The sequence below is a fragment of the Brassica napus genome, chromosome C4 (assembly GCF_020379485.1).
Source record: "Brassica napus cultivar Da-Ae chromosome C4, Da-Ae, whole genome shotgun sequence".
NCBI classification, from domain to species: Eukaryota; Viridiplantae; Streptophyta; class Magnoliopsida; order Brassicales; family Brassicaceae; genus Brassica; species Brassica napus.
Window position 1 is genome coordinate 27571427 of NC_063447.1, and position 144179 is coordinate 27715605.

A 144179-nucleotide genomic window follows, 5' to 3' on the forward strand; every position below is an offset into this window, starting at 1 on the left:
CGCGACCTCCACGTCTATCGACGACATGACTTCAACGTCGCCAGACGGTACGACCTCAACATCGACCTACATCACGACCTCAATGTCGATCGACATTCCAACCTCATCATCGATCGAGGATGTAGACAGAGAAGTCACTATGGAAGACTCCTCAGAGCTGGAGGAATGGCTTAAAGATATAGATCAGAATTCGGAGAAGAAGCTTGATGACGATCAACATACTTCGAGAGGAGATCTGGAAACATCAAAGGCTAGCATCGATCGACACCAACCTGATGAGATCGATCGACAACCACCCCACATCATCGATCTACACCTACCCGACATCGATCGACACCGCCAACAACTTATCGATCGACACCACCCACCTAATATTGATCGATGCCCACTGCTAGACGTTCTGCCAGGTTGCATAATTGAGATGGAGCCGATTCAGGAGAGGATGTACATGTCCCTAAACATCAGAGACCACCTATCTGGACAGAAGAAGCTGCTGGGCTTCACAAAAGAGTGAAGAGGATACATGATCCTGTGAAGATTGTGGTCCCATGCGCTGTGATTGAGGTTGAATTTCCTACTCCACGAGATAGAAGTGTGCATCTAGATTCCTACAGTGAGATATTGGATGATCATCAGCACGTAGAAGCTTCTCAGAGAGGGTTGCGATTTCAAGATGAAGTCGATAAGGGCTCAGCAGAACCAGTATCGATCGACACCGACCGGATCCCATCGATCGACACCAACAAACCGGCATCGATTGACACTACCACTTCACCATCGATCGATACTACCGCATCAACATCGATCGGCGCTATCACTTCTCCATCGATCGACACTGGACGCGTATCAGAGCAGAAGGAGTTCGATGTGTGTGTAAATCTTTTTAATGGAGATACCACCACGCGATCAGACAAGTCTGGGGGAAAGAAGAGGAGGAATTGGAAGAAGAGAAAAAGTATGGAGGTTCTTCTTTAGACAGGTTATGAGTTCAGTCCTCAAAGGCTCGCGGAGATTGGCTCTGATCTCAACACATCGTTCTGGGAACGCTTCGTCGAGACATACCGTCACCACGGGTTTGCAGGTTGGTTCGCGTTTTTCTTCCAGGGCAACAGTTTTATGGGATTGCCAGAAGAGCTCTGCCGAATCTTGATTTTGGGTGCTTTCGTCGGAGGCCATTTTTTTTATTTTTCTAGGAGTAGTTTCGGAGTTTGGCCTTCTTCATTTTAGTTCCGCAGCAAAACACACCTGTGATACTCTCGGATTTCCCCATATTGTATCGATTCCGTGAGGAGTTGAGAATTTTAGACAAAGGTGGTATGTTGACGGAACCGCTCGCATGGAATTCAACCATGGCGTACCCATGATCACGTTGTAAGACGCAGGGCGGTCTACAACTAGGAACTCCGTGACTTTTGTCATGGTTCCAGCTTTGACCTGAAAGCTATAGTGGCTTCTCCTGAGAGTCCCACTAGCGGGATAGGACTTTCCGCGATTTCGGATGGGTCGATCTTCATTTTCTCGAGAGTATCTTTGAAGATGATATCAACCGAACTTCCAGTATCGATTAATACCCTTGCGATATCGATGTCATGAATCGTTAACTCAATAACAAGGAGATCGGTCGTGGACCGGTCGCAACGTTGCAACCTGATTCGTGTGGACCGGTCACAACGTTCCGACCTGATCCGTGTGGACCGGTCGCAACGTTACGACCTGGTCTTTGCTCGGTTCGGTCGTTATGCGTTGATCGGTTTGTCCGATGTTCTCGGACAATTGGTGTTTGGTGGCTCGATCGAAGCTTTTTAAGAACTTCATCGTGAAAATATTTCCGCAAGGGTTTCTTTACGAAAATTACTTTTCCGAGAAGTGTTTTTAACCGTTTTTTCTTGACTTCTTTTTTTTGTTTTTATTGCGGGAAATATTTTCCGGGGACTTTCAGTCATTGATTCCGTCGTGACCGATTTTGACCCCAAAAGTTAGCCCCCCAGCTCGTTAGAACCATGAGCTTCTACCATGAGGTTCTAGCGAGTGGCTTGGCAAGTTAGGAAAGTTAGCAAAGTTAGGCGGAATTAATGGTTGAAAAGGTCTGTGGTAAGTGGTCTTCTCGCTTTTCTAAGAGCGGAACGCGATAAGATTGCGGCTGCGCCTTATGACGGCTGCCTACGTACCCTTGTTGAAGGGATCAAGCCTTTCGTAGCTCGTCTTGCAGTTAAGGTTCTTATGACTAGTTTTCCAGCGAGACCTTTACGGTCTAGTTTATATGTAGAGGTTATCAGGCGTGTTGCTGCCGATGGCATTTTATATGGGTGTAGAGGGAAGACTACGAGTTGTCATCTCGTAATCTAACTCTGTGTGAACTGCTATAACCGTGAACTGTTATAACCGTGATCTGTTTCGAGAGTTTTCCGCAGTGTGCAAACTTGCGGGATTTCTGAAGACGCTCGAATATTGGCCAAGAGACAAATTTTGGGATCTCGTATCAGGGTGTTTGATACTATGCCTAGAGATGTTAGAGACTAGTGTGCTGGGTTTAGGGCAAGACCTAGGTCTAATCACGGCTTTAGGGGGTGCGATGACTACTTCGACTTACGTTTCCCGTATCGTTTTCGACCTGATTCCATCCCGCTTTAAAGTCCGCGATATGTTCTCGGCTTACGTGACTTGCTTGGTAGGAATCGAGCTTCTCTTCGAGGACAATTTTTAAGTCTCCCGAAAGTGCTGACCAAAATTTCGGATTTTTTTATATAGCGCTATTACCCTTGTGTTGGGTGTACGAGAGCTATCTCTACGAGATGGCTAAGTCTGTTTAGGACGTTAAGAGTTTGTCGCGAAGAATACATGTTTGAGAAGATGTTAGTATGTATGACTGTTTGGTCTTCCAAGAAGGTGCCTTTATCGAGGAAGGTAATTTTGTCGAAAAATGGTTCTTCAGGCGTCTGCGACGTCTCGCAATGCTGAAGATTGATTTTTTCTTTCGTATGCCGCGTTTGGTGCTTGAAATGTTCGCGGGCTTGAAGATGTTTCGCGATATTGCAAGGGTTTAGTCTTAGCCCTGCGTTTGAGAAACATTCTGGTCTGTCTACATTGTTGCTCCTGTTTGGATGCTAATAATTTGATTTACGATCGAGGAATTAGGACTGAGGGGTCGCGTAAATTTGTCCATGGGAAGAAGCGTTTTCCTTCGTAGTGCTTTGTGAAGTGTTGGCCTTCCGAGATCTATTTCGTGCATTTTTTAGGATGTTTCGTATAGCTCTAGAAGCTTTGTTACGAATTTTTTCTTACATGCCGCGTATTATGGGTAAAACATAGCGGGCTTAAAGTGACTTGTGGAATGTATCGAACTTGGTCTATTGTGGAATGTATCGAACTTGGTCGATTGTCGACAAGTTTTAATTTTTCGTTAACCGTTTGGTTGTCAGGACTGAGATTCGTTACGAAGAATTTATCATATGATTTCCGACTGTGGGCTATACGATAATTATTCTCTTAATAGTCACACGACGTTTTTAGACAAATCATAGATTATCGTTTAGCCGTTAAGTGATGGAGCGATGGTTTCTCAAATAGTTTGGCTTGGCGTGAAGGATGTGTTCACTCAGATAGCCAAGGATGTTGCAGGTCGAGGATTAGACCATGGTGCTTTACCATTTAAGGTCATGTTAGTTTGCGATCGTCCTTAAAGGGGATGGAAAATTCTGGTTTGGACCTTTATTGGAAGGCGTAATTGACGGAGGGCCAAATAGCGCTTGTCGAGATTCATAGGCCAAGTTTGCCAGAGTTATCCGTGTTAAGATGGCTGATAGTCATAGAAAACGATTTTATGCTTTAGGTTTCAGTTATACGATGAATGTTTCGTATAATGTTACCTATAGTGTTATGAAAATTGATTCGTTTTTGTCTGAGGAAGACGTAGCCTAAGAGGTTTGATACAGAACCTGTGCGGAGTCAGTTGCGGGACGATTGCCTGCTCGGATGTGACCGAGGGGAACGAAACGCAGAAGCCAGTGAGCCGCATGGCTAAAATATGAGATCTATTAAATCATAATGCGAAGAGATCTCTCTTTAGATTGGTCAACCAAAGTCAGATTTTACAGCGTTGTGTTTGCTATAAAAAATATACTTCTTCGTAAAACCAATTACGTTTACTTTCAAACGTTTCTTCGTAAGACTTGGTCTTATTGTACGAAGGATTTTTCGTGTAAGTAATGGGGACTGGTTTTAAGAAGATTGTAAATCGGTGATATGTATACAGATGTCAAAGTAGCGTTGTTTATGCGGGTTTTACGAGAAACGTTTCTGCTGTGATTTCGATCTTAGGTGAAAGTTGCTTGGAGTTACTCATGGAGTGTTACCGAAGTTTATTTCACTACGATCTAGTCGCAGAACGTTTTTCATTTGTTTTTTGAGAGGATTCTCATGACACATTCGTTTCTGGAACGAATTGGTCAACCAGAGGTAGATCTAGCCAACAATCGGGAAGAAAGTGTTCCCTTTAATGCGCTCGATGATACATTTATTCTCGAGTTTTCTTCGTCACAAATGTTCTCGATGCTTTTCCTTGACTCACTTGGTTCAACGGAAACTGAAAGAAATGCTTTGATGCTTGAATATTTCTCGTAGAAATTTTTATACGAAAATGGCTTTATAAAGCCGGAGAGGGCTTCAAGACTTTGGCTAATCGTCGAATTTCAGTTTGATATTGGTGAAGATTTTCTATACGCATGATTGCGACAAGAAATGTTGTATAGTCTTTTGAGATATGTTCATGATCGTCTGGATATGTTGCTAACGTTTTGACGAATTTTAGATTGTCGTTTGCTTTTTTGGGATGATTTATGGAGGCATCGTATTGCCTAAATGTTTTCTGCCTATTGTTGCGAGAGTTTTCTTTGACAAAAGTGTTTTCTTGATGACAAGGAAAAAGGTTTTGAAGTTTGGGAATATACGAGTATAGTATATGTACCTACTCCCCCCCCCTTTTTTTTACGAAAGAAAATAGTTGAACCGATACTTTGAAGGGTTGTGTACGTTTCTTCTTCCGAGAGTTGGAATGATCGACAGTCTTGGTCGATTTAAGGACGACATTGGGACTGTGAATTGGATGTGGACGACTTGGGATATGTTGGCTTTAAGAAAATCGCTAGAAACGAATCGGTTTTAAGACGACGTTCGTCTCTCTAGTTCTTTCTTTCTTTAGGAAGTGATCTGAATATGAGTGGCGTTCATTTCTCGATTTTCAAAGAGTTTAGATCGGTTTGCAAGATCTGCCTGAACAGTCATGGAGCAATAAACCGGGACAGGAAAAATCGCCTAAGACTTAGTTCACTAGACTATCCACCTAGGTTTTAAGTTCCCTAAAGTTCTATGGCAGTCTCAAAGGCGTTTCTATTTCTTAGTAGTTTCCTACGAAAATTCCAATCCTGATTTCAAGTCGGAAATACCTTAGTTCTCTTGAAGATTCGGGTTAGACTCTTCTCCGTTTTGCTTGCTCATTTTCCCTTACTCTTTTCGTGTATGTCTGCCCATTTCGAATAGCAAGAATATTGATTCTTCCTGGACTTCTCTGCTTTCCTGGCCGTGTTTAGGCAGGTGATGAGATTTTGGCGACAGATCGAGGCGCGAGAGGAAGGATGGTGAGACCGTGGAGAGAGAGAGGCAGATGGGCGAATTTTGATTCTTGGACTTCGCTCCATCTCTTTCCTTATCCGAGATTCTTTTTCTACGATTGTTGTTAGATTTTCGTAGGTTGTCAAATGTTGCCAACTTTAGTTTTACGAAAGTTTTTCCGAAAAATAATATCGAGTTTAATTTTACAAAAGTTATTCCGCAAAATGTTATCAAATTTAATTTTACGAAAATTGTTTCGTAAAAGGTTGTCGAGCTTAATTTTTGCAAAGGTTATTTCGCAAGACGTTGTCGAGCATAATTTTACGGGATTTGTTCCGTAAAGAAGTTTTCAAGTTTTGTTCGTACGAGAGCCGTGACGAGGTTAATTATTGCAACCAAACTTAATCAGAAGTTTTTCTCATATCCGTGGGATTGATCCGTGGAAGTTTCAAGTAGTTTTTCCGAAGTATGATTTAGGTCACAAACATCGACATCTCGTGGAATTTGTTACTATGGAAGTGATACTTGAATTCTTACAAAACCTTAGGCTTCAGAAAGCGTTTTAGCGGTGGAGATACGATCTCCCGTCAGCCGTTTTAGGTTTTGAGTGATTCTATAGAAATTAATTTCGTTTCTCTGAAAGTTATTTGGAAGAAGTACAGCCGTGGGGGTTTCATAACCAATTTTCTGCCCTTCCTTTTTCTACAATAAATCTATGGTTTTTCGGAAGAAGTACAGAGGCGAGTTATGTACCCGATTTGATGTGCTTCCTTTTTTCCGTGACTAACCTAGGGTTTTTCCGCAAGATAGTCGGAAGAAGTACAGCGGTGAGTTATGTACCCGATTTGCTGTATTTCCTTTTTCCGCGATTAACCTAGGGTTTTTCTGCGGTTTTGGGGAGAGAAAGTTTTACTTTTCCGAAAGGGGTTTGATAAGATTACACGTTGAGATTTCTTTTGTTTGGTAATGAGCAAACTAAAGGGGTTTGATATGTTTAGAAAGAGAAATCACGAGCTCGTTTCATTGCACTTCCTGTGGCGAAAAGTCGCGGCAAGGTTTTCGATTTTCTCAAGAACTGTCGCGATTGCGTAAGTGTTGGCCATAGGCGCAGTGGTGGCTAGAGTTGTCTTACCAGCGTTGTTGTGAACTGCAATTTTGTCTTTCGTATTTCCAGACATTGTTTTGATCAAGCGTTTTGCGGCTATGAGTTAGAGTAATCCGTACCCCCTCCTTCTAACGCCAAACTGTGGGAACCGAAATTCGCACTGTCGATTCTCGTTTAAATAAGGAAAGTTAGAAAAACCCTAATTTCCCAGAGGTCTCGGATATCTGCTAAACCACACGCCAAGCAATCATAACACGAAATAAAGACGACAAAAATAAGAAATCGAAAACAGAGCAAAAACAAAAACAAAAAGTTGCCTAAAATTGAGTCGCAGCTCGAATAACAAAAATAAAAAGTTGCCTAAAATTGTTTTAAGTGCTAAGTTTGCTCTGAAAGAGTTCTCCGTTTGTGCCTCTCGCCTAGGACTCCTTATATACATCTCCAAGGTCGGTTTTAGCTTTTCCCTTCCTGCCCTTTAGCCGTCTTAAGTGAAAAATGGAGATATTCCATTTTTTTCGATCTTCATGTTTATCCGCGGAAACTTATCTTCATATTTGTTTTTATAAAATAAAAACATAAACCGCCATAGTATCTACGAGCTCATTCTTAAAGAATCGTAAGTGGGCTTGTAGTCGCGTTTTAGACCTCGTTGGGCAGTCTTTCGACATGAAACGTTTGTTACGATTTTCTTTTCGACAAAAACAAGTTCTCACGGTTTTTATCATAAAGTTTCAACGGTAACTTTAATCGGAATGATGTGAGAAATGATATGGCTGCGGTACATGGGATCTAGCATTCAAGAACAGACGAGAATGCATGGATTTGGGTCGTACCCGTTGATCGATGTCCGAGACAGTTCGGTCGCTACGTAGCGACCTGGTCCGCACTGGATCGGTCACTTCGTAGCGACCTGGTCCGCGCTGGATCGGTCACTACGAAAGCAACCAAATGAAAGGTTTGGTCGGTCGCTACGTAGCGACCGACTCGTTCGCGGGTCCGTCGCTACGTAGCGACCGACCGAGTGGCTTGGTTGGTCGCTACGTAACGACCGGCTCGTTCGCGGACCAGTCGCTATGTGGCAACCTTGTTTGGATCCTTTTCTGACGTTTTATGAACGTGTTCTTGGACTATGGGTGTTTATTTTTGATGAATCAACCGAGACTAGTGCAAGATTTCACCGCAAAGTTCTTTGTAAAGAATTGTTAACGGAGATTACTTTTCGTAAGAGCGTTCATGCTGATTTTTACGGATATTTGGATGATAACTTCGTCGTGTCCGTATGTGTGGACTGGTCCGTGCGTGGACCGGTCGCAATGTTGCGACCTGATATGTGTGGACTGGTCACAACGTTGCGACCTGGTCCGTGCGTGGACCGGTCGCAACGTTGCGGCCTGATCTGTGTGGACCGATCACGATGTTGCGACCTGGTCAGTGCGTGGACCGGTCGCAACGTTGCGACCTGATCCGTGTGGACCGGTCGCAACGTTGCGACCTGATCCGTGTGGACCGGTCGCAACGTTGCAACCTGGTCCGTGCTCGGTTCGGTCCCTATGCGTTGATTTGTTTGTCTGCTGTTCTCGGAAAATTGGTGTTTGGTGGCTCGATCGAAGCTTTTTAAGAACTTCATCGTGAAAATATTTCCGCAAGGGTTTCTTTACGAAAATTACTTTTCCAAGAAGTGTTTTTACCCGTTTTTTTCTTGACTTCTTTTTTTGTTTTTACTGCGGGAAATCTTTTCCGGGGACTTTCAGACATTGATTCCGTCGTGACCGATTTTGACCCAAACAGCGTCCAACAACGAGGCCGAATATGAAGCACTCATTGCAGGACTACTGTGATTCTCAGGTAGTCGCAAGTCTATATAGCGGAGAATACGAAGCAAGGGATGAAAGAATGGATGCATATCTCAAACTGGTCCAGAATCTAGCTCAAGATTTTGACTGTTTCACTCTCACGCGAATCCCCCTCTCCGAAAACTTCCAAGCCGATGCTCTCGCGGCCATGGCATCAAGTTCAGACCCAAGTCTTAAAAAGTGATTCCGGTCGAATTCATTGAACACCCGAGTATCGGACCACCAGTCATTGTCAACCTCATCAGGGATTAAGACGACGATGTAGAGGAGGTCGCAGTACAGCCAGAAGAAAGATCGGAACAATCCGACTACGGCTTTGATACGCCATAGCTGGAAACGATTCGAGCCTACATCATCGACGGAAATTTACCTCCCGAAAAATGGGCAGCCCGAAAAACCCGAACCCAGGCCGCGCGTTATGTGACAGTTGACGGGAAAATTTACAAATCGAGAAATTAGGGTCCATTCTGGACGTATTTGGAAAGAGAAAAGGCGAGAAAAGTCATGGAAGAAGTCCATTCTGGATCCTGCGGAAACCATTCGGGTGGAAGGTCACTTGCAGTGAAAATCAAACGCCACGAATACTACTGGCCAACGATGATCTGAGATTATGAGAAATTCGCACAAAAATGTGAAAAATGCCAAAGGCATGCTCCGACCATCCGACAACCAGCAGAAGTTCTTTCTTCCATCACGTCACAGTATCCTTTCATGCGTTGGGCCATGGACATCGTCAGACCCCTTCACAATTCAAAGCAAAAGCGTTTCCTCTTAGTCCTCACTGATTTCTTCTCAAAGTGGGTAGAGGCAGAATCATACGCAAGTATAAAAGATGTCCAAGTTGAAAATTTCATATGGAAAAACATTATCTGTAGACATGGAGTTCCTTACCAGATCGTAACTGACAACGGATCGCAGTTCATCTCTACCCTATTCGAAGCATTTTGCGAAGAATGGAAGATATGATTAAACAAATCAACTCCCAGATATCCACAATGCAACGGTCAAGCCGAGACAATCAATAGGACCGTTCTAGACGGACTTAAGAAACGCCTAGACGCTAAAAAAGGCCGGTGGGCAGAGGAACTTGAGGGAGTCCTCTGGTCACATCACACGACCCCAAGAAGAGCAACGGGAGAAACGTCTTTCGCTCTCGTGTACGGGACAGAATGCATGATTCCCGCAGAAGTCGAATTCCCTGGCGTCCGAAGAAGATTACTGCCCGAACGAGAAGAGCTCAACAACGCCATGCTCCTAGACAATCTCGACCTCATCAACGAGCACCGAGATCGAGTGCTCGTCCGAATTCAAAATTATCAACACGCAGCCGCAAAATACTATAACTCCAACGTTCGAAAATGCCGATTCAACGAAGGGGATTTAGTTCTGCGCAAAGTTTTCCAAAATACTGCCAAAAGAAACGCAGGAAAACTCGGAGCGAACTGGGAAGGACCCTACAAAATCATAAAAGTTGTCCGACCAGGTTCCTACGAAATAGCCAACATGCAAGACGAGAAGATTCCAAGAACATTGAATGCAATGCATCTCAAAAAATACTATCACTAAACAAATCAATTCACAAACTACTGAACTATGAGACGGCTTGATCTCCAAAAGGGGTACGTAGGCAGTTTGTCGAAAGATAAATTCAGTTCTACCCCTCTCTAAAAAAGGGGGGAGTGGGTACGTATATGTATACTCGTATACTCCCAAGTTTAAAATATCTAACCAGGCTCTCGATATTTTTGAAACTTTTCTACCTTACAAACCACACAATCATCTTTGTTCCACAAATTATATTCGAGTCCTAAAAGAACTCGCAAATTCACCAGTCACTAGGGAAAAATCAACCTTTGGCATTGCGAGACGTCGCAAAGACGCCTAAGAAACTATTTCCCATCCGACAAAACAAAGCCCTCGTCTAAAAAAAATACGCACTAACATCTCCTCAAACACGTATTCTTCGCGAAGACCCAAACGGTAGTATCTACCACCAAGTTCGTTGCTGATCACATCGAACTCTTAAACGTCCTAAATAGACAAGGCCATCTCACGAAGATGACCCTCATACATCCGACACAGGGATAATAGCGCTATAAAAGAAATCCGAAATTTTGGTCAGTACTTCTAGGAGACTTAAAAATTGTCCTTGGAGAGATGCTCGATTCCAACCAGACAAGTCATATAAGCCGAGAACCTATCGCAGACTTTAAATCGGTATGGAATCAGGTCGAAACTGTAACAGGATATGTAAGTCGAATTAGTCGTCGCACCCCCTAAAACCATAAGTAAACCTAGGTCTTGCCCTAAACCCAACACACTGGTCTTTAACATCTCAAGGTATGATATCAAAGATACGAGATCCTAAAGCATGCCTCTATGCTTATATTCAACGTCCTCAGAAATCCCACGAAGTTAGGACTTTGCGGAAAATTCTCGAAACGGACCACGAATATAGCTTTCCACTTTGGAGAAAGATCTGAGATGACAACTCATAAGCTTCCTTCTACACCATCCACTTACTCACATAAACGCAAACTGATCATCCATTCATTAAAAGCCGCAAAGCGGCAGGGATTCAAAGCCACAAGCGGCCAGTCCCAAAACATAAACATGGCCATACAAGGCCAGAGCAAGCACTAATTCATAAACATTTAAAAAAAAAAGTCTTAAACAAGACCGCAACCTTGATCATACTTGTGGGAACCGAAATTCACACCGTCGAGTTTTGTTAATCAGAGGAAAGCCAAGTTAACCTAGCCTTCCCTGAAGGTCCCGGTTATCTGCTGGGCCACACACGACACAATCAATATGAAAGAATAAAATGAAAATAAGCAGAATAAGAGAATAAGAGGATCTTATTTCCGAATTCGCGTTTGAGCGTGAACAACAAGTAAAGACCTAGGCTACAAGAGCTGTTGGTACGTTCGCTAGTCTAGCGACCTAAATCTAAACTAGTTGAGTCGCAGCTCGATTAGTAAAAACGGAAAAAGATGTCTAAATTGCTCTAAGTGCTAAGTTGCTCTGATGTGCTCTGATCTCTTCTACCTCTTCGTCCTAGGTCCTCCTTATATATTCCTCCTTAGGTCGGTTTACCTCTTCTTGGGCCGGATTTGTCGCGAAGCGGGCTTTTCCATATTTCCTTCTTCTTTGTGATTATCTTCGGAAATTTGACATTTATCTCTTCCCGCGGATGAGATAAACCGTCATACCAGTCTTTGGGCTCAAGTCTTTTGGGACCATAGATGGACCGTTGTCCGCAATTCGGACCCTCTTTGGGCCGTATCGAGACTTAAGCATTTTTACGATTTTACTCGCGAAGTAGCCGTTGGTATAGGCATGGTTCTTCCAACGGAACCCTGTTTCTTCGCATAGCCGAGGCAGTTGGTGTTAAGTTAACCGTAACCTGCTCTACTACGAAGAATAGAAAACCGTTCGAGAGACATAACCTTCCCAACTTCCCGAAGACTTTCGACGATGTTTTTTAGACGGGACATTGGTGTCGTATCCACGAACCCGTAGACTGAGTTACAGAAACTTCGGACGAAGATGCATGGTTATGGGATGGGACCGGGTTCGGAATGGTCCATGGAGAATTGGCCGCGCTCGTCGGGCGAGCTGATCCGTGCCACGGTCGAGCTCGCCGGCGAGCCGACCGGCAACACGGTCGTGCTCACCGGGCGAGCTGGCTCGTGTCACGGCCGAGCTCGCCGGCGAGTTGACCGGAAACACGGTCGTGCTCGCCGGGCGAGCTGGCTCGTGTCGCGGCCGAGCTCGCCGGCGAGTCGACCGGCAACACGGTCGTGCTCGCCGGGCGAGCTGGCTCGTGTCATGGTCGAGCTCGCCGGCCGATCCGTTTCGGCTATTCGTTTTCTTGGCTTTTGAAGTTTTGACCGAGATTCGGTTTTTCTGAGGGCTTTCGGACATCGATTCCGTCGTGACCGATTTTTACCCCAACAGTTAGCCCCCCAGCTAGCTAGGATCCGTGGACCTGGGTTAGGTCCTAGCTTCCGGTATGGTCTGTTCTAGGTGGAATTAGACGTAATCGTTTGTCGAAAGATTGAAGGTGAATAGTAAAAAAAATTGTATAAGTAAGGGAAGTAAGTTTTTCAAATTATTTACTCACTTCTTCCCTTAAGAAAAGATTCCTCCAAGATAGAATTTTTTTCTCCAAGATCTTTCTTTGCTCAAAGAAAATGTCTTCAAGAAAATGATCTTCAAAGTGGAATTCTTCCTCACACTCATCTTCAGGTGACTCTTCTGCCAATGAGGTGATTGCCCCGAAAGAAGAGTTTGAAGTTAAGGAAGAAGCAAAGGATGCGTACTACAAAGCTCTTTGCGGCTCGCCTCCGCCTTCGCAAGACATTCCGATTCCTAAGGGGCCCGTGAGGTCGCCAAACGCACCCCTCACGCCGAGCATGGTCTCTCCCGACTACCTTACGACTCTCAGGGACTTTTACCAGATTCCAAGTGGAGTCGTATTTCGGATCCCGAGTGGCAACGAGAGTGCGAAGAACCCTCCGGAAGGTTTCTTTACTTGCTACAGGGGCTTCCTGGTGTATTGCCGCATGTGGTTTCCGATCTTAAGTTCGTGCAGGGGATGAGGGTGTTCAATGCGGCGCTCGACAGAAGTTTCCGGGAGTCACGTATCTCTCACTTCAAAGCCGAGGAGGCTGAAAGAGAACTCTTTCAGTTTCAGAAGGAGGTCGAAGAACAGAGCCGGAGAGAGGCTGAGCTCCATTCTCGGGCCCTTGTCCGTGCGGAGAGGAGAGGAAAGAGAGCGATTGTCGCCGAAATGAAGCGGAGGGCTGCTTTGTTTGCCACCGAATTCGAGAGCTTTAAGGATGCTCAAGAATTCGTGGGCGATTTTCGCGAGTGTCGTGGTTCGGTTGCTACCCTCTACAAGTCGCAGAACGAGGAATTCTCTTTTCCTGCTGAGGTCGCAGAGATGTCGGGTCTTATGAACGGGTGTGCCCATGCCGAATCCTTGGTTCCTACGTTCGAAGGAAGGGTCCGACAGCTTTGGGATTCCATCGAGGTCTCGGAGGACACGGCGGAAGCGGGAACCGGTGTTGGTGATGAAGGTGCCGGAGTCGTGGACGGAGAGGTGGACCAGCCTGCGAGCTCGTTCGGGGTCTCGATGTCCGGGTTCTTCGACTTTGAGCTTTGAGGATTGTTGGGATTATTTCTCTTAGTTTTATTTCGAGGTTTGATGTATCTAGGCCGAGTGTGGCCGTATTTGATTTATGTGTTTTATGGCCTTGCGAGGCTATGTGAACTATGTGTTTGAGACCGGCCGTTTGGTGGCTTTGGGTCCTAGCCATTTTTTGCGGCTTCTATATATATGATGAATGATTGACATTCTGTGCGTTTAAGTTTATACTTCTGCCAAGTGTGAGGGAAAGATACGAGTAGTCACTTCGTATCTTAACTCTTAGTTTATCGTCTTGTTCGTTTGCTCTTACTGAACGAGGGCGTTCCGAAACGTTTAGGAGTTTCGCGAAGTTTCGTGAGCGTATTAGATATAGACGATGGGACATGTTTTTAAGATCTCGTATCATGTCTTGAGATGTAAGTGGACCAGTAGGACTGGGTTTAGGGCAAGACCTAGGTTTACTTTTGGCTCTAAGGCTGTGTGACGACTGATCGGCTCTCGTTTTGCCTGTGGGCGATTTCCACCTGGTTCTTTCCGATTTAAAGTCCGCGAGTTGGCGCCGGCTTATATGACTTGTATGGAACGAACCAAGCACTCTCCAGAGACCGTCTGGAGTGCTGACCAAAATTTCGGATTTCTTGTATAGCGCTCTATGGTATCCTCGCCGGATGTAAGAGAACCTTTACTTTTACGAAAGGTTAGACTACGAGTTCTTTTTTTAGAATGTTTTGGGTTTGTCCGTCGGGGCCAATCGACGGGCAATTTTTTTTTTAGAGTCGCAGACGGACCGTGTGTTTGGATAATATCTCTCGAAAATATTTACAGCGTCTCGCTTTTTCCGAAAGGTATATCCTTTGTAGTGAAAAAGTTACGATCTTCGTTTTTAGAGAAGATGTATTTGGTCTTCCTTGACCATTGATACGGAGTGATTGTTGTTTAAGTTAGTTCCCATCCAAGGACTGCTTGAAAGGTATGCGTGTTGGGAGACCCTTGTCTTGGGTGTTTCTCAGGTTAATCTCCGATTGTTGTGGCTTATTGCAAGTGAATCGGGACACCGAAATAAAATGAGTTTTATTGGAAAAGTTTCGAAAATATTGAGTACATGTGTGGATATTCCGAACTTTGTGGAAGTATACGAGTATACGTACCCACTCACCCCCCCCCTTTTTGAGAGGGGGATAGCTGAACTTGTCAATAGGACAAGCTGCCTACGTACCTTTTTCGAGGATCAAGCCATCTCGTAGTTCTGCTTTGTTGTTGCGGGCGTTCCTACTCGTTGGATAGGGCCGTTTCTGTTACTTCGGCCGTTGAGGCTTTAGTTAAATCGGCGGCCATTTCGTGAGACGGGTTTTCCGCTGGTAGGGCGATGGACTCCGGGATCGCGTCGCTGTCTGGAGCCGTTGCCTGGGCGAGTGATTCCGAATCGCTCTTTGTGGAACCTTCGGGAGTACTATGAGTTTTCTTGACTCGCTTTGGGCTAATCGCAGGGGTGTTCCGAGTTTGTCGTAGCTTATGCTTGGCCAAAAAGCAGAGCCTAGATTGTTTTTGGCATCCCCAGATTACTGCTGTTCCGTTTGGTGTTGGGAACTTGATGCTAAGGTGGTAAGTCGACGGTACCGCCTTCATTGCGTTGATCCATGGGGTTCCCATGATAACATTATAGATGGCCGGGTTATCGACTACGGCGAAGTCAACAATCCGAGGGTCATTGACGTTGTGCCCGAAAAACCGGTCAGGGATTTTGGTTCCGGGACGACTTCCCCGAGTTCGATGTTCATTCTCCGGAGAGTGTCGTGGAAAATGACGTTGACCGTGCTGCCTGTGTCGATGAGGATTCTTCCCACTTCGAGGTCTCGAATCACCAAGTCGATGACCAGCGGGTCGCAGTGAGGTTTATCGATTCCGACGGTTTCCTCCTCCTCGATAACAATCGTATCGTTTGGAGCGTTGTCGGTCAGGGACCGAGTCATCCAGTTAAAACTTGTTTCCGCCTTTCTTCCGTAGGCCTTGATGGATGAAACAGAGTCGCGGTAGAATTGCGATTCTCCGATGATCATATTTATCCTCCGTCGGGTACTATTGTCTCCATGGTCATCCTGCCTTCTTCTGCGTTTCTCTCCAGACTGGTTTGCGCGTGCGTCCCTCTCGGGAGACTCTTTATCAGTCCTGGGAGGGCGGTCGGAATCCAGGATGAGGTCTTTTATGCTAGTGACCTTCGAGAGGTCGCCAGCGAGGAGTTTTTCGGCTAGCCTTGCGCCGAGAACTTTGCAGTTCGTAGTGGAATGACCTTTGGTCTGGTGGAACTCGCAGTAGGAGTTATCCTTGTACTGGTTCCTGGTCCAGGTGTTTCCGGAGGTCTTTCCTTGTTTGGAATTGATAGTGTAGTTGTGCTCGCCCTGGACGTCTTCTCCCTCGTGGTGGACATACTTGTCGTTTCGAGAGCTTTTCTTTTTTGTGGGCGTCTTCTGCGGGTTGTACTTCTGGGAGAGGATTTTCATCTCCTCTTCCATTACGACGAAGTCCGTTGCCTTATAAAGAACGTCCTGAATCGTTCTCGGTTTTTCGAGGGATATCCATTGCCGGAATTTCGACCGATACCAGAGAGTTTTCTTCAGAGCATCGATTGCCACTTTGTCGCTGATCCCGGTGACTCTTGCCATTACTAGCTTGAATCTGTTCATGAACTCGCGAAGTGGCTCGTCTTCTCTTTGAGACAGGCTCCAGAGATCGACGTCCGAGGTTTCTCTGTCCATGAACATGGAATACTGCTTGAGAAACTCTGAAGCAGGTTGGCGGAAACTTCCGATGGAATTTCGTTTTAGGCGAGAAAACCATTCGAGCGCGGCTCCTTTGAGGTTTTCGACGAAGAGGAGGTAGTAGCCAGCGTCTCGTTCGCGTTCCTTGAGTTTGCACCTCCCCATCGCGATCTGGAAAGACTGCAGGTGCGCTTTTGGGTCGGTGGTGCCATCGTAGATGGGAATTTTGATCTTCCCTGGGTCCGAGACGTTGGTCTCAGTAATCCGGGCAGTGAACGGGGTTTTGCGTGCTTCCTCGAGAAGTCTTTCGATCTCGGGCGCAGCGCTTGTCGCGTGGTGGATTTGTGATTTCACCGCTTTCACCTCCGCTGCAGTTTTCGCGATGTACGCGCGGAGATCGTGGATCTCATCAGGATTTCTGGCAGCCTTGCGAGCTTGTCTGTGTTGGCTGCGGTGGATCCTGGCCTGCTTTTCGGCCAGCTCCTCCTGTTCTACCCAATAGAGGTTTTCTTCTTCCTCGGTCATGGGTCTTTCGAAGGACGCATCCTGCCGAGTGGACTGGCTTCGCGTTCTTCTTGGGTGGATGTCAGCACCGTCGTCCGAGTGATCGAACTGGTCGCTTATATCCAGGTCGACGCGCTCGATTTCTTCTCCTTCGTTGCTCCCGGTAGGAGGTGGAAGGTTCTGCGCAGTTGGCTGTGCACCTGGCTGGAGCATTTCATCAGGGTTTTGGCTTGAGGAAGCCTTGTCCGCGTGTGCAGCTCGATTGCCCGGAGTCTCGAAATCAAGTCTTCTACCGCTGCGGGCTCTTGTGGTCCCGCGCGGGGTTTTGCTCCTGGCCTTCGCCGTTAAGGTTTCCACCTGTTTTGCGAGAGAGGCCACGAGTTTTCCTTGTTCGTCCGACTTTTTCTGAGCGGAGGCGAATATTTCCTTCATCTGGTCTAGTATCGCGGTGTCGGCAGTGACCGTTGATACGTTTCCAGCCGGAGTTTTATCAGCGTTGGCATCGACGGGAGTCCCGTCGTGCGTTTGCGGGTCTTTGTCAGTGTTGGTCGTCATATCGGACTGAGCGTGTGTGGTTGCGAGAGAGATAGATCCGTACCCCCTCCTTCTAGAACCAAACAGTGGGAACCAAAATTCACACCGTCGAGTTTTGTTAATCGGAGGAAAGCCAAGTTAACCTAGCCTTCCCTGAAGGTCCCGGTTATCTGTTGGGCCACACACGACACGATCAATATGAAAGAATAAAATTAGAATCAGCAGAATAAGAGAATAAGAGGATCTTATTTCCGAATTCGCGTTTGAGCGTGAACAACAAGTAAAGACCTAGGCTACAAGAGCTGTCGGTACGTTCGCTAGTCTAGCGACCTAAATCTAAACTAGTTGAGTCGTAGCTCGATTAGTAAAAATGGAAAAAGATGCCTAAATTGCTCTAAGTGCTAAGTTGCTCTGATGTGCTCTGATCTCTTCTCCCTCTTCGTCCTAGGTCCTCCTTATATACTCCTCCTTAGGTCGGTTTACCTCTTCTTGAACCGGATTTGTCGCGAAGCGGGCTTTTCCATATTTCCTTCTTCTTTGTGATTATCTTCGGAAATTTGACATTTATCTCTTCCCGCGGATGAGATAAACTGTCATACCAGTCATTGGGCTCAAGTCTTTTGGGGCCATAGATGGGCCGTTGTCCGCAATTCGGACCCTCTTTGGGCTGTATCGAGACCTAAGCGTTTTTACGATTTTACTCGCGAAGTAGCCGTTGGTATAGGCATGGTTCTTCCAACGGCACCCTGTTTCTTCGCATAGCCGAGGCAGTTGGTGTTAAGTTAACCGTAACCTGCTCTACTACGAAGAATAGGAAACCGTTCGAGAGACATAACCTTCCCAACTTCCCGAAGACTTTCAACGATGTTTTTTAGACGAAACATTGGTGTCGTATCCACGGACCCGAAGACTGAGTTACGGAAACTTCGGACGAAGATGCATGGTTATGGGATGGGACCGGGTTCGGAATGGTCCACGGAGAATTGGCCGCGCTCGCCGGGCGAGCTGATCCGTGCCACGGTCGAGCTCGCCGGTGAGCCGACCGGCAACACGGTTGTGCTCACCGGGCGAGCTGGCTCGTGTCACGGACGAGCTCGCCGTTGAGTCGACCTGCAACACGGTCGTGCTCGCCGGGCGAGCTGGCTCGTATCGCGGCTGAGCTCGCCGGCGAGTCGACTGGCAACACGGTCGTGCTCGCCGGGCGAGCTGGCACGTGTCGCGACCGAGCTCGCCTGCAAGTCGACCGGCAACACGGTCGTGCTCGCCGGGTGAGCTGGCTCGTGTCATGGTCGAGCTCGCCGGGCGATCCGTTTCGGCTATTCGTTTTCTCGGCTTTTGAAGTTTTGACCGAGATTCGGTTTTTCTGAGGAGTTTCGGATATCGATTCCGTCGTGACCGATTTTGACCCCAACAATACTCGGGGATCTAGACCTCTCCTTCACCCATCGCCTCGTCTAAACTCGGGGCCGCACCATCTCCGCCTTCCCCAACCAGAGGATCTTGCCCCTCAGGGACTTCCGAGGATGTCGGGAGGATGCACTCGGATTTCAGGTCAGCCAGGATGAGTTCAAAACTCCCGACCACGGCCGCCAGATCCTCCTTGGAGGCAGACAACCTGGCCTCCTCAGCCTGTAAAGATGAAGGGGTCTCACATTTGAGTGCCTGAACCACGGCCATCCCACCATCAATGCTCGACAGGACTAAATCCCTACTACAAACGCACTCAAGGGAGCTTAGAATGTCGGCGATCCTCGTCAAACGGGCCTGAAACTCAACGCGCAAAGCACCCTTGGCCTCCTCGACTCCGCGGTTAGTCGATTCTTCGCCATTCTCAATCTGGCGTTGAATTCGACGTACCTCCGAAGACTTGGTCTTCCTGGCCTTCTTCTCTTTAATCAAAGAACTCGCCGTCTTCCCAAGGTCCCTCTCGAGCTCGCCAATCTAAACCTTGAGCTTGGACACCTTTGTGGAATGAGAATCCTCGACCGCTTTCATCATAGCTTCGAGCTCGGACAATTTACCCTGCGTCTCCGTTAGCTCTCTCGAAAGACGACTGGCCTCAGAACTGCAATTGTCGATCATCCCGTCGATCAACGATACAAACTGCAAGATGAAGCCACAATTAGAGATGCGAAGAAAAATGGGGGTGGGCAAAATCCAATGCGTCAGAGAATAAAACACCAAAAAAAAAAATAGACAAACCTTTCCACGTAGTCCCGACGCCAGACTCAACCCCTCCGGATGCGAAGGCTCTCCATCATTGCCTTCGTACATCTCCTCTTCTGATTCCCCACTGGAATAGCCGGAGTAGCACTGGGAGCACGCAACGCCAGGACGATCTCCTTTCTGGTTGGAGGCAGAGGCATCGATTCAGTGACCTTCTCCTTATCGTCAACAATGATCAGAGTGGTAGATGAACCAGAAGGCTGGGCCGAGGCATCTGAAACACACAAAATGCCCGTCCCGGACTGTTCCTCCGCATCTTGCGGAGCCTGAACCACAGGATCGACGGATGGAGTGACAACCGGAGTGGAAGAAGACGGAGGCTCGGCAAAAATGTGGATAGGTTCCTTCTCAACTTTAACGGCAAGCCATCTTCCCTCGGAAAGAAAAGAAGCCGGCGACACAGGCTGGTGCATTGTCGGAAGGGGTTGACTCCGGCGCCTGGGAGGAGGCCTCAACCATCTCAGCATCAGAACTCTTCTTGTCGTTTTGGGAGAAAGACATCTTGAAATAAAAACTAAGGAGAGTTTGGAAAGAGAGAGAAGGTGTGAAGAAAATGAAGGATGAGAATTCAATACTTATAGAGGTATGATCATGAGATTTCAATATATATATAAATAATAAATATTTTTCGTATAAGTTTTTTCTTTATCAACATTTGGTAAGCGAATCTTCGGATATAAACTTCGTCCAATACGCCTATCTTGCCTAACTCGCCAAACCGCGCGCTAGAATCTCATCGTAATCCACGATACTAACGGGCTGGGGGGCTAACTGTTGGGGTCAAAAACGGACACGATGAAGTTAACATCTGAATATACGTAAAAATCAGCATGAACGTTTTTACGAAAAGTAATCTCTGTAAAGAGATCTTTACGAAAAACTTTGCGGTAAAATCTTGCACTAATCTCGTTTGATTCATCAAAACTAAACACCCATAGTCCAAGAACACGTTCATAAAACGTCAGAAAAGGATCCAAACAAGGTCGCCACGTAACATCCAGTCCGCGAACGAGCCGGTCGCTACGTAGCGACCAACCAAGCCACTCGGTCGGTCGCTGCGTAGCGACCGACCCGCGAACGAGTCGGTCGCTACGTAGCGACCGGTCCAGCGCGGACCAGGTCACTACGTAGCGACCGAACTATCTCGGACATCGATCAACGGGTACGACCCAAATCCATGCATTCTCGTCTTTTCCTCATGGCTATAGCTCCCATGTACCGCAGCCATATCATTTCTCACATCATTCCGCGGATAAACATGAAGATCGGAAAAAATGGAATAACCCCATTTTTCACTTAAGACGGCTTAAGGGCAGGAAGGGAAAAGCCAAAACCGACCTTGGAGGAGTATATAAGGAGTTCTAGGCGAGAGGCACAAAGGAGGAACTTTTTCAGAGAAAACTTAGCACTTAGAGCAATTTTAGGCAACTTTCCGTTTTTGTTATTCGAGCTGCGACTCAATTAGGTCTTGCAGTCTTAGGGTTTTAGAACTAGGAATCTCGCCGACAGCTCTCGTAGCTCAAGCTCTTACCTTGTTGTAACGCTCAAACGCGGATTCGGAATAAGATCTATTTTGCTCTCTTTTCGATTTCTTATTTTTCTCGTCTTTGTTTAGTGTTCTGATTGTTTGGCGTGTGATTTAGCAGATATCCGGGACCTCTAGGAAATTAGGGTTTTCCTAACTTTCCTTATTTAAATGGAAATGACAATGCGAGTTTCGGTTCCCACACACAAGAAAATTTATCAGTTTTTTTGAACAGTAGTAAAACCTAGATTAAATCTAACTAGACAAGATCTAATGGCGATCAAAGCTCCCCTGCAACGGCGCCAAATTTGATATCACTCAAATTACCCTAAAGAGTGGTTTTACTCTCTCAAATAAGAGATTCAATTGTAGTACTTAGGGATCAAATCCACAGGGAGCTAGGCAACCAAATAAATCTAATCATATTGATTAAGCTAGGTTGATTTAATGATTAAATGTAAAGTTGGAAGTTTGTGAGCAAGGCAATTGCTCGATTGATTTGATTGGGGTTTGATGGAATGATGGTTACTAAACTTAGGGTTTCTATTCAGGTAAACCGGATTATAATCCTACAGATGCCTAATAAGTTGTATGCATGATATTATAAACCTGAACACTTAATAACAAACCATTAGGCTTTCGCTTTCTAGGTTTGTCTATTGACCAGTGTCGATCGATTATTTTATAGGAATATCGATCGATACACTTGTTTAAACGTCGACCGATTATTCGATTGTAATATCGATCGATGCTCTTGGTCAAGCGTTAATGCGCGGATTGAATATGCTCACTAAGCTTCCTAGATCGATGTTGTTAAGATGCGATTTGGACAGAGTGCGATGTTGTATAAAGTCAATAAACGCACATGGGATAGCTGATCTCTGCTATCGGACGCATATCCTATACCCAGACCTGGTTAGACAAGTGCTCGCCTCGGCTGTGATCTCCTATAAGGATCCTGACTTGTCAACCTTTGAAAACGCTTCGTTCTCTTTCCTTGCAAATGAAAAGTATTGCTCGCTGTCCCTAGAAAAACTCACTGAGATCTACGAGCTGGCAGAGGAGCGAAAGGATATAGCTTTCCCAAGAAATTTTAATCCAACTCAGGCTATTTGGGACCTAATGGCGACAGGGGAGTTCAAGTCACATTCAGCAAGCTAGTATCAAATCCGAAACCCGACACTCAGGATAATCGCTAAGGTGTTGAGCAACCCTGTTTGCAAAGGATCAGACGTCGAAGTTGACATATGGGGAGTTACATATGATGTATGTGGGGGTGGAAGATGAGATAAGGGCTGCAAGGGTTGGAATCCCAGTGGCTTCATTTAACAGGAGGCCCGGTTGCGTTCTGGTGTAGATGTTCACCGATAAGAAGTACATGCTGATGAATGGAGCGCAGAAGAAGGATCAGTGTAGCATTCTTCACACCCCTCTGTTAAGGCACTTTGAGATTGATCTCAGCTCCTACACGTCCAACGACACTCTGAAGTTCGTTGACGTCCCCTACCTTATAAACTGCCAGATTTTGAGAGATGAGAACACCTACAGCTTCAAAGATAAGGAGGGAAACATGTTGTTCTGCACCCTGCCGCAGCCGTCGATCACAAGCTTGGAGGTGTTCGAGAACATAAGGTTCCTCCCTGGTCCTGAGTTTCTCTGTTCTGATCCTCGAGCACTGTTAGGGTATTTTTGAGTACAAGCGATTCGTGCTCAGCTCTACGAAATGATAGGGAGAAGGAGACGCATCATCCTAGTGAATTCTCCTGCTTTGATTATCGATAAACCAGGAGATCCTGCCTTAGGATACTGTCATATGGGTATGGGCCAGTATATGTTGTCAGTGCCTTGGCAGCAGCATGCGATATTGGTCGTTAGGCAGGAGCTAACTGTCTACAGTGAAGGCCACAGGGTCTTCACGCTCTATATTTGATGGTACCTTCTTCTAAAGGTATCTTTTGGGAGCTATGTCTTTTAACCATGGAAGGTGTTTGGATTTATAGCTGCATCCTTCAGTGGGGATTTCCGACATACCCTTCAGTGAGGGATCAAGCCGTTCATAGTTCATGTATAAGAGGCGCGTAGCCTAGATGGGCACGTGACTCTGTAGTTGATAGGAGTCATCTGTTCTAGAGGCACATGGCCGGAACAGATGGTAAACTTGTCGGTATGCTACAGTGAGCATGATGTGTCGATGTGCTTCAATGAGCATGGAGCGTTCCTGCTGATGGACATGAGATCGTGGCCTGAGCCAATAGATGGAGTTGTAGGCGTTCTGCAATGAGCATAGAACTTCATCTGGTTGATAATAATCGTCGGGATCAGCCTATCATAGGCGTGTCGAAGAAGAATGTCTTCTAGGTGTGGAATATTGCTTTGGTGGCTGTGGAATTGGTGAGCTCTGGTCATTGACCTCCTGGAACTCTTCTTTAGGTTTAAGAAACGTATATTTATAGTAGAGGTCGTGCCTCTCTTTTAGATTTTGGAAATATTCACTATATCTTTAGATAATAGAATATTTCCATTTTTCTTAAGGATGCCATATATCTTGGAATACATCCTCTTTCTCTTGGATTTAAGAATATTTCTTCTTGTCTAAGCTGGTTACCTTATATTAAGGAAGATTTCCATTTATTCTAAAGCAGGAGAAATCACTCGGCCTGGAAGCCGGAAGCTGGAGGCAAGACCCTGACCCGGGGATAGGATCCTAGAAGTCGGAGGCATGAACCTGGAAGCTGGAGTAATCCCTTCATGCATTATTTTTTTCCAACAAGCACCACCACCAGACTCTTTCATGGACGACGTTGAGGACATCACGCCTTCCGCAGATGGTGCATATGATCTTGGACCATTTGAAGAGGACCTGGATGCAGAGACTTATAGGCGTTGGATGATCGATTTTCAGCGCAAGAACAACAGCCTCATGAAGAGGATACTTCGTGCAATCACAGGTGTTTGTTTCCAAGGCCAATCTTTGGGAGTTGCTCGAAAGGATCAGGTGGATAAGGAGGATCAGGCATCCCGTGAAGTGAGACGAGCAGCCAAGAAGCAACCGATGGAGCAGAAGCTTTCACCTACGGGGGTGAAGAGAGGAAGGAACATGAGGTACGTTGTTCAGTCTAACAGCGAGGAGACGGAATGAGTAACCCACCATCTTATCCATTGTATTATTCCATTTGAACTTATCCTATTTAGCCGACCTTAAATTTATTTTCACACCAAGGATGGTGGGAAGTAAGTCCGGGGGAGGCGCATGTGTGCTGATTTCGTTTGTTTCTTTTGTCTTTTATGTTGGAGTCAATCCTTGAGTCATTTTAATGTTTTATTGAGTCAGTTTTAGAATCGAGTTAGTCAAAACTCTTGTGGAAATTATGACCTTATTTTGTAATGATTTTTAACCACCTTGTGCTTTAGTTATCTTATTCAGTGACCGTAGCAGTGACGAAAGACACACATGTAGACCTGGAATACCCTGACATTATCTCACCTGACTCTCCAGAAGTTTTCGGCTTGTAGAGGTTACACAGGAAAGACTTAGCTCAATTTAACTTGAACCTAATCTTGACTGCAATTCTTCTTGTTATGGGCACTATATCAGGGAAATGAGAACACACTTAGGACTTCTTATTCTTTATTCCACTTACTTTTATTTGTTTTTCAATGTCATATGTGCAGATATGGGTAAAAAGGCCAGAGAGTAAAGGATCGACGCAGTCTCTTACTCTTAACTGCCAAATTACCGATCATATCAAGAGAGCAGGCCGAAAATCAGAGCAGCCACTCCATGATCTTTAACCGATAGAGCGAGTTATGGAGTGAACAAAATGAAAGAAAACTCAGAACCACCAGTTGCACATTAGAACCATCATGTATTACCTCCTTCTTCGTCACGTCATCGTATCTTTTATTCCTTAAAAAACGAGAATAAGGTGATGGAGGAGGGGAAGAATTCAAAGAAGCATGAACCACTGGGAAAGTCTAGCAAATGGGTGCCGAATAAAAAGAAGAGCAGGCAAAAATCTCATAAACAGTTTCAAAAGGAGCAGGCAAAAACGAGTAGAGGCTGTGGACATCAATGGATCTATCCTTTCCTGCCATTTTGTGCGATATCGTGCATCCTCTGCAAAGAAAAAGTAGTCCCTAAACACTTTTAGCTCCACCACTAAATAACCTGTTCAACACCTAGATTGTCCACCCTGAATAGTGTCTATGATGAGAAGCTCACGCCACTCTTAATTTAGATGTAGAGTACTGAGACGATCTTTGAACAGCAGTTCGTGGGGTTCCAGTAAGGGTGTGTTGTCCTTGTCGCTTGTATGGTTCAGAGATTTGTGGTTAAGGTATGGTTGCTGAGAATATGAGAGTTCCCACACTATCAAACCTTTCTCCCTTGTTGGGTACTTGACATTGTTTGAGGACAAACAATGATCTAAATCTGGGGGAATTGATATACGATGTTTTAGACATCTGTTTTATATGTTTTCCAATTGGTCTTTTAGTCTTTATCGAGTGTTTCTAGTCTTTTTCGAGTCATTTCAGGTCTGGATTAGCTTTTGGAGCATCCAGACAAAGCAACATGACGGGTGCTCCCGACCGAAGCAGCCTCCCGAGTGTTTCCGATATTTAAGGAAACCAAGATTCTATTTTGGGATTTGTCCTAGTTTCCCTATTTTTTCATCACAGCCGCATGTAGCTTCCATATATATTATTTTCCTCTCTCTTATTATTTCTCTACCCCTATTTTTTACGCAAGAAACACCTTAAGAGATTTTTGTACTTGGCGATTTCTACCTTGTAAGGGAGACGGATCCACTCTTTCTCGTTAGAGAAGAACTCATGAACCCTACTTCTTATTACATTTGTATTTCATGTTACTTTATATCTCTTTCTTTGTGTTTATTTGTTTAATGGTTGAGTAGTTTTCTTGCTTAGTCTAGGGTGCTATGGTGTTAGATCCGTGAGATAAACATAAATAGGTTAATGCTTTGATCATCTTCATTCATTGTAACTCTTAACGCTTATACTGAATTGATCACTTAGTATATGAATCTAGGTTTAACTTATGCATTAACCATGTTTAGGTTGCTAGAAATCACATGAATGAGCATTGCATCCCTAATCAGCGAAAATAGATATTATGGTGTTTTGTGAACATATTGGACCTGATTGTTAATGTTTACTGTAGTGTCTTGATCCAAGCGAGAGTTTAGGTATCAAGACCGATCTGTAAAAGGAGAAGCACATCGCCAGTGGGCTGATCTAGCTTGAGTGATCTGACTTCTAGACTTGGTACTAAATCGAACTTGAATAATTGTTTGGCTCACAAGCTCTGACACCCGATGAAGTAATGTTAGGGTCGAAAACGGTTACGACGAATTTAACGTCCAAATCCCCGCAAAATACAAGTATGTCTTTTCGCAACAAATCATGCTCGATCAAGAGAACGTCGCAACGTATGTTCCCGAGATAAAGCTTCGTTCAAATTCTGTTTAGATCAAACATAAGCCATCGGAAACATACCCAGACCAGTTACGGATAGGTCCGAGTATGACGATCGGAACACGGACGAACCAAGCTCGGTCATTACGCTACTACCGCACATGCACGCTGTCCGATCGCTACGTAGCGACAGAGCATTCGTCCCGCTCGGTCGCTACGTAGCGAACCCATTTCATGTTTCCCGCCATTCTAAGTCATCGATCAAACTTTACGGTAAAAACCGCGGAAAGTTCGTTCTTTATCGAAAGAAGCCGTAATAAATGCTTCGAGTCAGAAGACGGCCCAAAGGGACCTAAGACATGACTCGAGGCCCAACTTACGATTTCTTAACCAGCAGCCCGTAAGCCGCATGATGGTTTACGCTTGGTTCGCAAGGAAAGATAAATGTCAAGTTTCCGCGGATAAATACAAAATTTTGAAGATAATTACGAGGATCGAAAAAAAAAATAGAATATCTCCATTTTTATGCTATGACGGCTTAAGGGCAGAAGAGGAAAAACGCAAACCGACCTAGGAGCTAGTATATAAGGAGTCCTAGGCGAGAAGCATGGGAGGGAGAACTTTTCAGAGCAAACTTAGCACTTAGAGCAATTAGGCATATTTCCGTTTTTGTTATTCGAGCTGCGACTCAATTAGGTTATTGCCGTCTTAGGGTTTTAAAACTAGGAATCTCGCGGACAGCTCTCGTAGCCCAGGCTTTTACCTTGTTGTAACGCTCAAACGCGAATTCGGAATAAGATCTACTTTGCTCTCTTTTCGATTTCTTATACTTTATCGTTGTTATTCTTGTGTTCTGATTGCTTGGCGTGTGGTATTAGCAGATATCCGGGACCTCTGGGAAATTAGGGTTTTCCTAGTTTCCTTATTTAAACGGAAATCAACAGTGCAAATTTTGGTTCCCACAGTTTGGCGCTAGAAGGAGGGGGATACCAGATCAATCTAACTCTCAACCACATCACGCTCAACCAGACATGTCAACTGACGACGCGGATAACGTGCAGACTCCTCTTAACGGAAGCAGTGGCACTGATCTCCACACTCCCGCAGCAGACGCATCCGCGGCCAACGCACCAGCCAACCCCGCGGCGCTTGAGGAGTTTAAAAAGATTTTCGCCACCTACGAAAAAAGGTCGGAAGAACAGGATAAGCTCGTGAGCACCTTGACCAAACAAGTTGAAACTTTAACGGCAAGGACTCGAGCAATCCGCCCCCGCGGAACCACTAAAGTCCGCGGGAAAAGACTCGACTTCGCAACCCCACTCACCAGGCCAGGAGCCGCGCAGGAACGACCTTCGGGTCAAAACCCTAGCGAGAAATCTCCCATCGAAAAGGGAAACCCTGAAAGTCCTCCGCCTCCCGCGAAGGATTCGGGGATAACGAAGTCGAGCACGTCGATCTGGATCATAGCGATGTCTCCAACGATACTGATGAGGACGTCAACAGACATCCAAGGAGGACCAGAAGACGATTCACTCGGGAAAGCTCTCCCTTCGACAAACCAATGACAGAAGAGGAGGAAATCCTCTATTGGAACGAACAAGAAGAGCTGGCTGAAAACCAAACCGAGCTCACTCGCAGTAAATGCCGACAGGCTCGGAAATCCGCTGGCGAGACGTCGGATATCCGCGATCTTCGTGACTATATCACCAAGACTGCAGCAGAAGTAAGAGCCGTGAAATCCCAAATCCATCACGCTACCAGCGCGGCCCCCGAGATCGACAGGCTGCTGGAAGGGGCTCGGAAGACCCTTCACCACCCGCATCTCAGATATGAGGGTATCCGATCCAGGAAAACTCAAAGTACCGAAGTATGATGGTACGACCGATCCGAGGGCGCACCTTCAGGCTTTCCACATCACGATGGGAAGAGCGAGACTGAAGGACGGCGAAAAAGACGCCGGCTACTGCCGCCTGTTTGTTGAGAATCTGGAAGGGGCAGCCCTCGAATGGTTCGCACGCCTTAAGCGAAACTCTATCGGAAGTTTCCGACAGCTCGCATCGGAATTTCTCAAGCAATACTCTATGTTCATAGATAGAGAAACTTCCGATGTCGATCTCTGGAGTCTGTCCCAGAGGGAAGACGAACCCCTCCGCGAGTTCATCAGCCAATTCAAGTTGGTAATGTCCAGGGTCAGTGGGATAAGCGACAAGGTGGCCATTGATGCGCTCAGAAAGGCGCTCTCGTACAAGTCGAAATTCAGAAAATGGATAGCCCTCGACAAACCGCGGATGATCCAGGACGCCCTCCACAAGGCGACGGACTACATCATGAGCAAGGAAGAAACGAAAGTCTTATCGCAAAAACATAAGTCGGCGAGATCATCCTCGAAAGATGTAGATCCAAAAACGAAGAAGAAGAACCCTCGTAACGACAAGTATGTCCATCACGAGGGAGAAGATCTCCAAGGAGCGCACAACTACGCAATCAGCTCGGACCAGGGCCGAACAACGGGTAATACATGGACTCGCAATCAAGGATATGATGAAAACACCTTCTGCGAGTTCCACCAGTCCCGAGGACACTCCACGACTAACTGCAAAGTCTTGGGAGGAAGGCTGGCCGCGAAGCTACTAGCTGGAGAGCTCTCGGAAGTGACCAGCGTGAAAGATCTCATCCTCGAGACCGATCGCCCCCCGAAGGCAGACAGAAATCCTCCCGCGGAGAAATCTCCTCAAAGAAACCAATCTGGGGATAAACGCGGCAGAAGGCCGGATGATAAGGGGAACGATAACAATCGTCGCACAGTCAACATGATCATTGGAGGATCGCAATTCTGCAACGATACGGTTTCGGCCATCAAGGCTTACCAGCGGAAGGCGGAGTCGAGCGAAAACTGGCCTACATGGTCTCCTACCCGAGATGATCAAAATTGCTCAATCACCTTCACGAAGGAGGAAGCCGGCGGGATCGATCAACCTCACTGCGATCCGCTCGTCATAGATCTCGTCATACGAGATCTGGAAGTCGGAAGATTACTCATTGACACAGGAAGCATGGTCAATGTAATCTTCCGCGACACTCTCAATCGGATGAGCATCAAACTCGGAGAAGTAACCCAACGCCAAAACCGCTCCCGGGTTTTTCAGGCGAAGTATCGATGACCCTCAGGTCGATTCAGCTACCAGTCATGGCCAAGGAGATCACAAAAATCATCAAATTCGCGGTGGTCGATCATCCTCCCATCTACAACGTGATCATGGGAACCCCATGGCTCATCGCCATGCAAGCCGTTCCATCAATGTACCACATGGGTGTCAAATTCCCGACCCCAAACGGAGTCGCTGCTATCTGGGGATGTCAGAAACAGTCGCGACTATGCTTCCTCGCGGAGCACAAGTTAAGGAAAATGACGACTTCAGCAATGGCAAATCGCAAGCGCACGAAGATAGATAAATCTTCGGCCAAAAATGTTTCAAGAAAAGACGATTTAACATCGTCTGCTGACGCATACCATTCGGGTGTCGAAACTCAACACGAATCCGAAGCCGACACTACGACTCAACCGGAACATCCGGAAGAGAACGCTGACCCGGCCACGGTCATCACGATCAAGGCGGTCAGCACGACGACAATCGCCGAGTAAAAACGCTCGCGGCATAAAATAGAACTACGACATGGCTTGATCCTCGAAAGAGGTACGTAGGCAGCTCTTCGAAAGATGAGTTCAGATATCCCCCTCTCTAAAAAGGGGGGGGGGGATTGGGTGCGTATACTCGTATACTCTCACATAGGAAAAGATGCGTTATTGTAATCGAGTTTTTTAGAAATTTCGAAATTTTTTACTACAATATGCGTCGCTCCTTTTCAAGACACTTGCGCTTCAATTAACGCAAAAGTCTCAGAACACGCTTAGAAAATCTACAAACGTTAAGACTCTTGTCAGCAGCCTCATACGGCCCAAAATCGCAAAACAATCTCTCTTCAGCACCGAAAATATACGTATAGTCTTCGAAATAACTGCGAGACGTCTCCAAGTTAAAAGACGAGACGATGCGAACAAATTGTCCGAACGCGACCACAAAAACCTTACACTCCGTTCGTCGATTGGCCCCGACGAACACATCAGCCGTCTTAAACAAACGCAACTTGATCACTCTTTTGATCTTCGAACGTCCAACACAAGGACGAAAGCGCACTACCAAAAAAAATCCGAAATTTTGGTCTAGCACTTCCAGTTGGCTTAAAAATTGTCTCTGGAAAGATGCTCGATTCATACCATACTGTCTCTGGAAAGATGCTCGATTCATACCATACAAGTCATATAAGCCGAGAACCTATCGGGGACTTTAAATCGGTACGAATCAGGTAGAAATCGCAACAGGAAAATCGATAGCCGACTAGTCACCGCACAAACCTTAAAACCGAGAGTAAACCTAGGTCTTGCCCTAAACCCATCGCATTGGTCTCAGACATCTCAAGACATGATATCTAAACGATACGAGCTCGAGCCGAAGCTCGGTCGCTACATAGCGACCGAGCGTCCGTTCCGCTCAATCGCTACGTAGCGACCGAGCTCTTCCGAAACATCGATACGACAATTAGTCCATGCATTCTCTTCTACCCTTCGATGCTATCTCCCGAAGACCGTAGCGAACCCATTTCATGTTTCCCGCCATTCTAAGTTATGTATCAAACTTTACGGTAAAAACCGCACAAAGTTCGTTCTTTATCGAAAGAAGCCGTAATAAATGATTCGAGTCAGAAGACGGCCCAAAGGGACCTAAGACATGACTCGAGGCCCAACTTACGATTTCTTAACCAGCAGCCCGTAAGCCGCATGACGGTTTACGCTTGGTTCGCAGGGAAAGATAAATGTCAAGTTTCCGCGGATAAATATGAAATTTTGAAGATAATTATGAGGATCGGAAAAAATGGAATATCTCCATTTTTATGCTATGACGGCTTAAGGGCAGAAGAGGAAAAGCGCAAACCGACCTAGGAGCCAGTATATAAGGAGTCCTAGGCGAGAAGCATGGGAGGGAGAACGTTTCAGAGCAAACTTAGCACTTAGAGCAATTAAGCATATTTCCGTTTTTGTTATTCGAGCTGCGACTCAATTAGGTTATTGCCGTCTTAGGGTTTTAGAACTAGGAATCTCGCCGACAGCTCTCGTAGCCCAGGCTCTTACCTTGTTGTAACGCTCAAACGCGAATTCGGAATAAGATCTAGTTTGCTCTCTTTTCGATTTCTTATACTTTATCGTTGTTATTCTTGTGTTCTGATTGCTTGGCGTGTGGTATTAGCAGATATCCGGGACCTCTGGGAAATTAGGATTTTCCTAGTTTCCTTATTTAAACGGAAATCGACAGTGCGAATTTCGGTTCCCAAAAGTAACCCTAGGCCAGCATCTTAATCATCTGAAAAAACAACTCAAATGTGTTACTTGCTTGTTTCGTTTTCATTGAGTTTTACAAACACCATATTGTTTTAGCTTAATATTGAAACTATAGGGATAAAGTATAAACTGGTCCTCTGGAATTGAATATAAAGTATTACAGCAACCACTGTTAACTTGACAGTGGCAAAGACTAAATTTTAGTGTATTATATTTCTCCATCTGCCATAGGAAATTATCGACCTCCTTGGCATCCCTCACACCATTGAACCGGTTTGGTCGCGGAGAGTCAACCCGGCCAGCACTGGTTCCTCTAACGGCTCCAGATTTACGCTTGCCCTTTTGACCAGCGTGACATCTTCCTCCATCGTAGTAAAGCGTGCCTTCATCCCTTTGATGTCATCCTGCAAGGACTGGATGGATCCCGCACTAACTCCTCGAGTCAAATGAACCGAGATTCCAAATCGGCAGCATTTTGCTTGACCTCTTCAAGCCCACCGAACACGACAGTCTCCAGCTCAGTGATAGTATGCTCGACCCTCTTGAGCTACTCACTCATCTCTCCCACATACACACCAAAGGCCTCACGAGAAACACTCTTTTCCCGTTGGGTGCCACAAAATGTGAACGTGGTCTCCTGTCCGCGTTCCTCCACGCCGGACACCGAGCTAACGTCCTTCTCTTTTCCTCCCTTATCCATATTAACTCGGACATAATCTCCCCTTGTCTAGATTGTAACTCCGCTCCGATACCAATTTTCACGGACTGATTTCTCACAGCAATCAGGACAGACAGCCTTAGTACCTTTCTACCCTTGTGGTAACTAAGTCATCCTCGAACCGAAAATGCACCAGCACATAGAGAGAGAGAAAGTATGGACGTTTTAGAGAGAGGTCAGAGCTTTATGAACTGATTTATTATTAAGTTCAGAATGATTTACAAGTGAGGAACTCAGCCCCTATTTATACACAACCACCTCCTCATTTTTCCGTCCTATGAAGTAACTTCACCCTTAAGTGCTTACATCCTAAGTTACTTCACCTTAGCTATTCTACACACTTCTTAATATATTTAAATACTTAGATATTTACAAAGCTTAGGACTTAAGAAAATTCTATGTAAAAGTCGGCCCAAAAACCTATGTCGCTCGGCCCGTCTACTTTTCAATCAGATGGGCGTGACAAAGAGCTGAGAAATAGTAAGGTGGCTTGTTGCGGGATGAAATTCTTGATGGAGACATGACTATTTATCAAATCAAATTAGAGGAAATTTGATGTGAGTACTTTAATGGACTCAACAAGGCTGCTAAATCCAACACGACCCCATGCTCATATTCTGAATTGGGTTTTTTTCGACCTCATACAGATGATGAATATACTTTCTCATACCTGAAGAAGAAGCATACCTAAAAAATAAAGCACTCCACAAATTACTTTCTGTCTGCAAAGCAAAAAATTCTTACTAATGGCATAACCAAGTTTTGGCCAAAAACAGAAATATGTTAAACTTTGGTGGTCTTAAAGGAAAATGGAAATTAAAGTTTTGAAAAAACAGAACCAAACTTTAACTGAAACTCTAGTTTAATCTAAACCGGTGCTAAAGGAATTAGGAATTAGAGTCTACAAACTTTTACAATCAATAAAACAATAATCCAACAATCCAGGTTGGTTGCACTCGATACATTGGTTGAAAACACATATTTCAGTTAAACTAGAAACAATGAAATCATTAGTCTCAATTTTCTTATACTAGATGAAAAGGTTTGTCTTTTAAATTAAATATGTGTTTTCAATATTGCAACTATTGGGAAAAGTTGTGAAAAGGTTTAGATACGACATTAAAATGTATATTTACATCCAAAAATGTAGAATATGTGTTTTCATTTTTAAAAAAAAATTGTTTATAAAGTCATGTATTTTCATTACAAAAATCAAAATAGTTTTAAAAAATAGTTAAACCCATAAATGTCTTTCTACAATTATTAGTCTTAAGAATATTTTAAAAATTGTGACGTTTTCATTATAAAAGACAAATCAATATATAATAGAAATCTCTCTTTTTTTTGTCTTTATTGATGTCAGCATTTTTATAGAGAAACAAAAGTAATCGAATGGTAGAGATCGCTTCCTCATACAATCTAATGGTCAAGTTTTCGTTTTATTTAAATATATGAGATCATCAGTTACTAATCTAAACAGTGTGTCTTACCGTTTCATTTGTGAATAGTTGCTTCTCAAAAGTCACAACATTTTTTTTAAATACCAAAAGACACAACTGTTTCAAAAGAAATTTTCTAAACGGATTATATACGTTTCTTTATCACTTTCATTTGCCATTTTTCTTACTTCCATTTAATTTTAATGTCCTACAGATTACGGTGGAATATTTTCGTTATGGAAACAACATTCTTTCTCTCCTAATTTTTCCTTGTCTTTCGATTTTTCTCTCGCCATCTCTCCTTTTATGTTAATCATCATCGTAATTTTGTTTGTAAAAGTCACTTCTCTACAAAGACCGACTTAACATTGTTATGGGCTTTAGGACAAAAAAAATTTTACCCTCTAAAATTTATATTCAGATAATATTCAAAATATTTTTAAAATTTAATCGGTAATGTTTTGTGATGAAAATAAAACTATACATATCAAATAATTTTAGGCCATTTTCAAAATTTTTTGTTCTATTTATAATTTTTTTTTATATAAAATATAGATTTATAAAAAAATTGGGCCCTTAACAATTAATATACGAGGGACACGGGCTTGGCTCCGGAGCGGTCGCACCGCTTGTCCCCCTACTCAGCCGGACTTGTTCTCTACAATACTCGCTTTTGCTTCCTTCTCATAGTTTCGTTTGTAAACGTCACTTCTCTAAGTTTTGTGTAGAACTCAATTGCAGGAGTTGGTCTACTTGATTGTTACCGTATAAACCTTACCTAGATAGTTTAAAAAAAATAAACCTTACCTAGATTAGTTGGGATCTAACTATAGTTGATTGCCGCCCTAATTATAATGGCATTTTTTTTTTGACGGCAGACTTTTTATTATACAATACAAAATATTACACATTGTTTTTCCAGCTTATAATGGCCTTTTAAAGCACATACCCTCAGATTCAGCCCTGATTTAATAGCCGACCATGAATTTTCTTTTGTTTTTGTCTCCTTTCAGTTACCTTTAGCTTTTTATATGCCAGACTTTAACAGAGCTTATCCTAGCAGGATCCCTGATTAGGACTTGGGTCTAACAATGGCGGCGTCAGAATAAAAGCGCATTGTTTCCCATTTTCATTTTGACGATCATGGCTATTCTATTGGTGCATTATACTGTGCTGTCTCAAAGAAACAAAGGACCAATCATTGTTAGTGTCTCAAGTGTGACCGCTCAGGGAAATATAAGAGATTCTTATTTACAAAGGTATCTTTCCACTGTGTTTGGTCAATATTGATACTCTGTTTTGATAACTGTTCAAAACCTCTTAACTTGTTTTTTTTTTCTTATTGTAAAAGTAAAGGGTTAAACCCGGGTCTATTAAAAACACAGACCTAACCCCCAGGTGGTAGGTGCAGTCCACGGATAGACCCTCTCCCGGATATTCAAATAGGCCGGAATGCAGTAGCTCATATCCGTGTAAAGTAACCAGGAAAATGTGATTTAGTTTCGCATGGCAGGTAGATCGAACCTGAAATGTGGTGACATCCCAAGCTCTTCCCCCTTAAAATGAAAGACACATCCTTCATAATTTGAAATATTTAAAACTAATTACATTTTTATAATAAAAAGATACAACCTTTCACATTAATAGGTTGTCAAGTTATTCAAATATGTCTTTTCATAATGATATCTTTTCATCCTAAAAATTACATATATTTTTAAGGAGTTATAATTTTTGTTCAAAGAGTTGTATTTTCTTTTAAAGATGCGTCATTTCATTTAAAATATAAAATTATGGTTTATAACATCCTGCTTTGTGCAGTTTTTTGGCTTGATTCAGTTTTGTTTTTTCGGTTTTAGATAAAATGTTTAGACCTACTTAGTAAATATTATTTATTAATAGATAAGTATTAACAAAATTTAAACCAAGAACAAATGTTTTTTGATATGTTCAACTATGTGTAGTGGTGTATGTGTCGGCTGAGATCTCCTCTCCACGGTTGTGTGTATCAGACATATCTGATGTCACCTTTTGTACTTGCCTCCCTCGGTTTGAAGCTTCGTCGACCGATGTCTGTTTGTGAATGTCGGTCGATTTATTGTGGTGTCTGTCGATCGATGCTGATGCTTCTGGTCGACGGGCAATGTAACTCTGAGTCTCCACTAATTCCCCTTTAATAGCTTCTATCTTGGAAGTCAAAACACTAATGGTTAGGACCATTGGGAAATAGATGTCATCACATCTCCTATCAAAACCTTTCTTCTTTGTAGTTTCCAGAGCTCTGTAGATCTCTTCTACCAACTGATCTATCTTTTCCCTGGTGTGAAAATCTTGTTGAGATTTCATCGTATGTGAGTGTGGTGGATTGTCGTGGACCGATGCTGGTAAGTGCACAGCTCCGCCTCAGCCTCTGGTTTGTCACGTTACTACCTCAATTCGTCGCGCCTCTGCATTCGGTTAGTCGCGCCTCTGCCTGCGGTTCGTCACGCCTCCGCTTCAGCCTCCAGTTCGTCACACCTCGCCTCTGGCTCGTCACTCCTCCGCCTCGTCACTACATGCGGCATGTCTCCACTACTCCTCCGCCTCGTCACTACATGCGGCATGTCTCATCCTTCGCCTCTGGTGTGCCTCCACTACTCCAGCTGTTCTTTACTCCAGATTGTCTCCATACCAGATCGGTGAGCCGAGATGTTTGTACGATCTAGATCTGATGCCAAACATCGAATCTCCGTGTGCGAGAACAACTCCGACGATAACTGCATCTCACACCAGTCTCAGGCGCAACAACAACATGGTATCGTAGGAGTAGATTTGGTAGACAGTGAAGGAGATCTGGTGATGGCAGAAGGAAGAGATTCGGTTTGATAAAATACGATAGTGGTTGATGAAAAGATTATGTGAGTGGAGTAGAAGAAAGGAATTAGGTGACCAGAATAGATGAAATCGATTTGTTTGTGTTAAGAGGAAGAGAATCGTTTGTAGAAGAAACAGAAATACTTGTTTACAGAGGAAAAGGTACATGGGAGAACGAGAGAAAAAGGAAGGAAGTAATATGAGCCATTAGATCAAATTGATCAATGGTTAAGACAGTTATCCTTGTCAAAAGAAATAGACCAATGAGAAAATTTCACTAAAGTATCTTGCTTTTATCTTCTTTTTTTTTGTTCCCGACTTTGTTTTCTTTTTTCTTTGTGACACATGCATCCTCTACCATTATGGCATTATATGTATTTTGTTATTATCATTAAGTTGTTATTTCTAGGTATTTGGTTCATAGTTTTCGGATAATTTAGATTATTAGATATAAAATTTTAAAATGTAATGTAGAAGTTAACTTCAAAATTGAGGAATTTAAAATTTTAAAGGATTCAGTTCACATTTAAATGACTTCTGAGTATATATAAAATTATTTTTTTTTTTTACATTTTTAACTAACTACAAATTTTATATTTGAATCATTTTGTTATTTAAGTTTTGAGGTTTGGATAAGGTTTGTGGTAAGGTTTAAAGTAGGGTTTGAAGTAGGGTTTGTGGTTATGTTTAAAGTTATGATTTTTTTTTTTTTTGTTAAAGGGTTTAAAGTTATGATTTGAAAAAAAAAATTAAAATCTTTCAACTTTGTATAAGAGATAGATCTTAGTTTAAGCTATAATATAGTAAGCTACATTGCATATTTAGAGTTTAGGGTTTCAAAATTTCACTTAGGGTTTAGAGATTTAAATAGTCATGAACAAAATGTGTCAAATTCGTGACTATTTAAAAAAAGTAACACCATCTGGTCACGGTTTTTAATTATGTCCGATTAGTCACGAAATTATTGTGGCAAAACGTGTCTATATCTAGTCACGTAATCATTTCTGACAAAAACATGACTATTTATGTCACGGAAATGACACGATTAGTCACGTTATTTCCTATTTTCATATTTTGTGACTATTCGAGACTTTTTTGTGACTAATCAAAAAATAGTCACACACATAAGTGACTAAAACGTGACTATATGAGTAATTTCCACTAGTGTCATCTCTTCCATGCAAGTAGTTAGCCAACTGATACTATCATTCAATTGATAGTAGACTCTATCAAGCTTCATCTGGAAGTCTTCTTTGTTCTTCTCTTGTTCTCCGCAGACTCCATAAAACATCTCATTGATCTCGTCCTTCGTGTAGATGATATACCCTGAATTTTACCCACTTTCAGTCATGGTATATAAGTGTTTTAATATATATTTACTACTATATAGAGTCTATTTAGAGTATTTACAGGTTCAGGTACGTTCTGGAGAAATATGGTGATTTTGAAGCCTTTTGAGGTGCAAAACTTCACATACGCATCAGATATTTAGCATATGGATGGAGACCTTTCCACCGTTCGATTGAGCCCAGCTTTTTAAACACGATATAGATTTGCGTTAGATTTCCAATGCCACCGGTTTGAGGTCAATCAGCATCCTGTAGCAAAAGTTATGTCTGTTTTACGGAAGAGTGGTCAGTCTGCATCGCGAGAGGAAGCTGTCGAGGAGATGAAGGACTGTCGATCGATGAAACAGCATTGGTGTCGGTCGACAGTGATCCCAGAAAACAAGCCAAGCCTGTTTCGTGACCAATTTAGGCCCAAAAGTCACCACATATTACCAATATACCACTGGACGACCTAAAACCCTATTTTACTGTTTCTAAGCCATTGTTGACGGCTATGCTTCATACTATTCTAGAGAGAGAGATAGCTTAGGATTGAAGAGAGAGATCTGTACACCTTGAGAGGGGGGAAGATCTTGAACTCCCTTTGTTTCTTACTCTATGCTGTTTTTATTTATCTATTGAGTATTATTCAGACCATTATAATTATGTGCTTTATGAATATGTCTGAGTAGTTCTTGCTGTTAGGTGTAGGTTTCTCAATAGGTTGATACATGTAATACTGAATTAAACTGTTGCTAGGGTGTTTAAAAACACAGTTCTTCATCTAGTTGTGCTTAAAGCTAAGTTTAGGATTGATCACCCTTTAAACTTAGATTTTAGGATTAATTGAGATCAAGCCATTGTTTGACTCAGTACCTGAAATTAACCAGTATGATCTAACTGACTGGATACAGACGAGAGTTGGTCTAGTGAGTTAGAGAATATAAATCAAACACATCCGTAAAGCTTTCTGGAAGAAGTATCGATCGACGCAGCGATAGCCCTGTCGATCGATATTTTGAAAGGTGTATCGATCGATATTCATAAAGAATTATCGATCGACACTTTCTCGTGATTAACATACGAGAGTTGAAATCCGAGATCCAGATTAGATAATCAGATTGATTATATCTTAGTTTGAATTCAAGAACAATTAATATCAATAAGCCCCTAAAAACCACTTTAAGTATTACTTATCATACCTGAGAACATACCTGAATCTAGCTATTTCTCCCAAATGTTAACAACCTCAAAACAAATCAATCGAGCAATAAACTTGCTCACCAATCCATTTATTGTTTTAAAACTTATAAACCAATTAATCTAGATTTATTTCAAGACCGTAATCTATTGTGTAATCCTAGAGTCTCTGTGGATTCGATCCCTAAGTACTACGTCCGAACCTCTTATTTGAGAGAGTAATTCACTCCTTAGGGTAATTTGAGTGATATCAAATTTGGCGCCATTGCCAGGGAATCTTTCTTATTACCATTAGATTAAGTTTAGAATATAGTCTAGATTTTGTTACTGAATCTGCTTAAGTTTTTCCTCTTTCCCTGCTGAAACATGTACTTAAGATGGAAGGCATGAATTTCGGCCCGAAATCGATCGACGCTCAGACAACAACATCGAGCGACTGGTCGACACAAAAATTGATCGACGCTCAGACAACAACATCGAGCGACGGGTCGACCAAAAAGTCGATCGACACTCCGCTACCAATATCGATCGACGCCATCCTGCCGGAAGCAAGTAAGTATGTTCTTACATGTTTCAATAATGAAAAAGTAGTTCTAGGAGATCAAAAAGGTCGAGTATGCAATGCATCAAAACAAATTAATTATAGACATAGGGCTCCAATTCCTATTAGAGTAGCTGTTGTTTTGAATGCTGGACCGGAGCATCACCGAACGCTTGGAGATTGCAACAGACCTGATCGGTTCTACACTAACATGTCTGCGATCCGTCCTCCAGCAATTCAAAGAAAAGACTTCGAACTGAAACCCAAATATTTCTCTCTAGTAAGTCAGCACCCCTTTCATGGTCTTCCTCATGAAAACCCCATAGACCATATCGAAGCACTTGAGGACTTTGTGTCTAACATCAAGGTGCATGGAGTTTTTGAAGACTACCTATTTTGCAAACTCTTCTCGCACTCCCTTGCTGGAGATGCGAGGCACTGGCTGAAAGAATTGCAGCCAGGATCTTTGACTTGCTGGAGTGATATCAAAAGCATCTTCCTCAACAACTTCTTCGATGATGCACGAACCGAGGAATTTAGGAATAAGATCTATAATTTTTCTCAAGGCACTACTGAAGCTTTTAAGGCTTCTTGGTTGAGATTCAAAGCCTACCAGCAAGACTGCCCACACCATGGTTTTCCCGAAATCCAGCTACTTAATATTTTCTTCAGAGGTCTCGACTGGACATACCAAGCGACTTTGGATGCTGCGAGTCAAGGGAACTTCAAAACCAAGACACCTGAAGAAGCTACGAGGCTCATTGAAAATGTGGCGTCTATCACTAGTGCCAAGAAGACTGATCTCGAGAGGAGGAAGATGGCCGAGAATTTGAATGGAGATCGGATATCTGAGGTGAAAGAAACGTCAGATTTAGTTCATGCTTTTGTGATTGGAGATGAGCAAGTTCGGTCTACTGAAGAGAGTCAGACTTTTTTACGTGAAGGAGATGAAGAAGAGCATGTAGACCTCATCGATGAAACTGGCTTTCGCAAACAACGACTTGCCGATCAGCAGCGAAACATGAGCTTCACAAGGACCTATAAGGCAGAACAAACTCATAAGAGTAAGCTGGAATATATGATGGGACAAGTTCTAAAAGGCCAGCAGAAAATTAGTGCGCTTCTTGATGAAAGATTGGTTTACATGAGCTTCCGTATATTATGATTTACATGATAAGTTTGAAACTTTTAGTAACCATGTGAAGAAATTGGATAGCCAAGTTACGCATAACGCTGGGTTTGTCAGAAGGGATGAAGGATTCCTTCCTGGAAAAACTGACACCAACCCGAGACGCCAAGTTTGTGCTGTGTTGCTAAGAAGCGGAAAATGCCTTTCCCCGAGCGCTGTAGAAATCACTTATGCAGAAAAATCCCCTGAAGCTGAAAAGTCAACGATTAACCTCGATGAAGAAGAGGAGGAGTCGGAAGAAGATGTAGAAATCGATCGACAAGAATGGAATAATGTCGATCGACCAACTACGGTAAATATCGATCGACAAGAAGGCAATAATGTCGATCGACCGACTACGGTAAATATCGATCGACAAGAAGGGAATAATGTCGGTTGACCGACTACGGTAAATATTGAACGACAGAATGAAAACAATTTCGATCGACACTCGATTCCTGCCAAGCCGGCAGTAGAGAGAGTGTATAGGACTTTTCCACCCTTTCCTCCTAACAAGACGCAAACTAAGCGAGAATTGGAAAAAGCGATCTGCAAGAAAGCATTCGATAAAATCACGTTGGAAATGCCAGTAAATGATGCCATAAAAGTATCATCTTCGATAAAGAAATATGTAAAAGACATGGTATCCAACAGCTTCCCAGTTGCTGAACACAGCGTCATGATGGTTTCAGAGGAAGTAAGTGCAATAATCCAAGGCGAAACTCCGATCAAGAGATCTGATTCGGGCAGTTTTGTTCTAGATTGCAACATACGAGACAAGAGTTTTCCTCGATCCCTTTGTGACCTAAGATCCAGCGTAAATCTCATGCCGCACTCTATCGCGATATCCCTGGGATACGACGAGTTCAAACCCACCGAAATAACTTTGGTCCTTGCTGATAGATCCGTCAGAGTACCTGAGGGAGTACTAGATGACGTGCCGATAAGAATTAACGACTGTCAAGTACCAACAGATTTCGTTGTGTTGAAATACCAGAATGAACCAAAAGATCCCCTCATCTTAGGTAGACCATTTCTAGCTACCGCTGGTGCAATCATCGACATTAAGGAAGGTCGGATATGTTTAAACTTTGGAAACATTCCAATGACCTTCGATATGGAAAAACTGATAAAACGACCCTTAATCGATAAACAAGCCTCTTACGTGGACGATATCTCTGAGTTGGCTGAAGAATCCTTCATAGACCAATGCTCAGATGATCCCCTGAAAAAAGTGCTCACATCTACCGAAGGGGAAACATTTAGCATCGACATCATAGCTGATGAATACACGTGATTAATGGACGCTGATATCCTGCATATTTGCATTGTTTTAACCATCTATTTTGTACATATTGATCATATAGATTATGAATTAAGCATCTTTAGGATCCATATTGCATTCATAAGTCTTTATCAGGTATCAGAGTGTCATATGGAGCGATAGGAGGTGTTTAGAAGCATTTTGGTACAAGAAGGGATGGAAAATGAAGTTGGTTCTGTTTTGGGCGAGCACGACGCGGGTTGGAGCACCCCGAGTTCACCTACCCGCGTAGCCGAGCCAAGAAGATCCTCCACGCGGGATGAGTGGCGCGGGATCGTGAACCCGTGCGCACAAAGAGGAAGAAGCGAGACGACGCCTCGACGTGGGGTGGAGCGACGCAGGTTCCCTTACCCGCGTTGTCGAAGAGAGCCAGTCGATGGAGTCACGTGGGTTGGAGCAGGCGGAGTCGCCTACCCGCGCGCATGACGAGAGAGCAGCCTCGACGGTCTGACGCGGGAAGAAGGGCGCGGGACGAGCTACCCGCGAGCATGAAGTGAAGGTCTCGACGCTCCAACGTGGGTAGGGTCGCGCGGATACCGATGCCTCCTACCCGAGTTTAATCTTTTCCTTAGTCGGATTTTAGTGTTTTTAAAGGGTTTTTTAGACTTTTTAATGGAAACCATTAGGTTTTCCAAGGATGTATAAATACTTTGTAGTTCCCAAAGTTGGGACTTATCTTCTTTTCTCTTTAAGAACACATAAACCTCTTTAAAGAAAATTTGGATCTTGAATCATTTTCCATCTATATTCTTTGTGTTTGTGTGATTATCTTGCTTTCTAATCATGTTTAACCTTGAATCATCCATGGTTTTGGGGTTATTGTCTATTAGTGAGTAGACTAATCTTGGATTCATGGGCTAGGGTGATTAACGGTGATTAGAGAAGATCTAGGGTGTTTAGTGTTAGATTTACTTGTTTTCATGCTTGTTGAGGGTTCTCAATGCTATTTTAGTCTTGATCATACTAAAATAGATCTCTAGGCATTTCCTGCCCACAAGGTGTATGATGAAATGCCTAAACCAACTCTTCAATGCTTTTAGCTTGCTTTACCTAAGAGATTAGTTGATAAAGAAGTTAAGATTGCTATTAGATTTGTTCTCCATGTTTGCTTTAGTAACATTCAACCTAAGAGATTAGATGCTTGAGTTGCTTTACCAAAAGAACATTCATCTAGAGATAGAGCTTGTTTAGCTTAGTGTCTAGGCATAAGGAAAGTGTTTGATTGATAGCTTGCCACCTCTAGATTGGATCTGCATCACCCAAGATTAAATGCCTAGCCCCATGAGTCCTCTTGCTTCATACTGAGAAAGAAATATCATTACTTTATTGCATTAGCTTATTAGTTCTTAGTTCATACCATCTTTAAAACCGGATTGCACTTAGCTTAAGCATGAACCTGCATTCCCTTTGCTTTAGAATCACCTAGGATTGGTTCGACAATCTTTTATACTACAACATTTGATTAGGAGCCTTGAAAACTCCTAACATCAAATTGGCGCCGTTGCCAAGTTTTAGGTTGATTGTGACATTGAGATTTAGTCACTTGCTTGAGACTAAGTCATTTTTCTTTTATTTTATTACTGATTCTCCTTCTTCCTCTCCCTTTGCATTTCAGGTGGATGAACTTGAGGAGCAGAGATTCATCAAGCCTAGTTCCAAGAGTTGAAGACATAGTTGCACTTGAGAGGGAGATAGCAAGAAAGAGAAGAGAAGAAGAGCAAAAGACTCACTTTCAGAGATTGGGGTTTGAAATGGAGCACAATCAGAATCAGTGTCATGATGGAGTGGCCCAAGGAGCTGCAAACCCTAGGCCACAGCATCCACAATGCCAAGCTAGAGCCATTGGAGCCTATGATCAACCTCACATTCATGGTCATAGGTTGGGAATCAGAGCACCAGCTGTAGAGAACAACAACTTTGAGATCAAGTCAGGGCTGCTCAACACCATAGAGAACAACAAGTATCATGGCCTTGCTGCTGAAGATCCATTTGATCACTTGGACAAGTTTGATAAGTATTGTGGCTTGTCCAAGACCAATGGTGTTTTTGAAGATGCCTTCAAGCTCAAGCTGTTCCCCTTTTCTTTGGGAGATAAAGTACACCAATGGGAGAAGACTCTTCCAAGTGACTCTATCACAACTTAGAATGAGTGCAAGAGGGCATTCCTAGAGAAGTTCTTCTCTATCTCAAGGACGTCCAAGATCAGGAATGAGATCTCTAGCTTTCAGCAGAAGAACCTAGAGGGCTTTAGTGAAGCTTGGGAGAGGTTCAAGGGCTATTGGTATCAATGCCCACATCATGGCTTCACCAAAGAGAGTTTTCTCAGCACCTTCTACAGAGATGCTCTTCTAGAGTTCAGGAGCATATTAGACACAACCAGCAATGGTTTCTTCTTGGGCAGAACTAAAGAGGATGCAGAAGAGCTGGTGGAGAACATGGCTAAGAGTGACTCAGTCTACAGTGAGGAGTATGATAGAAGCAACCGAGGTGATGATCAGCACACCAGGAAAGAGCTGAAGTCTCTCCAAGCCAAGTTGGATCTACTTCTTGCAGAAAAGGCTAAGCAGGAGAAGATGAACTTTGTTGGTGACAAGAAACAAGAGGCACCTCTAGTGATCAATGAGGTTGATGGTTTAGAAGGCCAAGAGGAGATGTGTTTCATCAATGCTAACAACACATGGTACAAGAAAGAGCCCAACTTTCAGTATCAAAACAACTACCAGCAAAGGCCACTCTACAACAACCATCAAGGAGGTTACCAAGCCAAGCAGAATTATCCTCAAGGTTTCACCAACCAAGGAAACCAGTCTCCTCAGACTCAAGGAAGCTCTTCCCACGCTCAAGCTCCAGATTCAAGTGTGGACTCCATGTTCAAGAAACTCTTGGAATTTCAGGCCAGAAATTAGAAGACAATGGTTTTTGAGTTCAAGAACATCCACACAAAGATTGATGAGAACTACTCTGACCTCAACAACACGTTCTTACAACTTGCCTCTCACTTCAAGGATTTGGAGAGTCAAGTTGCTTCTATGCCTTCATCCTCCAAGCAGCCAATGGGGTCTCTATCAGGGAAACAAGAAAAGAACCCCAAGGAGTCTTGCAATGTTGTCTTCTCCACTACTTCTTCAGAGATTGAGCTGAGTGATCATGAGAAAGAGGAAGATGAGATTGAAAGATTGGTATTTGGAACTGAGTTTGGGAAAGTTGAGAGATTTGTTGTGGCCACAGCTGAAGCACAGATTGTGAAGGACGCTGCCAGGAAGGTTGAAGCAATGAATCTGCAAAGAGCTGAGCACAAGGCTAAGAAACAAGTTGAGAAGAGAGCTGACAACAAGCTGAAAGAGGTTAAGCTAGAGGAAGCCACTGAGGTTGAGATATCACCCTATGATAAGCTCCCTTTCCCCCAAAGAGTTCTCACCAAAGCTCAGAAGAAGGTGCTCTCCAAGTTCAGGAAAGATCTTAGTGATGTTGGGGTCAGGCTTCCAGAAATCTCGGGTATGCGTGAAGCTCATGTCCAGATGATACTCATCAACGACATTCTAAACCACCAAGATAAAGTGGCCGAGCTTTTGGACATCTCCATTCTGAAGATTGATTCACCAATCCCTCCAAAGTCCCTCCCTAAGCTTGAGTCTCAAGGGATGTTCACCTTGCCTTGCTACCTTGGTAAGCTCACTTTTCATGATGCTCTTGTTGATTCTGGTGCAAGTATGAATGTGATCTCAATGGAGATGATGAAGAGTCTAGGGATTGAGGTCATGCAGCCAAACACATCTTCCCCACAGTTTGGAGATTCCTCTTCTACAACTCATATTGGTCTCATCAACGACTTCCCTTTGAAGATTGGAGCATGCACCATTCATATAGACCTCACTGTTCTGAAGATGGCAACTGAGAAGAGAGTCCCATTGATCCTTGGCACTCCATTCCTCACAACAGTGGGAGCTTGCATAGACTTTTCCAACAAGAAGGTTACACTCCTAAATGTGAACAAAGCTGTCTCATATCCACTACAATCCCCAAAGGTGAATGCTGAGTATTGTGGAACAATCACTTGTGGAGCATCCTCCATTGAGAAGACCAAGGCTGAAGGGGTTGGTATTGAGAAAGAAGATCTTGCTGGAGAGTCCTCTAAAGAGCTGTGTGATGAGCACTTGGAAAGTGCTAAAAAGAAGGAGGTGAGTATAGCCGCAAAGGCTGCTCATGACAAGAAGAAGATTGTGAAAGAACCTCATCCTCCACCTCTTGATAAGACTCCTCACACTCTCACTCTCCACCCAATGAAGTTTAAGGATGGGACCATTGAGTACAAAATCAAGTGCAAGGGAAGGTCTAAGCCATTCTCAAGTGCAAGGGCCATCATCACTCCTCAGCTCCAAAATGATCCAATCAAGCTTCAAGAGCTTCTCTCCCACGTCCTCACCATCACTCTTGAAGGTGGGAAGGACCCTCTTTCTCACTAGCCAAAGGAAGGAAAGTCAAGCTAGAGACTTAAAATAAGCTCACTTGGGAGGAAGTCTCATGGCTATCCCTGTACATATCAGTAGGATCTTCGTTTTTAAGACCCTTGGGCTGAGGAGGAAAGCGGCCAAACATTGCTCCCTAGACACCACTGCCTTTTCCAACACTCCATCAGAGGTACTCCTTCACCTTAATCTTGTACATACCAGTTTATCTTTGCATATTGCTTTCCTTTGGTTATCTCTCCCTTACTCACACAAAGACTGTGTGATTTAAGTGTGGGGGAGGTACCAAGTATTTGATCATGTTTTCTTTGATGATTTTGAGTCTCATGCGTTGCATTGTACATACATATATGCATAGTAAAACAAAAAAAAAATTGAAATTTTTGAATCATGTAGTTGCATCACTTGCATTCTTAAGATTGAGTCTAGAGCATATAGGATGCATTCACTTGCATATGGAGCAGGTGATTGATATTGCCTTGTATAGAATACTTGTTTGCACTGAATTTGATACCCTAGTTAAACATATCAAGTAGCTTAAGCATCTTTTGAAAGGCTTGCATGCTTTGAGCCTTGAAACCTCTTCTTGAAACTTGTTTGCTTGCTTGATATTGGCATTGTTCTTAAAACCAGCTCCAACCTGAACTTAGACTTGAATGAACTTAATCTCTCCTGCATATGGGCATTTTCATACTTGATCATGGGTCTCATACACATTTGGGTTATCTTTCCCTATTGTACCACTCTTTGTTAACCCAAATGGCTCTTCCTTACCCTTGAACCCTAGCCATTCTTTGAAGCCTACATTGATCTGCATGAGTGAGGCCTCTTTTGATAGTTTGACATTTGCAAAATCTTGAGAGTATTGGGAGCGACATGGATTTGTTCTCATCTCTTGCTAGCATAGGGTCATCATTTGAGCTAGCTTCTAGGATGGTGAGTGGGGTTTTTGTTCCTTAAAGGTTTATATCTTGGGTTTGGGAAGTGATAAAGTTGAGATTGATGAACAAAAGATTGTCATGAGAAAGAAAAGCCCTAGGGACCTAGGATAAAAAGATAAGAAAGCTCTTGATTGTATTGTTTGAGACTTTCCCCCTCTATAAAAAAAATATGAAAAAGAAAAGAAAAAAAAGAAAAGAAAAAAAAAAGATTCAATAAGATAGTGGGGAAGGGATAATAAAAAGTGTTAGAGCTTAGAAATGTGAAAAGTGAATAAGAGGTCTTTAGTGGTCAAGTCTTAAGAAAAGAATGTTGTTCATTGGGTAAGTGATGTGAGTGTTTTTCATTTTGGGTTATGGGATGAATGAAAATGGTGTAGAATTTGTAATCACTTAGGAATGGGGTAGAATGATGAGGATGGATCCATGTATGCATGAATTACTCCTAGTCTTAGATAAATTTTGCATAATGATCAAGCTTCTTGATTCTTGAGTGATTGCCACCTTAAAATGATTTCATTGAATCCTCCTCTTCATCCATATTAGACCCTTTGATCACCTAGCCAAATGATTGAGATCATGTGTCCATTTGTGAGAATTCACCTTGTGTGTGTGTGTGAATTAATGTGAGAACTGGTTGAAGGTACTTGTTAGTTGATGAGTATTGCAACTTGTGTAGAGGCATAAGAGTATGGATAGGCCTAGAGAAGCTATAGTATAATAAGAGAGTTGCTCATGCTATTTGCTATGTTTCTTTAGGATGTTAAGTTGAGTGCTAGGATGTGTTTCTTTTGGCTATGAGTTCCCACCTTCAAATCTCTCTCCTATATGAGTTCTTGCAAGGTCACTTGAGGACAAGTAAAGAACAAGTTTGGGGGAGTTGATATCTTGCATATTTGCATTGTTTTAACCATCCATTTTGTACACATTGATCATATAGATTAGGAATTAAGCATCTTTAGGATCCATATTGCATTCATAAGTCTTTATCAGGTATCAGAGTGTCCTATGGAGCGATTGGAGGTGTTTAGAAGCATTTTGGTACAAGAAGGGATGGAAAATGAAGTTGGTTCGGTTTTGGGCGAGCACGACACGGGTTAGAGCATCCCGAGTTCACCTACCCGCGTAGCCGAGCCAAGAAGAGCCTCCACGCGGGATGAGTGGTGCGGGATCGTGAACCCGCGTGCACGAAGAGGAAGAAGCGAGACGACGCCTCGACGCGGGGTGGAGCGACGCGGGTTCCCTTACCCGCGTTGTCGAAGAGAGCCAGTTAATGGAGTCACGCGGGTTGGAGCACGCGGAGTCGCCTACCCGCGCGCATGACGAGAGAGCAGCCTCGACGGTCTGACGCGGGAAGAAGGGCGCGGGACGAGCTACCCGCGGGCATGAAGTGAAGGACTCGACGCTCCAACGCGGGTAGGATCGCACGGGTTGTGACCGATGCCTCCTACCCGAGTCGAATCTTTTCCTTAGTCGGATTTTATTTTTTTTAAAGGGCTTTTTAGACTTTTTAATGGAAACCTTTAGGTTTTCCAGGGATGTATAACTACTTTGTAGATCCCAAATTTGGGACTTATCTTCTTTTCTCTCTAAGAACACATAAACCTCTTTAAAGAAAATTTGGATCTTGAATCATTTTCCATCTATATTCTTTGTGTTTGTGTGATTATCTTGCTCTCTAATCATGTTTAACCTTGAATCATCCATGGTTTTGGGGTTATTCATGTCTATTAGTGAATAGACTAATCTTGGATTCATGAGCAAGGGTGATTAAGGGTGATTAGAGAAGATCTAGGGTGTTTAGTGTTAGATTTACTTGTTTTCATGCTTGTTGAGGGTTCTCGATGCTATTTTAGTCTTGATCATACTAAAATAGATCTCTACGCATTTCCTGCCCACAAGGTGTATGATGAAATGCCTGAACCAACTCTTCAATGCTTTTAGCTTGCTTTACCTAATAGATTAGTTGCTAAAGGAGTTAAGAGTGCTATTAGACTTGTTCTCCATGTTTGCTTTAGTAACATTCAACCTAAGAGATTAGATGCTTGAGTTGCTTTACCAAAAGAACATTCATCTAGAGATAGAGCTTGTTTAGCTTAGTGTCTAGGCATAAGGAAATTGTTTGATTGATAGCTTGCCACCTCTAGATTGGATCTGCATCACCCAAGATTAAATGCCTAGCCCCATGAGTCCTCTTGCTTCATACTGAGAAAGAAAGATCATTACTTTATTGCATTAGCTTATTAGTTCTTAGTTCATACCATCTTTAAAACCGGATTGCACTTAGCTTAAACATGAACTTGCATTCCCTTTGCTTTAGAATCACCTAGGATTGGTTCGACAATCATTTATACTACAACATTTGATTAGAAGCCTTGAAAACTCATAACATCAGACGCAAGTGTAGAAATAGCAAATGTCGATGATGTGGAGGATGACGATTCGGAAATCAACGTCGATCGATATTTAAAGGCCGCCGTCGATCGACAACCATCCCCTCTAGAGAATTGGAATCCCGAGAAAGCACCAAAATTTTTGTTAAAGAAATTGCCCGTCGGACTCAAGTATGCTTTTCTCTACAATAATTCTTATCCTGTAATCGTAAATGCCAACCTAACCAAAGGAGAACTTGCGTTGTTATTGAATAAACTACGCAAGTGTAGGAAAGCCCTCGGATACTCTCTCGAGGATATTCCTGGTATCTCTCTAGATCTGTGCATGCACTGAATTCACTTAGAAGACGATTCCAAATCGTCAGTGGAACATCAAAGAAGGCTAAACCCGAACTTGAAAGAAGTTGTTAAGAAGGAAATTATCAAACTTCTAGATGCTGGAATCATCTACCCAATTTTGGATAGCAACTGGGTAAGCCCCGTGCATGTTGTACCTAAGAAAGGCGGAATTACAGTGGTTAAGAATGATAAAAACGAACTCATTCCCACGCGAACTATCACTGGACATCGAATGTGTATGGATTATAGGAAGCTAAACGCTGCCACCAGAAATGATCACTTTCCCTTATCCTTCATTGATCAAATGTTGGAAAGATTGGCAAATCACCAATACTACTGTTTTCTTGACGGATACTCTGGATTTTTCCAAATCCCTATACATCCTCACGATCAAGAAAAGACCACCTTTACATGCCCTTACGGAACATTTTCATACCGCAGAATGCCATTCGGTCTTTGTAATGCCCCTGCCACTTTCCAACGATGCATGATGTCAATCTTTACAGATATGATAGAAGATTTCATGGAAGTCTTTATGGACGATTTTTCTGTATATGGATCCAATTTCAAAAACTGTCTTGATAACCTATGCAAAGTCTTGGCAAGATGTGAAGAAAAGAACCTCTTTCTAAATTGGGAAAAAGGCCACTTTATGGTTAACGATGGAATCGTCCTAGGACATAAAGTGTCCGCTGCTGGCATAGAAGTAGATCGGGCGAAGATTGAGGTAATGACCGACCTGCCTGCACCCACGAACGTAAAAGACGTGAGAAGTTTTCTCGGGCATGCCGGATTTTACAGGAGGTTCATACATGATTTTAGCAAAATCGCTAGACCTCTCACCTCCCTCCTCTGTAAAGAAGTTAAATTCAAAATCTCACCAGAATGCGTAAAGTCTTTTGAGGAAATAAAGAAAGCCTTGATAACTGCCCCCACGTACAAGCACCTGACTGGAATCTTCCTTTCGAAATCATGTGCGATGCGATCGATTTCACTGTAGGAGCAGTTCTAGGCCAAAGAAAAGACAAAAAGCTACATGCAGTTTACTATGCCAGTCGAACACTCGACGAGGCACAAAGGAATTACACAACAACAGAAAAATAACTGCTTGCTAAAGTTTATGCATTTGAAAAGTTCCGCCAATATCTGGTTGGTTAGCAAGTCATCGTTCATACTGACCACGCTACAATTAAAAATTTAATGCAAAAGAAAGATGCGAAACCATGACGACTCCTGCGATGGATCCTTCTACTTCAAGAATTCGACATCGAGATTAAAGATAAAAGAGGAGTAGAAAATGGAGTTACAGATCATCTTTCCCGGATACGAATAGAAGATGACGTTCCTATTGACGACTTCTTACCAACGGAAAACGTTTACCAAACGGATTCATTCGTCGGAAATATTTGTCTCACTTCCGAGGAATTGTCGATTGACGATGACGATGCTATGTCGATCGACGAATAGATTTCATGGAACATAAGTCTATTCTAGAGGTAGAAGTCTTTGATTGTTAGGGAATAGATTTCATGGGTCATTTCCCTTCTTCGTATGGGAACAAATACATGATAGTCGCTGTTGATTATGTATCAAAATGGGTCGAAGCAGTAGCTTCCCCAACAAATGACGCATCTGTAGTTATCAAGCTTTTCAAGAGCATTATTTTTCCAAGATTTGGAGTTCCTAGAATAGTCATAAGCAACGGTGGCTCCCATTTTATTAACAAAGTTTTTGACGGATTACTCCGGAAGAACGGAGTTCACCACATAGTTGCTACACCCTACCATCCGAAAACAAGTGGACAAGTAGAAGTCTCAAATCGACAGATCAAAGAAATCTTAGAAAAGACCATAGGAACTTCTAGGAAAGATTGGTCTAGAAAATTGGACAATGCACTTTGGGCCTACCGAACTGAATACAAAACCCCACTAGGAACAACTCCATTTCACCTACTCTATGGAAAATCCTGTCACTTACCGGTTGAGCTAGAACATAAGACAGCATGGGCTATAAAATTATTAAATTTCGACATCAAACCAGCTGCCGAAAGGAGACTAATGCAGCTTAACGAGCTGGATGAAATAAAACACTTAGCCTATGAGAGTTCAAAGATTTATAGAGAGAAAACGAAAGCATATCATGATAAAAAGATCATCTCCAGGCACTTCGAACCAAATGATCAAGTGCTGTTATATAACTCTCGGCTTATGTTGTTTCCCAGAAAACTCCGATCTCGTTGGTCAGGTCCTTTCACTGTTGTGGATGTCAAACATTATGGAGCCATTACGCATATAAATAATAAAGGAGAAGAATTCATGGTAAATGGCCAACGAGTAAAGCACTATTGGGCTAAACCGCCAAATATCGGGCCTATACACTTAGACCCCCTGCCCGATAATTAGAAAAATCGAACCTCGAGTCGAGCTCAAGACTTAAAATAAGCTCTGAATGGGAGGAAACCCATTTCCAGTTTTAGGATATTTAGGATTTAGTTTAAATTAAAAAATAGTAATAATAATAATTAAAAAAAAATCCGAGTAGACGATTATAAAATCGACCGATGAGAGCATGTCGATATCGATCGACAGTATCACTTGCAGCGACCGATGGTAACTCCTATCCATCAATCGACACTTAACCCGGTCAGGTATATCGTTCTAACTTGTTAAATTGTGTACTTATGATTAGTTCTCACCATAACTCCGCCTGGATATACACTGGGACAGTGTAATTTAAGTCTAGGGGGATGTTTACTGATATCCAGCTTATTGTGAGTCTTATCAAATGTTTTCAAAAGAGTTTTATTGAGTCAAGAGAGGGATAATGAACTTATTAGATTTTTGCTTGTTATCTAACCACTCTTTAGCACCATTCTAGACTTACTGATTGCAGATAGTACTAAAGATACTAAAGTAGATCAACCTGTCAACTATTCACACGTGCTGAGATTGTTTGAAGAAACCAAAGCTGACCTCCAACACTAAACCTGACACAACTGCTTGTCTTGGGGCTTGGTATACATGGGATCAGATTCTTCAAACAAGTCTGTAAGGTAAAGCCTTGTGTAGATTTATCACATTTTCTCTCTCTATTTCGACCCTAGATTTATAGGTAGAGAGATATTTATTTTCAAAAAAAAAAGAAAAGAAAAAAAAAATATATGTATATATATAATAGGTGTTAGTTAGGTGGAACCCGAACAGGACTTGGTGGTTACAACCATTATGGCTTGCTTCATAAGGATTCCTAGAAAAAGAATTCGAACGGGACTTGGTGGCGGCAATCATCAAGGTTCGATTCACATGAATTCTTGGATATGGGTCAAAAAAGAAGTTAACAAGACTTAGTGGCAACCACCATTAAGGCTTGATTCCTGGAAGCCTGTCCAATCTTGGTCAATGATCCAGCAATGGAAGCAGACTTTGACTAAAAAGAGAAATTAGTAGAGGGAAAAGATAGGAACTAACTTTTACCTGCAGATCGAGATACTTGTTTGAAAATCCTTGTATCATGTGATTGATACTCCCAAGGTAAAGCCTGCACTTTTATTTATGTTAAGAAATGAGGTTGGTAGAGGGGAATGTTAGACAAGATTTGCTAAGTTGTTGGCTAGGTGAATTTGGTTGCTAAGTTAGGATATGGTATAATGTGCTTTTGTGATTAGGACCTCTTAGATGTGGATTGCAATACTGTAGAGGTGATGATTCTAAGTTTTAAATCATGTGAGTCTCTGCTGTTTTCAAACCACTTTCAGAGAGACTGCCCGTCTGTTTTGCTTGAGGACAAGCAAAAGGGTAAGTCTGGGGGAGTTGATATACCATGGATTTTACCCACTTTCAGACATGGTATATAAGTGTTTTAATATATATTTACTACTATATAGAGTCTATTTAGAGTATTTACAGGTTCAGGTACGTTCTGGAGAAATATGGTGATTTTGGAGCCTTTTGAGGTGCATAACTGCACAGACGCATCAGATATTTAGCTATGGATGGAGACTTTCTCACTGCTCGATTGAGCCCATCTTTTGACATAAGATAGAGCTTTGCGTTAGCTTTCCAATGACACTAGTTTGAGGTCAATCAGCATCCTGTAGCAGAGGTTATGCCCGTTTTACTGAAGAGTGGTCAGTCTGCCCCGCGAGAAGAAGCTGTCGAGGAGATGAAAGACTGTCGATCGGTGAAACAGCACTGGTGTCGGTCGACAGTGTTCCCAGAAAACAGGCCAAGCCTGTTTCGTGACCAATTTAGGCCCAGAAGTCACCACATATTACTAATATACCCCTGAATGACTTGAAACCCTAATTTACTGTTTCTAAGCCATTGTTGACGCCTATGCTTCATACTATTCTAGAGAGAGAGAGAGCTTAGGATTGGAGAGAGAGATCTGTACACCTTGAGAGAGGGAAGATCTTGAACTCCCTTTGATTCTTACTTTATACTGTTTTTATTTATCTATTGAGTATTATTCAGACCATCATAACTATGTGCTTTATGAATATGTCTGAGTAGTTCTTGCTGTTAGGTGTAGGTTTCTCAATAGGTTGATACATGTAATACTGAATTAAACTGTTTCTAGGGTGTTTAAAAACACAGTTCTTCATCTAGTTGTGCTTAAAGCTAAGTTTAGGATTGATCACCCTTTAAACTTAGATCTTAGGATTAATTGAGATCAAGCCATTGTTTGACTCAGTACCTGAAATTAACCAGTATGATCTAACTGACTAGATACAGACGAGAGTTGGTCTAGTGAGTTAGAGAATATAAATCAAACTCATCCGTAAAGCTTTCTGGAAGAAGTATCGATCGACGCAGCGATAGCCCTGTCAATCGATATTTTGAAAGGTGTATCGATCGATATTCGTAAAGAATTATCGATCGACACTTTCTCGTGATTAACATATGAGAGTTGAAATCTAAGATCCAGATTAGATAATCAGAAGGATTATATCTTAGTTTGAATTCAAGAACAATTAATATCAATAAGCCCCTAAAAACCACTTTAAGTATTACTTATCATACCTGAGAACATACCTGAATCTAGCTATTTCTCCCAACTGTTAACAACCTCAAAACAAATCAATCGAGCAATAAACTTGCTCACCAATCCATTTACTGTTTTACAACTTATAAACCAATTAATCTAGATTTATTTCAAGACCATAATCTATTGTGTAATCCTAGAGTCTCCGTGGATTCGATCCCTAAGTACTACATTCGAACCTCTTATTTGAGAGAGTAATTCACTCCTTAGGGTAATTTGAGTGATATCAGTAGATATCTGGTACTAGCTTGGTTTGAGTGAATGAGCTAGCATGTTCTGGAAGACAGATGTACTTTGGCTCATCTCTCGAATCTCTTTCCAGAAGTCTTCTGATATCTTTGTTGTGAACACAAATGGTATGTCCATCTACATCTTTGGCGTATCCTTGATCATCTCTGTAGATTCCATACTCAAAGGCTCTTCTGCCAAATTCACGACGTCTGTCGACCGATGTTGAGACGTCAACGTCAATCGATGGTCGATTAGGATGCCGAGACCTCTGTTTGAAGCGTTTATCTATGCCACCAGCTGTGTCATAGAATTCCTTTGTAACCTTCTGATGGTGTTCTGGAAAGTTGTGTTGTTGCACGAAGAGGTTGTCTGCTCCATTTAGTCATCTGATGGATGTCTGCAATATCCTCTCGAGATAGATGCAGAGTACGTCCATCTATTGCCTTTGCGTAGCCATTTGGGTCCCTGAAAATACCAAATTCGTCTAGAGTTAGATACTGGTTATCAAATTTATCTTTTTCGCTTACAGTGGATTTTGGTTTTGGACGGATGTCGATCGATGTTGTATGGTTGATGTCGATCGATGTTGATGGATTGATGTCGATCGATGGAGGAATCGCTCTGTCGATCGGATGGCTGAAATGTGTTCTTTCCCAAGCAGCTTCGGCTCGTTTCTGATATGTTTCATCGCGTCTTTGCATGTTGAGAAGTTCCTCATATGTGAAACCCTCATGAAGTTCATCAGCTCCTTGATCACGGTATGTTGTTTCTACTGCGTAGCTCTCGTGATGGCGATCATCTGTCCATGTTACACCATCACAGGAGGAAGAACGATCAATCACTTGAATACCTCTTTACTGATGTGTGGCAATCACCAATTTTATCATCTCAGAATTACAAATACTATCTTGTTTTGGTGGATCACTATACTCGTTACACTTGGTTATACCCGTTAACAGCCAAATCCGAGGTCAAAACCATCTTCATAACCTTCAAAACTCTTGTTGAAAACCGCTTCCAAACCAAAATCCAATCACTTTTCTCAGATAAAGGTTCGGAGAGCAAGAAATTCTCTCCTCTCAGCTGCACAAATGCCCCTTACCTTCTGGCCTCAAGCTTTCGCCACCTCTGTTTTCTTAATCAATAGAATGCACACACCCATACTCTCCAACCAATCCGCTTTTTACAAGTTGTTTCAAAACCCTCCCAACTACCATAAACTCAGAACATTTGGATGCTTATGCTTCCCTTGGTTGCACCCATATGTTCCTAATAAATTGGAGAATCGATATCTTCCATGTGTGTTCATTGGGTAATCCCTCACCCAAAGTGGTTATCAATGCTTGGAACCAACCTCTGGACGTATATATACGTCGCATCATGTACGCTTCAATGAAACCGAGTTCCCTTACCAAACCCTGACCAAACCGAACCCTGTTCCCAACCCCAATCAACCTGCCCCTTCCTCTGAACCTTATACAATCATACCTGGATCATTGCCACTCATACAGACTTCTCAACCGGCTGCGAACGATCAGACTCCTAGTTTGGGTTCTCCACCTCCTGTGATCACGGAAACAATGCCTGCATCTCTGGTTGACACTGGACCAGTTGATCAACCTCACGTAGAGCAGGCACCTCAAGCTATACAACCTTCTGAAACAGCTGCAACGGCTGTCTCGTCTGTTACAACGCTCGCTGCAGTAGAGCCTCAGGCTTCACCACGACACTCTATGACGACCAGATCCAGGAACAACATTGTAAAGAAGACTAGCAAATACAATCTTCATGTTGAACTTCGGTCTGATCCCCACTGGATTCCTACAACTTGGCAACAAGCTACGAAACATCCATTATGGCGCAAAGCGATGTATGATGAGTTCAACTACACGACTCAAAATCGTACTTGGGATCTTGTTGAGACAACGCGTCATATGAATACTATTGGTTGCCGCTGGGTCTTCACAATAAAGTATAACCCTGATGGAAGTATAGATCGCTACAAAGCGAGGATAAAAGCAAAAGGGTTTCATCAAAAACCAGGTGTTGATTATGAGGATACTTTCAGTCTGGTCATAAAATATACAACCATTCGTTTGGTTCTTGGTCTGGCCATCAACAAAGACTGCCCAATCCGTCAGATTGATGTCAATACAGCCTTTCTTCAAGGCCATCTCGATGAAGAAGTGTTTATGTGTCAACCGCCAGGGTTTCAGGATGCTGATCGTCCAACCCATTCGTGTCGCCTGCAGAAGGCTCTATATGGCCTCAAACAGGCTCCCCGAGCCTGGTATTCAGAACTCAAGAAGTATCTTCTCAGCGCAGGTTTTCATAACTCTCTTGCTGATACGTCTCTATTCATTCTCCGCCATGAAGGACAGTATGTCTACTTCCTGGTTTATGTGGACGATATTCTCGTTACTGGTACTGATAGCACTCTGGTTCAACGAGGGATCAAACGTCTGGCTGCAAAGATCTCTATCAAGGATATGGGTCATCTCAGTTATTTTCTCGGAATCGAGGTGATACGAACGAAACAAGGACTCCATCTAATGCAGCGGACATATGTTACAGACTTGCTGCAGAAGACAAACATGCTTCATGCAAAACCGGTTGCTACGCCTCTCCCTTCCTCACCAAAGCTAACTCTGCACTCTGGTCCTCTATTGTATGATCCTTTTGACTATCGACGTGTAGTACGCAGTCTACAATACCTTGCCTTAACTCGTCCTGATGTTTCATATGATGTTAACCGACTCTCGCAGTTTATGCACAAGCCATCGGTGGACCATTGGAATGCAGTCAAGCGTATGCTATGCTACCTTGCCGGAACTCTAAGCCATGGGATCTTCCTTCGCAAACAATCATCTCCTCAGCTCCATGCATTATCTGACGCCGACTTGGCCGGAGACACAGATGATTATGGGGGTGATTGGTTGGGCTGTAACTGTAGTAAATTTACTTTAGAATTTAGTCTGTAGGATTTTTGATTTACCTTTAAGGGATGTAGCTTTAAAATTTCCTACACCTAAAAAGATGGGGCTTTAGAAAATAAGATATTTACAACCATTTTTTGTGTGTTTTTGTTGTAGCTTTAGTTTTTTGGTTGTACCTTTAAAAACCAAGATAAAGCATGATGGGTAGTATTTAAGGCTGTAGATGAAAATTAAAGCTAAAATCACTTCCTAAAGCCCAACCAATCACCCCATATGTCTCTATGAATGGAAACATTGTCTACTACAGCGCTCATCTGCTTGTGTGGACTTCAAAGAAACCGAAAGGTGTTGCTCGCTCCTCCACAGAAGCCGAGTATCGAGCTGTTGCGAACACTACTGCAGAGCTCCGATGGATTTGTTCACTCCTTACCGAGGTTGGAGTTACGCTAACGTCTCCACCGACTGTGTATTGTGACAACATCGGTGCCTCCATCTTGTGTGCTAATCCAGTTTTCCACTCCCGCATGAAGCACATAGCTATTGACTATAATTTCGTGCGTGGACAGATTCAAAACAGAGCTCTCCGGGTATCTCATGTTTTAACCAAAGATCAGCTTGCTGATGGCCTCACCAAACCACTTCCTCGCGCTCAGTTTCAGACTCTATGTGACAAGATTAGTGTCTCAAAGGTTCCACCATCTTGAGGGGACGTATTAAGAAATATCTTAGACTATAAGGACCTCTCTGTAAATACTTAAGTCTACTATTAACCCTACTTGTACCTACTGTATAAAAAACCTTGTACATGAGTAATAGACAAGTCATTCAGCCAACTCTCTATAGTTAGATCCTAACGAGTGTCAAAGACACTTTATCCTTAAGAGAGAACCAGTGAGTTTAAGTTTATTTTGGCTTTATTCTTCATGCAGGCTAAGGGAATGCAAGAGCAGGAAATCTAAAACATTCTCACAGATCCTGTAATGAGACATGTAAGAGACAAACTTAACTTCCTAGATGTTTTCAGAAATCAAATGTTTGATCCATATGTTGAAGTTGATGATGTTTTTTCTTCTTTTGAATAGGTTCTGTCTGATCTCCAGGAGAATCCAGCAGCAGCACAAAAACAAATGCAGAACCCGATGATCATGAATAAAAATCCAAAAGCTTATCAGCTCAGGGATCGTCCAGATGAAATAAAACCTAAACGTAGATTTTTTTTTTTTTACTTTTGTAACTCGAAACCCAAATCGTTTGTTCCCGGACTTAATTATTTTTTCTCACATCAGATCTTGTTTTAATTAAGACGTGAACCTTATCTTAATGTATTTTGATCCAAAAAAAAAAATTAAGAGGTGAACCTTGTCTTAATGTATTTTGATTACATTTCCCTGTATACACCATGCTTCAGCTTTACGTCATTCACCTTCCCACTTACGCTTATGATGATGACAAAGGTATCAGCTCCAGGGCTTAAACTAGGTCTGCAGGAGGTAGTTCGTATCTCGGTAGTTAGTTCGACTAAAATCTCGTCGAATTGAGTTAGTTCGACTAAAATCTCGTCGAATTGAACCGACAAAAATTTGATTTGGTATTTGGATAGTTCAGTTTTTTATTTTTATACTGAAACTATCTGAAGTTTTTGGTTTCAGTTATATTTCGGTTAAATTCGGGTACTTTCATGTAAAATAGATTAGTTTTGTTTGTTCGATTACTTCAATTCAAAATTTTGATTAATTCGGTTAACTTTAAAAAAAAAACTAATGATTACTAACCGAAAACAAAAGTTTTTTTATAAACATGCCGAATTGAACACAACTCATTACCGAACTAAATCAAATTTTGGTTCAGTTCGGTTATAAACTGCATGCCTAGCTTAAACCATTAGTAGCTTTCATTTCATTCAATAACCTAACGGCTTCTTTCGCTTCTCCCAACTTACAGGCCTATCTGATCACTACATTTCTAGATAACAAAATCTTGATGACAACCTATCTGCTTCATCTTCTCAGTCAGCTCCAAACACTCAATTCAAACTCTTTTTTCTTCCAGGCATGACTACTTTCTCTCATATATCATCCATCTAAAGCACTATAACCCTTATCAATTGATGCAGAAAAGATATTTAGAATAAATATCTTAATTATTCAGTGTTTTATTTATTATTTGGATAATTATCTTCAATTTTTTATGGTTTTATGATTTTTTATATAGTCTTTTAGACTACGAGATTATGTAGTTGATTGCTTATTAATAAAATGAGTTTTCCTAAAGAGTATTCTATAAACCACTCAGAAGAATATTCTCAAACATTAAAAAACTTTTGCTTAATTGATATCACTCAAATTACCCTAACGAGTGATTTATACTCTCTCAAATAGGAGGTCAAATTGTAGTAGTTAGGGATCGAATCCACAGGGAGCAAGGGAACACAATAGATCTAATAGTTATATGATTAAGCTAGGCTAATAGGGTATAAAGCAGTAAATATAATAAATTGCAGGGGCAGACAAGGTAGTTGTTCTTATGGGATCGAGAGTTGTTTGGTGGAAGGATGGTTGCTAGATCTAGGATTTCTATTCAGGTAATCAGGATTATAATCCTACAGATGCCTAAGAAGTTGTATGCATGATATTATAGAGCTCAGCACTTATAAACAAACCCATCGGCTCTAGCTTTCTAGGTTTGTGTATTGACCAGATATAAGTGTCGATCGATGATTCTATAGGAATATCGATCGATACACTTGTTGTACCGTCGATTGATTATTCGATTGGAATATCGATCGACGCGTTTAGTCAAGCTTTACGCGCGGGTTTAATTGTGCGCACTAGGCATCCTAGATCAGCTCTCGCCTTACTCTAGCAATCCTAGCTCAATTAGGATGGATTCAGGGTGAGATGCAAGTGATGACTTGAGTCTACAACTCCTAGATCAAGTTCTAGCTAGCTAAACTAGAAACATGCTTTAATGACAATCCCAATGATGAATATCACAACTTAGCAATCTATAATTGGGGCTAATCCCTCATGACCTATCTGAACCCTAAACCTAACAGGTGGATCTATTCAAGTATGAATTTTGTCACAGAAATCATAGATGAATAGATATAAAATTGCAATAGATATAAAATCCAAAACCAATGGAGTTCCAGGAGGACTCTGAAGGCAACGGCTTAGAAAACACATAAATAGGGTTTTAGTTCGTCCAAGGGTATTCTGGTAAGTTTTGGTTGCTTATGGGATTCAGTCGGTCATAAAATATGTTTGACCCATATTCTGGCATCACCGTCGATCGACACCAATGGTGCACCGTCAATCGACAGTCCTTCATATTCGACAGCTTCCTCTTGCGAGACAGACTGACCACTCTTCAGTAAAACTGGCATAACGTCTGCTACATGATGCTGATTGACCTCAAACCGGCGGCATTGGAAAGCTAACTCAAAGCTCTATCTTATGTTAAAATATGGGCTCAGTATAACGGTGGTAAGATCTCCATCTATAGCTAAACATCTGACGTGTATGTGCAGCTCTGCATTCAAAAGGCTCCAAAAGACACCAAAATCACCACTTTCCTCCAAATCGTCTCTTAACCGGTAAATACTCTAAATAAACTCTATATAGTAGTAAATATATATTAAAACACTTATAAACCATGGCTAAAAGTGGGTAAAATCCATGGCCTATGAACTCCCCCAAACTTACCCTTTTGCTTGTCCTCAAGCAAAACATACATGCAGTCTCTCTGAAAGAGGTTTGAAAACAACAGGGACTCACAGATTTAAAACTCATAATCATCACCTTAGGAGGAAATCCTAATCTCATAAGCACATTATACCATATCCTAGTCTGGCAACCAAATTCACCTAGTCAACAACTTAGCAAATCATGTCTGACAATCCCCTCTACCAACCTCAATTCTTGCATAAATAAAAGTGCAGGCTTTACGTTGAGAGTATCGATCACATGATGCAAGGATACTCAAACAAGTATCTGGACCTGCAGGTAAATAAGAGTTTATTTCCTCTCTCTCTAATAATTTCTCTCTCAATAAAAGTCTGTTTATATTGCAAGATCATTGACCAAGATTTGGACAGGCTTCCATGAATCAAGCTTTAATGGCTTTGGCCACCAAATTTTGTTCACTTCTTTTTGACCTATATCCAAGGATTATTTGTGAATCAAGCCTTAATGGTTATAGCCAACAAGTCCTGTTCGAATCCTTTACCTATAGAATTCTTATGAATAAAGCCTTAATGGTTGTAGCCATCAAGTCTTGTTCGAATCCTTTACCTATAGAATTCTTATGAATAAAGTCTTAATGGTTGTACCCAAGTCCTGTTCGAATCCTTTACCTATAGAATTCTTATGAATCAAGCCTTAATGGTTGTAGTCATCAAGTCTTGTTCGAATCCTTTACCTATAGAATTCTTATGAATAAAGCCTTAATGGTTGTAGCCACCAAGTCATGTTCGAATTCTTTTCATAAATTATTATCTATAATTATATATATATATATATATTTATTTTTTTCTTCTTTTTTTTCTTTAATCTAAATTTCGAAATAGAGAGAGAAAGGGTGATAAATCTACACAAGGCTTTACCTTCCAGACTTGTTTGAAGAATCCGATCCCATGTATACCAAGCCCCAAGACAAGCAAAGTTTAGCTCAGTTAGGTTGGAGGTCAGATTTGATTCATTTCAAACATTCTCAGCAAGTGTAACATAGTTGACAAGTTGATCCACTTTAGTATCATTAGTGCTATCTGCAACTAGTAAGTCTAGAATGTTGTGCTTAGATAACAAGCAAAATCAATAAGTTCATTGTCCCCTTTTTGACTCAATAAAAACTTCTTTTTGAAAACATTTTAATAAGACTCATGAAATAAACTAATATCAATAAACCTCCCCCCAAGACTGAAACTACCATGTCCCCAGTGTAAATTCAGTCGGAGTTATGGTAATAACATAAACATAAGTACACAATTTAATAAGTAAGAACGATAACCTGCTCGCTGATGTTAGTGTCGATCGACACAATGAACTGACAATCGATCGTTGTTGCTGAAGTGCTGTCGATTGATGTCGACATGGTCTCATTGGTCGATGGCTAGAGCAATCATTCGACACAATGAAGACACAATCGATCGATTTTCCGAAGTGTTGTCGATCGATGTCGAGCTGGTCTCATCGGTCGATGTACTGAGCAATCGTCTACTCGGATCTGTTTCTTCTTTTTTTTTTATATATATATATCTAACTAAAACACAATATTAGTTGAACCTCCCCCAGACTTAAACAACACTATCTCCAGTGTTATATAGTCTAAGATCAGTGGAGAAATAAATCATAAGGACAATATTTAACAAGGAAAAATGGTATACCTGACTTTGATGTGAGTGTCGACCAACATAATTAAGTGGCGATCAATACTCTTGAAGCTCTGTCGATCGACACAGTTAAGTGGCGATCGATCGATGCTAGTGATGCTCTGTCGATCGATGTTGCGCAGCCATCTTCGATCATCGTGCCAACTCGTCTTCCTCGTATCTATTTCCTTTTACCTAATAGTGGGTTGCCTCCCACTCAGCGCTTTGTTATAGTCATTTAGCTTGACTTTGGAGATCTGATTTAGTCCGGATGAGAATGAGAACATGCTCCAAAACAAGTCTCAATGTCTGCTCTCTGAAGCTTTATCACTCTTGTGTGAAAGCCTCCTCCATAGACACTTCTCCTTTGTCTATCATCTCAGCAATAAGGAGTGCTCGAAGCTTTGCAAATGGTTGTGAGAAGCATCTGTTACGCACTCTGGATTTCTTGACACCATCTGAGGAGTGAGGAATCAATGATAACTGAGAACCTCCCATGGTCCTTTTCCTCTTCTTTCCCCCAGACTTATCTGATCGCGTGGTGGTGCCTCCATCAAAAATATTTCGACACACTTCATATTCTTTCTGCTCTGATACCCGATGGGTGTCGATCGATGTTAAGGTGGTAGTGTCGATCGATGCCGGTTTGTTGGTGTCGTTCGATGGTATCCGGTCGGTGGCGATTGATGCTGCTTCTGTTTGGCTCTTATCGACTTCATCTCTCAATCGCAACTCTCTTTGAGAAGCTTCTACGTGCTGATGATCATCCAGTACCTCAATGTAAGAACATAACTGCATACTTCTATCAGGTGGAATAGGAGATTCAGCTTCAAATACAGCGCATGGAACCACAATCTTCACAGGATCATGTATCCTCTTCACTCTTTTGTGAAATCCAGCAGCTTTTTCTGTCCAGATAAGTGGTCTGTGCTGTTTAGGGACAACAAGGTGTGAGGCCTTAGACATGTACATCCTTTCCTCAACTTGTTCCAGCTCGGCTATGTATCCTGGCATTACATCCAACCATGGGTGTCGATCGATAGAATCGGGTGGGTGTAGCTCGATGCTATCTGGTGGGTGGCGATCGATGATGTAGGGCGGGCATTGATCAACGATGTGGGGTAGTTGTCGATCGATCTCATCAGGTTGGTGTCGATCAATGGTAGCCCTTGATGAAGTCTCCAGATCTTTTCTAGTAGTGTTCTGTTCATCATCAAGCTTCTGCTCTGGGTCAAGCCATTCCTCCAGCTCTAAAAAGTCTTCCATAGTGACTCCCCTATCAGAATCCAAATATTCAAGTGTTTCTCCTTCCTCTAGTTCCAAGAATTCTTCTAGCTCTAAGAAATCTTCCATGGTGATTTCTATGTCCACATCTGAGGTAAGATAACATCTTGATCCATCTATGCTCTCCGATGTCGAGTCTGCAATGTCATGAGGACAACTCGAACTTTCAGGGATTTCAGTAGGTGTCAATCGGCAACAAGGGTTTCTGTCGATCAATGCTCAGATGGTTTTGTTGATCGTTTCTTAGGTCGTATTGTCGATGGACGTTGAGGTCGTGCCGGTTGTCGACGTTGAGGTCGTGCCGGTTGTCAACATTGAGGTCAAACCGTCGATCGACGTTGAAGTCGTACCGTCAGTCGACGTTGGGGTCGTACCGTCGGTCGACGTTGAGGTTGTTCTATTGGTCGACGTTGAGGTCGAACAGTCGATCGATGTTGAAGTCGTACCGTCAGTCGACGTTGAAGTCGTACCGTCAGTCGACGTTGAAGTTGTACCGTCAGTCGACGTTGAGGTCGTACCGTCGGTCGTACTGTCGATCGATGATGGGCTCGTGTCACTAATATCGGCTTCTTCTACTCAGCTCAGCTCTCCAGATACATGTTGTTCATCACTCTTTACCATATATCTCCTCGTAGATTCCATCTCAATCTCTAGATTTGCTGCAGCATCACAGAAAAATTTGTTGAGGAAGGCATCTCTCATGTCATTCCAGGTAGTGAGAGAACATGGTGGTAGCTTCTTGAACCAGTGAGTTGCATATCCAGTAAGGGAGTATGGGAAGAGTTTGCAGAAGTAGTGATCTTCAAAGACTCCATTGAAGATAAACAATACCAATTCCTCAATCATGTTGATGTGATCCATTGCTTGCTCGTGAGGAAAGCCATGAAAGGGACCATGTTCCATAAGAGTTATGTATATAGGTTTCAGCTCAAAGTCCTCCTTCTCAGCAATACTTGGCATGAGTACATTGACCTTCTCTGCCTTCTAGCAAGTAATGTCGATCGATGGCGTTGTGTTTCTGTCGATCGATTTCTGGTTCACTTTGTCGATCGCTGTTGCTTTGAGGGTGTTGATCGATACTTCCCTCGTAGACTTACGGATCGCGTATAAACCAGCAGGCTCCTTCTTTGAAGGACCTAGAAATCCTCTATTCATTGTTGTTCCCCGGACTGAGATGTATGTGCCTGAAACATAAGAAAACATTTTATGAGTTTTTCGAACAATAGTAAAACCTAGACTAAATCTAACTAAACAAGATCTAATGACGATCAAAGCACCCCGGCAACGGTGCCAAATTTGATATCACTCTAATTACCCTAAGGAGTGATTTATACTCTCTCAAATAAGAGGTCGAGTTGTAGTACTTAGGGATCAAATCCACATGGAGCTAGGGAACACAATAGATCTAATAGTTATATGATTAAGCTAGGCTGATAGGTTATAAAGCAGTAAATATAATAAATTGCAGGGGCGAAAAAATAGTTTTTCTTATGGGACCCAGAGTTGTTTGGTTGAAGAATGGTTGCTAGATCTATGGTTTCTATTCAGGTAATCAGGATTATAATCCTATAAATGCCTAACAAGTTGTATGCATGATATTATAGAGCTCAACACTTATAAACAAAATGATCGGCTCTTGCTTTCTAGGTTTATTTATTGACCAGATATAAGTGTCGATCGATGATTCTATATGAATATCGATTGATACACTTGTTGTACCGTCGATCGATTATTCGATTGAAATATCGATCGACGCGTTTAGTCAAGCTTTACGAGCGGGTTGAATTATGCTCACTAGGCTTCCTAGATCAGCTCTCGCTTTACTCTAGCAATCCTAGCTCAATTAGGATGGATTGAGGGTGAGATGCAAGTGATGACTTGAGTCTACAACTCCTAGGTCAAGTTCTAGCTAGCTAAACTAGAAACATGCTTTAATGACAATCCTATGATGAATATCACTACTTAGAAATCTATTGTTGGGGCTAATCCCTCATGACCTATCTGAACCCTAAACCTAACAGGTGGATCTATTCAGGCATGAAGTTTGTCACAGAAATCAGAGATGAATAGATATAAAATTGCAATATATATAAAAACCAAAGCCAATGGAGTTCCAGGAGGACTCTGAAGGAGTTCCATGAGGGCTCTGAAGGAGTTCCTCCCTTGTCTCCTAACTAAGAGCAATAATATAATAAAGCTTAAAGAATGCGTAGCCGTCAACAATGGCTTAGAAAATACATAAATAGGGTTTTAGGTCGTCCAAGGGTATTCTGGTATGTTGTGGTTGCTTCTGGGCTTCAGTCGGCATATAATATGTTCAGCCCATATTCTGGCATCACCTTCGATCGACACCAAGGGTGCACAGTCGATCGACAGTCCTTCATCTTCGACAGCTTCCTCTCGCAAGGCAGAGTGACCACTCTTCAGTAAAACGGGCATAACATCTGCTACATGATGCTGATTGACCTCAAACCGGCGGCATTGGAAAACTAACTCAAATCTATATCTTCTGTGGAAAGATGGGCTAAATCTAACGGTGGTGATGTCTCCATCCATAGCTAAACATCTGGCGTGTCAATGCAGCTCTGCATTCAAAAGGCTCCAAAAGACACCAAAATCACCACTTTCCTCCAAATCGTCCATGAACCTCTAAATACTCTAAATAGACTCTATATAGTAGTAAATATATATTAAAACACTTATAAACCATGGCTAAAAGTGGGTAAAATCTATGGCCTATCATTAATCACTGTGGAAAATATTTTATAAACCCTAGTTTCCGGGTATTCTTAGAATCAACGGATCTAATTCTATCTGTAGAAGCTTCCGCCCCATCATAAATCATGCTCCACTTACTATTATCATCATGATTAGTGATGAATGAATCTTACTAACAAAATATTTATTGGCCTCTTATAGCCTATTAAGTAAAACCCAAAATAGCCCAACAAAGATCCTAACTAACTATATCATCTTTTTTTTATGCAACTGACTACATCATCCAAAAAACTGAATTAACTCAAAATTATACAAATCTTCACATACATAGAACGAACCAAGATCCTAACTGACTATATCATCCTTTTTTATGTAACTCATTATATCATCCAAAAAACTAAATTAACAAAAAATTATACAAAATCTTCACACACACAGAAATTTACATTACATAAATATTTAACAAGTACATAATGTAGATACAAACAATTATAAGCAGTTTTTGCCAATAAAAGATAAGTAAAAACTAAGTTTGTGTATCATGAGCATGTATGGTCAGTGTACATCTGTAGACGCGTACATATTAATGAGAGCAAGCGCGTTGCTAGTCATCCGAGAAACCTTAATAACATGTCCCCTAACCAAATCTTTCACTGCCGCTTTGGCTCCAGCGCCTTGACCGAAACCATCCATACATGTATCATCATTGGTGAGAGCTGCACTGACCCATGTCTTAACGTCCGACATAACCATCTCAAATTTCGAACTATTCTTGTGGTTAATCGAATCCAGCTCTCTCAACGAATCTTGGAGCTCAGTCACTGAGTCTCCAATCTCCTCTAGGCAATCAGCAACCGCACCCGCTTCAAAACGTGTTAGCCCGTTTCCGCTATGAGGAATGTTCTTGATGAATTTAGTTGCGGATTTAGCGAAAAAGACGGTGAGATTGAGGGCGGTGACGGTGAGCTTTTGAGGGTTGGAATCGATAGTTAAGGCGTAAGGAGATAGAGAAATGTAGCAAAGGATTTTGTATAGTGTGAGATTGCATGATTTTTGATGTAATCTAAGTTGGTATGATTTGAGAATTTTGATTGATGAGGATGTGATGAAGAGATGAAGAGCAATGGAGAGAAAAAGATTTGGATTTGAGATAAGATTTTCATCTTTTTTGAAAGAGAAGAATGGACCGAGGTGATACTGGAGTGTACTATATATATATATTATTTTTTTAGAACACACAATGAGATTTTTTTTTTTTTTGAACATGAGATATATATATATATATATATATATATATATATGATACATATAACTTGTAAAAAGAAAATTAGTTGAGTATATTAAATTATTAATAACTCAATCATTCATATCCAACAATAACTTATTTGATTGAAGCTGAGGTTTTTGGTGGGAAAGCTTACGAATTCTCCTTTAATGTATGCTCCTTATGTCATATATATTATTAAAATATATTTTCTGTATTGCTAAAAAAATAAAAATATATTTTCTGTATTGCTAAAACAATCAAAATATATCTATTTTCTCCTTTAAACTGGATAGCATGGATTGCCATATTTTAAAGAATATAACTAGAATAGAATCTGTGCCCATGCGCGGCTAAGTTTCATTTAAACATTTATTTTGTTCTATAGATTGTTTCAGTTTGTCTTTTCTATCTTTTAGAATGATCGTAGTTCGTCACTGGGATCTGAAAGCCGAATATAAGTCATTGTATATGAAGTGTCAACCAAAAGTCAAGACCAGCTCTAACTCTAAATGAGTCATCTTGAACTATTAATCATAATCTTAATTTTCCATCTAGTTTTAAATGGTTTGAGATCCTTTAGAAATATTTCATATAATAAAATTTAAATGATTTAGATGAACTCGTGTTTGATAGTTAAAAATTAAAATATAACATTTGAAGTCCAAAATATGACACTAATTTAACAGATTATATATATTTTAATTTTTAATTTTTAATTTCATATACAAATGAATATTTTTTTTTAAAGTATAACAATATATTTTTGAATTTTATTTTCAAAAAGCACTTAATTTCAATTTCAATTATCAGTAAAATATAATTAAAATAGTAAAATATAATTAAAATATTTTAAGTGATTTTAATTTTAATTTTTAAATCAAAACTGAATTAATTTTAATTTTTAATTATATTTTTTTAAATATTTTGTTATAACAACTTTATAAGGAAAGTTGTTTATTTGTATTTCAAATAAAATATTAAAATATGAAAAGATATTGTAATTAAATTGTATGCAGTTTGATAAATCTTTTAAGGAATGGTCCAAATAAAAAATCATATATAAAAAAAGTCATAGAACTCTCATTTAATTGATTAGATAAATCGATATGATAAATATTCTAGGAAAAGGATACATAGAATAAAGTAAATTTATTAATTAAAGTTTCCATTCATGTATTTGTCTCGTGGGTTATTTTGATGTCACTAGTCTCGTCAAACTTTAAATATGAAACCTTTTTGGACTTCAAATAAATGACTCCGGTCTCCAAAATGACTTAAGAATGTTATGAATTACTTATAGTTATATTCGGATCTACTATGTATCACAATATAGTAAATATGTTTAGTTTAGTCATCATACACACCATTTAACTCATATTGCCACATGTTATTCAAAAGAAAAAGCAAGCATATTGAGGTAATAAAGATAGGAAAAAAGTTTGCTAGCTACACGAAGTTTACTATAATATGGTGGAAACCATCTGATATATCCAAATATGTCAATAACTACACGACGTTTATGTTAATACATGCCACATATACAACGAATCATTTAATATGTTAACAAGATCATAATAAGGTTTAATTGATTTTAAGATAAATTAATGGGGTTATTATGTAATATTCTAACGTAAACCCCAAATAACAAAGGAAAACCCGACCCGACCCGACCCAACTCCGTTAAACCGAGAAGACTATCCCTAAATTGATTTCAGAAAGAAAGACAGAGAGAAAGAGAGATGGAATTGGGTGGAGGATCGAGCAATAATCTAAAGAACAAGGCAACTGAAGGCACTGTGCTTTGTTACTGTGGGTTTCCGGCCAAGATAGCTCAAGCTTGGACAGACAAGAATCCGGGTCGAAGGTTCTATGGGTGTGAACGATAAAAGGTATACGATAAGTGTGAATCATGTATATATTCGCATGGAGTTCCTTGGGAAGTTTTTAATTTTGTTTTTGTGTTAGAGAGGAGGTGAATGCAAAAAATTTCAATGGTTTGATGAGGGAGAAGCTTTTGGATGGCAAAAGAAAGCTTTGATTGAAGCTAGAAACGAAATTCGCGAGAAGAACAAGATTATTACGGAATTGATGAAGGCCATTTCAAAGCTTCGAAGTGATTTGGTCAAAAAAGAAGAGGCGAAAGAAGACATCATTAACGCTTTTCTCAAACTCTGAAGTTGTTATTGGAAGGAATGCTCAAGACATGATCCACTACAAGAAAATAGCTCTATTGCAATAATGATTTATTGTTGCAATATGCTCATATATTGTTGCAAATATGAAATTGCAATAAATTGTGACAAATTTTAACTTCCTGATGTTAGAATGTTGCAAATTCGTGTTTATTGCATATACGTAGCAAAATTAACAACAAATTAAAATGTTGCTATTATGTCATATTATTGCAACAATTTTTTTAAGCAATTTTGTTGTATATTTACAACGTATTTTGTAACCATATATGGTGGCAAGTCATTGCTACGTAAAATATATAGCAAACAACATTGCAAATTTGCATTTTTTATTTTTGAAATTTAGTAATATTAATGCAACAAAATATATAGAAAAAAATTTTCGGTACAATTGCAACGTATGGTTGCAATTTAAAATTGTTACAAAATTTGTTATATAAAAGATATAGCAATTGTTGTTGCAAAATTTCCTATTATTACTTTTTTTTTGACAATGAACGGCTATTCTATTACTCAAACTTGAGGTGGTCTGGATAACCAAACCGGAATAGAACAACCAATAAAATAAAGTTCCCTATGAAAAGACCTAGCAGTCTTAGCTAGAGAATCAGAAATCTGATTTTGCGTGCGTGGAACATAGGTGATCTTGAAGTCCGGGAAACAGATCTGCAGAATCTCAATCCTTTCTAATCCTACAATTACTTTAAATAATACATTTGGTGCAAAAAATTTGACGGTGAATACTATATGGTTAACAATTAATATTTTAATAAATTAATAGATATCTATTATGTTGCATAGATTAATTGTTTAGTATTCTTTTATAAGAAATATTAGATGTGTTATTTAGTTTTACGTTATATTTATTTTATAATAAAAAAAGTCAAATGACCAATTTTATTTAGTAAATTAAAATATTTAAAAAATTCAACAAAATGCATTAATAGAGAAAACAAGCAATAATTTAAAACTAGAAAAAAAACTAATAAAACCTTACAAAAATAACAAAAGCAGCCAATTTAAACATGGTTGTTGACACCGGTGGATAGAATAGCTGGACAAAGAATCGCAATCATTTTCTCCAAGCCGTCAAGTTTGCTCAGCCTTTCTTTGATATCTTCATTTTATTGAGAAATGTCTTGTACCTTTTTCTTGAACTCATCATTTTCTAAGTTGCTTTCAATGGTGACTGGCTTTTTACCATTGAGTGAAACCTCACTAAGAAGAGCTCCAAGACCAAACACACGACCTTTTGTTGAATCAACCAACTGTAGAATATAATATATGTAAAACAAAAAAAAATCTATGAAGAAATCTAGGAAAATAAAAAGATTTTTAGAATTGTTGCATTACCTTCAAATACATTTGATTCTTTTTCTCAGAAGTTAGCTCTTCTGTGATTAGGATATCATCTTCAAGCATATGATCAGTGATGTTAGGAGTTTTCAAGGCTCCTAAGACAAATGCTGTAGTATAAATGATTGTCGAACCAGTTCTGAGGGATATCAAAGCACTGAGAATGCAAGTACTCACTTAATCTAAGTGCAACCAATGATTTAGATGGGTTTTAATCTATGACTAAAACTAGAAAGCAATAACAGAATGATACTTCTTGACTAAGGGAAAAGAGAACTCATGGGCATAGGGATTAGACCTTGGGTGATCAAGTATCAAACTAAGGATGGCAAATGATCAATCAAACTATCAACCTTAAGCCTAGACACAATTCTAAGCAAGCTCTATGTCTAGATGAATGCTCATTTGCTAACATATCTCAAACATCAAATGTCTTTGGTTGAATAATATGAAAGCAATCATAACTAGCAAGTCCAATGGCTATCTTAGCACCTCTAACAACAAGTGTCTTTGGCAAAGTATGCTAAAAGCTAAGAAGAGTTGTCTCGGGCATTTCCTCGAACACCTTTCGGGGGGAAAAATGCCTAAGGTTCAATTACTCAGTGGCCAACTCAGAAGATGCTTTATGCTCACTCTACTAGCAAGGAAATATGAATGATCTACACTAAAACATCCTAGTTCTAACCTAATCACCCTCAATCTCCCTAACCCATGAATTCAAAAGGTGATTACTCACTAATCTCCATGATTCCTCTTAAACCCATGTTGGATTTCAGATTAATCATGTAGAGAAACACAGGAAATAGATAAGAACACAGAATTCTCAATAATAAACTGATCAATTGATTCAAAGAGATCACTTTCCAAAGATTTTTGGTGGTTTTTCTAAGAACAAAGATGATCCCCCTCTTGGTGGCTCCTAGAGTATTAAAACATAGGTTTAGAAAATAAAAACGTGCATAATGAAATGACCAAAAGGCCCTTGAGAAATCACAAGTTCGAGTAGAAATAAAACGCGCAGCGACCTCAGCCCGTCGCTCCGACAAGTCGCTCTAGGCTTCGGGAGCGACCTCGCTGTGTCGCTGCGAGAGGTCGCTCCGGGTTCCTTCTCGCGTCTCTGGGTGATGAAACCGCGAGCGACTTCTCCCTGTCGCTCCCATAACGTCGCTCTCAGCTGGAGCGACCTCGCTGTGTCGCTCCGAGAGGTCGCTCCGGGCTCGTTCTCGCGTCTCCGAGTGATGAAACCGCGAGCGACTTCTCCCTGTCGCTCTGGTTAGGTCGCTCCAGTAGGGTGATCAGAGCGACTTGGTGGTGTCGCTCCAGACTGGTCGCTCCCATGCCTTGCTCGCCCAATGACCACTCTAAACACTCATTTTTGAGCTCCAAATGCCTCCAAGTGCCTCCAAGAACTCCATGTGGTACTCCAATACCTGATAAGGACTCATGTATGCAAAATGCAACCTAAACATGGCTAAATCCTAATCTATATGATCAAAATGCACATGGATAAATGGATAAAACAATAGAAATATGCAAGATATCAACTCCCCCAAACTTGTTCTTTACTTGTCCACAAGTGAACTTTCTAGAACTCATAGGGAGAGAGGTTGAAGGTGGGAGCTCATAGCCAAAAGAAACACCACTAGCAAACACAATTAGCCCACTCTCTTATTACACTCTAGCTTCTCTAGGCCTATCTCAACTCCTTTTGTCCCTACACTCATCATCAAGCATCCACACATTCAAATCTGCCAACTCTCACATTCATTAAGCATAAGATATCAAGTGAATTCTTGCAAATGGTCAGTTGGTCCAAGTCATTTGGTTGGGTAAGGGAAGGTTTTTATTCAAGTGATTCAAGAGGTTCAAAACATATGATCTTTAAGGTGGTTTACTCTCAAAACAAGTAGCCTTGACATTGCACATAATATATCTAAGAAAGGGACCAACTCATGCATACAATGCTCAATCTCCATTGTTCTACCCTTTTCCCAAACATATAAGTTACACATTCACTCTCAAATGTCAAACCCAACTCACACCTCTCACCAAAAGATTCTAAAAACATCAGCTCTTTTTCCTTGAAATCTATAAGGGATTTTTCACAACCTCAAAATGTCTCTCAGCTCCTAACAACTTTGCTAGCCCCCTTTTTCTTTTTTTTTTTTTTTTTTTTTTTTTTTAGGTTGGGAGCCAAGACTTTTCAAAACTAGAGCTGGAGGTTCTCTACTTATCCCAATAAATCAATTCACTTGAGCACAAGAATCTATCCTTTTTATTTCTCCCAAATCATGATTACAACGCTCACCCTCCCACCTATAGCTAGACAATAGAGTGTCCAATCCAGCAAAAATGAAGATCAAGCATTGTCGTTCCCGATACTCTCAACATTATGCACATGTAAAACTTTCCGAAGAAGGCCTCACTCATCAAACAATGAAAGCTTAAAAGGAAGGAAAGGTTTTGGGAGTGGTCTACCACTAGAGTTTGTCAAAAAGAATGGCATAAAAGATGTGACAACTCAAGTGTGTATAGCCATGACTCAGTACACAAGAGACCCTAAGCAAGAAGCATTAAGTTCATTCAGTTCAAATAAGGTTGTAGCTGGCTTCAAAGACTGAGTTTCTACAATCAACAAGTTTCAAGAAGAGTTTTCAAGGCTCGAAACATAAAAGTCTTTTCGAGAGGTGCATGGCTACTCAGGTGCAACGTAGTGTTCTTTACAAGGCATTTAAAATCATTGCTCCCAATGCAAGTGAATGCAACCTATATGCTCTAGACTCTCCTAATGGTGCAAATGATGCAAACTAAATGAAAAATCTTTTTTTTTTTTTTTTTTTATGCAAATAGGTGTGCAATGCATGACTCAAATGAAACACAATCAAAGCAAACTTGAGATACACAGTCTCTGTGTGGTCAAGAAAAGAGAGAGATACCGAGAAGAAAAATAATATGCAAAAATGAAATGGTATATACAAGGGAGAGAAAGAAGTACCTCCTATGGATAGTAGGTGGGGGCAGATGCCCCAGCATCGTCGTCGTCAGGAGGGAAGGTGGTGTAGTAACCACCAGATGCTGAACCGGAGCCTCCATACCATGGTTGGCTCTCAACCTCGTCAATCTCGTCCTCACTGTCTGAAGAAGCGAGGGATGGGGATTTGTTGCCGGAAGTGGAAGGTTGAGTGGGTGGGTTCCTCCACTTACGCTGAAGCTGCGCAGCAGTGAGGGGGAAGCCAAGAGCATCAGGCGGGGGTGGAGGCTGGGGGTTTGAGGTGTTCGCGAAAGCGAAATCGGCTGAGCTACATCCAGCTATTCCTCCCCTAGTTAAGACATCAGCTACTTTCTTCATGAACTTTGCTGAAGTCTTTGCCTGCTTCTTCACAGTCTTGCTGAGCGCCTTGCACTTATCCTTCAGCTTTTCTATCGTTCTGTCCTGAGCTTTGTTCCACCTCTGGAGACGACCAATGTGGTCATGAGCATCACGGAGAGCTCCAGGGGGAAGGACTCCGTCATGGGGCTTGAAGTAGTAGCGCGGAGGTCCATAGATATGCTCAGATGTGTCTGCAACAGGCGAATCAGGTTGCGTAGGGACACTCCTTTTCCTTGATGGAGCTGCTTGAATTGGATCGAGAGGCCCGTGTTCTCCGAGAAAGTACTCCTGGGGAATGTTGAAGCTGACAGCTCCAGGTATCTCTAAACTCGTCAGGTTCCGGTTTGGAAGAACCACCTCGACTGGCTTGCCCTGCAAGTAGTAGTGGTAGACGTAGTCCTTCCCATACATCCCACTGAAATAGGTGGCAATCCTCAAGTAGGTGCCATCAATGAACCTAGGCCCCGCTGCGTCCTTTCCCAAGGGAACATTCAGAAATTGGAGCAGTGGTGTGATCATTCCGCCTATCCCCATCTTTGGGCGTGAATCAGTGGTGTACCACGCCCAGTCTCTGTAGTGCTCGAGACGGCCCACAAAGAAACTGACCATCCCAAAGGTAGCATAGATGTCAGTGCTGGGAAGGGGTAACACTCCAGGTTGAGCGTAGGGACGGATAGCCGGACAGAGCAGTCGCATGTCTTCCTCAGTAACCGTACCAGCTTGCTTCCGTGGGTAAAAAGCATGGACTAGCAATCTGTGGAGGTAGCGTACAGACGGGTGTCGGATGTGTGAGTTCTTGTCCGCCCCGGTAGAGTGCTTGTTTCCAGTGATCAACTTCCAGAGCTCTGTGGGGAGGTTCTCACACTTGGGAAGTGAGTGGTCTTCTAGGTCTTGGAACCCCATGACCCTCCCAATGTCCTTGAAGTTCATGTTGTATTCTCTTCCATTGACCTTGAACCTGATTTTTCCCCATCCTTGTCTCACATGCGCCGTGTCGTGGTAAGTGACCACAAGAGAGGATAGGAACTGACAAGTGACATCCTTGTAGAAAGGATAAGCCATGGTGAGGAGTTTTGGCATCTTCAAATGTCCCAGCATCGCCTCAATATCAGACTCTAGACCCAACTCCTTCAGCAAATCGAGGTCGGCAAACCTGGTTGGAGCCCAAGTGACTCCATTCTTCAAATGATCATATAGCTCCTCCACAGATGGAGTTTTCGCTCTGTCTCGATCAACAGCAACCCCTTTGCCCTTTGACATCTTGGCTTTCTTCGTAGGTGCCGGCTCATCTTCACTCTCAGTTTCACCTTCCTCATGGGTGGGAACTGGTACACTTTTCCCTGCCCTCTTCTCGTGTTCTTTCGATTTCCTTGCAGCCAACGTCTGCTGTCGCACAGTCCTCTGCGTCCCTGAGCCAGTTGGCTCGCTGGTTAAAGCTTTTCCTCTTAGGGCAAACTCTTGACTTTCGGCTTCTTGCCTCTCAGCTTCCAACCTTCCCTTTGTCTTCTTAACCATTTTCACCTGAAAAATTACAAACTTGGAAATGGATAAGTAGATGGAAGTAAAGAAAAGCAAGACTTTGCAAGTGAAAATTTTGCAAAAGTGAACTTAACAGGTGAATTTTTCAGTTTAAACTCAAGTTCAACACAATGCAACAATGTAACATCTTAACGCATCTAGTCCACCCACAAACACACCCAATTAAGATCAAATTCGAAAACCCCCAAATCCATGAACCCTAATTTTGCCAAAGTGCAATTTAAACTCAATTTCACCATTAATTCAACAACCCAACTTGATAGATAAACTTTCCCTAGTCTATTTCACCACACTCTAGCAAGAAAAGGACCAAATTTCGACTTTCAAATTCTAGGGTTCATGGACCTACGAATTTGAATTTAAAAACTCAATACCTTGCTCTGGATGAAAGGAAATGGTGAATGGGTAGTGAAGAATAGACTACAGGGGCGAAAGCTTGGATTTAGAAACAAGAACTAGTTGATTTGGGTGAGAATTGAGAAGGTTTTGGGAATTTTGGTGTGGGTGAGTTTGAGAGAGTTTGTGAGTTTGTGAGAGGAGGGGAGAGTGATAGAGATGGAGTCGCAGGGGTTGGGGTAGGTTTAGGGTCGTCCGGTTCGGTCTAGGGTGGCTAGGGTCGGTTTACTTGAATTAAACCGGGGTTTAGAGTTAGGAAACTTACCTGGACCGGTTCGGGAGCGACGTGAGGGTGTCGCTGGGAGAGGTCGCTCCCGAGTCGTTTCCTCGCGTCGTGTTTCGACTAAACCGCGAGCGACCTTGGAGTGTCGCTCTAGAAACCTCGCTCTGAGCTGGAGCGACTTCAAGGTGTCGCTCTAGGACGTCGCTCCGGGTCATTTTTTTAGCTCCGTTTCGTCGAAACCGCGAGCGACTCCGAGGTGTCGCTCCCATAACGTCGCTCCCATCTGGAGCGACCTTTCGACCTCGCTCCGAGACCTCGCTCTGAGGCGATTTTTCTTGATCCGGCGACGAAAACGCGAGCGACCTTGGAGTGTCGCTCTCGAAACCTCGCTCCCAGCTGGAGCGACCTTGAGGTGTCGCTGTGAGACCTCGCTCCCACGCACGACTCCTGCTCAAAACTGAACCGATCAAGCACCTGCACACAACTTCTCTCTTTTTTTTTTTTTTTTTTTTATGCAATAAGATGAAAAATGAAAATACCAATGCAATATATACAAGGATACGCATGGGACTTCCTCCCAAGTGAGCTTGTTTTAAGTCCCGAGCTTGACTTTGCCTCCTTTTAGATTAGGCCGGGGTAGGATCAGACAGTGGAGTTGAAACTCCATCTTCCTCTGGTGCAGTAGCCATGTAGAGCTTAACCCTTTGTCCATTGACTGTGAAGTCTCTTCCATCAGTGCTCCACAAAACTATTGCTCCATATGGCCTAACCTCCTTGACTTTGAAAGGACCGGACCACCTTGACTTAAGCTTTCCTGGAAACAACTTCAGCCTAGAGTTGTAGAGAAGAACTTGATCTCCTTCTTTAAACTCTCTCTTCAGGATATTCTTGTCATGGAAAGCCTTAGTCTTCTCCTTGTAGATTCTTGAGTTCTCAAAAGCATCCATTCTTATCTCATCAAGCTCGTGTAGCTGAAAGAGCCTTTTCTCCTTGGCACTCTTGATGTCAAAGTTCAGCAACTTTATTGCCCATAGTGCCTTGTACTCAAGCTCCACTGGCAGATGGCAAGCTTTCCCATACACTAGGTTGAAAGGTGTGGTGCCCAGTGGTGTCTTGTACGCTGTCCTATAAGCCCAAAGTGCATCGTCAAGCTTATTGGACCAATCCTTCCTTGTAATCCCCACAATCTTCTCCAGAATAGATTTGATCTCCCTGTTAGAAATCTCAACTTGGCCACTTGTTTGGGGATGATAAGGAGTTGCCACCTTGTGCTTCACACCGTTCTTCTTGAGAAGTCCCTCAAGCAGTTTGTTAATGAAGTGGGAACCTCCATCACTGATTACAACTCTTGGAACTCCAAACCTTGGGAAGATGATGCTCTTGAACATCTTGATTACAACTCTAGCATCATTGGTGGGGCTTGCAATGGCTTCCACCCATTTGGAGACATAATCAACAGCCACAAGGATATATTTGTTGCCAAAAGATGATGGAAATGGTCCCATGAAGTCAATACCCCAGACATCAAACACTTCAACTTCAAGGATTGGATTTTGAGGCATCTCATTCCTCTTGGTGATGTTTCCTCTTCTTTGGCAAGAATCACACTTCGAAACAAAGTCTTGTGTATCCTTGAACATATGTGGCCACCAGAATCCAGCTTGTAATACTTTTGCAACTGTTTTGAAGGTGGCAAAGTGACCTCCATAGGATGATCCATGACACTGTGCAAGGATCCCATCAATCTCCTCATTTGCAACCACTCTCCTATAAAGCTGATCCTTGCAGAGAATGTAGAGGTAGGGCTCATCCCAGTAGTATCTTTTCACATCCTTATAGAACTTCTTCTTGGCATAGCCCACAAGATTCAGAGGTTCTTTTCCTGTGGCTAGGTAGTTCACTAAATCGGCATACCAAGGTTCTTTCTCCTCTGTTGCTTGGACTTCTTCCAGCTTCCTACCAGTCTCACAGACTGCTATCACTGCTTCGATAGCCATGATCTGCTCCTCAGGAAGTCCTTCGTCAATAGGGATACCAGACTCTACCCTCAACCTGGACAAATGATCAGCTACTCCATTCTCAACTCCGGGTTTGTCTTTGATTTCCATATCAAACTCTTGGAGCAAAAGGATCCACCTCAAAAGCCTGGGTTTTGCATCCTTCTTGGCCAAAAGGTGTCTCAAGGCAGCATGATCGGTGTAGACAATGACTTTAGACCCAACCAAGTAGCTCCTGAACTTCTCAAAGGCAAAAACAATTGCCAGCATCTCTTTCTCTGTTGTGGCATACCTCATCTGAGCATCATTGAGGGTTTGGCTGGCATAGTAGATCACATGGGTTTTGCCATCTTTCTTCTGCCCCAAAACAGCTCCCACAGCATAGTCACTGGCGTCACACATGATCTCAAAAGGAAAATCCCAATCAGGTGGCTGGACAATTGGGGCACTAACGAGTTCACCTTTTAGCTTCTTGAAAGCTTGTAGGCATTCCACATCAAAACTGAAGGTAGCTTCCTTGCACAGCAGCCTGGTCAAAGGTCTAGTTATCAAGGAGAAATCCTTGATGAACCTCCTGTAGAATCCAGCATGGCCAAGAAAACTCCGGATGTCTTTCACTGTCTTTGGTGGAGGCAGACCAACCATAACATCGATTTTGGCTTTATCCACCTCAATCCCCTTCTCTGAAATCTTGTGTCCTAGCACAATCCCTTCCTTGACCATGAAGTGACACTTCTCCCAATTCAGCACAAGGTTGGTGTCTTCACATCTCTGTAGGACCCTGCACAAATTTGACAAACAAGCAGAAAACGAAGATCCATAGACAGAGAAATCATCCATAAATACCTCCACAACATCCTCAATCAGATCAGAGAAAATTGACATCATGCACCTTTGAAAGGTGGCTGGAGCATTACATAGACCAAATGGCATCCTTCGATATGCAAAGGTACCATATGGACATGTGAATGTCGTTTTCTCTTGATCATTGGGATGTATGGGGATTTGGAAAAATCCTGAATACCCATCAAGGAAACAATAGAATGGGTGATTTGCAAGTCTCTCAAGCATCTGATCAATAAATGGTAATGGAAAATGATCCTTTCTAGATGCAGAGTTTAGTTTTCGGTAATCAATGCACATTCTATGACATGTGATGGTTCTTGTTGGTATCAATTCATCCTTGTCATTCTTAATCACAGTGATACCACCTTTCTTTGGTACAACATGCACAGGTGATACCCATTTAGAATCTGAGATAGGGTAAATAACACCAGCATCTAGGAGTTTAAGAATCTCTTTCTTTACAACATCCTTCAGGTTAGGATTTAACCTTCTTTGATGCTCGATAGAAGTCATTGATTCATCCTCAAGATGTATCCTATGCATGCACAGAGAGGGTGATATCCCCTTGATGTCATCTAGTGAGTAACCTATTGCCTTTCTAAATCTTTTAAGTGTTCTCAAAAGTTCAGATAGCTCACTTTCAGTAAGTTCACTACTCACAATGACAGGGTAAGTTTCATTAGGACCAAGAAATGCATACCTTACACCATGGGGAAGAGGTTTAAGCTCCACTTTAGGTGCCTTAAGTTCACTCCAGTCATCTTGCTGGTTGTCCTCTTGTTGAGTGACTGAGACTTCTTGGTGAACCATCTGGGGAAGCTCCTCGTACTGATCCTCACTGAAAAACCCCTGGTGTGAATCCAGCATCATCCCATAGGCAGTACTCTCCAGGTTCTCAACCACCTCAGCCTCTTTCTCTACAGTCAAAGCATGCTGTAGAGGGTCCTCTAGTGACAACTCTTCAAGGATTTCATCAGCAAGGGCGTCCATCTCTTCAATGTAGAACACCTGCCCTTGAACTGTTGGCCTCCTCATTACCTCCTTGATGTCGAAATGGAGAACGTGCCCTTTACCCAGATGGAGATCAATCTTGCCTTCTTTCACATTAACAATGGCTCCAGCTGTGGCTAAGAAAGGCCTTCCAAGGATTAAAGGGTCTTGAGCTTCTTCACCCATTTCAAGCACTACAAAGTCTGTAGGGATCTCATAATTTCCAACCATCACTGGGAGGTCCTCTAAGATACCCACAGGGTACTTAACTGAACGATCAGCCAATACCAGAGAAAGTCTACACTTCTTGTACTGAGTGAAACCGAGCTTCTTAGCAACAGATAGGGGCATCAAGCTGACACTAGCTCCCAAATCGCAGAGACACCTATCGAATACCATAGGCCCAAGAGCACAAGGTAATGTGAAGCATCCTGGATCTTCTAGCTTCTTTGGTATGACCAGCCTCTGAATGATAGCACTGCACTCATGAGTGAGAATCACCATGCCCTCCATCTCTTTCTTCTTTGCAGCTACAGCATCTTTTAGGAACTTACTGTACTGAGGAATCAGCATGAAAGCATCAATAATGGGCATTGTGACCTGGACTTCACTCATTTGCTTGTCAAACAGAGCTTTGTACTTCTCTAGCAACTGCCTCTTGAATCGACCTGGGAATGGAAGCTTAGGTTCATAGGCAGGAGGAACAAAAGAACTTTCACTTGCAGGAGTGACAACTTCACCATCTTTAACTGTTTTCTTCTCTTCTCCAACCTTTCCTTTTCCTTTGGCTTCCACTATCTTTTCCAAGATCTCGTCATTGATCTTCTCATCAACAATCACCACTTCATCATCTATGGTGATGGCAACCCCCTCACTTTGTTTCTCAGCATCCTTGGTGAGAGCTCTCTGAGGTAACTCCTTACCACTCCTGAGAGTGATAGCTTTCATGGTTTCCTTGGGGTTTTGCTCAGACTTTCCAGGTAGAGAACCTTGTTGGCGATTTTGTTGAGTGTTCATGGCAGCAAACTGGTTCTCCAAAGCTCTGAACTTGTTGTTGAGCTCATTGTAGCTCCCATCAATCTTTGAGTGAAGATTCTTCAACTCATAGCCAACATGCTTCTCACTTCTTGTTTGAGATTCCAGGATTTGTTTCAGTAGAGCATCAGTGCTGCTGACTTGAGGGGTGGAGGTAGAGGGATTAGATTGTTGTTGGGAAGAATTGTTGCCTTTGTTGTTGAAACCAGGAGGAGGGTTTTGCTGTGGTTGATAGCTGCCTTGCTGATTGTTTCGAGGCTGGTAACCACTCTGATGGTTGTTGGAATAGGATTTCTGTTGGTAGTTGTTGTACTGAAAGTTGGGCTCTTTCTTGTACCAGCTACCATTGTTGTTGATGAAACACAACTCTTCCTGACCTTCCAAACCTTCAACTTCATGGACAACAGCTGGTGTCTCTTGGGTTGGGTTGCCAACAAAGTGCAGCTGCTCTTGGGTAGCTTTATCAGCAAGGAGGATGTCTATCTTATCTTGTAGAGCTTTCAACTCCTTCCTCGTTTGCTTATCATCAGATCTACTGCCTCTGTCGTGGTCTCCACTGTAGACTGCATCACTCTTAACCATGTTGTCAACCAGCTCCTCTGCATCCTCCTCAGTTCTCCCCAAGAAGAATCCATTACTAGCTGTATCCAGTCTGGCCCTGTACTTAGGAAGAGCACCACGGTAGAATGTGCTCAGCAAGCTCTCTTTAGAGAAACCATGGTGTGGGCATTGAGCTTGGTACCCCTTGAATCTTTCCCAGGCTTCACTGAAACCTTCCAAGCCCTTCTGTTGAAAGCTGGAGATCTCGTTTCTCAGCTTAGCAGTTCTTGAAGTAGAGAAGAACTTCTCCAAGAATGCTTTCTTGCAGTCATCCCAAGTGGTGATGGAGTCGCTTGGTAGAGACTTCTCCCACTGACGTGCTTTATCCCCTAAAGAGAAAGGGAATAGCTTGAGCTTTAAGGCATCTTCGGAGACACCATTGGTTTTTGACAACCCACAGTAGCTGTCGAACCTGTCCAAGTGATCAAATGGATCCTCTAGAGCCAAGCCATGATACTTGTTGTTCTCGATCACGTTGAGGAGTCCTGACTTGATCTCAAAGTTGTTGGCTGCCACAGCGGGTGCTCGGATTCCCAATCGATAACCATGAATGTTTGGACGGTCGTAAGTGCCAATGGGCCGAGCTGCTCGCTGTTGGTTAGGTGGACCATTGTTGTTAGCGCCATTGACGCCTGCATCTTCTTGATGAACGTCTCCCATGTCAGTGTTCAGTCTCTGCAATTGAGCCTGATGTTCTTCTTCTCTTCTCTTTCTAGCACACTCTCTCTCTAAAGCTCTGATGTCTGCTGCTCTTGGAACTAGGTTTGATGGACCCCTGCTCCGCAAGTTCATACACCTGTAGATTAAAGGGAGGTGAAGAAGAGTCAGTAACAAAAGAAAATAAAAATGACTTAGTCTCAAGCAATTGACTAAATCTCAATGTTTAAATCTACTCAGAAATTGGCAACGGCGCCAATTTGATGTTAGGAGTTTTCAAGGCTCCTAAGACAAATGCTGTAGTATAAATGATTGTCGAACCAGTTCTGAGGGATATCAAAGCACTGAGAATGCAAGTACTCACTTAATCTAAGTGCAACCAATGATTTAGATGGGTTTTAAGCTATGACTAAAACTAGAAAGCAATAACAGAATGATACTTCTTGACTAAGGGAAAAGAGAACTCATGGGCATAGGGATTAGACCTTGGGTGATCAAGTATCGAACTAAGGATGGCAAATGATCAATCAAACTATCAACCTTAAGCCTAGACACAATTCTAAGCAAGCTCTATGTCTAGATGAATGCTCATTTGCTAACATATCTCAAACATCAAATGTCTTTGGTTGAATAATATGAAAGCAATCATAACTAGCAAGTCCAATGGCTATCTTAGCACCTCTAACAACAAATGTCTTTGGCAAAGTATGCTAAAAGCTAAGAAGAGTTGTCTCGGGCATTTCCTCGAACACCTTTCGGGGGGGAAATGCCTAAGGTTCAACTACTCAGTGGCCAACTCAGAAGATGCTTTATGCTCACTCTACTAGCAAGGAAATATGAATGATCTACACTAAAACATCCTAGTTCTAACCTAATCACCCTCAATCTCCCTAACCCATGAATTCAAAAGGTGATTACTCACTAATCTCCATGATTCCTCTTAAACCCATGTTGGATTTCAGATTAATCATGTAGAGAAACACAGGAAATAGATAAGAACACAGAATTCTCAATAATAAACTGATCAATTGATTCAAAGAGATGACTTTCCAAAGATTTTTGGTGGTTTTTCTAAGAACAAAGATGATCCCCCTCTTGGTGGCTCCTAGAGTATTAAAACATAGGTTTAGAAAATAAAAACGTGCATAATGAAATGACCAAAAGGCCCTTGAGAAATCACAAGTTCGAGTAGAAATAAAACGCGCAGCGACCTCAGCCCGTCGCTCCGACAAGTCGCTCTAGGCTTCGGGAGCGACCTCGCTGTGTCGCTGCGAGAGGTCGCTCCGGGTTCCTTCTCGCGTCTCTGGGTGATGAAACCGCGAGCGACTTCTCCCTGTCGCTCCCATAACGTCGCTCTCAGCTGGAGCGACCTCGCTGTGTCGCTCCGAGAGGTCGCTCCGGGCTCGTTCTCGCGTCTCCGAGTGATGAAACCGCGAGCGACTTCTCCCTGTCGCTCTGGTTAGGTCGCTCCAGTAGGGTGATCAGAGCGACTTGGTGGTGTCGCTCCAGACTGGTCGCTCCCATGCCTTGCTCGCCCAATGACCACTCTAAACACTCATTTTTGAGCTCCAAATGCCTCCAAGTGCCTCCAAGAACTCCATGTGGTACTCCAATACCTGATAAGGACTCATGTATGCAAAATGCAACCTAAACATGGCTAAATCCTAATCTATATGATCAAAATGCACATGGATAAATGGATAAAACAATAGAAATATGCAAGATATCAATCAGCTACATTTTTTTTCAAATCTTTCACTAATTAGCCTTGCCCTTTCATCCACAAATGACCCGTCTGATTTCTTGTGTCTCACGAAGAACATCAATGTAATATGCATCTCCGTTCTTTTCTTTCTACAAAAGAGAAACGTTAGAAAATAATATTTAAAGTAGTACATATGAAAACAAGTGTCTTATCAATATATCTGCAACCCTAGCATATGAACGTGAGCCAGCTCAGTGTTTATGAGGTCCCAGCTCGATTCGATCTGACATTCGACTCTTAGAAGCTTTTTTACTTTTTTCCTTAGCTTTATCTGTTCCCCAGTAGGCAACCAAGTCTTTCTTTTACTCGGCTGATCATATCGATCAGTTTAGTTGCAGCACATTTGCAAAACATCTTTCGCACCTCAGATTCAATCAAGTGATTCCAAAAGAATTTGCTCTGAAAATATATATTTTTTAAAGTAAGAGCGCTATACATAAAACTTAAGTGATATGGCATAAGTATTTCTATTCCAATGAAAACATAAAACAAGATTTTTATTTTATTTTTTTGTATATGTAATGTTTTGTGATATACCTTAAATGTGAACCGCCATCGCTCTTTTACATGTTGAGGTGTAGTTGACCAGTTTTGATGCGGGCCAGGAAAATCAGATCGGATGATTGTTTATATCTCACTAGTGATTAGGGAATCACGTTTGAACCTATAAACAAAAATAAAAAATATAACGCAACTAGAACTTTAACGTGAGGTTCATATATAAAATATATACGTCTTTTTACTACAATGATCCGTTCAGTCTGGAAGGATTAAGAACACCAAAGACATTCATAGGTTGGGCTGCTCCATGATTTTGACCCTCATTTGCCATCTGGAGATGAGTTGCTTTCAAAGAACTGCGATGCAGAAGTTTACTGGATTGTTAAAAACACTGTATAAGCTATATATATATATGAAAACAACAAAATCTAAACCTCTTTATATTGGATATATCCATATCTTTTTTAGCATAATATTCTCTAAACAAAAAGCGGCAAATGAAATATAAGGAGGGAACAACATTTGACTAAAAAGTAAAAATATTCTAGTAGTTACAAGCTCATTTCTTGTGAACTATTTAATAAATTTTTAAATAAAACACAAAAGTATACAACTTTTAATATGAAACTATAATAACTTACGTGTGGGTTACATGAGAAAGCTGAATAAGAGCCATATATAATGTTCAAAAAGCAGTACACAGTAGCTGATGTAAAGTTCTAACAGTAGATGATGATCACTACAAAACATAAAACAGAACAAGTAAACAACATCAACACATAACAATGTATCTTTAAACCGGACTCGTCACATGGCATTACAATCTTGACTTCCAAACTACAACAACACTAAGCAACCCGAGAATACATTCTTGAGTTCTAGACTTCCAGTCAACAAAATAAATACATGCTTGAAATGATAATAAAAAACTATAAGAAAACCAGTAAACGCAGTCACTCTCAAGTAACAACAAGAAACTATATTTTTGGCAGTAGTAGAAAGAAAATATAACCATGAAACGACAGAAAAGAGTCAGGACCACAGGTCTGTTCCCTACACAACCATGAAACGGCAGAACAGAGTTTCCCAAGAGTAGAAGTTGAGGAGTTCACCTATAGAGAAGAGTTACATCAGTACATGCATGTCGTCCTCATATGTAAACAGCAGAAGCCCGAGTAGGAAGAAGAGAAGAATAACCCATCGCCAAAGCTCGGATGTGTTGTCTGTTCAGCTTCTCTGCTGCAGATCGAAGACCAGGGAAAGTCCGAGAGAACCATCCAAGCTTGAACTGCTATCGCCGGAGCTCCATCTGTTGTGGCTGTGAAGATCGCTTCCGAATAGCCATCGCCACTCTTCTCTCTCGCTTTTTTTTCGCGTGAAGAAACAAAGGAAATCATATGGTCACGGGTCCTCACTGTACTATAGGAAAGTTGCACTTAATGTTATGGAAGATGTCCATATCCATATTGCCTTGGAGACTAGGGTTTCAGGAACGTGGAAAATAATATAAGATAGCTATAGATCGTCTGTAGAGAGACAGAGACGCAAAGGCTGATCTTATAGAGAGAGAGAAGCTCTTGGAAGTGTTCTTGGATCGTGCTGAAGCAGTGGCTGAAGTACTTGATGGGAGAGAAACATAAGCGGGTAGCTTAGGAATCCTTCAGTGTCGTGTGTTAGGGTGTCAACATTAGACGAGTAAAGCTGAATAAACAAGGTCTTGTAAAGATTGTTTAAAAGAGATTCTAATAAAGCATAGTTGGTTGCTTGTATCCGATTGTCTCTTTAATTTATCTTCTGCGTTACTTTATTGTGGTGTCATCTTTACACTAACAAGTGGTATCAGAGCAGGGCACCTAAGTTATCGGTGTTATCCTGAAGGTGAAGATGGACACGATTGTTTCTATGCAGAAGGCGATCATGTTGAATGCAGACCAATATGGTCATTGCAAGGCTCGCATGAAGAAGATGATTCGGGGAATCAATGAAGAAGCGTGGACAGCTGTGGAGATTGGTTGGGAGGAGCCTGCCATAATCACAAGAGATGAGAAGAAGCCTAAGCCAAAAGAGGATTGGTCAGAGGTTAAGCGCAATGCATCAAAGTTTAATGCAAAGGCGCTTTCGGTGATTTTTGGAGCCATTGAAGCAGAACAGTTCCAACTGATTCATGGGAGTACTTCTGCTAAAGAGGCGTGGGAGATCCTACTGAATTCGTTTGAAGGAGATGACAATGTCAAGAGGACACATCTGGATCATCTTTCGGTCACAGTTTGAGAATCTCAGGTGGTCTAAAATTGATTATCTAGCGAGCTTCAGTGCCAAACTCAGTGCTATGGCGCATGAAACATGTGTACTTGGGAAGAAGTACAAGGAGAAGAAGCTGGTAAAAAAGTTACTACGCTGTCTTTCAACGAAGTTTGGAGCTCATAAGGCGGTCTTGAATATGACTACAAACATGGATGAGCTCAAGTTTGACAAGCTTTTGGGTATGCTGAAGGCAGAAGAGATGGAGACAGACAGTAGTTCAGTCTCTATATCAAGCAGTGCGCCAAGGATTGTGGCGTTTGTAGCTGACAAAGATATTGATAGGCTTCAGAAGATTGAAGATGACATTAGTATGTTGGTCAGGAATTTTGGTAAGACGAATTACTCTGGTGGTAGAAATCAGTATGATCGTCAGGGAGGTGATCAGGCTACAGTACATAAAATGGACGATGGAAACTGATATGCATAGTTAGGGTCGTCAAAATCCAAAATAAGAAAAGTTACAAAACGAATTAACGATACATAAGTTTCGTTAATTACTTTACTATCATAAAGATAATGTGTTGTATCTTTTTTAAAGCTTTAAATAGGAAAATTGCATCATACAACTATCAAACAAATTATAATTAATTTGATAACTAAAAGCCCTAACTTTTATCTACAGTACTCTGGTAAGACGAATTGCTCTGGTGGTAGAAATCAGTATGACGTTAGGGAGGTGATCAGGCTACAATGCATAAAATGGACAAGGGAAACTGATATGCATAGTTACGGTCGTCAACATCCAAAAAAGAAAAGTTACAAAACGAATTAACGTTACAGAAGTTTCGTTAATTACTTTACTATCATAAAGATAATGCGTGGTATCTTCTTTAAAGCTTTAAATAGGAAAATTGCATCATACACCTATCAAACAAATTATAATTCATTTGATAACTAAAAGCCCTAACTTTCATTTACAGTACATGTCTTTTATGTAATAATCTATATGATTCTCCCATGCATATGCACTGATTTGAATATTTACAAAACGAATAAATTATAATAATTAATTTGTATTTTATTTTATTTATTTATAATTTTAAATCAATTAATAATTATATAAAATTAAAGATTATTTTAATTTTATTTGTAATTATTATTTGGATTGATTGTATTTATTCTTCTAAACTAAATAAAAACTTTTTCATTCAAAATCTTGTAAATTTTTAAATAATTTTAGTTTATTCCATATTGTTTGGTGCTTTAGATTTATAATAGATTTTTTTTTGTAAAATTTATATAATTTTCTCTGTGTTATTTGGAAAAACAAATAAAATAATATAAACTAAAATGGTGATCGTTTCTTAGCTATGATAATTGGTTAATACTTCATTTTAATTTATTTATAAGTTTAAGTCATTCTTTAATTTATATGTATAAAAAGTGAAAAAATATTATTACAGATAATAAAGTCGAACAGTGGTCACTATATTTAGTTTATTTCATCATCCACTTGTGTATATATATATTCATATATGTTTTATAATTTCATATTTCTTGTCGTGTAATAAGAAAAAATAAAGTGATGACCAACTCGAAAATATATAAAAGATATTCACAGATAATTTTTAATAGTTCACACATAAATAAAAATATTTTTAAAAACAATTTATTCTTTACATTTAATTTTTATTAATTCGGATCATTAGATAATTTTGATGTATGAAGATGCGCAAAATATTATAACCCAAATAGAAGAATTCAGATTTGTTTTGATATTCACATTTTTATTATATTTTGTTGAAGAAACTAATATAATTATGTAGTAAAATATTTAAGAATTATATATAATTTTTTATTTCTTGTGAAATTTCCTTTTTAATGAAAACACATTTATATTTAAATATATTTACGTTTTTTAAGTTAATAACTTGAGCTCGCCACATAAGAAACTGACTTGTCAAATAATATTATAGAGATGTTATATTACCCTTCAATTCAATTTATGTAACATGCTGAGAATTATTTATTAAAATAAATATTGAATAAATAATTTAATAAATTGTGTCTACCATTGATGTACATTTCTTTCTTTTCTTCTTCCTCTTTTTCTCCGATCTTTGTTTCTTCTTCATACATACGAACACATACCACTTCATCTGAAGGCGTGGAAAGAGCAAGAATTATGGGCTTGCAGAGTTGAGTTTGGAGAAAATGGCATCGTAGAAAAAGTTGAGGTCACGTTACGATTTCTGTTTTGATTTCCTTTAATTTCGTAAATTTTTATTTTTTGTTGTTATTTATTTTAAATTGTTACGGTATGCTGCATGCACGTCTCTGGCATGGTGAAGAATAATTACTCCAGGCTAGTGAATTCATGTATCCCCATGTCTGAAACAGAAGAAGATGTGCAGAAGATGAACTCGCCGGTTATACTATATGTAGTGAAAGAAAGTTATAGTATAGTATATGTTTTTTTTGATGAAAAAGTTTATGTTATTTAGTGCAACTATTTATGTAAACTTACTATACTATTTCAGATATAGTGTTCTCTCACTTTTGTGTTTCTATACTATTTCTGTGAAAATGAACAATGTGTCGTGATCTTTAGTTTCGCCATTTCTCTTTTTATCGTGTTCATTAATAAATTATAAAATATTTTCATGTTTTATTCTATTTAATGGTTGTATATTAGTACTCTTTCATTGATTAGTAGTTGTGGGAACCGAAATTCGCATTGTCGATTTCCGTTTAAATTAGGAAAGTTAGGAAAACCATGATTCCCAGAGGTCCCGGATATCTGATAAACCACACGCCAAGCAATCAGAACACGAAATAAAGACGAGAAAAATAAGAAATCGTAAAAAAGAGCAAAAGGTGTCTTATTCTGAATTCGCGTATGAGCTTTACAACAAGGTAGAAGCCTCGGCTATGAGAGCTGTCGGCGAGATTCCTAGTTCTAACAATCTAAGACTGCAAAACCTACTTGAGTCGCAGCTCGAAATAACAAAAACGGAAAGTTGCCTAAATGCTCTAAGTTCTAAGTTTGCTCTGAAAAAAATCTTTTTTCCCTTTTTTTTTTGTGCCTCTCGCCTAGAACTCCTTATATACTCCCTCCAAGGTCGGTTTGAGCTTTCCTCTTCTACCCTTAAACCGTCATAACTCGAAAATGGAGATATTCCATTTTTCTCGATCTTCATGATTATCCGCGGAAACTTGACATTTATCTGCCGAAATTTGACATTTATCTTTTCTTGCGGACTAAGTAAGTATAAACCGCCATAGTATCTATGGGTTTTTCTTTAAAAAATCGTAAGTGGTTTTGTAATCACGTTTTATACCTATTTGGGCCGTCTTTCGACTCGAAACGTTTATTACAATTTTTATCAATAAAATTAAACTTTCTGCGATTATTATCGTAAAGTTTAAGTGATAACTCCAATCGATGGGAGTGAGAAATGATATGGCTGCGGTACGTGGGAGCTAGCATTGAGGAACAGACGAGAATGCACGGATTTGGGTCGTACCCGTTGATCAATGTCCGAGAAAGTTCGGTCGCTACGTAGCGACCGACTCGTTCGCGGGTCGGTCGCTACGTAACGACCGACTCGTTCGCGGGTTGGTTGCTACGTAGCGACCGACCGAGTGGCTTGGTTGGTCGCTACATAGCAACCTGCTCGTTCGCGGACCGGTCGTTACGTGGCGACCTTGTTTGGATCCATTTCTGACGTTTTACGCACGTGTTCTTGGGCTATGGGTGTTTAGTTTCGATGGATCAACCGAGACTAGTGCAAGATTTCACCGCAAGGTTTTTCGTAAAGATTTCTTTACGAAGATTACTTTTCGTAAAAGCGTTTATGCCGATTTTTACGAATATTTGGATGTTAACTTCGTCGTGTCCGTTTTTGACCCCAACAGTTAGCCCCCAAGCCCGTTAGAATCGTGGATTACGATGAGATTCTAGCGCGCGGTTTGGCGGATTAGGCAAGATAGGTGTATTTGGACGAAGTTTATATCCAAGAATCCGCAGACAAATAGTATGTTTTAATGCCTATAAGAAGGAAAGTAACTTTCCTCATATTTTTCACTCACTTATTTTCATAAGAAGTTTCTTGAGAGAAAATTTCCCTTTCCCTTTCCCTCACTTTTTTCTTTAAGTTTAAAAGATGTCTAGCAGAAAAAGACTTTAAAAAGAGGTACCTCCCGTGGTTCTTCGTCCGAGGATGTTCGCGATGATGAAATTCTTGTCCCGAAGGCTGAGTTCGTGCCTCACTCGATGGATCCTGCCGATGGTGAGGCGTACTGGATAGCGAGATATGGTTCGATTACTCTCCCTGTCGAGAAGTCATTTCCTGTCATGAACCAGCATTCGGTCGAAAAAGGCGCGCCGAGCAGAAGCACCGGTGAATTCCTTAAGGCCGTTCGGCCGTTCTGCCGGATTTCGGATGCGGTAGAGTTTCGAATTCCTTGTCGAGGGGAAAGTGCTGATAATCCCCCGGAGGGTTACTTTACCTGTTACGAGTCATTCTTGGTGCGCTGTCGCCTATGGTTTCCGATCCCTGAAATCATAGTCCGTGTGTTGGACAGTTTCGAGGTATCGATAAGCCAGCTAAATCCCACCAATTTTCAGCATCTCATTGGCGTCGTGATCCTGAGCTACAAGCATGGTCTCTCCCTTACCGTTGACCACTTTGAAGCGATCTTCAGGCTGCAACTTGTTTCGAAACCGCACCTTTACCGGTTATTCCCTCAGAAATATATGACGGTGATTAAGGGGCTTATTTCCAACTCTAACTCGTGGATGAAGTTCTTCTTCTTTGTCCGGGTAAACGCTGCATCCGTCGTAGAGAATTGCATCCCACTGTTCCGGAGCCGGCCGAATAACAGTCTCTTCATCAATCCGCTCTACCCACTCCCCGAAGTCGTGACGAAATGAGGGATCTCCTCAGGAATGGTCCATTTTTCTGCACCTTCTTTACGCCGAGGAGAGTCCGCAAGGCGTTGAGACTCGTGCATCCCGATCTTGGAGTGGATGCAGAAGCGGATATTGATTATGAGTCCGATGATCCTACTCCTTGCGACGTTCCCGCGGAGGAAAAGGACTCGAGATCTTCTAAGGGTAAAGGCATTGATCTTGGTGATATAGAGTTTTCCGTAGATGACTCTATTCTTCCAGGATAGGACCCGGACCTTGCTTATGGTGACGGTAGCGGTTCGAGCGAGGTACCTATTCCGGATTTTGACGATTTCTTCGCTGGTTTACCCTCGGGTTTCGATCCTCCTTCGTCCGTGGACGAATTGGGAAGGTCTAAGGTAGTTGCGGAAGGATCTCGCATAATCAACAGGGTTAGTTTCTTTTTTCTTTAGGAACTTCGCGGATAGAATCATGCGCCCCTTTTTTAAACACGTTAGCCGTTGATATAACATGAATTTCACCCATTTTTAGTCATGGTATATAAGTGTTTTAAGATCTATTTACTATGTTTTAGAGTCTTTTCAAAGCAATTGCAGGTTCAGTTACTTGATACAAGGAAATGATGCTTTTGGGACGCTTTGGAGTACTTTTACGCGTACATCATCGATCGACGCTTAAAGAGCAATATCGATCGACCAGAGCGAATTAAAATCGATCGACGACCGTTGAGAGCCATCGATCGATGTTGGATCACCCGAGGATTAACCACGAAATTATAAGATTTCATTTCCTAAAAGTTTATTAATTGCAACCTAAGCCCTTAGCCGCCTGTGAGGCTATATGTACTAGGGTTTTGTATCATTTTAGAGGCAGACTTGCCTAAAGACCTAGTTTGGAGAGAAGCATTTTGGCTACCATTAGAAGAGCTTAGGATTGGAGAGATAGATCTGAGACTGTATAACAGAGAAGATCTTGAACTCCTTTATTTCTATTACTGTTACTTTATGTGTTCAATATTTCTTTTGAGTTTTATTCAAACCATCATGACTTTGTCTCTCATGAATATGTCTGAGTAAACCCAATTGTTAGATTTAGGTTTCTCATAAAGGTTGAAAGTATGTGTTGCTAATAAGACTGTTAAAAAGGTGTTTTGATTATTCTTTCATGCTTGTTGAGCTTAGTGCTAAAATTAGGGTTGATCACCCTCATTTTAGATCTTAGGATTAATTGAAATGACCAACCGTTACCCTCAATACCTGAAATAGCCAGCGTGATCTAACTGACTAGATAACAACGAGAGTTGGTCTAGAAGGTTAGAGAACAGATTCAAACCCGCTCGCAAAGCTTTCTAGAAGAACCGTCGATCGACGCGTCTATCGTTGTGTCGATCGATTGTTTGAAAGGTGTATTGAACGATATGCATAAGTTCACATCGATCGACTCTTTCTCTTGTTCAATAGACGACAGTTGAGATCCAAGATCTAGTAAAGAAAACCTATCTGGTTTACCATTGTTTGAGTCCAAAAACCATCGAACCCTTTAGTCTAAACTAAGTTGCATGCTTTTCGTACCTGAAAATTTGCCTAAGTCTAGATGTTTTTCCCATCCTTAAAACAACTTCAACTTAAACCGCCGAACAATTACCTTGTTCGACTCATCATTTACTGCTTTTAAACAAATAAACCTCTTAGTCTATCTTTATTTCTAATCCCTTAGATCTGTTGAGTAATCCTAGAGTCCTTGTGGATTCGATCCCTAAGTACTACATCTGAACCTCTTATTTGAGAGAGTAATTCACTCCTTAGGGTAATTTGAGTGATATCAGTCGTTTTTGCAAGGTCTGAACATGCTTGGTTCAGCACTTGAGACGAGCCACATGGAGGCCATGGTTTATCGCTTCAAGGCAGAGAAAGCGGAAAAAGACCTTGCACGTGTTCGAAACTTGCTAAGGATCATTCCAAGGCCGTCCGTCAAGCGGAAAGGAGAGGTAAGAGAGAGATTGTCGAGATGATGAGAAACCGTGCTTCTCAGTTCAAAGCCGAGTATGGAAACCTTAAGGAGGCTTATTCCTCGGTGGGCGATTTTCGCGAGTGTCGTGGTTCTGTTGGTACCCTCTGGAAGACGCATGCAGACGACTTTGTTTTCAAGGATGAGATGGAGCTCATGAAAGGTGGCATGAATGATCATGCCCATGCTGAGGCGTTTATTTCCCCCATCGATGGGAGGATTCTGGGATTCTGGGATCCCATCCCGATTTCTCCCGATACGGAGGAGGTCGCGACCGAGGTTGCTGGTTATGATGAGGAAGTGGATTGTCCCGCAGATGTATTCGGAGCTTCCATGTCCGGGGGTTTTAACTTTGATATGTGAGAATCGAAGTTAGCATTTGACGGGAAGAGGTTTCCCCCTATCTTGTGTTTATGGCCGCGTGTGGCCTTTATTATTTGTATCTGGCCGAGTGTGGCCTTTATGCAAGACTTTGTGTGGGCCTGTTTGGCCGCTTTGTTTTTATCGGGACTGGCCGTTTGGTGGCTTCGAATCCCTACCGCTTTGCTGTTTTATATATGATGAATATTTATCGAACTACTTTGTTCTGAATATGTCTGAAATAAATATGAGTGTCGTCTCATATTTAGTTCTAGCGAGACGTTCAATCTGTTGGTTTGCTCGAGATGTGAATTTCGTAAAAGTCACTTATTTATTTTTACGAGTTTCATGAACGTTAAGATATGGACGCAAAGACATGTTTTAAGATCTCGTATCACTTTTTAGATATCATGTCTTGAGATGTTAAAGACCAGTGTGCTGGGTTTAGGGCAAGACCTAGGTTTACTTTCGGGTTTAAGGTTTACGCAGTGATTAGCCGGCTATCGATTTTCCTGTTGTGATTTCAACCTGATTCATACCGATTTAAAGTCCGTGATAGGTTCTCGGCTTATACGACTTGTATGGTGTGAATCGAGAATCTCTCCAGAGACAATTTTTAAGCCAACTGGAAGTGCTTGACCAAAATTTCGTATTTTTTATATAGCGCGCTTTTATCCTTGTGTCGGATGTTTGAGGATCAGAATGATCAGGGTGCGTTTGTTTAAGACGGCTGATGTGTTCGTCGGGGCCAAACGACGAGCAGGCTGTAAATATTTGTTGAAATTTTATTGTCGCGTTTGGACAGTTGTTCGTATAGTTTCGGTTCTAACTTTGGCGACGTCTCGCTGTTATTTCGAAGGCTATACAAATTTTTTATGTTCTGAAAGGTTTGCGAACGTTTTGCGATTTGGACCAGATGCGGCCGTTCACGAGAATTTAATGTTTGTAGAGATTTTTGGGTAGCTGAAGTGTTGATACCACTCAAATTACCCTAAGAAGTGATTTCTATTCTCTCAAATAAGAGGTCGAGTTGTAGTACTTAGGGATCGAATTCACAGGGAGCTAGGGAACCTAGGGATTCTAATATGATTTGTTAAGCAAAGATGTTTTAAGAGTTTAAAAAGTAAATTGCAGTTTTATATTGAACAAGTGTTTGTTCAATAGCAGGTTTTTGGGGTTTTGGTGCTTAAAAAAGAAATAGCTAGACTTAGGGTTTTTATTCAGGAAAGTTGGAATTATAATCCTATAGATGCCTAATGAGTTGCATGCATGATAATGTAAAGGTCAACTATTTGATCAACAAGTCTTTCAGCTCTCGCGAGCATTGATTTGTTGTCTATTAACTAGATCTATGATCTCAACTCTCGTTATATTGATCTATAGAAAGTGTCGATCGATATTCCAATGGGCATATCGATCGATACACCTTTTGCACCGTCGATCGATTATTCAAGTGTGATATCGATCGACGCGCCTAGTCAAGTTTTATGCGCAGGTTGAATGAAGGCTTACTAAGCTCACAAGATCAGCTCTCGCCTTGCTCATAGCAAGAAACATAGCTCTATTAGAATGTTTTCAGGATGAGAATTAAGCTGTGGCTTGTATCAATCAATCCAAGGGTAGGTTCTAGGTAGCTAATCTAGACACATGCATTAATGAACAATCCTAAAGATGATTATCACAACTCAGCAATCTATAGTTGGGGCTAATCCCTCCTAACCTATTTAAACCCTAAAATCTAACAAGAGAACTACTCAAACATGGCTAAGCAATTCATAACAGCAGTTAAGTATAAAAACTTCATAGAATAATAAAATAGATATCAATAGAGTTCCAATCACAAATTATAATTTTGAATCTTCTCTCCTATCTATCAATAAAACTATGAAACCCAAAGAAAGCACTATCTGCCTCTAACATGGCGGCAAAGCTTATAATTAGGGTAAAAACTCGTCAGGGGTAATCTTGTAAAATAGTGAAATCTTGGGCTTCAAGTCGACTGTGACCAAACGGGCTTCCTGCGCGCTTTGCTGTCGATCGACACCATGTCTTGTGTATCGATCGATTCTAGCTCTCCAATATCGACCGATAGTCGATCTCGATGGCCATCTCGGGTGCTTGCTCCAAATATCCCAAAATGCTCCAAAATCATCACTTATCTCCAAAACATTCCTGATCTTATAAATATTATAAATAGACTCTATAATAATATAATTATTAGTAAAAACACCTAGAAACTATAGATGAAAATGAGTCAAATCCATAGTCTATCAACTCCCCCAGACTTACCCTTTTGCTTGTCCTCAAGCAAAACAAACAGGCAGTCTCTCTGAAAGAGGTTTTAAAAAACAGAAGGGACTCACATGATTTAAAACTTAGAATCATCACCTCTACAATATTGCAATCCACATCTAAGAAGTCCTAATCACAAAAGTACATCATATCATATCCTAGCTTAGCAACCAAATTCATCTAGCCAACAACTTAGCATAATCTTGTCTTTCATTCCCCTCTACCAACCTCATTTCTTAGCATAAAATTAAAGTGAAGGCTTTACCTTGGGAGTATCGATCACAGGATTCTAGGATTTTCAAACAAGTATCTGGACATTGAGGTAAACATTAGTTTCTATCCTCTCTCTCAACTAATTTTCTCTCTTGGTCAAAATCTGCTTATATGCAAGATCATTAACCAAGATTGGACATGCTTTTATGAATCAAGCCTTAATGGTGGTTGCCACCAAGTCCTGTTCACTTCTTTTTGACCTATGTCCTATGATTATTTGTGAAACAAGCCTTAATGGTTGTACCCACCAAGTTCTGTTCTAATCTTTTACCTATGAAATTCTTATGACGCAAGCCTTAGTAGTTGTAGCCACCAAGTCCTGTTCGAATTCCTTCCTAATAAATCTCTAATATAATACTAATATATATTTTTTTAAGTATACAATCTATATTTCAAAAATAGAGTGAGAAAGGGTGATAAATCTATATACACAAGGTTCTACCTTCCAGACTTGTTTGAAGAATCCGATCCCATGTATACCAAGCCCCAAGACAAGCAGTTGTGTCAGGTTTAGTATTGGAGGTCAGCTTTGGTTCCTTCAAAACAATCTTAGCAAGAGGGGATAGTTGGAAGGTTGATCCACTTTAGTATCTTTAGTACTATCTGCAATCAGTAAGTCTAGAATGGTGCTAAAGAGTGGTTAGATATCTAGCAAAATATATAAGTTCATAATCCCTTTCTTGACTCAATAATAACTTAATTTGAAAACATTTTTAATAAGACTAATAAGTAAATAAATATCAGTAAACCTCTCCCTCAGACTTTAACTACACTGTCCCCAGTGTAAATTCAGTCGGAGTTATGGTGAAAAATAAATCATAAGGACTCAATGTAACAAGTAGGAAGACGGACACTCCGTCAAAAAATGATGAACATTTTAACACATATCTTGCGCAAAAACTCTAAACAACGGCATTTGCCGCCAAGTTCGGTGCTGATCACATCGAACTCTTGAACGTCCTAAACAGACATAGCCATCTCACGAAGATGACTCTCGTACATCTGATACAAGGATAATAGCTCTATAAAAGAAACCCGAAATTTTGGTCCAGCACTTCCGGTTGGCTTAAAAATTGTCTCCGGAGAGATGCTCGATTCGTATCTAACAAGTCATATAAGCCGAGAACCTATCGCGGACTTTAAATCGGTACGAATCAGGTTAAAATCGCGACAGATAAATCGATAGCCGGCTAGTCACCGCATAAAATCTTAAACTGAAAGTAAACCTAGGTCTTGCCCTAAACCCAGCGCACTGGTCTCTAACATCTCAAGGCATGATCCTGCGCAGTCGATATCTCGCGGAAAAACTCGCGAAACAGATCTCGAACAAAACATTTCACATCGAAAAAGGATATGAGATGACAACTCATAACCCTTCTTCCACGCCATACGTAAGCTTATGAAAAATGCAACTCGGCCATCTTGTCATAAAAAGCCGCAGAGCGGCGGGGATTCAAAGCCACATACGGCCAGTCCCGAAACACGAAATGAGGCCATTTAAGGCCGAAACATCAAACATAAAAAAAAAAAAAAATCTCCCACAAGAGATCTAGCCAAAGTCATCCTCAGAGCTCACGCTCCCTCTTCACATGTCGCTTCATAACCTGGAGCCGCGTCACCTCCGAGTACCGGATCCTTCCCCTCCGGGCCTTCTGAACACGTCGGAAGGAAACACGCGGATTTCAGGTCAGCAAGGATGAGATCGAAATCTCCATCCACGACTGCCAAATCTCCCTTGCAGCCGGACAGTCGGGCCTCTTCGGCCTCTAAGGTCGGAGGAGTCTCACTTTGGAATGATTGAACCACAGCCATCCCGCCCTCGATCGTCGCCAAAGCTAAATCCCTGTTCCGAATGCATTCGAGAGAGCCCTGAAAGGCGGAGATCTTCGCCAAGTAAGCTTGGAACTCAGAACGAAGAGCGTCCTTGGCCTCTCGAATCCCGCGGTTCACTAATCCTGCACCGCCCTCGATCTGACGCTGAAGATGACGCACCTCCGAAGATTTGGCCTTCCTGGCTTTCTTCTCCTTAAGCAATGAACTCGCCGTCTTCCCGAGGTCCCTCTCGAGCTCCCCTATCGCGACCTCAAGTTTCGACACTTTCACGGAGTGAGAATCCTTGACAGCCGTCAGCATGGCCTCGGTTTCGGACCATCTACCCTGAAGTTCCAACAACTCCCCGGCAAGACGACTGGTCTCACCACCGCACTCGCTGATCATCCCGTCGATCAACGACACGAACTGCGAAACGAGAAGAAAGTTATGGATTCTTTGTCTTTTAGAAAAATATATAACAATCAAGAAAGTAAGTGAGCGACAAACCTTTCCGCGAAGCCCCGACGCTATGCTCGAGCCTCCTTGCTGCGAAGATTCCCCGTCACCGCCCTTGGTAAACTTCCTCTTCCGGCCCTTAGGCTGAGTAACCGGAACAACACTAGGAGCGTGCAGTGCTAGAACGATCTCCTTCCTGGCCGGAGGAGGTAGTCAGCAGCCCTCTCCTTATCTTTGACGAGAATCAGAGTCGTGGACGATCCAGCAGGTAAAGCCAAAGCATCCGGAACGACCGAGCCTGCGAGAGTTCCCGTATCTCGCGGAGTTACGCCCTCAGTCCCATGACCCGGAGCAACGGCCAGTGCAGAAGAGGACGGTAACTCGGCGCCAGCTCGAACCTGTTCTTTCTCGGCTTGGCGACGAACTAATTTCTCTCGAAAGGAGAGATGATCGGCAATGCAAGCCGGCGCTTCGACCGGAGAAGTCGGAATCAGCGCTAGAGAGTTTTTGAAGCTAGAGAGTTTTTGAAATTTTGAAGAAGGGAAGATGTGAAGCGAATGAATGACAAGAGCTCACTACTTATAGAAGTATGGGCTTGGAATTTTATCTTTCTTAATAAACATTTTCTCTAGAATTCTCTTCCGCGGAGTTTGAAGTAAACTTCGTTCAATACGCCTAACTTCGCCGAAATCGTCAAACCGCCCGCAAGAGTCTCGACTCTAACGAGCTGGGGGGCTAACTGGTGGGGTTGAAAACGGTTGCAACGAAGTTAACGTCAAAATTCCCGAAGAAGTAAACGTAGAAACCTTCTTCGACAAATACTTCTTCGAAATAGATTCTTCGTTACGAAAAGCTTTGCGGAAGAAACACGAGTAATCGGACAAGAGCTCGAAGTGGGTCGCTACGCAGCAACCGAGCACATGTTCCGCTCAGTCGCTACGTAGCGACCGAGCTCGAGCCGGAGCTCGGTAGCGACCGAGCTCGAACCAAAGTTCCGTCGCTACGTAGCGACCGAGCTCTTCTGAAACATCGATACGACATTAGTCCATGCGTTCTCGTCTACCCTTCGATGCTATCTCCCGAAGAACGTAGCGAACCCATTTCACGATTCCCCGCCATTCTAAGCTATCGATCAAACTTTACCATAAAAACCGCGGAAAGTTCGTTCTTTATCGAAAGAAGCCGTAACAAACGCTTCGAGCCGGAAGACGGCCCAAAGGGACCTAAAAAATTACTCGAAGCCCAACTTACGATTTCTTAACCAACATCCCGTAAGCCGCATGACGGTTTACGCTTGGTTCGCAAAGAAAGATAAATGTCAAGTTTCTGCGGATAAATACGAAATTTTGAAGATAATTACGAAGATCGGAAAAAATGGAATATCTCCATTTTTATTGTATGGCGGCTTAAGGGCAGAAGGGGAAAAGCGTAAACCGACCTTGGAGCCAGTATATAAGGAGTCCTAGGCGAGAGGCATGGAAAAGGACTTTTCACAGCAAACTTAGCACTTAGAGCAATTTTAGGCAATTTTTCGTTTTTGTTATTCGAACTGCGACTCAATTAGGTTTTTGCCGTCTTAGGGTTTTAGAACTAGGAATCTCGCCGACAGCTCTTGTAGCCTAGGCACTTACCTTGTTGTAAACGCTCAAACGCAGATTCGGAATAATAACTATCTTGCTCTCTTTTTCGATTTCTTATTTCATTATTGTTCTCGTTTCGTGTTCTGATTGCTTGGCGTGTGGTATTAGCAGATATCCGGGACCTCTGGGAAATTAGGGTTTTCCTAGTTTCCTTATTTAAATGGAAATGGACAGTGCAAATTTCGGTTCCCACATGGGTCTTCGACTTCCTCCGCATTTTTGATTTGTGCTCGAATCAGATTGGCGACCACTGGTGGTCCGATGCTTGGGTGTTCGATGAAGTCGACGGGGATTACTCGTCTTAGTCCAGAATCCAACTTGATGCGAGTGCGGCCAAGGCATCCGCCTGAGTGTTTTCCGAGCGAGGAATCCTAGTGAGGGCGAAGTGGTTGAAGTCTCGAGAGAGGTCTTGGATGAGTTTTAGATATGCATCCATTCTTTCATCCCTCGCTTCGTATTCTTTGTAGTCACAGTAAGCGTGAATGTTGCGGATCTTAAGCCCATGGGCTAATCGTAATCCTGCGACGAGTGCTTCATATTCGGCCTCGTTGTTCGACGCATGGAATTCCAATAAGAACGATTGTTCCAAGACTTCGCCGGTCGGAGACGTGAGCCGGATTCCGATCCCGGATCCTTGTTTGGACGATGATCCATCGACGTGAAGGATCCAGGTTGAGTCCGGTTCCGTGTTTGTCATATCCCCCGTGGGCAATTCTACCAAGAAGTCTGCTAGTACTTGAGATTTTGCGCAGGTTCTTGGGCGGTACTCCACGTCGTACTCACATAGTTCGATTGCCCATTTTCCGAGTCGTCCTGACTGACTCGGACTGTGCAAGATCGTTCGCAGGGGGAAGGTGGTGAGGATTATTATGGTATGCGACTGAAAGTACGGCCGGAGTTTCCTTGCCGATGTCACGACTGCGAATGCTAGTTTCTCCATCAGGGGATACCGGGTCTCAGCGTCCAGTAACGTTTTGCTTATGTAGAAGATTGGTTTTTGCTCACCGCGTTCCTCTCTAATCAAAACGCCGCTTACCGTTGTTGTGGAGACTGCGATGTACAGGAACAAGGGTTCTCCCTCCACTGGTTTTGCGAGGACGGGAGGAGTGGCTAGGTAACGTTTTAGCTGTTGGAAAGCTTTCTCACATTCCTCCGACCATTCGAACTTCTTATTCCCTTTCAGCGTGTCGTAGAAAGGAAGACACTTATCCGTCGAGCGCGAGATGAAACGGTTCAAGGCCGCGACTCTTCCGGTTAGCCTATGGACCTCCCGTTTCGTTCTTGGCGAGACCATCTCTATTAACGCGTTTATCTGCTTAGGATTGGCTTCGATCCCACGACACGTGACTAGGTACCCGAGAAATTCTCCTGATGCCACCGCGAATCTACACTTTGCAGGGTTCAGTTTCATGTTGTGGGCGTTAAGTTTTGCAAAGCACTCCTCCAAATGGGAGACATGGTTGTGCTCGTCAAGGGACTTTACGAGAATGTCATCGATATATACCTCCATAGTCTTGCCGAGCTGTTCGGAGAAAATTCGATTGACAAGTCGCTGGTAAGTGGCGCCTGCATTCTTGAGACCGAAAGGCATTACTTTGTAGCAATATGTTCCCTGATCGGTGATGAACGCAGTTTTCTCACGATCGTCGGGATTCATCATGATCTGATTGTACCCGGAGAAGGCATCCATAAATGATAAGAGTTTGTTCCCTGCTGTTGCTTCGACCAGTCGATCGATGTGCGGGAGTGGGAAGCAATCCTTTGGACATGCCTTATTGAGATCGGTGAAATCGACGCATACTCGCCATTTGCCGTTTTTCTTTTTGACCACGACCGGGTTAGCGAGCCAGTCTGGATACCTAACTTCTTTTATTGATCCGACCTTCAGGAGTCTTCAGACTTCCTCATTTACCGTGGTGGCACGCTCCGGTCCTAGCTTCCGCCTTTTTTGTTTGACAGGTCTGTAAGTCGGATCGATGTTAAGCTCATGAAACGTTATGCCGATATCGATCCCTGGCATGTCTTTTGCGGCCCAAGTGAACACGTTGAGGCTCTTTTTGAGACAGGCGATGAACTCTGTCTTTAGTGGCTCGCGGAGGTTGGCTCCAATCTCAACACATCGTTCCGGAGAGGATTCGTCGAGGCAGATCGAAATTACCGGTTCGCAAGTCAATTTGCGCTTCTCTTCTAGGGCTTCAGCCCTTTGAGATTGCCAGAAGACTTCCGAGTCTCGTTCTGGGGCGTTCTCATCGAGAGTCAGCTTTCTTTTCTTTTTATGGGAAGTTTCGATCGCCAAGTTCTTTCTTTTTAGCTCGGCGGCGAAACATACTTGCGACATCCTGCGGTCTCCTTGTATAGTTTCGACTCCACGAGGGGTTGGAAACTTAAGGCACAGATGGAATGTCGAAGGGATCGCTCGCATGGAATTCAGCCATGGAGTACCGACGATCGCGTTGTACGATGTTGGGCGGTCGATGACTAAGAATTCCATGACTTTGGTGACGCTCCCGGCTTTAACAACGAGGTCGATCGAGATGAGAGTCATAGTAGCATTTCCCGAGAGTCCGAATATCAGGCTGGGTCTTTCCGTAATGGCACACAGATCGATCTCCATTCTTTCGAGGGTGCTTTTGTAGATAATATTGACCGAGCATCCGGTGTCGACCAACACTCTCGCTACGTCGATGTCCTGGATCGTCAGCTTGATGACAAGGAGATCATTGTGGGGTTTGGCCTGATCGGCTGTTGCCCGATCCTTGAAAGAAACGACATCGTTAGCTGCTGGAGCGGACATCCTGTGTCTTTTATCGTTTAGCGATTTTTGAGTTAGAGAATTCGTCAAACCCCCCCCCCCCTCCTTCTAGCGCCAAACTGTGGGAACCGAAATTCACACCGTCGATTATAATAAATAATAATGGAGGAAAACCGAGTGAACCCATTTTTCCTTGAAGGTCCGAATTCTCTGCGTAACCACTTTAGAACGATAAAAAGATAGATAATCGCGCAAAGGCGCTTTATTGAATGGTATGAATACAAGATTTCTCCGAGAGGAGTAGAGATATGCTAACTATCGAAACAACAGGACAAGAGGCAGCCAAGACGTCCTAAGCCTTGCCGTTCTAGTCTAACCACCTAAGCCCTAAGTTCTCTAAGCTAGCAGGAGTTCTCTAAGTCTAAATTCTCGGATCCTTTTTCTTCTGCTCCTGCTCTCCTTATATAGTCGCTCTAGGTCGGTGGCCCATCCTTTGCCTTCGGGCCCAAGTCTATCTCTTTCGGGCATATTCCATTTTTCGTCGATCTTGATAGTTATCCTCGAATCTTTACATTTATCTTTGGAAACTTAGCATTTATCGTATTTCTGCGAGTTACGACAAACCGTCATAACTTTTATGGGCTCGAATCCCTTCTGAGAGCGTAGATGGGCCTCTAGACCTGTCTGGATCCTTGCGGATCGTTCTTAGGCCTTTGAGAATAACTTTAATCGAAACGAAACGAGAAGTATATGGTCCCGAAGGTCAGATATCACAGCTATACGGAAGAAACGGGAGTCGAAGTAAGTCGGACAGGCCAGGATCAGGTCGAGCTCGCCGGGTGACCCGACTCGCCGGCGAACACAACCACGCGACGGTTCAGCTCGCCGGTGAGCTGACCGGCGCGATGGCTGAGCTCGCCGGCGAGCTGACCGGCGTGATGGTTGAGCTCACCGGGCGAGTGCAACCACACGGCGGTTCAGCTCGCCGGCGAGCTGGCTTTTGTGCAGGATTCGCTCGTTCGTTCACCTCCGATCTTTCTTTCAGTGAATATTTTGCGAGAAATCCGTGAAAAAGAAATAATCATAGCCGTTGATTTCGAAATAACCGTTTTTGATCCCAACAAGCCCGAAGGCCTAAAAACGGCCCGAGAGGATCTAAACGTGTCTAGAGGCCAATCTACGATTTAGAAGGCACCTGAGCCCAATGAGAGTTATGACGGTTTATCCTAACTCGCAGAAGTAGGATAAACGTTAAGTTTCCGAAGATAAATATCAAGACTCGAGGATAACTACAATGATTGACAAAAAATGGAATATTCCCAAAAGAGATAAACTTGGGCCCAAAAGCAAAGGAGTAAATGGGCCACCGACCTAAAACAACTATATAAGGAGAGCTGGAGCAGAAGAAAAGGGATCCGAGAATTTAGACTTAGAGAACTCCGGCTAGCTTAGGGAACTTAGAACTTAGGTGGTTAGACTAGCAAGGCAAGGCTTAGGACGTTTTGCCGCCTTTCTGTTCTGCTTTTGTCTAGTTAGCATATCTCTACTCCTTTCGGAAAAGTCATGTATTCATACTATTTCATTAATAAAATGCCTCCGAGCGACTATTTATCTTTATCTTGCTATCTATCTTTTTACGTTCTGAAAGTGATTACGCAGAGAATTCGGACATTCAGGGAAAATCGGGTTTTCTTGGTTTTCCTCCATACTTATTCATTAAAATCGACGGTGTGAATTTCGGTTCCCACAGTAAAACTTGAATCTGATCCAAGAGCCTCTGAATGATTATGCAGGCTCCTGAGTGAATGTAGCAATCTTGCTCCTCAAGTCTTCAGCACGCGCTTCATCAAAGAAATTGCATTATAATGCATTCTTTATGTCGCTCCAGGATTTAAGAGATCCTGGTTGTAACTGCTTGAGCCAGTGCAGAGCTTCTCCAGCAAGTGAATATCTAATAAGTAGTCCTCAGAGACTCCCTCGACTTTAATAGCAGAAATCAGATACTCAAACCTCTCCAGATGGTCCATAGGATGCTCGTGGGATAGTCCATGGTAGGGTAGCTGTCCCACAAGTGTGTAGTACTGCGCTGTCAACTCAAAATCCCTCAAAATGGTGAGAGGAAGGATGGCTGATCTGTTGGTGTAGTAGCGATCGGGACGGTTGTAGTCAGCCAACATCCTGGGTTACGCAGCCTCATCTACAGGTAAGGTAGTACCTGTAGTAGTAGCATCAGGCTCAAGGATTGCAGCCCCCTGAGCATCTATTCTCTGACCTGTTGCATTACGTAGATGACCCTCCTGGTTATGCAGGTCTCCATTGTTGTCCCGAACAAGAATCAAAGGCGCAACCATGTCTCGCGGTTCAGTATCGATCGATGTCTGAGATGGAAAGTCGATCGATGTCGGATAAAGGGTATCGGTCGACGGAAGGTTTGTGTTGTCGATCGACATGGGTGAGCGAGAATTGGTCGACAGGACTGGTGTCTGGGTCGACGGTGGTTGAGCAGAATCGAGCGACACGGAAGTGTTGTTGTCGGTCGATAGGGAGCGCGCTTCCTTACGGATCGTGCGTTCCAAACTTGCAGGATCTGGTGAGAATATCAGTTAGGATTCCTTGTTGCTTCAAGTACTGCTGGACATGTACCTGAAAATCCAAGAAAAAAAAGTAAAAAATTTATGTCAGAATAACTTAACAAAAATTAGAAAATAGGCGATCAAAGCTCCCCGGCAACGGCGCCAAATTTGATACCACTCAAATTACCCTAAGTAGTGATTTATACTCTCTCAAATAAGAGGTCGAGTTGTAGTACTTAGGGATCGAATTCACAGGGAGCTAGGGAACCTAGGGATTCTAATATGATTTGTTAAGCAAAGATGTTTTAGGAGTTTAAAAAGTAAATTGCAGTTTTATATTGAACAAGTGTTTGTTCAATAGCAGGTTTTTGGGGTTTTGGTGCTTAAAAAGGAAATAGCTAGACTTAGGATTTTTATTCAGGAAAGTTGGAATTATATTCCTATAGATGCCTATTGAGTTGCATGAATGATAATGTAAAGCTCAACTATTTGATCAACAAGTCTTTCGGCTCTCGCGAGCATTGACTTGTTGTCTATTTACTAGATATATGATCTCAACTCTCGTTATATTGATCTACAGAAAGTGTCGATCGATATTCCAATGGGCGTATCGATCGATACACCTTTTGCACCGTCGATCGATTATTCAAGTGTGATATCGATCGACGCGCTCTAGTCAAGCTTTATGCGCAGGTTGAATGAATGCTTACTAAGCTCACTAGATTAGCTCCCGCCTTGCTCATAGCAAGAAACATAGCTCTATTAGAATGGTTTCAGGATGAGAATTAAGCTATGGCTTGTATCAATCAATCTAAGGGCAGGTTCTAAGTAGCTAATCTAGACACATGCATTAATGAACAATCCTAAAGATGATTATCACAACTCAGCAATCTATAGTTGGGGCTAATCCCTCATAACCTCCAATCACAAATTATAATTTTGGATCTTCTCTCCTATCTATCAATAAAACAATGAAACACAAAGAAATCACTCTCTTCCTCTAGCATGGCGGCAAAGCTTATAATTAGGGTAAAAACTCGTCAGGGGCAATCTTTTAAAATATTGAAATCTTGAGCTTCAAGTCGGCTGTGACCAAACGGGCTTCCTGCGCGCTTTGCTGTCTTTGCTGTCGATCGACATCATGGCTTGTGTATCGATCGATTCTACCTCTTCAATATCGACCGATAGTCGATCTCGATGGTCATCTCGGGTGCTTGCTCCAAATATCTCCAAAATGCTCCAAAATCATCACTTATCTGCAAAGCATTCCTGATCTTATAAATATAAAAAATAGACTCTATAATAATATAATTATTAGTAAAAACACCTATAAACTATGGATGAAAATGGGTCAAAACCATAGTCTATCAAGCGTAAGAGTTCATAAAATGCGTATTGTAGTAAAAGTTTTAAAAAGCTCGAGTACAATAATGCAAGTCTTAAAACGTGGGAGTATACGAGTATACGTACCCACTCCCCCCCCCCCTTTTAGAGAGGGGGATAGCTGAACTCGTCTATCAACGAGCTGCCTACGTACCCCTTCAGAGGATCAAGCAATCTCGTAGTTCTATTTTATGCCGCGAGTGTTTCTACTCGGCGGTTGGTGCTGTGTTGACCGCCTTAATCATGGTGACTGTGGCAGGATCAACGTCTTTGTCCGGATTTTCTTTTCCGGTTGAGTGACTGCGTTGACTTCGGAATCAGGCTGAGTTTCGATATCCGAGGCGTTTGCTTCAGCAGACAATGTCGAGTCGTCTTTCTTTGAAGTGTTTTCGGCCGAAGGCTGAGCTATCTTCGTGAGTTTGCGATTCACCATCGCGGTAGTTGTGATTTGTCTTAACTTATGATGTGCGAGAAAGCAAAGTCGCGACTGTTTCTGACAAACCCAGATGGCAGCGACCCCGCTCTTGGTCGGGAATTTGATGCCCAGGTGATATGTAGACGGAACGGCTTTCATGGTGTTCACCCATGGGGTTCCCATGATCACATTATAGATGGCGGGATGATCGACCACCGCGAAGTCGACAATCTTCATAACTTCCTTGGCCATGACTGGTAGCCGGATTGATCCGAGAGTCATTGATGTTTCGCCTGAAAAACCCGTCAATGGTTTTGGTATTGGGGTAACTTCCCCGAATTCGATATTCATCCTTTTTAGAGTGTCGCGAAAGATAACATTAACCGTGCTCCCTGTGTCAATGAGGACTCTTGCGACCTCCAGATCTTGTATGACGAGATCTATGACGAGCGGATCGCAATGAGGTTGATCGATTCTGCCGGCTTCCTCTTCCGTGAAAATTATCGATTCGCTTTGACCATCTCGGGGAGGAGACCATGTAGGCCAATTTTCACTTGACTCGGCCTTTTGCTGGTAGGCTTTGATGGCCGAGACCGTGTCGTTGCAGTACTGTGATCCTCCGATGATCATGTTTACTCTGTGACGATTGTTATCGTTTCCCTTGTCGTTCGATCTCCTTCCGCGTTTATCCCCTGCTTGATTTCTCCGAGGAGAATTTTTTGCGGGTAGATGAGATCTTTAATGCTAGATACTTCGGAGAGCTCTCCAGCTAGTAGCTTCGCGGCCAGTCTCGCTCCCAAGACTTTGCAGTTAGTCGTCGAGTGTCCTCGAGTCTGGTGGAACTCGCAGAAGGTGTTTTCGTCATATAATGTATTACGCGTCCATGTATTGCCCGAGGTTCTGCCTTGTTCCGAACTGACTGCATAGTTATGCGCTCCTTGGAGTTCTTCCCCTCGTGATGGACGTACTTGTCGTTACGAGGGTTTTTCGTTTTAGTCTATTGGTCTGCATCTTTTGAGGACGTCTTTGCGGGCTTATGTTTTTGCGACAGAACTTTGGTTTCTTCCTCGATTATGATGTAGTCTGTTGCCTTGTGAAGGGCGTCTTGTATCGGTTGTGGTTTGTCGAGGGTTATCCATTTTTTGAATTTTGACTTGTACCAGATTGTTTTTCTGAGTGTGTTTATAGCCACCTTGTCGCTTATCCCACTAACCCTTGACAAACCAGCTTTAATCGGCTTATGAACTCGCAGAGAGGTTCGTCCTCTTTCTGGGATAGACTCCAGAGATCGACATCGGATGTTTCTCTATCTATGAACATAGAATACTCTTTGGGAAATTCGGATGCGAGCTGGCGGAAACTTCCGATGGAGTTTCGCTTAAAGCATGCGAACCATTCGAGCGCCACTCCTTCCAGATTATCGACGAACAGACGACAGTAGCCGGCGTCTTTTTCGCTCTCCTTCAGTCTGGCCTTTCCCATCGTGATGTGGAAGGCTTGAAGATGCGATTTAGGATCAGTCGTACCATTGTATATTGGTATTTTGATTTTTCCCGTGTCAGATACCTTGGTATCAGAGATGCAAGCAGTGAACGGTGTTTTCCGAGCTCCCTCAAGTAATCTGTCGATCTCTGTGGCAGCGCTGGTAGCATGATGGATCTGGGATTTCACTGCCCTTACTTTTGATGCAGTTTTATTTATGTAATCGCGAAGGTCGCGTATGTCCGATTTTTCGCCAGCAGCTTTCCGAGCTTGTCGGCGTTTGCTGCGAGTAATCTCGGTTTTTTTTCCGGCTAACTCCTCTTGTTCGACCCAGTAGAGATTTTCCTCTTCTTCCGTCATTGGTTTATCGAACGGAGAGTCTTCCCAAGCTGACCGGCTTCTGGTTCTTCTCGGATGTATGTCAGCGTCCTCTTTCGTATCGTCGGAAACGTCGCTGGGATCCAAGTTGACAGGCTCGACTTCATCGACCTTTGTGTCCCTTGCGGGAGGTAGAGGGTTTTCAGAGTTCCGTTCCTAGGCAAGGGATATTTCGCTGGGGTTTTGACCCGAAGGGCGTTCCCGCGACGTTCTAGGTCTGTCGAGTGGAGTTGTGAAGTCGAGTCTTTTCCCGTGAATCTTTGTTGTTCCGCGGGGATGGATTTCTCGAGACCTTGTTGTTAAGGTTTCAAACTGTTTAGGCTAGGTGTTCACGAGCTTATCATGCTCTTCCGACCTTTTTCATAGGTGGCGAACATCTTTTAAAACTCCTCGATCGTTTCGGCGTTGGCTGGTGCGTTGGCCGCGGAGACATCTGCCGCTGGAGTGTTGAGATTGGTGTTGCTTCCTCCGTTGAGAGGAGTCTGCAGGTTATTCGTGTCGTCAGTTGTCATGTCTGGTTGAGCGTCTTGTGGCTGAGAATTAGATTGATCCGTAACCCCCCCCCCCTCCTTCTAGCGCCAAACTGGGGGAACCGAAATTTGCGCTGTTGATTTTCGTTTAAATTAGGAAAGTTAGGAAAACCCTAATTAATAATTGCTTCGTGCCTACGGATTTTGTTGTGTTAAAATACAGACAGGAACCAAAAGACCCCCTCATTCTGGGTCGGCCATTCCTAGCTACGGCTGGAGCGATCATTGATGTGAAAGAAGGACGAATAAATTTAAACATCGGGTATATCTCGATGATCTTTGATATGGAAAATCTAATCAAGCGACCCTTGATAGATGACCAAGCCTTCTATGTGGAAGAAGTTTCTGAGCTGGAAAAGGAATCTTTCATAGACATGTGCTCAGACGACCCCTTAGAAAATGCTCTTACCCATGTAGAAAGGGAGATCTTCAGCATAGATAACAGGACAGACGATTACGTGCGACTGATGGATGCAAGTACCGAGGTTGCGAACATCGAAGAAGATGATGACTCAAACATTATCATCGATCGATGCCTCAGAGAAGCCATCGATCGACAACCATCTTCATTATCTAATTGGTCTAAAGACAAGGCACCAAAAGTTGAATTAAAACCCCTCCCCAGTGGTCTTAAATATGCATTTCTTTATGACCAATCCTATCCTGTTATTGTCAATGCTAATCTCACTAGCGGAGAACTTGCGTTATTATTAAATAAACTACGCAAGTACAGGAAAGCAATCGGGTATTCTCTCGATGATATTCCTGGTATTTCTCCTGATCTCTGCATGCACCGTATTCATTTGGAAGACGACGCAAAAACGTCGGTAGAACAACAAAGGAGATTAAACCTGAATCTAAAAGAAGTAGTCAAAAAGGAAATCGTTAAACTCCTACATGCTGGAGTTATCTATAATATTTCGGATAGTAAATGGGTAAGCCCCGTACATGTAGTACCCAAAAAGGGAGGTATTACAGTAGTGAAGAACTCATCCCAACCCGTACTGTTACTGGACATAGGATGTCTATCGACTATAGGAAATTAAATGCCGCTACTAGGAAAGATCACTTTCCCCTGCCCTTTATTGATCATATGCTGGAGCGTTTAGCCAATCACCAGTATTATTGTTTTCTTGATGGATATTCCGGATTCTTTCAAATTCCCATACATCCGGATGATCAAGAAAAGACGACCTTTACATGCCCCTATGGAACATTTGCGTATCGCAGAATGCCATTTGGTCTTTGTAATGCTCCCGACACATTCCAACGTTGCATGATGTCAATCTTTACAGACATGATCGAGGACTTCATGGAAGTCTTTATGGATGACTTTTCAGTCTACGGATCAAATTTTAAGAGTTGCCTCGATAATTTATGCAAGGTATTGGAAAGATGCGAAGAAAAGAACCTTGTCCTAAATTGGGAAAAATGCCATTTTATGGTTAACGATGGCATCGTATTGGGACATAAGGTTTCCGCCACTGGTATAGAGGTAGATAGAGCTAAAATCGAGGTAATGACCGGTCTACCAGCACCCAAAAATGTAAAAGACGTGCGAAGTTTTCTCGGACACGCCGGATTTTATAAGAGGTTTATACAAGATTTTAGCAAAATCGCTAGACCTTTAAATAACCTCTTGTGCAAGCAAGTAAAGTTCGACTTTACCCCAGAATGCATGAAAGCTTTCGATGATTTAAAAAAATCCCTTATAACTGCCCCCGACTGGAATCTCCCTTTCGAGATAATGTGCGATGCGAGTGATTTTGCGATAGGAGCAGTTTTGGGCCAAAGGAAAGATAAAAAGCTGCATGCCATCTACTATGCCAGTCGTACGCTTGATGAAGCGCAACAGAATTATGCAACAACAGAAAAAGAACTACTCGCCGTAGTTTATGCATTTGAAAAATTCCGTCAATATTTAATTGGCACACATGTGATAGTTCACACTGACCACGCTGGATTTTACTACTCCAAGAGTTTGATATTGAAATTAAAGACAAACGAGGAGTAGACAATGGAGTCGCTGACCATCTTTCTCGAATCAGAATAGAGGATAACCTCCCAATGGACGATTTCTTCCCAACCGAGAACGTTGCACACATAGGCACATCTTTCGTAGGTCAAATATCTCTCACTTCCAATGAGACATCGATCGATGCGAAAGAAAACATATCGATCGATTTAAGTAGTGATGCATCGATCGATAACGACGGTATCGCAACGCCTCGATTCCTTAGTAACCACATTCACAGCACCTCGTCTATAAAAATAAATATTGACATAACGGTTAACATTGCGGGTGATAAAATAAATCTCACACCTGATGAAGAATCGCAACGTGAGGTGTACGCAATTGGTAGAAACTCAAAAGATCGACTCTGGTATGCTGATATAGTCAATTATTTGGCAGCCAAAGTCGAGCCTGAAGAACTTAAGGGATATATGAGGAAGAAATTCTTCAGAGACGTTAGGAGATATCATTGGGATGAACCATACCTCTACAGGCATTGCTCTGATGGGATATACAGACGATGCGTATCCGAAACTGAAATTCCGGACATTATATACCAATGTCATGGATCTGACTATGCAGGACATTTCGCCACCTACAAAACGGTTTCGAAAATCCTTCAAGCAGGATTCTGGTGGCCGAAGACTTTTCGCGATGTCCATGCATTTATAACACAATGTGACGGATTCCAAAGACGAGGAAAAATCAGCAAAAGACACGAAATGGAACAGAAGTTCATTCTGGAAGTAGAAGTCTTTGATTGCTGGGGGATAGATTTCATGTGTCCTTTCCCATCCTCATACGGAAACAAGTACATACTAGTCACTGTAGACTACGTATCCAAATGGGTTGAACCAATAGCTTCCCCAACCATTGACGCATCTGTCGTTATTAAGCTTTTCAAGAGCATAATCTTTCCACGGTTTGGAGTTCCTAGAATAGTCATCAGTGACAGTGGAACCCATTTCATCAATAAGGTCTTTGATGGATTACTTAAAAAGAACGGTGTTCAGCAAAGAGTAGCTACTCCCTACCACCCACAAACCAGTGGACAAGTAGAAGTCTCTAATCGGCAAATCAAAGAAATTCTAGAGAAAACTGTAGGAATTTCCAGAAGGGATTGGTCTAGGAAACTAGATAATGCACATTGGGCCTACAAGACTGCCTATAAGACACCGTTGGGAACAACACCATTCCACCTCCTTTATGGCAAATCATGTCATTTACCACTCGAACTGGAACATAAAGCAGCTTGAGCCACTAAACTTCTAAATTTTGATATAAAGCCTGCTGCTGAAAGGAGACTCATCCAGCTTAACGAGCTTGATGAAATCAGACATTTAGCCTATGAGAATTCGAAACTATATAAAGAAAGGACTAAAGCATACCACGATAGGAAGATCTTATCCCGACACTTTGAACCGGATGATCAAGTCCTTCTTTATAACTCTCGGCTAACGTTATTTCCTGGAAAGCTTAGATCTCGTTGGTCTGGACCATTCACAGTAATAGACGTAAAACCCTCCGGAGCCATAACTCTAAAAAGTGATAAAGGGGATGAGTTTACAGTGAACGGCCAACGAGTGAAACATTATTGGGCAAAACCACCAGCGAATCAGCCCATTATTCTAAGAACCCCTGATAACTAGTTTATTCAGGAAGTCGAGCTAAAGACTTTAAATTAAAGCGCTAAATGGGAGGCAACCCATTTTCTAAAAAAAAAAAAAAGAAAAAAAAAAAAAAAAAAATAAAATTATAAAAATATAAAATATATATATATATATATATAAAAAAAAAATTCTCGTAATTTTATTTATATCTATATTTATATCTTGCTATTTGTAAAATATTAGGAGTAATAGAAATTAGGAGTAGTTCATTTGGAGAAATATCGATCGATGTGGTTGTTCTGCCATCGATCGATGCGGACATATCGAGGGTTAACCTCATTTAACTCGACATCTGTCTCTTTCTCCTCTCATTCGCAAAACCCTAACGAAATCAAAACCTCACTTTTCTCTCTCGATTCTCAACGGATTTCTTCCGTTTCTCGCCCTAATCCACTCGATTTCTCATTCTCTATATGTTTAGTTCATTCACTCACCCGATCTACAAGGTTTGACTTCGAAATTCTCTTTTATTAGGAATTTTTTTGAGTTGAGTTTTGAGATGAACTAGAACTTATGATTAGGCGTGAAATTGGGATGGTTTTGAAGTTTCTAACGAATATCTAGTGTTAGGATTGTGAATCTTATGCTGTTGATACCTTGAAAGTATGATTTGGACTTGAGTGATTTTTGCAGGTTTCGCGATTCGACATCGATCGACACTAACTCTATAGCATCGATTGATATCCTTATTATCGAGTAACCCTTAATGACATATATCGATCGATGTCTCATATACTTCATCGATCGATATCGAAATATATCGATAACACTATCTCACTCCTACTCTCTTTTCTGTTTGTTTTCAGATGAGCTCAGACGCAGCCGCAGAGAGACGAGAGAGGAGGACGAAAAGGATTTTCGACGAAGCTAGCACCTCCGTACAGCACCGCCACCCTTGGCCTCGTGACGACAAAACACCCATCGACACAGTCCAGGCATTTGCTGACCCGAAGAAAGTGGTCAACAGCAAGGAGTGCATCAACCGCGTGCTCAAAGACGAGTGGGACGACTACGACAGCTTGTTCTACAATACTTGGCTTGGCATCTCTATCGAGCCCACACGGTTCATCGATCCATACATCTTATGGAAGCTACGGATCGAGACAGACATCGAAGAGATGATCACGCAGCTCGGACTTGGCACCATGGCCACTCGCGCATACGATCTCAACGTCGACTTGGTTAGACAGTTTATGGCCACAGTCGAGTTGACCTACAGCACCTCGAGGGTGAGGGTAGCAGGAGATGGTACACTGACCTTCTTCGCCAGGGGGATTCGATACAGGATCTCCATCCCCGAGCTCTGCCGCATCTACGGTTTCGATGAGACTGCAACCCCGAGCAAGCTCCCACCCTTCCTAGGCCTCAACAGTTTCTGGGAGATAATCGGCACGGGAGCGTGGGACTCCAAATCCGCCACGCAGACAGATATCCGTCACCCTACCCTCCGGTACTTTCTACGAGCTCTTGCAAACACGTTGGTTTGCAAGATGGAGCCCAACAAGGTGAGGATACATGAGCTTACACTACTCTTCTGTGGAGTGAACGGCTTGGTAGACCTGACTCATCTCGATGAGAACAACGACGTGGTGACTCCAAACCTTGGAGCCATTTTTGCTGCGCATTTGGTGGAATTGAAGAAAAAGCCCTTCACGGGCAAGGGCAGGAAGAAGGAGACGGTTGGGAGTTTGCTGACACCGATCTTTGAGTATCTAGGCATCCGCCTAGACCCGAGCACAGCCGACCGCTCCCACCGCTTCATGGACGAGCCACACCTGATGAACTCAGATTGGCTCAAGGAGGAACTCCTCTGGAGTTTCAGGATCGGGAACCAGCACCGACTACTGCAGATGCCGAACAGGACGATCACAGACTTTGATTACAGTGTCGAGAGACTCCGGTTCATGCCCGATGCCCAGCTCCTCCGCGATCTTCGGGCCATCCCGCGCAGACCTCCAAGAGTGCGTCGAGCCAGAGCCACACAGGGACCACCAGACGCACCTCTTCCTGATTTCCCGCATATACCAGACATCCCTATGCGCGATCAGGGAGACTTTCAAAGGGTAGTTGTGGATGCTTTTCATGCCATATGGGCTAGAGTATCTTGCACTAGCAGGAGGACCATCAGAGCTCACTCACCAGCCGCAGCAGGACGTTCCAGGAAGCGCAGAGATCCCTCGTCCGAGAGCGACGACGAGACCAGCGAGAACACCGACTAGTCTTTCCATTTCTATCTCTTTCCCTTATGAACTTGTTTTTCTATTTTTCGAACTTGTAGGATTTATATTTTAGACATATCTATGTTTTATGTTTGAGACTGTTTATTTATTCATTTTTTTATGTTTGGAGTGTCTAACATAGCTAACCACACTGACAGATCAAATGAGTTAGATTCCAGACATGATGCAGAATTTTCTGTTCTTCGCCATCGATCGACACGGAGTGGATGGTATCGATCGATGTTCGGGACAGATAGGTATGACACCTTTCCCTAACATCTCAAACATCTAACTTTGCTTATCACCACCATTGGACACTTTACACCGAGACGGTGTAATTTAAGTCTAGGGGAGGTAGTACTAACACCATCTTCTTGAGTTTTGTCAAAATCTTTTCAAAAATAATTTTATTGACTCAAGAAGGGGACCATGAACTTATGATTTTTATTTGAATGTCTAACCACTTTTTAGCACCATTCTAGATTTACTGATTGCAGATAGTAATAAAGATGCTAAAGTGGATCAACCTGTCAACTATACACACTAGCCTAGCTTGTTTGAAAGAACCAAAGTTAACCTCCAACACTAACCTGACACTATTGCTTGTCTTGGGGCTTGGTATACATGGGATCGGATTCTTCAAACAAGTCTGGAAGGTAAAGCCTTATGTAGATTTATTTATCACATTCTCTCTCTCTATTTCGACCCTAGAGTAGTTATTTAGCTATCCAAAAAAAATCGAAATTTATTATTTAAATAGGACTTAGGATTTAATTAGGTGGAATCCGAACAGGACATGGTGGCTACAACCATTAAGGTTTGCTCCATAAGGATTCCAACAAAAAGAATTCGAACGGGACTTGGAGACGGCAATCTTCAAGGCTCGCTTCACAAAGAATTATTGGATATAGGTCAAAAAGAAGTGAACAGGACTTGGTGGCAACCACCATTAAGTCTTGATTCATGGAAGCCTGCCTAATCTTGGTCAATGATCTTGCAATATAAGCAGACTTGACTCAAGAGAGAAATTAGAGAGAGAGAAATTAGGAACTAACTTTTACCTGCAAATCCAGAATCTTGTTTGAGAATCCTTGCATCCTATGATCGTATACTCCCAAGGTAAAGCCTGCACTTTTATTTATGCTAAAATGAGGTTGGTCAAGGAGAATGTCATATAAGATTTGCTAAGTTGTGGCTAGATGAATTTGGTTGCTAAGCTAGGATATTGCATGAAGTGCTTTGTGATTAGGACCTTTTTAGATGTGGATTGCAATATTGTAGAGGTGATGACTTCTATGTTTTAAATCTGTGAGTCCCTGATGTTTTCAAACCTCTTTCAGAAAGACTGTCCGTTTGTTTTCCTTGAGGACAAGCAAAAGGATAAGTCTGGGGGAGTTGATATACCATGAATTTCACCCATTTTTAGTCATGGTATATTAGTGTTTTAAGATCTATTTACTATGTTTTAGAGTCTTTTCAAAGCAATTACAGGTTCAGTTACTTGATAAAAGGAAATGATGCTTTTGGGACGCTTTGGAGTACTTTTACGCGTACAGCATCGATCGACGCTTGAAGAGCAATATCGATCCACCAGAGCCAATTAAAATCGATCAACGACCGTTGAGAGCCACCGATCGATGTTGGATCACCCGAGGATTAACCACGAAATTAGAAGATTTCATTTCCTAAAGGTTTATTAATTGCAACCTAAGCCCTTAGCCGCCAGTGAGGCTATATGTACTAGGGTTTTGTATCATTTTAGAGGCAGACTTGCCTAAAGACCTAGTTTGGAGAGAAGCATTTTGGCTACCATTAGAAGAGCTTAGGATTGGAGAGATAGATCTGACACTGCATAATAGAGAAGATCTTGAACTCTTTTATTTCTATTACTCTTACTTTCTGTGTTCAATATTTCATTTGAGTTTTATTCAAACCATCATCACTTTGTCTCTCATGAATATGTCTGAGTAAACCCATTTGTTAGATTTAGGTTTCTCATAAAGGTTGAAAGTATGTGTTGCTAATAAGACTGTTAAAAATGTGTTTTGATTGTTCTTTCATGCTTGTTGAGCTTAGTGCTACAATTAGGGTTGATCACCCTCATTTTAGATCTTAGGATTAATTGAGATGACCAACCGTTACCCTCAATACCTGAAATAACAGCGTGATCTAACTGACTAGATAACAACGAGAGTTGGTCTAGAAGGTTAGAGAACAGATTCAAACCCGCTCGCAAAGCTTGCTAGAAGAACCGTCGATCGACGCGGCTATCGTTGTGTCGATCGATTGTTTGAAAGTTGTATCGAACGATGTGCATAAGGTCACATCGATCGACTCTTTCTCGTGATCAATAGACGACAGTTGAGATCCGAGATCTAGTAAAGAAAACCTATCTGGTTTACCATTGTTTGAGTTCAAAAACCATCAAACCCTTTAGCCTAAACTAAGTTGCATGCTTTTCGTACCTGAGAATTTGCCTAAGTCTAGCTGTTTTTCCCATCCTTAAAACAACTTCAACTTAAACCACCGAACAGTTACCTTGTTCGACTCATCATTTACTGCTTTTAAACAAATAAACCTCTTAGTCTCTCTTTATTTCTTATCCCTTAGATCTGTTGAGTAATCCTAGAGTCCTTGTGGATTCGATCCCTAAGTACTACATCTGAACCTCTTATTTGAGAGAGTAATTCACTCCTTAGGGTAATTTGAGTGATATCAGTCGTTTTTGCAAGGTCTGAACATGCTTGGCTCATCCCTTGAGACAAGCCACAGGGAGGCCATGGTTTATCGCTTCAAGGCAGAGAAAGCGGAAAAAGACCTTGCACGTGTTCAAAATGAAATTTTAGAGCGAGATTCGAAACTTGCTAAGGATCATTCCAAGGCCGTCCGTCAAGCGGAAAGGAGAGGTAGGAGAGAGATTGTCGAGATGATGAGAAACCGTGATTCTCAGTTCAAAGCCGAGTATGGAAACCTTGAGGCTTATTCCTCGGTGGGCGATTTTCGCGAGTGTCGTGGTTCAGTTGGTACCCTCTGGAAGACGCAGGCGGACGACTTTGTTTTCAAGGATGAGATGGAACCCATGAAAGGTGGCATGAATGATCATGCCCATGCTGAGGCGCTTATTTCCCCCATCGATGGGAGGATTCAGGGATTCTGGGATCCCATCCCGGTTTCTCCCGATACGGAGGAGGTCGCGACCGAGATTGCTGGTTATGATGAGGAAGTGGATTGTCCCGCGGATGCATTCGGAGCTTCCATGTCTGGGGGTTTTAACTTTGATCTGTGAGAATCGAAGTTAGCATTTGACGGGAAGAGGTTTCCCCCTATCTTGTGTTTATGGCTGAGTGTGGCCTTTATTATCTGTATCTGGCCGAGTGTGGCCTTTATGCAAGACTTTGTGTGGGCCTGTTTGGCCGTTTTGTTTTTATCGGGACTGGCCGTTTGGTGGCTTCGAATCCCTACCGCTTTGCGGTTTTATATGATGAATATTTATCGAACTACTTTGTTCTGAATATGTCTGAAATAAATATGAGTGTCGTCTCATATTTAGTTCTAGCGAGACGTTCAATCTGTTGGTTTGCTCGAGATGTGAATTTCGTAAAAGTCACTTATTTATTTTTACGAAGTTTCGTGAACGTTAAGATATGGACGGAGAGACATGTTTTAAGATCTCGTATCACTTTTTAGATATCATGTCTTGAGATGTTAAAGACCAGTGTGCTGGGTTTAGGGCAAGACCTCTACTTTCGGTTTTAAGGTTTATGCGGTGATTAGCCGGCTATCGATTTTCCTGTTGCGATTTCAACCTGATTCATACCGATTTAAAGTCCGCGATAGGTTCTCGGCTTATACGACTTGTATGGTGTGAATCGAGCATCTCTCCAGAGACAATTTTTAAGCCAACTTGAAGTGCTTGACCAAAATTTCGGATTTTTTATATAGCGCGCTTTTATCCTTGTGTCGGATGTTTGAGGATCAGAATGATCAGGGTGCGTTTGCTTAAGACGGCTGATGTGTTCGTCGGGGCCAATCGACGAGCATGATGTAAATATTGGTTGAAATTTTATTGTCATGTTTGGACAGTTGTTCGTATAGTTTCGGTTCTAACTTTGGCGACGTCTCGCTGTTATTTCGAAGGCTACACAAATTTTTTAAGTTCTGAAAGGTTTGCGAACGTTTTGCGATTTGGACCAGATGCGGCCGTTCACGAGAATTTAATGTTTGTAGAGATTTTTGGGTAGCTGAAGCGTTGACACCACTCAAATTACCCTAAGGAGTTATTTATACTCTCTCAAATAAGAGGTCGAGTTTACTACTTAGGGATCAAATTCACAGGGAGCTAGGGAACCTATGGATTCTAATATGATTTGTTAAGCAAAGATGTTTTAAGAGTTTAAAAAGTAAATTGCAGTTTTTTATTGAACAAGTGCTTGTTCAATAGCAGGTTTTTGGGGTTTTGGTGCTTAAAAAGGAAATAGCTAGACTTAGGGTTTTTATTCAGGAAAGTTGGAATTATAATCCTATAGATGCCTAATGAGTTGCATGCATGATAATGTAAAGCTCAACTATTTGATCAACAAGTCTTTCGGCTCTCGCGAGCATTGACTTGTTGTCTATTAACTAGATCTATGATCTCAACTCTCGTTATATTGATCTATTGAAAGTGTCGATCGATATTCAAGTGTGATATCGATCGACGCGCTCTAGTCAAGCTTTATGCGCAGGTTGAATGAATGCTTTCTAAGCTCACTAGATCAGCTCTCACCTTGTTCATAGCAAGAAACATAGCTCTATTAGAATGTTTTCAGGATGAGAATTAAGCTATGGCTTGTATCAATCAATCAAAGGGCAGGTTCTAGGTAGCTAATCTAGACACATACATTAATGAACAATCCTAAAGATGATTATCATAACTCAGCAATCTATAGTTGGGGCTAATCCCTCCTAACCTATTTAAACCCTAAAATCTAACAAGAGAACTACTCAGACATGGCTAAGCAATTCATAACAGCAGTTAAGTATAAAAACATCATAGAATAATAAAATAGATATCAATAGAGTTCCAATCACAAATTATAACTTTGAATCTTCTCTCCTATCTATCAATAAAACAATGAAACCCAAAGAAAGCACTATCTGCCTCTAACATGGCGGCAAAGCTTATAATTAGGGTAAAAACTCTTAAGGGGTAATATTGTAAAATAGTGAAATCTTGGGCATCAAGTCGGTTGTGACCAAACGGGCTTCCTGCGCGCTTTGCTGTCGATCGACACCATGTCTTGTGTATCAATCGATTCTAGCTCTCCAATATCGACCGATAGTCGATCTCGATGGTCATCTCGGGTGCTTGCTCCAAATATCTCCAAAATGCTCCAAAATCATCACTTATCTCCAAAACATTCCTGATCTTATAAATATAATAAATAGACTCTATAATAATATAATTATTAGTAAAAACACCTATAAACTATGGATGAAAATGGGTCAAATCCATAGTCTATCAACTCCCCCAGACTTACCCTTTTGCTTGTCCTCAAGCAAAACAAACAGGCAGTCTCTCTGAAAGAGGTTTTAAAAAACAGCAGGGACTCACATGACCTCTACAATATTGCAATCCACATCTAAGAAGTCCTAATCACAAAAGTACATCATACCATATCCTAGCTTAGCAACCAAATTCATCTAGCCAACAACTTAGCATAATTTTGTCTTTCATTCCTCTCTACCAACCTCATTCTTAGCATAAAATAAAAGTGAAGGTTTTACCTTGGGAGTATCGATCACAGGATTCTAAGATTTTCAAACAAGTATCTGGACATGCAGGTAAACATTAGTTCATATCCTCTCTCTCTACTAATTTTCTCTCTTGGTCAAAATCTGCTTATATGCAAGATCATTAACCAAGATTGGACAGGCTTCCATGAATCAAGCCTTAATGGTGGTTGCAACCAAGTCCTGTTCACTTCTTTTTGACCTATATCCTATGATTATTTGTGAAACCAGCCTTAATGGTTGTAGCCACCAAATTCTGTTCTAATCCTTTACCTATGAAATTCTTATGAAGCAAGCCTTAATGGTTTTAGCCACCAAGTCCTGTTCGAATTCCTTCCTAATAAATCTCCAATATAATAATAATATTTTTTTAAAAAGTATAAAATCTATATTTCGAAAATAGAGAGAGAAATGGTGATAAATCTATATACACAAGGCATTACCTTCCAGACTTATTTGAAGAATCCGATCCCATGTATACCAAGCCCCAAGACAAGTAGTTGTGTCATGTTTAGTGTTGAAGGTCAGCTTTGGTTCCTTCAAAACAATCTTAGCAAGAGTGGATAGTTGACAGGTTGATCCACTTTACTATCTTTTGTACTATCTGCAATCAGCAAGTCTAGAATGGTGCTAAAGAGTGGTTAGATATCTAGCAAAATCTATATGTTCATAATCCCTTTCTTGACTCAATAATAACTTAATTTGAAAACATTTTTAATAAGACTAATAAGTAAATAAATATCAGTAAACCTCCCCGAGACTTTAATTACACTGTCCCCAGTGTAAATTCAGTCGGCGTTATGGTGAAAAATAAATCATAAGGACTCAATGTAACAAGTAGGAATGATATACCAGACCGGAATAGATGTCGACCGATGTAAGGATGTTGATGTCGGTCGATGCAGGTAAGGCAATGTCGATCGATGTCGACTTGTTCGCGTCGGTCGATACAGATGGCAATCGTCTACTCGGATCTTCTTTTTGTTTTTTTTTTATGACCTGCAATAATTAAAAAAAACAACATAAATAGTAAACTAATAAAAACTTAATAAATATTACCTAATAGTGGGTTGCCTCCCACTCAGCGCTTTGTTATAGTCATTTAGCTTGACTTTGGAGGTGTTTTGGCTAGTAGTGTTGAGAACTGGGACTTGTTGGAAAACAAGTATCCATCTCTTCTTTGCGCTTGTTGAACCATGTACCAGTGAAGTCTCTCATTGCTTCATCCCCTCTGCGCCATTTATCCTTCATTGTTGCAGTTGTGTTTTCAATCCTCTGCAATCTTTCACCAAGACTCTCAAAGTTGAATTGATGTCTGGTAAGTGCGGCGTAAGTGTCAGCTGAGATCTCCTTTCCATGGTAAGGTGTGTTGGACATGTCGGATGTCGTCTTTGGTACTAGCCGACCTCGGTTTGTTTCACTGTCGATCGATGTTGAATTGTAGGTGTCGATCGATTTGTTGTTGCGTCTGTCGATCGATATCGATGCTTCTGGTCGACACGCAATGTAACTATGAATCTCCACCACCTCCCCTTGTATAGCTTCAACCTTGGAGGTCAACGCACCGATTGTAAGATCCATTGGGAAATAGATGTCATCACATCTCCCATCAAGCCTCTCCTCTGTAGTTTCCAGAGCTCTGTAGATCCCTTCTACCAACTGATCTAGCTCTTCTCTGGTGTGGAAATTCGGTTGAGACTTCTTCGTGTGTGGGTGTGGCGGATTGGTTTCTATCGATGTGTGATGGCGTCTGGCGAGCGATGGTGATTGTCTGTTATCGATCGATTGGGGTTGTCTTCTGTCGATCGATGGAGGTCGAACAATGTCGGTCGCGTTCTGAATTATGGCTATGTCCTTCTTCATCTCCTCCATGCAAGTAGTTAACCAACTGATACTATCATTTAATGGATAGTAGACACCATCAAGCTTCATCTGGAAAGCTTCTTTGTTCCTCTCGTGTTCACCACAGACTCCATAGAAAATCTCATTGATCTCATCTTTTGTGTAGATCTCTAGTACCAACTGTGTATGTGTGAATGAACTAGCATGTTCAGGAAGACATATGTAGGCTGGTTCATCTCTTGAAGCTCTTTCCAGAAGTCTTCTGATATCCTTGGTGTGAACAGAAAATGTGTGTCCATCTAGATCTCTGGAAAATTCGCGGTCATCTCTGTAGACTTCATACTCATCTTTCTCTTCCCAGTAAAATTTCCTGTTACCATAAAGGTCATAAGCTCTTTTACCGAATTCTGGCTGTCTGGCGACCGTTGGGACGTCTATGTTGATCGATGGATGGGTTGTATGGTGAGATCGTTGTTTGAAGATGTTTTCTATGCCACCAGCTGTGTCATAGAACTTCTTTGTAGTCTTCTGTTCGCGGTTGCTGCGTTGATGCATGAACAGATTGTCTGCTCCATTGGTTGTCTGAAGGATATCTGCAATATCTTCTCGAGATACGTGTAGTGTGCGGCCGTCTATGGCTTTTGCGTAGCCACTAGGGTCCCTGAAAATACCAAATTCGTCTGGAGTTAGATACTGATTATCGAATTTATCTTTTTCTCTTACAGTGGTTTTTGGTATTGGATGGTTCTCAATCAATGTGGTATTGTTGATGTCGATCGATTGTTGAGGAAGATTGTCGATCTATTGCGGATGACGAGTGTCGATCGATATAATAGAACGAGTTCTTTCACAAGCAGCTTCTGCTTGAATCTGATCCGTATCATCGCGCTTTTGCATGTTGAGCAGTTCCTCGTCTGTGAAACTATCTTGTAGTTTATCTGCTCCTGGTGTGTAGGTTATTGTTTCTACTGCAAAGCTCTCGTGGTGGTGTTCATCTGCCCAACTACCAATCGAGTAGTCTCCATCTCGCACACGGTTGAAGTTAGTGTCGACCGATTTGTAGTAGGCAGTGTCGGTCGATGCTCACTTTTGGCATCGTTGTTGAGGTTGAGTGTCGATCGATGGCAAGCTTGTCATGTCGAACGATGGTGCATTCCTTTTCCAAGAGGAATGAGGTAAGAGTTTATCTTCCTCAAAAAGGATGGCTCTGTACTCAGTGGCTCGTTCCTCCTCGAAGTCATCATCATACTCGTCTGTATGCATATGTTGTCTTGTGTAAGCGTCAATATCGGGGCTGTAGTAGTCATTCTCCCAATCATCTGGACTACTATCGACCGATTCGTCATGTGGTATGTCGGTCGATATTGCTGTGTGAGTATCGATCGATTCTGAATATTCAGTTTTGTACTTGTGGGAACCGAAATTCACACCGTCGAGTTTTGTTAATCGGCGGAAAGCCAAGTTAACCTAGCCTTCCCTGAAGGTCCCGGTTATCTGCTGGGCTACACACGACACGATCAATATGAAAGAATAAAATGAAAATAAGCAGAAAAAGAGAATAAGAGGATCTTATTTCCGAATTCGCGTTTGAGCGTGAACAACAAGTAAAGGCCTAGGCTACAAGAGCTGTCGGTACTTTCGATTAGTAAAAACGGAAAAAGATGCCTAAATTGCTCTAAGTGCTAAGTTGCTCTGATGTGCTCCTTGTCCTCTTCGTCCTAGGTCCTCCTTATATACTCCTCCTTAGGTCGGTTTACCTCTTCTTGGGCCAGATTTGTCGCGAAGCGGGCTTTTCCATATTTCCTTCTTCTTTGTGATTATCTTCGGAAATTTGACATTTATCTCTTCCAGCAGATGAGATAAACCGTCATACCAGTCTTTGGGCTCAAGTCTTTTGGGACCATAGATGGGCCGTTGTCCGCAATTCGGACCCTCTTTAGGTCGTATCGAGACTTAAGCGTTTTTACGATTTTACTCGTGAACTAGCCATTGGCATAGGCATGGTTCTTCCAACGGAACCCTTTTTCTTTGCATAGCCGAGGTAGTTGGTGTTAAGTTAACTGTAACCTGCTCTACTACGAAGAATAGGAAACCGTTCGAGAGACATAACCTTCCCAACTTCCCGAATACTTTCGACAATGTTTTTTAGACGGAACATTGGTGTCGTATCCACGGACCCGAAGACTGAGTTACGGAAACTTCGGACGAAGATGCATGGTTATAGGATGGGACCGGGTTCGGAATAGTCCACAGAGAATTGGCCGCGCTCGCCGGGCGAGCTGATCTGTGCCACGGTCGAGCTTGCCGGCGAGCCGACCGGCAACACGGTCGTGCTCGCCGGGCGAGCTGGCTCGTGTCACGGCCGAGCTCGCCGGCGAGTCGACTAACGACACGGTCATGCTCGCTGGGCGAGCAGGCTCATGTTGCGGCCGACCTCGCCGGCGAGTCGACCGGCAACACGGTCGTGCTCGCCGGGCGAGCTGGATCGTGTCGCGGCCGAGCTCGCCGTCGAGTCGACCGGCAACACGGTCGTGCTCACCGGGCGAGCTGGCTCGTGTCATGGTTGAGCTCGCCGAGCGATCCGTTTCGGCAATTCGTTTCCTCGGCTTTTGAAGTTTTGAACGAGATTCAGTTTTTCTGAGGACTTTCGGACATTGATTCCGTCGTGACCGATTTTGACCCCAACAGTTAGCCCCCCAGCTAGCTAGGATCCTTGAACCTGGGTGTTAGGTCCTAGCTTGCGGTATGGTCTGTTCTAGGTGGAATTAGACGTAATCTTTTGTCGAAAGATTGAAGGTGAATAGTAAAAAAAAATTGTATAAGTAAGGGAAGTAAGTTTTTCAAATTCTTTACTCACTTCTTCCCTTAAGAAAATATTCCTCCAAGATAGAAATTTTTTCTCCAAGATCTCTCTTTGCTCAAAGAAAATGTCTTCAAGAAAAGGATCTTCAAAGAGGAATTCTTCCTCACACTCATCTTCGGGTGACTCTTCTGCCAATGAGGTGATCACCCCGAAAGAAGAGTTTGAAGTTGAGGACGAAGCAAATGATACGTACTATAAAGCTCTTTGCGGCTCGCCTCCACCTTCGCAAGACATTCCGATTCCTAAGAGGCCCGTGAGGTCGCCAAATGCACCCCTCACGCCGAGCATGGTTTCTCCCGACTACCTCACAACTCTCAGGGACTTTTACCAAATTCCAAGTGGAGTCGTATTTCGGATCCCGAGTGGCAACGAGAGTGCGAAGAACCCTCCGAAAGGTTTCTTTACTTGCTATGAGGCTTTCCTGGTGTATTGCTGCATGTGATTTCCGATCCCTGGTACCATCGTCCGCGCGCTTCACCACTTTGGGCTTTCGATCAGCCAGCTAAGCGTTCCGGCCTTGCAGCATTGGCTCGCCGTGTTGATCTCGAGTTACGAGCTAGGAATGGATCTTAACCCTGGTGCCTTCGAGGGATTTTGGTTTACGAGAGGAACGGGGATCGATGGCTCATACCGCATGGCGCCAAAGAAGGGCATGGCTATAATTCAGGGGCACACTTCACATCCTAAGACATGGTTCGAGCGCTTTTTCTTTGTCCGAATAGATGGGGAGTCTGTCGAGGAGAGCTACCTCCACCTATTCCGTCGGGAGTGGAACTTCACCCGTGGTAATACGAATAGTTATGTTTTTCGTTTTGATACCTTGAAAACATGCGAAGATGATTTTTTTTTATTATCTTGCAGTGAACAGGATCCTTCCGCCGACTCCTGCCGATCTTTTTGCCAAGCGAGATCTTCTCCGCGGCAGGCCGTTCTTCTGGAATTCCTTCACCGTTGAACGGATTCGAAGCGCGGTGGAGCTCCATCGATCTCGAGCCGTCTCTCAGCCTCTTGACGTTTTGTATGACGTAGAACCGGTCATTGATGTCTTGCCTGCTCAGAGGCAGAGAACCAGGTCTCGGAAAGGCAAGGGAGTTGCCTCTGAGAACGTCTTGGGAAACCCTCCGCTGCCAGAATGGAACCCTAGTTTCTCCCCAGGGGAAAGGAGTGGAACCAGCGAGGTTCCCCTTCCCAGCGACTTTTTTGCCAACCTCCCTCCCGGTTTTACTACTCATGAGTCGCTGGACGAAGAGTCGAGAAGGAAAGTAGTCGCCGAAGGCTCCAGCTTAATCAACGAGGTTTATCCTATGAACTTTGATCTAAATTATATATATATATATATATATATTTCCTTTTCTGATCTTAAGTTCGTGCAGGGGATGAGGGTGTTCAATGCGGCGCTCGACGGAAGTTTCTGGGAGTCGCGTATCTCTCACTTCAAAGCCGAGGAGGCTGAAAGAGAAATCTTTCAGTTTTGGAAGGAGGTCGAAGAACAGAGCTGGAGACAGGCTGAGCTCCATTCTCGGGCCCTTGTCCGTGCGGAGAGGAGAGGAAAGAGAGCGATTGTCGCCGAAATGAAGCGGAGGGCTGCTTTGTTTGCCACCGAATTCGAGAGCTTTAAGGATGCACAAGAATTCGTGGGCGATTTTTGCGAGTGCTGTGGCTCGGTCGCTACCCTCTACAAGTCGCAGAACGAGGACTTCTCTTTTCCTGCCGAGGTCGCTGAGATATCGGGTCTTATGAACGGGTGTGCCCATGCCGAATCTTTGGTTCCTCTGATCGAAGGAAGGGTCCGACAGCTTTGGGATTCCATCGAGGTCTCGGAGGACACGGCGGAAGCAGGAACCGGTGATGGTGATGAAGGTGCCGGAGTTGCGGACGGAGAGGTGGACAATCCTGCGAGCTCGTTCGGGATCTCCATGTCCGGGTTTTTCGACTTTGAGCTTTGAGGATTGTTGGGATTATTTCCCTTAGTTTTATTTCGAGGTTTGATGTATCTAGGCCGAGTGTGGCCGTATTTGATTTATGTGTGTTATGGCCTTGCGAGGCTATGTGAATTATGTGTTTGAGACCGGCCGTTTGGTGGCTTTGGGTCCTAGCCGTTTTTTGCGGCTTATATATATATGATGAATGATTGACATTCTGTGCGTTTTAGTTTATACTTCTGCCAAGTGTGAGGGAAAGATACGAGTAGTCACTTCGTATCTTAACTCTTAGTTTATCGTCTTGTTCGTTTGCTCTTACTGAACGAGGGCATTCGGAAACGTTTAGGAGTTTCGCGAAGTTTCGTGAGCGTATTAGATATAGACGATGGGACATGTTTTTAAGATCTCGTATCATGTCTTGAGATGTTAGTGGACCAGTAGGACTGGGTTTAGGGCAAGACCTAGGTTTACTTTCGGCTCTAAGGCTGTGCGATGACTGATCGGCTCTCGTTTTGCCTGTGGGCGATTTCCACCTGGTTCTTTCCGATTTAAATTCCGCGACTTGGCGCCGGCTTATATGACTTGTATGGAACGAACCGAGCACTCTCCAGAGACCGTCTGGAGTGCTGACCAAAATTTCGGATTTCTTGTATAGCGCGCTATGGTATCCTCGTCGGATGTAAGAGAACATTTACTTTTACGAAAGGTTAGACTAGGAGTTCTTTTTTGAGAACGTTTTGGGTTTGTCCGTCGGGGCCAATCGACGGGCAATTTGTTTTTTTTTTTAGAGTCGAGGATGGACCGTGTGTTTGGATAATATCTCTCGAAAATATTTACGACGTCTCGTTTTTTCCGAAAGGATTTCTTGTATAGCGCGCTATGGTATCCTCGTCGGATGTAAGAGAACATTTACTTTTACGAAAGGTTAGACTAGGAGTTCTTTTTTGAGAACGTTTTGGGTTTGTCCGTCGTGGCCAATCGACGGGCAATTTGTTTTTTTTTTTAGAGTCGAGGATGGACCGTGTGTTTGGATAATATCTCTCAAAAATATTTACGACGTCTCGTTTTTTCCGAAAGGATTTCTTGTATAGCGCGCTATGGTATCCTCGTCGGATGTAAGAGAACATTTACTTTTACGAAAGGTTAGACTAGGAGTTCTTTTTGAGAACGTTTGGGTTTGTCCGTCGGGGCCAATCGACGGGCAATTTGTTTTTTTTTTTTAGAGTCGAGGACGGACCGTGTGTTTGGATAATATCTCTCGAAAATATTTACGACGTCTCGTTTTTTCCGAAAGGTATATCCTTTGTAGTGAGAAAGTTACGATCTTCGTTTTTAGAGAAGATGTATTTGGTCTTGCTTGACCATTGATACACAGTGATTGTTGTTTAAGTTAGTTCCCATCCAAGGACTGCTTGAAAGGTATGCGTGTTTGGAGACCCTTGTTTTGGGTGTTTCTCAGGTTAATCTCCGATTGTTGTGGCTTATTTCAAGTGAATCGGGAGACCAAAATAAAATGAGTTTTATTGGAAAAGGTTCAAAAATATCGAGTATATGTGTGGATATTCCGAACTTTGTGAGAGTATACGAGTATACGTACCCACTCCCCCCCCCCCCTTTTGGAGAGGGGGATAGCTGAATTTGTCAATAGGACAAGCTGCCTACGTACCTCTTTCGAGGATCAAGCCATCTCGTAGTTCTGCTTTGTTGTTGCGGGAGTTCCTACTCGTTGGATAGGGCCATTTCTGTTACTTTGGCCGTTGAGGCTTTAGTTAAATCGGTGGACGTTTCGTGAGTCGGGTTTTCCGCTTGTAGGGCGATGGACTCCGTGATCGTGTCGCTGTCCGGAGCCGTTGCATGGGCGAGTGATTCTGGATCGCTCTTTGTGGAACCTTCGGGAGTACTCTAAGCTTTCTTGACTCGCTTTGGGCTAACCGGCAGGGGTGTTCCGAGTTTGTCGTAGCTTATGCTCGGCCAAAAAGCAGAGCCTAGATTGTTTCTGGCATCCCCAGATTACTGCTGTTCCGTTTGGTGTTGGGAACTTGATGCTAAGGTGGTAAGTCGATGGTACCGCCTTCATTACGTTGTTCCATGGGGTTCCCATGATAACATTATAGATGGCCGGGCTATCGACTACGGCGAAGTCAACGATTTTCGTGACTTCCCTTGCCATGACCGAAAGTTTGATCGACCCGAGGGTCATTGATGTTGTGCCCGAAAAACCGGTCAGGGGTTTTGGTTCTGGGATGACTTCCCCGAGTTCGATGTTCATTCTCCGGAGAGTGTCGCGGAAAATGACGTTGACCGTGCTGCATGTGTCGATGAGGATTCTTCCCACTTAGAGGTCTCGAATCACCAAGTTGATGACCAGCGGGTCGCAGTGAGGTTTATCGAGTCCGACGGTTTCCTCCTCCTCGAAAACAATCGTATCGTTTGGAGTGTTGTCGGTCGGGGACCAAGTCGTCCAGTTAGAACTTGTTTCCGCTTTTCTTTCGTTGGCCTTGATGGATGAAACAGAGTCGCGGTAGAATTGCGATTCTCCGATGATCATGTTTATCCTCCGGCGGGTACTATTGTCTCCATGGTCATCCTGCCTTCTTCCGCGTTTCTCGCCAGACTGGTTTGCGCGTGCGTCCCTCTCAGGAGACTCTTTATCAGTCCTAGGAGGGCGGTCGGAATCCAGGATGAGGTATTTCATGCTAGTGACCTTCGAGAGGTCGCCAGCGAGGAGTTTTGCGGCTAGCCTTGCGCCGAGAACTTTGCAGTTCGTAGTGGAATGACCTTTGGTCTGGTGGAACTCGCAGTAGGAGTTATCCTTGTACTGGTTTCTGGTCCAGGTGTTTCCGGAGGTCTTTCCTTGTTCGGAATTGATAGTGTAGTTGTGCTCGCCCTGGACGTCTTCTCCCTCGTGGTGAACATACTTGTCGTTTCGAGAGCTTTTCTTTTTCGTGGGCGTCTTCTGCGGGTTGTACTTCTGGGAGAGGATTTCCATCTCCTCTTCCATTACGATGAAGTCCTTTGCCTTATGAAGAGTGTCCTGAATCGTTCTCGGTTTTCCGAGGGATATCCATTGCCGAAACTTCGACCTGTACCAGAGAGTTTTCTTCAGAGCATTGATCGCCACTTTGTTGCTGATCCCGGTGACTCTTGCCATTACTAGCTTGAATCTGTTCAAGAACTCACGAAGTGGCTCGTCTTCTCTTTGAGTCAGGCTCCAGAGATCGACGTCCGAGGTTTCTCTGTCTATGATCATGGAATACTGTTTGAGAAACTCTGAAGCAAGTTGGCGGAAACTTCTGATGGAATTTTGTTTTAGGCGAGAAAACCATTCGAGCGCGGCTCCTTTGAGGTTTTCGATGAAGAGAAGGCAGTAGCCAGCGTCTCGTTCGCGTTCCTTGAGTTTGCACCTCCCCATCGCGATCTGGAAAGACTGCAGGTGCGCTTTCGGGTCGGTGGTGCCATCGTAGATGGGAATTTATATCTTCCCTGGGTCCGAGACGTTGGTCTCAGTAATACGGGCAGTGAACGGGGTTTTGCGTGCTTCCTCGGGAAGTCTGTCGATCTCGGGCGCAGCGCTTGTCGCGTGGAGGATTTGTGATTTCACCGCTTTCACCTCTGCTGCGGTTTTCGCGATGTACTCGCGAAGATCGTGGATCTCGTCAGGATTTCTGGCAGCCTTGCGAGCTTGTCTGTGTTGGCTGCGGTGGATCCTGGCCTGCTTTTCGGCCAGCTCCTCCTATTCTACCCAATAGAGGTTTTCTTCTTCCTCGGTCATGGGTCTTTCGAAGGACGCATCCTGCCGAGAGGACTGGCTTCGCGTTCTTCTTGGGTGGATGTCAGCACCGTCGTCCGAGTGATCGGACTGGTTGCTTATATCTAGGTTGATGCGCTCGATTTATTTTCCTTCGTTGCTCTCGGTAGGAGGTGGAAGGTTCTCCGCAGTTGGCTGTGCACCTGGCTGGAGCGTTTCATCAGGGTTTTGGCCTGAGGAAGCCTTGTCCGCGTGTGCAGCTCGATTGCCCGGAGTCTCAAAATCAAGTCTTCTACCGCTGCGGGCTCTTGTGGTCCCGCGCGGGGCTTTGCTCTTGGCCTTCGCCGTTAAGGTTTCCACCTGTTTTGCGAGAGAGGCCACGAGTTTTCCTTGTTCGTCCGACTTTTTCTGAGCGGAGGTGAACATTTCCTTCATCTGGTCTAGTATCGCGGTGTCGGCAGTGACCGTTGATACGTTTCCAGCTGGAGTTTTATCAGCGTTTGCATCGACGGGAGTCTCGTCGTGCGTTTACGGGTCTTTGTCAGCGCTGGTCGTCATATCGGACTGAGCGTGTGTGGTTGCGAGAGAGATAGATCAGTACCCCCCCCCTCCTTCTAGCGCCAAACTGTGGGAACCGAAATTCACACCTTCGAGTCTTGTTAATCGGAGGAAAGCCAAGTAAACCTAGCCTTCCCTGAACGTCCCGGTTATCTACTGGGCCACACACGGCACGATCAATATGAAAGAATAAAATAAAAATAAGCAGAAAAAGAGAATAAGAGGATCTTCTTTTCGAATTCGCATTTGAGTGTGAACAACAAGTAAAGGCCTAGGCTACAAGAGCTGTCGGTACGTTCGCTTGTCTAGCGACCTAAATCTAAACTAGTTGAGTCGCAGCTCGATTAGTAAAAACGGAAAAAGATGCCTAAATTGCTCTAAGTGCTAAGTTGATCTGATGTGCTCCTTGTCCTCTTCGTCCTAGGTCCTCCTTATATACTCCTCCTTAGGTCGGTTTACCTCTTCTTGGGCCGGATTTGTCGCGAAGCGGGCTTTTCCATATTTCCTTCTCCTTTGTGATTATCTTCGGAAATTTGACATTTATCTCTTCCGCGGATGAGATAAACCGTCATACCAGTCTTTGGGCTCAAGTCTTTTGGGACCATAGATGGGCCGTTGTTCGCAATTCGGACCCTCTTTAGGCCGTATCGAGACTTAAGCGTTTTTACGATTTTACTCGCGAAGTAGCCGTTGGCATAGGCATGGTTCTTCCAACGGAACCCTGTTTCTTTACATAGCCGAGGCAGTTGGTGTTAAGTTAACTGTAACCTGCTCTACTACGAAGAATAGGAAATCGTTCGAGAGACATAACCTTCCCAACTTCCCGAATACTTTCGACGATGTTTTTTAGACGGAACATTGGTGTCGTATCCACGGACCCGAAGACTGAGTTACGGAAACTTCGGACGAAGATGCATGGTTATGGGATGGGACCGGGTTCGGAATTGGCCGCGCTCGCCGGGCGAGCTGGTTCGTGTCACTACCGAGCTCGCCGGGGAGCTGACTCGTGTCACGGCCGATCACGCCGGCGAGTCGACCGACGACACGGTCATGCTCGCCGGGCGAGATGGCTCGTGTCGCGGCCGAGCTCGCCGAGGATTTGACCGGCAACACGGTTGTACAGCCAGCTCGCCCGGCGAGTCGACCGGCAACACGGTCGTGCTCACCGGGCGAGCTGGCTCGTGTCATGGTCGAGCTCGCCGGGCGATCCGTTTTGGCTATTTGTTTCCTCGGCTTTTGAAGTTTTGAACGGGATTCGGTTTTTCTGAGGACTTTCGGACATCGATTCCGTCGTGACCGATTTTGACCCCAACAGTACTCATCTCCAAAGTGGCAAGCTGCAATGATTCCTGGATCATTAATTCTTCAGGAGATTGTCTGTGGCTTCTTGACTGGGATAGGGTCGTAGTGGGCATTAGGATCCATGAGTGTTAGACACAATTGGTTGGTTTGCAAGTTGCACACTGCTCCCACTGTTGACAAGAAAGATCTCCCAAGTAGTAGAAAAGAGTTCTAGTTTAACTTGATATCCAAGACATGGAAATCAACTGGAACTAGGGCATTACCAATCTGGACCTCTAGGTCTCTTACAATTCCTCCTGAGTTCTTCTAGGAACAATCTACAAAAGTGAACAATTCATGCGAAGGCTCCACCTGCAGACCCAGATGGTCTGTCATAACCCTAGGTAGGATGCTGACTCTGTGTCGCACAAGGCATTTGGGAATTCAATACCCTGCACTGTGCATGGTATTGCAAATTGCCCAGGATCACTTTTCTTCTTCAATGTAATCCTTTTCCTCATCTTTTCTCTAGCTTCACAGAACATTCTCCTAATGTCTTCTTCTTTCTCTCTGGTTTCTCTGGTCTGTGGCTGTAATAAGCTTCTTCGAATGGCTTATTTAGAGGAATCCTGAAGACTCTCTTTTGGAAATTTTTCTTTTCCTTTTCATTAGCCCCCTCTTCAAATGTTTTGCCACTTTTTCCTTTCTTCTCCTTAGGGTTCTTCCAGTAGAAACCCTATCCTCTTCGATAGGATCATCTCCATCATCTGAAGGTGTCCTGACAAGCTCCGGTGGTTGTTCTGAAGGTTTAGTTTGGGCCTGAGTGCATTAAGTAGTGCCACATCTATCTTCGGCATCTGCACTCGGTAGGTGATTGGGGCTCGTCGATTGATAGGCGGTGATGGCAGTTGATCGATATTATCTTCTGAGTGTCGATTGACGTTGCTGTTGGCATGTCGATCGATTCAGACTTTGTCAGGGCTGGGCGGATGCGGGTGTTTTGCTGCGAACTCCTCGTGAGTTAGAATCTTTATGGCATTGCAAGACGCGGTTGACTTCGTAGGCGTTGTCAATTGATTCTCTGGTACTCCTGTCGATCGATTTGAGTTGGTGTATGTCGGTCGATGCTCGGTGGCTGGTGTCGATCGACACCAATGTGACCTGCCGAAACTCATCAAACTTTCTACCTCGAAGTCGCCTTCTTGCAGCTTCTCTTCCTTCACCACTTGCCAAAAGTCATCCTCAATAATGGCATTCACGTGGTTCTTTATCACATCATCCCCTACTCCTCTTGTTGAAGCTTCCTGCCTCCTAATAGCATCTCCTGTCTGCACAACCTGTATCTCCATCTTCTTCACATGAGAGCTCAAAGTCTCAAACTTTGTGTTCAGATTGGTGTAGACAGAATCTATCTTCTCATTGAAGTCCAAAGTCATTCGCTGCTGTGCCTCAAGAATCCTATCGAGCATCTCCTCAATCTTACTCTCTTGAGTAGGCGGCGGTGGCTTCTGGTAGTAGGAACTTCCAAAATTCTTGTTGTTGTTGTAGCTGTTGTTGTAGGGTTTCTGGTATTGCGAGTTTTGGTTGAAGTTACTCCTATTTCCATAGGAGTTTCTGTTTCCACCCTTGTTTCCTTGTAATCCAGCTCTACCAATGTAGTTGACTTCTTCTTCTTCTGCTCTACCCTCTACAGCTTCTGCATCTTCAACAAAGCTAACCTGCATCTTGAGAAGCTTGTGAACACTGTCCAGTTTTGCCTTCACCTCATCCATCTGATCATTCCCAAGGATGGTGGAAGATCTCTTCCTCTTAAAATCAGTGTTCTTGGTGCTGTTGCTGGATGCTAGGTTTTCAATCACCTTGATAGCCTCCTCTGGATTCCTGGTGTTGAAGTTTCCATTGCTGGAAGCATCAAGAGCCATCTGGTACTGCACCGCGATGCCTCTGTAGAAAGTCTTGAGTAATTGTACTTCATTGAATCTGTGGTGCGGAAAGTCTCTCTGGTAAGTGTTGGGGTCGAAAACGGTTAACTCGAAATCAACGGCTAAGATTATCATTTTAGCAAATTCTTCACGAAAGACTTCTCGAAAGAAAGATCGGAAGAATACAAATACTTATGGACGAGGGTCTCCGGAAAGATCGGTACGAAAAGAGACAGGTCAAGACCCGAGAACCGGACCGTTCTCACTTGTCCGCCTCAGCACCACGGTCACCTCGCCCATGGGCGAGGACGACCATCACCAAGATCACCTCGCCCATGGGCAAGGACAACCAGCACCACGGTCACCTCGCACATGGGCGAGGACGACCAGCACCATGGTCACTCGCCCATGGGCGAGGACGACCAGCACCGCGGTCATCTCGCCCACGGGCAAGGATGATCCGCGCCCAGTTCACCTCTCCCTAAGGCGAGGACAATCTAATCCCGGTCAGTCCGACTCGTTTTGACTCTCGTGTCCTCCGTATAGTTGTGATATCCGACTTTTGGATCATATACCTCTCGTTTCGTCTCGATCAGAGTTACTCTCGAAATTTTAAGACTAAAATAGAGAAAATCATAGAAATGCCTGAAGGCCTAAAAACGGCCCGAGAGGATCTAAACGTGTCTAGAGGCCAATATACGATTTAGAAGGGACCCGAGCCCAATGGGAGTTATGACTCGAGGATAACTTCAAAGATCAACGAAAAATGGAATATTCCCAAAAGAGATAAACTTGGGCCCAAAGGCAAAGGAGTAAATGGGCCACCGACCTAAAACAACTATATAAAGAGAGCTGGAGTAGAAGAAAAGGGATCCGAGAATTTAGACTTAGAGAACTCCTGCTAGCTTAGGGAACTTTGAACTTAGGTGGTTAGACTAGCAAGGAAAGGCTTAGGACGTTTTGCCGCCTTTCTGTTATGCTTTTGTCTAGTTAGCATATCTCTACTCCTCTCGAAAAAGTCATGTATTCATACTATTTCATTAATACAACGCCTCCGAGTGACTATTTATCTTTATCTTCCGATCTATCTTTTTACGTTCTGAAAGTGATTACGCAGAGAATTCGGACCTTCAGGGAAAATCGGGTTTTCTTGGTTTTCCTCCATACTTATTCATTAAAATCGACGGTGTGAATTTAGGTTCCCACAGTAAGACTTGAATGTGATCCAAGAGCCTCTGAATGATTCTGCAGGCTCCTGAGTGAATGTAGCAATCTTGCTCCTTAAGTCTTCAACACGCGCTTCATCAAAGAAATTACATAAGAATGCATTCTTGATGTCGCTCCAGGATTTAAGAGATCCTGGTTGTAACTGCTTGAGCCAGTGCAGAGCTTCTCCAGCAAGTGAATATCTAATAGGTAGTCCTCAGAGACTCCCTCGACTCTAATAACAGAAATCAGATCCTCGAACCTCTCCAGATGGTCCATAGGATGCTCATGGGATAGTCCATGGTAGGGCAGCTGTCCCACAAGTGTGTAGTACGGCGCTTTCAACTCAAAATCCCTCTCAATGGTGGGAGGAAGGATGGCTGATCTGTTGGTGTAGTAGCGATCTGGACGGTTGTAGTCAGCCAACGTCTTGGGTTGTGCCTCATCTACAGGTAAGGTAGTACCTGTAGTAGTAGCATCAGGCTCAGGGATTGCAGCCCTCTGAGCATCTATTCTCTGGCCTGCTGCATTACGCAGATGACCCTCCTGGTCATGCAGGTATCCATTGTTGTCCCGAACAAGTATCAAAGGCGCAACCATGTCTCGCGGTTCAGTATCGATCGATGTCCGAGATGGAATGTCAATCGATATCGGGTGAAGGGTATCGATCGACAGAAGGTTTGTGTTGTCGATCGAAAGGGGTGAGAAAGAATTGGTCGACAGGACTGGTGTCTAGGTCGACGGTGGTTGAGCAGAATCGAGCGACACGGAAGTGTTGTTGTCGGTCGATAGGGAGCGCGCTTCCTTACGGATCGTGCGTTCCAAACTTGCAGGATCTGGTGAGAATATCAGTTGGGATTCCTTGTTGCTTCTGGTACTGCTGGGCATGTACCTGAAAATCCAAGAAAAAAAAATAAAAAATTTCTGTCAGAATAACTTAACAAAAATTAGAAAATAGGCGATTAAAGCTCCCCGGCAACGGCGCCAAATTTGATACCATTCAAATTATCCTAAGGAGTGATTTATACTCTCTCAAATAAGAGGTCAAGTTGTAGTACTTAGGGATCGAATTCACAGGGAGCTAGGGACCCTAGGGATTCTAATATGATTTGTTAAGCAAAGATGTTTTAAGAGTTTAAAAAGTAAATTGCAGTTTTATATTGAACATGTGTTTGTTCAATAGCAGGTTTTTTGGGTTTTGGTGCTTAAAAAGGAAATAGCTAGACTTAGGGTTTTTATTCAGGAAAGTTGGAATTATAATCCTATAGATGCCTAATGAGTTGCATGCATGATAATGTAAAGCTAAACTATTTGATCAACAAGTCTTTCGGCTCTCGCGAGTACTGACTTGTTGTCTATTAACTAGATCTATGATCTCAACTCTCGTTATATTGATCTATAGAAAGTGTCGATCGATATTCCAATGGGTGTATCGATCGATACACCTTTTGCACCATCGATCGATTATTCAAGTGTGATATCGATCGACGTGCTCTAGTCAAGCTTTATGCACAGGTTGAATGAATGCTTACTAAGCTCACTAGATCAGCTCTCGCCTTGCTCATAGCAAGAAACATAGCTTTATTAGAATATTTTCAGGATGAGAATTAAGCTATGGCTTGTATCAATCAATCCAAGGTCAGGTTTTAGGTAGCTAATCTAGACACATGCATTAATGAACAATCCTAAAGATGATTATCACAACTCAGCAATCTATAGTTGGGGCTAATCCCTCCTAACCTATTTAAACCCTTAAATATAACATGAGAACTACTCAGACATGGCTAAGCAATTCATAACAGCAGTTAAGTATAAAAACTTCATAGAATAATAAAATAGATATCAATGGAGTTCCAATCACAAATTATAACTTTGGTTCTTCTCTCCTATCTATCAATAAAACAATGAAACACAAAGAAAGCACTCTCTGCCTCTAGCATGGCGGCAAAGCTTATAATTAGGATAAAACCTCGCCAGGGGCAATCTTGTAAAATAGTGAAATCTTGAGCTTCAAGTCGGCTGTGACCAAACGGGCTTCCTGCGCACTTTGCGGTCGATCGACACCATGTCTTGTGTATCGATCTATTCTAGCTCTTCAATATCGACCGATAGTCGATCTCGATGGTCATCTCGGGTGCTTGCTCCAAATATCTCCAAAATGCTCCAAAATCATCACTTATCTCCAAAGCATTCCTGATCTTATAAATATAATAAATAGACTCTATAATAATATAATTATTAGTAAAAATACCTATAAACTATGGATGAAAATGGGTCAAATCCATAGTCTATCAAGCGTAAGAGTTCATAAAATGCGTATTGTAGTAAAAGTTTTAAAAAGCTCGAGTACAATAATGCATGTTTTAAAACATGGGAGTATACGAGTATACGTACCCACTCCACCCCCCCCCCCCTTTTTAGAGAGGGGGATAGCTGAACTCGTCTTTCGACGAGCTGCCTACGTACCCCTTCAGAGGATCAAGCCATCTCGTAGTTCTATTTTATGCCGCGAGTGTTTCTACTCGGCGGTTGGTGCTGTGTTGACCGCCTTAATCGTGGTGACTGTGGCAGGATCAACGTCTTTGTCCGAATTTTCTTTTCCGGCTGAGTGCTAGCGTTGACTTCGGAATCAAGCTGAGTTTCGATATCTGAGGCGTTTGCTTCAGCACACGATGTCGAGTCGACTTTCTTTGAAGTGTTTTCGGCCGAAGGCTGAGCTAACTTCGTGCGTTTGCGATTCACCATCGCGGTAGTTGTGATTTGTCTTAACTTATTCTCTGCGAGAAAGCAAAGTCGCGCCTGTTTCTGACAACCCCAAATTGCAGCGACCCCGCTCTGGGTCGGGAATTTGATGCCCAAGTGATATGTAGACGGAACGGCTTTCATGGCGTTCACCCATGGGGTTCCCATGATCACATTATAGATGGCGGGATGATCGACCACCGCGAAGTCGACAATCTTCGTGACTTCCTTCGCCATGACTGGTAGCCGGATTGATCCGAGAGTCATTGATGTTTCGCCTGAAAAACCCGTCAATGGTTTTGGTATTGGGGTAACTTCCCCGAATTCGATATTCATCCTTTTGAGAGTGTCGCGGAAGATAACATTAACCGTGCTCCCTGTGTCAATGAGGACTCTTACAACCTCCAGATCTCATATGACGAGATCTATGACGAGCGGATCGCAATGAGATTGATCGATTCCGCTGGCTTCCTTTTCCGTGAAAATTATCGATTCGCTTTGACCATCTCGGGGAGGAGACCATGTAGGCCAATTTGCACTTGACTCGGCCTTTCACTGGTAGGCTTTGATGGCCGAGACCGTGTCATTGTAGTACTGTGATCCTCCGATGATCATGTTTACTCTGCGATGATTGTTATCGTTTTCTTTGTCGTCCGATCTCCTTCCGCGTTTATCCCCTGCTTGATTTCTCCGAGGAGAATTTTCTGCGGGTGGATGAGATCTTTAACGCTGGTTGCTTCGGAGAGCTCTCCAGCTAGTAGCTTCGCGGCCAGTCTCGCTCCCAAGACTTTGCAGTTAGTCGTCGAGTGTCCTCGAGTCTGGTGGAACTCGCAGAAGGTGTTTTGGTGATATCCTGGATTACGAGTCCATGTATTGCCCGAGGTTCTGCCTTGTTCCGAACTGACTGCGTAGTTATGCGCTCCTTGGAGTTCTTCCCCCTCGTGATGGACGTACTTGTCGTTACGAGGTTTTTTCATTTTAGTCTTTTGGTCTGCATCTTTCGAGGACGTCTTTACGGGCTTATGTTTTTGCGACAAAACTTTGGTTTCTTCCTCGATTATGATGTAGTCTGTTGCCTTGTGAAGGGCGTCTTGGATCGTTCGTGGTTTGTCGAGGGTTATCCATTTTCTGAATTTCGACTTGTACCAGAGCATTTTTCTGAGTGCGTCTATGGCCACCTTGTCGCTTATCCCGCTAACCGTTGACATAACCAGCTTGAATCGGCTTATGAACTCGCGGAGAGGTTCGTCCTCTCTCTAGGATAGACTCCAGAGATCGACATTGGATGTTTCTCTATCTATGAACATAGAATACTGTTTGAGAAATTCCGATGCGAGCTGGCGGAAACTTCCGATGGAGTTTCACTTAAGGCGTGCGAACCATTCGAGCGCCGCTCCTTCCAGATTTTCGACGAACAGACGGCAGTAGCCGGCGTCTTTTTCGCTCTCCTTCAGTCTGGCCTTTCCCATCGTGATGTGGAAGGCTTGAAGATGCGCTTTAGGATCAGTCGTACCATTGTATATTGGTACTTTGATTTTCCTGGGTCAGATACCTTGGTATCAGAGATGCGAGCAGTGAAAGGTGTTTTCCGAGCTCCCTCAAGTAATCTGTCGATCTCTGGGGCAGCACTGGTAGCATGATGGATCTGGGATGTCACGCCCCTTACTTCTGCTGCAGTTTTAGTTATGTAATCGCGAAGGTCGCGTATGTCCGATTTTTCGCCAGCAGCTTTCCGAGCTTGTCGGAGTTTGCTGCGGGTAATCTCAGTTTTTTTTGGCTAACTCATCCTGTTCG

General features: G+C 42.6%; 4 protein-coding genes, 3 non-coding genes and 1 pseudogene across 7 annotated transcripts; 3 read left to right on the forward strand and 5 right to left on the reverse strand.

Moving 5' to 3' along the window:
* Positions 1-40704: 40704 nt before the first annotated feature.
* On the reverse strand, positions 40705-40811 carry LOC125586751. The gene has a single exon (XR_007323286.1). It is a non-coding gene; the product is annotated as a small nucleolar RNA R71 (small nucleolar RNA).
* Positions 40812-41980: 1169 nt separating this feature from the next.
* LOC125585955 lies at positions 41981-42637 on the forward strand. Its single transcript, XM_048755693.1, has one exon. The coding sequence runs from the start codon at positions 41981-41983 to the stop codon at positions 42635-42637; it is 657 nt and encodes a 218-aa protein (XP_048611650.1).
* Positions 42638-44862: 2225 nt separating this feature from the next.
* On the reverse strand, positions 44863-44969 carry LOC125586524. Its single transcript, XR_007323057.1, has one exon. It is a non-coding gene; the product is annotated as a small nucleolar RNA R71 (small nucleolar RNA).
* A 607-nt stretch (positions 44970-45576) lies between these two features.
* On the forward strand, positions 45577-47127 carry LOC111212058. Its single transcript, XM_022713436.2, has 2 exons — positions 45577-46330; positions 46412-47127. Exons 1-2 carry the CDS (start codon positions 45577-45579, stop codon positions 47125-47127), a joined length of 1470 nt encoding a protein of 489 aa, XP_022569157.2.
* Positions 47128-68763: 21636 nt separating this feature from the next.
* Positions 68764-69649, reverse strand: LOC106393198 (annotated as a pseudogene).
* Positions 69650-76615: 6966 nt separating this feature from the next.
* LOC125585956 lies at positions 76616-83456 on the reverse strand. The gene is made up of 5 exons (XM_048755694.1): positions 80297-83456; positions 78263-78303; positions 77667-78086; positions 77277-77606; positions 76616-76756 (listed from the first exon to the last, which is right to left on the reverse strand). Exons 1-5 carry the CDS (start codon positions 83169-83171, stop codon positions 76616-76618), a joined length of 3807 nt encoding a protein of 1268 aa, XP_048611651.1. The 5' UTR covers positions 83172-83456.
* Positions 83457-84303: 847 nt separating this feature from the next.
* On the forward strand, positions 84304-84410 carry LOC125586633. The gene has a single exon (XR_007323170.1). It is a non-coding gene; the product is annotated as a small nucleolar RNA R71 (small nucleolar RNA).
* A 20597-nt stretch (positions 84411-105007) lies between these two features.
* On the reverse strand, positions 105008-105907 carry LOC111207989. Its single transcript, XM_022706649.2, has one exon. It carries the CDS (start codon positions 105905-105907, stop codon positions 105008-105010), a length of 900 nt encoding a protein of 299 aa, XP_022562370.2.
* Between the last annotated feature and the right edge of the window lie 38272 nt (positions 105908-144179).

Excerpts from the sequence above, each read along its gene's own strand:
- LOC125585955 (XM_048755693.1), top strand. The coding sequence starts at position 41,981 with ATGGTATCCAACAGCTTCCCAGTTGCTGAACACAGCGTCATGATGGTT.
- LOC111212058 (XM_022713436.2), top strand. The coding sequence starts at position 45,577 with ATGGTTTTTGAGTTCAAGAACATCCACACAAAGATTGATGAGAACTAC. Across the intron at positions 46,331-46,411 it reads CACCTTGCCTTGCTACCTTG|GGATTGAGGTCATGCAGCCA; the intron begins GTAAGCTCACTT and ends TGAAGAGTCTAG.
- LOC125585956 (XM_048755694.1), bottom strand. The coding sequence starts at position 83,171 with ATGAGTGAAGTCCAGGTCACAATGCCCATTATTGATGCTTTCATGCTG. Across the intron at positions 78,304-80,296 it reads AAGAAGAGGAAACATCACCA|GGTTCATGGATTTGGGGGTT; the intron begins AGAGGAATGAGA and ends TGGCAAAATTAG. Across the intron at positions 78,087-78,262 it reads TCGAATTTGATCTTAATTGG|GTGAAAATGGTTAAGAAGAC; the intron begins GTGTGTTTGTGG and ends GTAATTTTTCAG.
- LOC111207989 (XM_022706649.2), bottom strand. The coding sequence starts at position 105,907 with ATGTCCGCTCCAGCAGCTAACGATGTCGTTTCTTTCAAGGATCGGGCA.